A 144,179-nucleotide genomic window follows, 5' to 3' on the forward strand; every position below is an offset into this window, starting at 1 on the left:
AATATGTAATATTTGGGACTGACTGATACAGAATGTTTTTTGTAATTTATCTGAAATTCAAATTTTACTGTGTGTCCTTTAATTTTTTCTCCTAAATCTGATTTCTCTATGCACAAACACTTAACTGCCTGCCTTGAACTTTCTTGTTATATCAAAAAAAAAAAAACCCATGAGTTTAAGCTATTAGTCAAGTAACATATTGATGGTGTGTGAACTCATTCCTGATTTAACAGAAATCTATAAGTACCCAACACTTACTGCGTGTTCGTCATGTGCCAGTCACTGTGCTAGTCAGCACATGTGCAGCGGAGGTGTATTCACAGCTAAGTCACAGAGGTGGGTCCTTCCTTCATGGACTGTGTAGTCTAGCTGGAGAGACTGTCACTCAACAAGAGATTCTGTAAGTGGCAGTACAATTACCATTGTAATTAGTGCTTTGAAGAAAATAGGAGTCTTTGAGAGCATCAACTAGCAGGAATCAGGAAAGCCTCCTGGATGTGGGGTTTTAGGGGAGATCTGAGGGAAGAGGAGGAGTCAGTGAGCTGGTTGTGGGGAAGGGTTGCAGAATCTGCTCTAAGCATTGGGGGCAGCATGTGTGCCAGCTGTGAGGCAGCGAGGGTCCTGGTAGGTTTGAGGAGAGGTCCCAGTGGCTGAACAGTAGTGGGCTGAGGGATGGGAAATGAGGCTAGAAAGCCTTGTGGAGGCTAGGTCGGTTAATGCCTAAGAGGTTATTTTAAGGATTTCAAACTTTATCCTTATTCTATACTGCATCCTAATAAGTAATATTGATATCCTCATCTTCAAAAGAGGAAATCAAGACTTTCGATATCTTGATCAAAGTCATATAGCCACTAAGTAGCTAACCTGTAATTTGAGCTCAGGTGGTTGTTTTTTTTTTATTTTTATGTGTAGTATGTGACAAAAAATTCCTAATCACTACCATGTGCAAGCTAGTTAGAAATATAGAAATAATGAGAGCTAACCAAATGAATCTGTAGAGAACATGTACAGTTAATATAACAATGTATTTTATGTTTGTAAGGGCTGAAAGGATTGTGAGCAATCTGTTATTTATAACCAAAAGGTTATTGATACAATAGATAATTTAAATTCCAGCATTGAAAAAGGCCTAACAAAATCACAAAAATCAAACTGCCTGAAAGTGCTTTTCAGTGAAAGGTATTCTGTATTACATGTCATTGAAGTAACTATAACTTATTTCTGTGACTTTAGATCATTGGTTTGACAAAAACCAAACAAAACACAGGGAAAAACCCTATTTGTAACAATGTCTCCACATAAGTGACACAACCATTCAGTGGTTTTAGATATACACAAAAAACAATGACAGAACCAACAATGAGAAAGCACACACAAAAGTTACTGTGGGAAACTGTTGATTCATTTAATGGGACTGGTACTCCTGGCAATACCATTATTTGCAGGAGGTGGACATTGATATGGGATGGTAACTAATAGTTTTTAAAAATCAAAAATAGAAAAACACCAGAGTACATCACACATAAGGTAAATGTTTTATGATACTTGATTACGTGTGCGCACCCACACACATACATGCACACACAAACGTACATACAAATGTAGACATGCTTACACACAAATGACAGATTACATTTATACTGGGTTGTGAGGTAAATCTTATCCCTTACTCTGGCTCTCATTTAGAGAAGTTTGACAGTCACAGGCATAGAGGAACTGATTTCACTGTTCATTAGCTATTATTCTATATCTATGTACTCCTTGGAATGAGAACAACTCATTAACATAAATTCCTGACTATTGGCCTGGATAACTGTTTACTGTTCCATGTGTTGGGAAATCATGTATGCTAGAACAAATGAAAAAACAGCTGTCATTAGAACAAAGCACATGTTATATCTTGGTTAAGGTTCTTGAATAAGGTTCTTGGTCAAGTTTCTTAGTTCACCCAGGAAGAATTCAGTGCCTTCTATTTGTATGCTGTTACTTGCAGACCTTGGGAATAAACAGGATAGAAATTAGTGGAGAATTCCAATTCTCATTTTATGAAATCTTTACACTGATAACAGTATTCTATGGCTGTTAAGATTACAGGGATTCTAGCCCTGGGCAGCTAGCTCAGTTGGTTAGAGCACTGTTCCCATACACCAAGATTTTGGGTTTGGTCCCTGGTCAGGGTACGTATAAGAATCAACCAATGAATGCATAAATAAGTGGAACAACAAATTGATGTTTCTTTCCCCACCCTCAAAAAATCAATACATAAATATTAAAAAAAGATTACAGGGATTCTGGAACCAGAAATGCTGGTTTTCTGTAAAGAACTTAATAGAGTCCAAACCTCATTCTTTAAATCCTTGCATTAAATTTAAGCCTATGTTAAGATCAGATATCCAATGTCATTTGCCATTGGTACAGTAATCCTTGACTTCAAGGAATGAAATAGTTTGAGAACTAGAGTATATCACAAAAGGTGGCTGGCTGCAGAATTTTTGTTTTGGAGTGCTGTGCTTGATTTGGGGAAATAAGTATTGTTGCCTTTAATCATTTTTCTTTTCTAAAAACAAATTTTAATTACTTATTTTTAGAGAGAGGGGCAAGGAGGAAGAAGGAGAGGGAGAGAAACAGGGATCGACTGCCTCTCACACCACCTCAACCAAGGACTGTACCTGCACCCAGGCATGTGCCCTGACCAGGAATTTTTTTCTTTCTCTCTTTTTTATCATTTTTTTCTTTTTCTTTTTTCCTTTTTAATTTTTTATTGTTGTTCAAGTACAGCTGTTTCCATCCCCCCCCCCCACCTCCCCCACCCAAGCCATCCCCTAATAATTTTTCTTAAACCAAGGAAGCCTAGTCGAATATTTAGTGACTTTGACTTAGAAACCCAGCGATAAACTTACTGCATTCTTATTATACACCTCATGTTGGAGGAACACATTTTTTAGTATAATATTTAATCTTTGAAATATGTAAAATCTAAAAATGATTATAATCTTTGACCAAGCAATTGCTACTCTGAAAAATGTTAATGTAATTCAAGAAGAAAACCAGCAATCTGTGCAGATATTTTTATAGCATGTTATTTGCCAAATATCCAACAATTGGAAAATGACTCAATAATCTTGTCAGTTTGAACTATTATGCTACTATTACTTTGTAATTAGATATTATATTTTAAATTCAGTATAGAAAAATGCCAAAAAGAAAAATATAAACATTTGATTACATTTTTATTTTCAAATTTCTTTTAAAAATTTCTTACAGTAATTACATTTTTAAAAAATTGATTTTAGAGAAGGAGGAGAGAGAGGGAGAGAAGTAGAGAGAGGGGAGAAACACCAATGTGGTGTTCCATCCATTCATGCATTCACTGGTTGTTTCTTGCATGTGCTGTGACTGGGAATTGAACCTACAACCTTGGCATATTGGGATAACGCTCCAACTAACTGGGTGACACAGGCAGGGCCTATTTTGAAGTTTCTTATTCCTATTTGAAAGTAGACATGTGACATCTTCTGCACTAAGACGTTTACGTCAAGTCTTATAATTCACTTTCAATGAGCAACACAGAACTCAGCCTTTACCTTTAATCCTTTAACTGGGAGAGCTATTTATTAGTTTTATTCAATTTCATTATATAATGGACTCTATAAAGTTCCTTAAGTATTAAATATTAATTTAAAAAAGAAATGAGCATCACAATTAACCATGTAAACTATGTAACCATACAGAAGATATGAATGTGAACAGCCAAAACATTGGGTGTATACTCATTAAATTTTAACACTGCTGACTGGTGGAAATATAGGTGATTATCTTTTCTCTTTTGCTCTTACATTAAAATTTTATTTTGTAATTAATATACTTTTATAATGAGATGAAAATGAACCTTCTTAAAGGAAGTTTGAATGTTGCTGGAAGCTAGACTATTTTGTTATAGTAAGAACAGGTAATGATTCAATTTTGCCTCAAAGTCTGGATTTAAATAAGGATTGAATTAAGGGTTAAATAAGGATTGAATTAAATACATAGCTTCATATCCTTACTCACCCGGGTCACTTATTGTTGCATTTTTAATTAAATCCGATCTTTGTTGTTTCCCTTTTGTTATTATTATTTTATCACAATTACTATTTAATATGCACGGAGTGGAAAATTAGTTAAGCAGTTTTATGAGATGTTAGGAGAAGCTTAAAGAGTAGTCAGCGGAAAGGTCAGAGGGCCTCCCCACTAGTTCAGTCCTGAACTGAGGGTTAAAGCAGGCTTTGCTGAGGACCCCTCCGGGTTGGCTTTGCCAGGACGCTGTGGTTGGGAGAAATGGGAACGACGGTGGGTTAATATAACATAGTAACTTATTTAAGCAACTGGAAAAAACATAAAAGTCTTCGATGTAGCAAAAGCTGATCTGCTTTGGATTTTATTTCTCTATTAACATATCTGTTACATACAGGGGTTGGGCAAAAGTAGATTTACAGTTTGTTTGGAAAATACAATAATTAATTAATACTAAAAATACAAAAATTAGCTCTGTGTTCTGCATACTCACAACTGTAAACCTACTTTTGCCACTCTGCAATTTCTTCTTTTTAAACTTTATCTAATATCTAGTATACAAACAAGATGGCCTTAAAAGGTATAGTTAAATATTTCCTTACAGGCCTCTAGGACACAGGCAAAGAAAGAAGAGGGTGTAACACTCACGGACATGTACTTTCTTGTGGGCTTTCAGCACCTGTCAAAACATGCCAGCTATTCTTAGGCCCTGGACCAGATGGCAAAAGCTGGCATTTGGTATGGAACTAGGTGCCATTTGCCTGAAGTACATGATCAAGGATCCTTTAATTTTTATCAGCAAGTGGAGCATAAGGCCAAACTCCAGTATGTGACTTAGTCACCGAGGGAGAATTGGACCTGTGCACTGGCTGTTACTGAGAGGATGGAGAAGTCTAGGTGGCCAGCTGCTGAAACGCTCTTGAAGTACCTCATTAGGAACAGAAAGGAAGCCAATAACCCCTGTAAAAATGGCTTTGGCTCAGGTGCTATCATTTACAAAGGCAGAGCCCCTCCCTTCACCCTCCACCCTTTGTGTCCATTCATGCTGGTGCCCTGAGCTTCACTGTGAGAGGTCTGCCTTTCATCACACTAACAGATGGCAGGGGTGGGTAGGCATATCTGGCAAGAATTATAATTTCCACTAAGAAGTAATTTAATTATGGTCCTGAAATTTCTTCAAATGGGTTCATGCCTACAGGAAGGGCTGATCCTGAAATTAGGAGTATGTAGTATCAATAAATTGCTTGGCTGGACTCAGTCCCCAGATAGACAGGAATTTACTGAGGACATGATAAATCTAATTCTTATTGAGAGATGATGACATTGGGACTAGGGCAGTTGTGTCTCACCAAAAAAAGCATGTAATGTTCTTGCCCTGGCTGCTGCGGCTCAGTGGACTGAGTGCTGGCCTGCGAACCAAAAGGTTCCTGGTTTGATTCCCAGTCAGGGCACATGCCTGGGTTGTGGGCCAGGTCCCCAGTTGGGGACATGTGAGAGGCAACTGATGATTGTCTATTACTTGCACATTCATATTTCTCTCCCTCTCTTTCTCCTTCCCTTTCCCTCTTTCTATAAAAAAGCATGTGATGTTCTTCACTGCTGGAGTGACTTACACTGTCTTCTCTTGAGTCAGCTGATGACTGCATTTTGCATGAGATAGCCATGAAAATCCTTTCAGTTCAGATCTAACAGCAGCTACATCTATAGTTTTGTTTTCCAGCATGCCTTGCTATCCCCCTTCTTCTGTTTTCTACCTCCTGTCCTGCTTTCCTTTTGGAGAATTTTCTCCTTTTAATTCAGGAGGCTTTAGGAGGTGTATTTAACTTACAAGATCAGTACATGATCCAGTCCTAGCTAGTCAGAGTATACCATCTCCCTGGCCATAGTGACTGGTTTAGCAAAAGTCATGTGACCCAAGTAGGATCAATCAAAGTCTTCCCTGGGAATTTTCAGCTAGGCTAAAATGCAAAACTGCTTAAAAAAAAACTATTTAAGGGGAGGGGTGTTGGGAGCTAGGTGAATCAGACACAGGAATTAAGATGTATAAATTGGTAGTCCCAAATCAGCCATGGGTCATAAAGTACGGCATAGGGAATAGAAAGTCAATAATAATGTAATAACTTCATGTGGTGCCAGCTGGGTGCCTGAAATATTGGGGAGATTACTCTAAGTGACTGTCTAACCACTATGCTTACACCTGAAACTAATATAAAGCTATATGAATGTCAAGTATATTTGAAAAATAAATTAAAAAATTGTTTAAAATAAAAAATTTTAAATGCTTGCAAAAGCAGTGAGAATAACATGTACACCCCTACCCCAACACCCAGCTCCAACATTTATCAGCCCATGGACAACCTTGAAAATGGATACACTGTCCTTTTGCACTGGGGCTGCTGGGCCTAGGAGGACAGTGCTTCCAACAGACACGACGTCTGCCAGTGACTGATGTGTGTCAGTAACTCCTGCCCCTGTACATTTTTTGCTTAAGCAAAATTTAGGAGAACCTCTGTTACTTGCAAAATGTGTTGTCTAATATAAAAATTTTTAAAGAGCCCTGGCCAGTGTGGCTCAGTTGGTTGGAGTGTCATCCCATAGGCTGAAGGATCACAGGTTCCATTCCATCAGGGCACATGCCTAGGTTGTGGGTTCGATCCCTGATTGGGGCATGTAGGAGAAGGCAGCCAACCAATGTTTCTTTTTCACATTGATGGGTTTCTCTCTCTCCCTCTCTCTCTAAAAGCAATGAAAAAAATGTCCTCAGGTGAAGATAAACATTTTTTTTATTTCAATAATTTTTAAAATCTTGCTTTTACTTCTGAGGCATTTGGGAAATAGAAATTCATGGAAAATACTTTTTTAAACCCTTACTGAGGATATGTTTTTATTGGCTTTGAGAGAGAGAGAAAAAAAGAGAGAGAGAGAGAGAGAGAGAGATCAGTTGCCTCCCATATGTACCCTGATCGAGAATCAAACCCGCAGCCTTTTGGTGCACAGGACAGTGCTCAAACAAACACAGCCACCTGGCCAGGGCATGGAAAATCTTTAAGAGGAATAAAGGAGAAGGGAGCTCTAGACATTAAAATAAGACCACCAACATTTTAACTTTACTCAGTCGTAGGATAATTTCAGTGTCATTGAAATAGTAACTGTCCACTAAAATATTTAAATTACATAACATAAATATTATTAAGACATATAATGTAGGGTGAATATATTCACCCTTAAAAAAATAATCAAGTCCCCGAACCCATTCAGAGTCTCTGATTTTGAATTATCTTCAAAGCATTGAATGAATGGATACAATCACTCTTATATTAGCATTCTGGTATTCCATTTTTGGTTATGTGATGAACCATAATCCTAGCTGTTCCTTCCCTATCCACTTCAATAGGACAATACTTACATTTTTGCTTTGCAAGTTCTTGTCTTAGATCTTCATACACTTGTGAAAAGAGGTCCTCTTCAGATTTTGTTCCATCTAGGTAAACTGGAAAGAGAAAAAGGGAGCAATTCAAATGCTAACAGTCTTATTACTATAGAGTGCTTAATTTGGCACCTGATATCTCTTGAAAATAAGTATGTTTAACCCAATAACCCAGGACCATAAAGTAAAAAGAAACCAACAACCATTAAAGAGAGAAATAGATTATAGCCAGGAATAACAGGTAAAAAAAGTTGGTTAATTACAGAGAAATGTGCATTAGCTGATGTGAACATTATTTAAAAAAAAAAAAGAAAGGAAGGAAGGAAGAAAAAGAATTAAGTGGCATTGTGAATATGTCACTTTAGGGGGACTGAAGAGGTGCTTCCTTGAAAGAATTATTTAAGGGAGTAGTTCTCCAACTTACTTATGCAACAAGATTACCTGTGAAGCCTCTTAAACCATGTAGGGCTCTGGGCTTCACCAAATGTGTACCACATCAGAATTCTCCAGGCCCAGAAGATACGGATTTTTAATAAAACTGCCATAGTCAGTTTTGGAGAAAAAGTTGAAGTTATATGTATTGAAGGAAAAGGCCTTCCAGTTAGAAAACTGCCTAAATAGGGAGGTGGGAGAGAATTTTGCCTGTTAAGAAAAAGATGCACAGTTTGGAAAAGACGTGGGGAGGCAGAAACAGTGGAGAGATGAGGTTTTAGGGCAAGGCTGTGCCTTTGTCTTTGATGTCTGCCTGGGTAGGTGTTAACTGAGGCGGGAGACTCTTTGAAGGTATTAAGCAAGGCAGGGACATAGATTCATATTTTAGATGGAGAGGGAGAGAGGAATAGTAAGAAGAGGACGCCTCCAGAGCCATGGTCCACACTGGAAGTGTTGTGGCTTGAACCTCAGCAGCAGCTCTGGGGATAGGGAGAAGGGTTTGAACTTGACCGAAGAAGAGATTATAATGGCTGCTAGACCATGGGGAGTCCCCATGTGCTTTCTGCATGGTTCTGATATAGCCACTCGGAGTCCATGAAGCTTCTCACAATATGGGAAACTCACTTTATTCTTTTCAGAATTGAGTATATATCAGTTCTGATTTTTTTGGCCAGCCAACAGCCTTCTCTCTCTGCCTCCTATAGTTTCTTTGTGTTGAGCTCTGTATCCCAGCAGTCTGCTATCAGCTGGGGCTTACAGATTGAATGGGGGAACTCAAGAGCTGGAAAATTTTGGTTTTAAGTAATAGTTAATAATCTTTGTAGTTAATGCATATAAGAAGCTATTGTTTCAGGAACTGAAAGTATGGTCCATCCTAACTCCAAGAGACCATAAACAATTCAACCTTTGTGCTCCAAAGGGTATACAAGCAATCAAGATGGTATCTGAGCCACTGTGCTCCAGGGAGAGACATCTCTGCAGCCCATGACACAGATAAAGAATCACCAGTCCGCTCTGGCTGGCGTAGCTCAGTGGATTGAGCGCGGGCTGTGAACTAAAGTGTCGCAGGTTCGATTCCTAGCCAGGGTACATGCCTGGGTTGCAGGCCATAACCCCCAGCAACCGCACATTGATGTTTCTCTCTCTCTCTCTATCTCCCTCCCTTCCCTCTCTAAAAATAAATAAATAAAACCTTAAAAAAAGAAAAAAAAGAATCACCAGTCAACGAGATGAACGGGTGTTAGGAAAATTGCCAGACCACAGCTTTTATCTGATTAACCTTTTCCCTGAATTCCAAATCCTTTACCTACACTTTTTTCCTCCTTATAAAAAGGCTGGCTTGAAAGGAAATGTAAGATGGTCTGCTAGGACACCTAACAAACTGCCTTCTCAAATTGCTGGCCATCTGAATAAAGCACACAAAAAGATTCAATCCCTGTCTATGCTTATAGGTTCTGGTGGTGAGAAGCAGCACAAACACTGGCTTTTCCAGTTTCAGAGCCAGATGCTTACTCCCAAATCGCTGCTTTATGTCTTTCAAGCATCTCAACGACATTATGTGCAAAACAGACTTGCATTCTTGGCTTAAAAACCTGCAACTCCTTCACTTTCCTCTGTTTTCCAAAATAGTACCTGCCACGTTCCAAGGTGTTTGTCCTTGATACCTCAGTTTCCCACACCCTCCTATCTACACTATCATTACTTCGATTGAGCACATATGTCCAATATCACACCCTCTACATCCACCTTCCACATAGCCAGAGGGATCTCACTAAAACAAGAACCTGATATCTATCTATCACATCCTTGTTTGAACTTCTTTGTAGAGGTCTCCCCACTTTTCTTGGGATAATGGCACAGTCCTTAACTGGCCTATGGCCTTATAGGGTTTGGATCTTTCCTGTATTAACAGCAGCACCTCTTGTCCTTGGTTTTTCTCTATGACAAATACACCAACATTCTTTCAGGTGCTCATCTTTTCATGTACCATACCCACTGTCTGTGGTGATCTTCTACCCCAACCCTTGTCCCTTGGTCTAGTTACACCTGTCAGCATGGTATAAATGTGGCTGGATCACTGAGACTTAGGCAGTCCCCCAAGAGCTTGCTGTCACAGCACTCAGCACACTAGAAAGGACATGCTCATGTAGCTACTGTGTTTAACGTCTGCTTCCCTAACAGAATGTTGGCGCTTAAGAGTAGGAAATGGATCTGTCTTCTTGCCCTTGATATGTATCACCAGGGCAGCACCTACACACAGAAAACACTCATCAACATTTATTGAATAAATGACCATCTAAAACACCAACAAGTCATCGATGAGAGCCACAGAGAGTGCAGCAGAAGCTAGGAGAGCCAGTTGTAGAAGATGGGGAGCCCAGAGTGTCACGGCTTAAAGTATTCCTTTACAATGTAATACATGAGAAACATGCCTTGTAAAGTCCTTTCTTTTTGTGTACTTTGAGGCAATGACAAGTAAAAGGCCTTCTGTTGGGGGGGAATGGGCACTCACCAATTTCCCATGTGATGCCCTCCATTTCCTGTCTGTGCTTCAGATACATGGGCCACACATGGCCATCAAAGTATCCTGGCGGGTCTGGAGGCTGGTACACCCTTGTACTATTAAAACATGTAGGAAATTTTATGTTGATAGGAACATACATAGGTACAGTATAATAATGGTCAGGATAATGGGAAAATCACAAGAGACTGAATCTAAACAGGATTAAGATAAGACATTTTAGACTTTCAGACTCAATGTCAGTTACAAAGACAATGAAATGGACTTAGTTCACTCACCCAAAAATTAGTCTTCTAAAAACATTACTTTTAAATCACTATCATTCAATCATTTCCCCCCTCTAGTTTTTTATAAAACAATTAAGAGACAACTATCAGTGTAAATAGTGATAGAAATACTGATATGTTGGATTAAGCTTTATACTAATTGGTGTTCTTCGAGGCTAGCAGAATATAGGCCAACTAACTTAAAATCATAATCAACATGGAATTCTTTCATTTGAAGACTTAGGAGAAAAGAGCCAAATGACTCTTATAAGGGTGTTTTTTTAGAAACCTAATTTGTGTTACTCCATGTGGATGATTATTTATGGAAAAAGGTTTTGCTCATTGTGTAAGAGTTGAGGCTTCCCCTGTTTGAAAAATGGCATACACATTGCTTAATAATGATACTTTTCTTGTTTTTAGTAAATTTTGTCTTTTGAATCACAATCTACAAAGGCAATTTCAAAATTTACCTCCTCCTCCTCTTACATTCTTCGTACGGAATGGTCAGAAAGTAGCTTCTATTCCACATAGTGTCAAGGGGCCTAAAACAACAGCATTATTTAGCTCACGAGGTTTTTTCTCCATTCGCTCAGAGTCAGTATTTGAGTGAGGATGCTTACTTATAATTAAAGAGAAGGAAACCCTCGATGATTAATATGGGAACTTCCTCAGTGCTTCTCCAGTCTGTTGATCCCTGTGGGTGTCTCGAGCTTTCCAGCAAGCAAGAAATGGTGGACATCATTTTTTCCATGTTAAGTGCTTCAAGCACTTCAAACAACATACAAAAATATGAAATTAGTACAATAAAATTCTATGATACAGTTTTTTATCATGAATATATCATGGGCTCTATAAGTATATAAAATAACAAATGCTTTTTACCCTCCAAAAAATCTAATAACAAATCTTTTAGACACTTTTAAACTCTAATATTGAGAAATTAGTATGTTTGAAATATTTTTATTATGGAAAATTTGAAACATATACAAAAGTAGAGAATAAAGTACAATGAACACTATGTCCCCATTGGCAGCTTTGACAACATAAACTCATGGCTAATATTGCTTTATTTAAAGTTTCTATTACCCTATGACTACATAAATCTTAACATTTTTGAATGACAAAATATCGATAAATTAGTTTGAAAGATATATGACACACTGAGGAAAAGATCTGTAATGTATTTGGTAAAGAGCTCATATTTTTATTTTAAAAAATATTTTGTTTATTTATTTTTTAGAGAGAGGGGAAGGCAGGAAGAAAGAAAGGAAGGGGAACATCAATGTGTGGTTGCCTCTCACGCGCCCCCTACTGGAGACCTGGCCCGAAACCCAGGCATGTGCCCTGACTGGGAATTTAACCAGTGATCCTTGGGTTCACAGGCCTGTGAACCATGAGCCACATCAGCCAGAGCTCATATTTTTAATAAATAAAGAGCTCTTATAGGTAAATAAGAATAAATCATTTAAATTTTTTCAGAGAACAGATGTCCTTTTCAACCTCTAAAATGTGCATACTTTTTGAGTTTACAATTATAACTCTATAAAGTAACCATGAAAGTGATTCTCAAAGTGTGGTATCCAGACCAGCACCATCAGCAGCACCTGGGACTTAACTAGGGATGCACATTCTGAGTCCCACTCCAGAAGTGCTAAAATGAGTCATCTGTGCTTACAGAGGTTTTAGTTAAATAAATTATGGATTAACTTATTTAATAGATATAGGGCTAATAGGATTTTCACTTTGCTCTGGTGTTAGTCTTGGCAAGTTATATTTTTCTGGGAAATTGTCATTTTCATTTAAGTTTCCTAATTTATTTGCATAAATTGTTTATAGTACCCTCATCTTTTTAGTGCCTCTAGGATCTGTAATGCTACTATCCTTTTTTCTTGATCAGTGTTGTGTCACCTGTTTGGGGATCACTCAGATTCTTGCATATTTAGATTTATGTCCTATGCCAAATTTGAGATGTTTTACACCATTACTTCTTTAAATACTTTTTCGGTACCACATTCTCCTCTTCTTCTGAGACTCCAATGATATGCTAGATATTTTGTTATTGTCCTGTATATTGTCCTGTTCATTTCTTTTTCATCTATTTCTTTCTGTTGTTCAGACTGAGTAACTTCTATTATTTTGCCTTGTAGCTCACTGATTCTTTCCTTTATTATATCTATTCCATTGAATTCATGCAGTGAATTTTAAAATTTCAGTTATTGTTGGTTTCCAGTTCCAAAATTTCTACTTGGGCAATCAAAATGGACTGGTACTGCCATAAACACAAACACACAGATTAATGGAACAGAACAAAAGCCAGAAATAAACTCACACCTTTATAGTCAATTAACATTCTACAGAGGAAGCAAGCACATACAATGGACTAAAGATAGTTTATTCAATAAATGGTTTTGGGACAATTGGGCAGACACATGCAGAAAAAATGAAACTAGACCACCTTCTTATAGCACAAACAAGAATAAATTCAAAGTGGATCAAAGACTTAAATGTTAGACCTAAAACCATAAAAATCCTAGAATAGAAACATAGGCAGCATAATCTCAGTTACTGCTTGAGAAAACTTTTTAACCGATATATCTCCCCAGGCAAAGGAAACAAAAGAAAAAATAAACAAATGAGATTATATCAAACTAAAAAGTTTTTTCACAGCAAAGGCAATCATCAACAAAATAAAAAGACAACCCACAGAATGGGAAGATATATTCACTGATATATCTGATAAGGAGTTAATATACAAAATTCATAAAGTACTTACAAAATGCAACACCAAACAAACTACCCGATTAAAAATGGGCAAAGGGCCTAGACAGACACTTCTCCAAAGAGGACATATGGATGGGAAATAGACATGTGAAGAGATACTCAGTGTCACTAATCATCAGAGAAATGCAAAGTAAGACCACAATGAGATTCCATCTCACACCTGTCAGAATGGCCATCATCAATAAATCAATAACCAAGTGCCGGTGAGGATGTGGAGAAAAGGAAACCCTTTTGTACTGGTGGTGGGAATGCAGACTGATGCAGCCACTGTGGAAAGCAGTATGGAGATACCTCAAAGGATTAAAAATGGATCTGCCTTTTAATTCAGCAATCCCATTTCTGGGAATATATCTGAAGGAACACGAACACACTAAATCAAAAGAACATAAGCACCCCCATGTTCAATGCAGCATTATATATAATCGCCAAGATATGGTAAAAGGCGAAAGACTTATACGATCTGAAGAGAAACCAGAGTATGACAATCACTAAGCTATGGAGGGAGCCTAAGTGTCCATCAGTAGATGAGTGTATAAAACAACTATGGGACATTTACGCAATGGAATATTAACTTGGCCATAAAAAGAAGTAAATTTTACTCTTTTGCGACAGTATGGATGGACCCGGAGAATATTATGCTAAGTAAAATAAGCCAGTCAGAGAAAGACAAATATCATATGATTTCACTCAAATATGGAATCTAATGAACAAACTGAACTAACAAGCAAACCAGAGACAGACTCATAGATGGAGAGCAGATGACAGCTAGTGGGGTGGGGAGAGGTTAGGGGGAGGTTGCCATAAGGGGAGTAAATGGTAATGGAGAAAAAATACAATAAAAATTAAATTAAAAAATAAAAAAAATTTCTACTTGGCAATTTTTTTACATCTTGCATTTCTTTCCTGAAGTGGTCTAATTTTTCACTTGACTCAAGAATGTTCACAATTGCTCACTGAAGTCTTTTAATAAAACTGCGTGAAAATACTTTGTCAGATAATTTCAACTTCTGTGTCATCACAAAGTTAGTGTCTGTTGATTGTCTTTCTCATTCAAGTTGAGCCTTGCCTGGTTCCTGATAGGACAAGTGACATTCAGTCTTGTCCTGGAAATTTTGGGCACTAGGTGGGGAGGCTCTTAAGCCTATTTAATCTTCTTTTTTTGTGGGTAGTTACCTGATTAGGTATAGTTTGACTGCAGGGGTGGGGGGTATGTTTAGCAACCTGCCTCACTGACACTGGATGGGGGTTATTGCCCTGGTGGGGAGAAAGGGAAAAGAAAGCGCTGGCGTGGCTTCACTGCTGCTCAGTGAAGGGTGGAAATTCAGCTCTCCACTGAGTTCTGCTGATGGTAGCTGACCTATCTGGGTGAGGAATGTGTGGAGTACCAACCAGCACCGCCTCACACCGCCTCATCCTGCTTCTTTGCTGCCAGGTGGGGGTGGCAGTCCAGTCCCTGTTTGGCTTCACTGATATGATCCCTATGCATGGCATGAAGGGCAACTCACCTCACCTTCCTGGTGTTGGTGGGTTCAGGAGTCCTGCTCCATATGTGGCCCTGCTACCATGAGGGAAGGACGGCTTTTTCTTTTTTGTTTGCCTTCAGTAGGGTGGAAAAATAGAAAGTGACGACATGATTTTCTATTCTGCTGGGCCACCCTTTGCTGGTCCTTTCATTAGGGAACAGGTTTCCTGGTCTTTTTTCGTTTGTTTTTGTCTGTACCTATTAACGACTCCATGTTGCGCAATCCTCTGCACCCCTTCCTGAATGTATAAGAGGCAAAAAGAAAACTGTGACAACTCACAGCCATGTTATTCCTCAAGTACTCAAGACCCTAGTCAGTCTGCTCTCTTCTCTTCGTCTTTCAGTCTTCCCTTTGTTTGCTGTGTTCCATCCAGGACTTTTAGTTGTAAGAGGGAGGAATAGCAAGGAATGGGGGCAATCCATCTGGGCTAGAACCAGAAATACCATTAGTTTTAACATATTTAACTCAGTTAAAAATATTTTCTTATTTTCATCGTGATTTTTTTTTTTCTTTAACCCTTGGAACATGTGTTTTGCTTCAGATAAAATGTGACGATGTCTGGGATTTGCTTCAGAATAATATAGGAGAAAGTGAGTCAGAGTATAGATAAAATATAATTGGTCAAGAGTTTATTATTATAAAAGCTGAATGTTGAACTCATGAGAATTCATTATACCTTCCTGCCTACTTTTTCTTCTTTTTTAATTGTTGTTCAAGTACAATTATCTCCATTTTCTCCCCACAACTCCCCCTCTTCTTTTGAATATGTTTACAATTTTCCATAAGAAAAACTTTTTAAAATCAGGAAAAAAAAGGTACTGATTATTTTTCAAACTCTTAGGACTTTTTTACTTCCTCTTTAGCTATCTATTTCTAATTCAGTTCTCTGTGATGGGGGCATCCCTATTACTTGAATTGACTGAAAAGTATTAGGACTTGCTCCATGCCCTTGCATATGCCTCCACTTTGGTTAATGTTTGTGCCATGTGTTATTGAGAAAAAAAGTGTATTCTGTTGTTGGTTGCATGTTCTATATATGCCACTTTGGTCAAGTTTGTTAATTGTATTACACCGTATGATTTCTGCCTGCTTATTCCATTAGTTTTTCAGAAAGTTGTATTAAAATCTCCCACAATAATTATAGATGTATCTATTTCTCCTCTCAGTTTTCTCAGATTTTGCTTATTATTGGGTGCATACAAATTTTAGATTGTCTATCTTCCTGTTGAATCGATCTCTCTTTATCTCTAGTAATACTCTTTGCCTTAAAGTTTACTTTGATATTAATATAGTTACACCTGTTTTCTTTCAGTAGGTATTTACATGATATACTATCTTTTTCTAGATTTTTACTGACTACTTTTCTACATCCTAATATTTAAATATAATATGTCTTTTATAAGAGACTGGTTGTTGGCTTTAAAAAAAATCCAGTCTGATAATATTTGGAATATTTTAGTTCATTTAGCTTAAGGTAGCTACTAATGTATTTAGTTTAAATCTATTAGCTTACTATCATTTTCTATTTTTTAAAAGACTGTATTCATTTATTTTTAGAGAGAGGGGAAGGGAAGAAGAAAGAGAGGGAGAGAAACATCAACGTGTGGTTGTCTCTTATACACCCCCTACTGGGGACCTGGCCCACAAGCCAGGCATGTGCCCTGACTGGGAATTGAATCAGTGACTTTTTGGTTCACAGGCTGGCGCTTAGTTCACTAAGCCATACCAGCCAGGGCTCATTTTCTACTTTTATACTATTCTTTGATTTTTTAAGATCTTTGTTTTTTACTTCTTTTAACTTCTTACTTGGTATTTATCAATTATATTTTAGTGATTTCAGCTATTTATAAACTTGATAGCTAACATTTAAAAATTACTCCTTGGGGGTTATCATAAAGATTTGAACATTACCTTGACTTACTTTAAATTTGTACATTTACCTAAAAAGTTCAAATTTTTCCTTAAGATAGATTCTTGGAAATGGACACTTGCACACACGGCATGAATATTTTAAGGTCTTTGGGACATATGCTCAATGTCTTTCCAAAGAGGCTGTACCAATTCATTATGCTCCCACCTGTGACAGTTTTTGTTTTATTGTGTCAGTGCTATCATTAGATAATTATCATTCCTTTAGAAATCAGTTTACTAGGTAAGTGGAGAAAAAAGTAAACTATAATTCTTTGACAACTATTGAGGTTGATCTTTTATTGCACATTATCAAATAAACTTTGGCTTCTGTGAATAGCTTATTCACATTCTTGGGCATTTTTTTTCAATTGGGATATTACTAGTTTTCTTATCAGTTTGCAAGAACATTTAAACTAGGAATAATTCTTTATCAATTTTGAAAACAGTTTTTCCTTGTTTGACTCTTATTTTGTGATAATTTTCCTTATTAACCTTTAGAGGAGGGGAAGAGAAGAAAAAAATATCCAGGCTGCTTCTCAAGACACAAGAACGGACAGAACAGCAAGTCAAGGACTTTGCCTCTCTTAAAACTAGCGTGTGTATGTAAGTACAGACTATACAACATTTTTCTCCAAGGTTATCAAAGTTAAAAATAAAGAATACATTTTATGTCTCCTCAAGAGAACTCTATTGGTTGCTAATTTGAATACACTCTCAATAATCATTTTGTTAGTTATGAAAGTTGATAATACCATTAAATATAGTTTATTAGCATGATATGCTTTATAGCAAAATAAACTTTTTCTGATGAACTTTAATCCTTTGGTTTAAAAGCCATGTTACATTGGATAGAGGAGTGAGGTGCATCCATCTAAAAAAATATTCACTACCCTTTTTGATCTTTGAAAAAAAACAAAAACCAAACCCACTTCCCAGTACCACCTGGGTCTGTCTGGGAAGGAAAACTCGGAAGATGAGTGCTTCAGGTTTGCTCCAGGTAACACTCAGGGCTGGAAAGGTAAGTATGGTCAGTTATGTACTCCCCAGGCTGGGATGACGAGAGCACCAGGGAACACACCTTGCCCCAGCTTCAGAAGAAAAATCTGTATCATATCAATGTTTTCAGTTTCAAATATAAAATCGGGGAAAAGATTTCATTTTAAAAAATAGCTGAACATAAATCAGAAACATTTACAAATGTAGGTTTAAAGTACTGTAATACATTTAAACACACTTTTGAGAATGTCTTTGCAGATTGTGAAGTATTTGGGTTTGCAAAAAAAATGAATTTTAGGGCATGTTTTCACAAGCTCATCTACTTACCATCATACTGCAGAAATCCATTCTCATCTGTCTCTATCTCTGACTCTGGCTAAAAAAAATGATAAAGTACACATAAAAACTGTGCATTGCGGAAAAAATACAATTGTAGAACGAAGAGGCAATAAACTAATAAATACTTTAGACGATGAGAATAAATAAAATCAAAGCACCAATAGGGGTGCCACCTAGTGGATAAGTAACTCTATTGCATTGACTCTACCTTCACTACAAAACCTGTAACATTCAGCAAAGGCTTTTGGATGTAGTTCAGTTAACTTTGCCACTAGAATTTTTTTTTGTAGTTAAATAAATTATCTAAGAAATCTTATATATACCTTAAAGAAATCATCCTGAGATATGACACTGCAGTTTGGAAAGTGTTTCTGCAAATTTTTAGCCAGTGTGGTCTTCCCACCATTTGTCACACTGAACGGAAAAAAAAAAAAAAAAAAAAGAATTAAAAAAAATGGAACATACCAAGAAGGATACATTAAAAAAATAAAACATTTAACACAATATCTAATATCTAAGAAAAAATTATTTCTTTCAGAGATAATGTTTTTCTATTGGCAAAACCACAGGCATGAGTAGATCTGATGTAATAAATGATTAAGAAATAAGCTGGGAAGGATTGAGGAGAAAGGTAACTAACTATGGGGCAAGTGAATTGGGTAATACCAAGAAATACAGTTATTGTGTTGGAAACAAAAGAATTTTTTGTCTGTGGTATAACTTTCACAGGGTTCAAATGCAACATGGAATATGAGTAGCACATTTTAATGCAAATACGTATATGAAGCTGCATATGGTCATTGTGACTTTGTTTCAATGCACAGTGGAGCAATATGGAGGAGTGGCTCATTACAAGCCCCTCTACCATGAAGACATCACAGAGGAGATGATGTCTCCTTTCCCTCTAACCTCTCTCCACTTTGGGACTAGATGGGAGGTCCATTTTAGCTTATCACACCTGTCAGGTGAGGTGGTTCCATATTTCACATGTCCAAAGCTGGGCATAACAGAAAAGAAATGATAGATTTTCTCCAATGTCATGCTGGGGGAGCAGCCAGGTGGAGAATGAAACCATCCTAAACCAAAGCAGCATCTGACTGATCAGATGATAAAGGAGGAAAACTTTGCTTATTGATTTTCCTGTTTTTCTGTTTATAAGGACACTCTCCCACCTTCTGGTAGCATTTGGTAGCCAGCGCTCCACTGTTTCACATTCAATTGTGGCCTGCTTTTCCCAGGACTCAGGAATCCTCACTGCTTCTCCTTCCCCCACCACGTCCACCCCACAGGAAAACACCTTTTGGACATCCTGAGTGTGTTGACCAGCTGATTGTAGCAAAACTACTCACCCACTGATTCCAATGACAAACGTTTTCATAATTAACTTTGACAATGTCTTCCTAGAATTTCCTAAAGTAAAAAAAAAAGTCAAATACTTATCATTTAGAAGTCTAAAGAGGTAAAAGAAAGAGTCCTAAATTAGGAGGGCCAGCTGAGGAGGAAAGATGGCTGTATCCACCTTCTGCGGGAGAGCTTCACATGGTATAGGCACACCTAAAGATAATGTGGGCTCAGTTTCAGACCACCTTGGAATAAAGGGAGTTATGCTCTTTTTGCTGGAGGAGGGTCTTGCCTTCAATTTGTAAAAAAAAGCAACATCTGTGAAGTGCAATAAGATGAGGCATGCCTGTAGTAGTTTAGCTCTGTCACTCTCCTGTTAAGTGCCAACTGATGGTGCATGCTCAGGGCCTGTATGCCCAAGTCAAGTGAACTGAAAAGGGCCCTGGGGCAAAACATTTATGCTTGAAGGTCTGTTTTCAAGGCTGAGGAAGAGTTGCTAGGCTGCACAGCTCACTAGAGTTTCACACTCCCCTTAGCCAGGTTGCCTTTTTACCCGCATGATTCAATCACTGGGAGATGGCCCTTAACCCCTATTAAGTGAGCCGCATAGCTTCTCTCTCTCTCTTCCCCCTTCTGAAATGGGGAGGCAATGCCCTTTCAGGGTACTATTTCCTCACCCAAAAGCCTACATCTAGGGCCAGGAGAGACATTTTTTTTTAGATATGGGACAGGTAGTAAATATTAGAGACTACATTGTAGGCCAAGAGGCAAAATCTAGGTTATTATGGAAGTATTATTTATATGACAAGAGAGAAAACAAATTTGTATAGTTTTTTTTGATGAAAGTCAAAACATAATAATAACTGAGTAAAATTGTTTTAGATAATACATGTCAACAAATGAGAAGAATAATATTCCTTTTTATTTGATAACATTTCCCTTACTGGATTTGAAAGTGAGTGCTGCCTATCAGGAAATTGACGGCAAATGTGCAGGCAGAGGGACAGGTTTTAGCCACAGGTTGGCGTCTGTTGATCCCTGGTCTAGGGGTTGTTAGGGCAGTTTCGTACATTGTCATCTAGAGTTCTCCACAGCAGTCCCTTCCAATGGGTCATTTTCACATTTGTAAGTGAGAAGGTGACGCTCACTGAGACCAATCTTAGAAAAGTTGCTCTTTATTCCTGACTCCGTTGGTTGGGTGATCAGGGCTTAGGATGTGCTGTCTGGGGTGAGGGGTCCCTGAGCTGGGGGCTCCCAGCAGCCCTCCCAATTCCCTTCTCTGACCTGTGTGCAGACTTCTCCTGGGAAGAGGTGGCAGGGAGAAGAGCCTGGAAGAGAGAGGGCTGTTGTTCCTTGTTGTCTTCTCAGTTTATCCAGAATATTCCAAATTGAGAGCAACTGCTTAAGGTTCAGCTCCACTTTCATTAAAAAGCCTATGTGAGACAAGAATTCAACAATGGCTATGCTTTAAAAAAAAATAACTGAACAAGCTGGATGTCTGAGTTGCACCAGGGGTTGCACTGTTAAGTATCTATTCCATCCAAACTGAGTGGCATATCAAGGGAACAATTGTATAACATGAGTATTGTAAATTTTTATACTGTTGTTGTCGACATAAGAAACGTCCAAATCTGTAGAGACTTTTCATGAGTTTATTTGAGCAAAACTGACAACAGTTGCTGAGAAGCAGTCTCACAATTCAGAAAGTGTTCTGGAGAGTGGCAATTTTGTGGCTTATTTTAAGTGCTAGAATAAAAGGAGGAGACAAGAAAGGGGTTTCATGAGATTCACTGGTGATAGATTAGGGAGGCGGGAGAAAGCAATGCAGGTAAATCTCTGAAATTGGATAAAAAGTAAAACAGACAGCCAGGGTAGATTCCTGGGTTGCAGGCCAGAACCCCCAGCAACCGCACATTGATGTCTCTCTCCCTCTCTCTCTCTCTCTCTCTCTCTCTCTCTCTCTCCCTTCCCTCTCTAAAAATAAATAAATAAAATCTTAAAAAAAAAAAAGAGTAAAACAGAGACATACTTCTTTTCCATTGGTGGATACAGAATAGTTAATAATTACTATTTACAGCACACGGAGAGGTTATTTGGGGAACAAGATCACAATGAGGGGTTCTGTGGTCCGTAGACTCTGGTGTGAGGTTATACTGAGTGGTCTGGAAAAAGGGGGTTACTCTGACACTCCAAGGGTTTGTTATCTTAGATGCAAAAGGACAATAGGCAGGTTCACTTAAGGTAAAGATTGACCTTTGCCAAGGAAGTTACAGGCCCAGGACATGACTTCCCGCCAAGACTTGCTTTAGTTAGGAATTTTTATGTTCAGACCATCCTTATGTGGTCACTTTCAGCCTCTGAGTTTATAAGGCCATCATGCAGGCCTCCCTGGGCTTGTCAGGCTTAGTGTGTGGTCTTTTTTGTCCTCATAACTTTTCTGCTTTTGAATTTAATTTTGCCCTATTCTTATTTATTAATATGCCATTGCAAGGCTGGCAACTATTCTTTTTTGGGACAAGAGACAGTGCCCTTTATCCTGAGATGGTACCTTTCTTATGTTTTTGATAATAAATGTTCTTTTTCTTATGAAATTATGTTGGCAGTAAATAGTAGTAGATTGATGTCCTCACTTGGCAAAAAAAAACCCAAAATGAAACATAAAGCTTTGTCATTCTTTGCCCCCACCTCACACATTTTTGGATAGTCAGAGCATTAAACTCTCAAAACTAGAGAAGTATGATCTTAGAATTCACCTAGTTTACACCTTCATTTTGCAGAAGTTGAAACTGGCCCAGAAAATGGATGACTTGCCTAAGGTCACACAGCTAGTAAGTTTTGTAAAAGTGGGAAGCAAAACTAGACCAAGACGTTAACTTCTTTCCCCTTTCTAAGCTGCTGCAAAGAATTTTATTACCAAGAGCAAAGAAAGGATGGTGCTCAATAGATGAGTTGATTAAAAACCTGTGGTATAAAGACTTCCGGTCAAGATGGCAGTGTACGTAAACAAGGCTCACCTCCCTGCACACTCAAATCAAAATCCCAACTAAATTATAGAACAACTATCACTTAGAACCAGCAGAAATTGAGCTGAACGGAAGTGTGACAACTACAGAGTTAAAGAAACCACATCCACCCACACTGGTAGGAGGGGTGGAGACATGGAACAGGCTGGCCCCACATACACGTGTGGTGGATAAAAATCCCAAGGGATATCTTGGGATCAAGGAGTCCCAGCTCCATACCTAGACCCTGACCCAGGGTTCCAGTGCCAGGAAGATAAGTCCCCACAGCTTCTGGCTGCAAAAACCAGTGAGGATTGAGTCAGTGGAAGAAACTTCTGGAGTGCCAGGTAGTTCTTAAAGAACCCAAACATGGACTCACCTACTCAGACTCACTCCCTCTTAGCTCTAGCACCAGGGTAGCAGCTTGAAAGGCACCAGTGGCATACAGGGAGGAGCTGAGTGACTGGCATCTAGGCAAGTGCTGGGGTACAGGTTTCTCCCAGACAGATAGGCAGCTAGAGCCACCGAACCAGCAGGCATGTGTCATATCTGAGACTCCATCAACCTGACTAACACTACCCAACCCAACAGATCTCCAGTCCCCATCCCACCCAATTTATAGCCGTTAACAGTAGTTTTTCTATATGAATGGTTGGTCTTGGCTCAAGCTTCACATTTCTTAAATCCTTTCAAACAAGCAACAGCTGACCTCAGCGAGCCTCCAGCCCTGGTACCTCTTGCTAAGTGGCCCTAGACACAGCACTAGCAGCAGCCAGCCTAGATTCACAGCTTGGCTTCACTTGGGAATCTCCAAGCCCAGCATAACAGCAGCCATCTCATATTGCTCTATAGCTCAGGCAGGGTGGCCCTGGGCAAAACACAGGTTGGGGTTGACCTTGGCCTGTACAACCCTGGAAACCTCAGGGCCTGGGCACTCAGTGGACAGCTACAGATCATGTTGGAGTACCACCACCCTGCCACTGCACAGCTGATCCTCCACGGAGAGTAGAGGCTGGTGGTGAGTGGCCACAGCTAATTTTTGCAGCTGATGGGCATAGGTAAATTCCTCCCATTGACCTGCCAATAGTAGCCAAGACTCAAGTACAAGAGGAGGGTGTACTCCACCTACACAAAGGCCCACCTCAAGTACCCGGCTTGTGTATAGGGAAGGCTGTGCCACTGGGCTCTATAGGACATCTATATTAGGCTATGATACCAAGACAGGGAGTCATAGCAGTTCTACCTAATTCTACATAGAAACAAGCACAGGCAGGCTGCCAAAATCAGGAGACAAAGAAACATGGCCCAAATGAAAGAACAGATCAGAATTCCAGAAAAAGCTAAATGAGATGGAGATAAACAATCTATCAGATGCAGAGTTCAAAACACTGGTTGTAAGAATACTCAAGGAAAATGTTAAAAGTATAAAAAAAAAGAGTTCTCAAGGAACTTAGTGAGGACCTTAACAGCATGAAACAGATCCAGTCAGAAACTAAGGATTCACTAACTGAAATAAAGAATAATGTACAGGGAAATAACAGTAGAATGTATAAAGCCAAGGATCAAATCAATGATTCGGAACATAAGGAAGCAAAAAAACAACCATTCAGAACAAGAAAAAAAAAGAATCCCCCAAAAATGAGGACAGTATAAGTAGCCTCTGGGACAAACATCAAGAAGTCCAACATTCACATCATAGGGGTTCCAGAAAGAGAAGAGAAAAAGCAAGGGATTGGAAATATATTTACAAAAACAATGAAAGAAAACTTCCTTAATTTGGTGAAGGAAATAGACATGCAAGACCAGGAAGCACACAAAGTCCCAAACAAGATGGACACAAAGAAGCCCACTCCAAGACACATCATAATTAAAATGCCAAAGGTGAAAGATAAAGGAGGAATCTTAAAAGCAGCAAGAAAAAAGCAGCAAGAAAAAAGCAGATGATTATCTGTAAAGGAGTTCCCATAAGACTGTCAGCTGATTTCTCAAAAGAAACTTTGTAGGCTAGAAGGGACTGGCAAGAAATATTCAAAGTCATGAAAAGCAGAGACCTATAGTCAAGACTGCTCTTCCCAGCAAAGATATCGATGTGGTGGGGCTCTGCCCACAGAGCCCCCATCCGCCACAGATGAGAATTAGTCAACCAAGACATGACCTGCTTGGGGAGGAAAGGTGGCTGATCTCTTGAAGGAGAAGGACCAAGAGCCTTTTCCTCAACGGCTTTTATTGGGTTCATTTACACAGGAATTCAGGTAAAGCTCATTACTCATTGTCGGGAAGTAAGGATCAAATAACAGGGAATTCTGAGGGTCTATTTTGAGTCAGGGTCAGATAGCTAAAGAGCTGTAAAAAACTTTAAGGAACAAACTTAGTTCTTCATTGGACCCTTATCATTCAATTGAGAGCATTCTAAACAAAGCAGGTTTCACAGGATTTTACGTATTCTTTCTTAGGCTTGATCACCGGGGAACCCGCCCTTTCCAGCACAGGGCTACACCACCCTCTGTCATTGTTTTAGGCTTAGGTGGAGCAAGGAAACTAAGGCAGCCAAGAGATTAGGAGATTTTCTCACAGACAATGAGAACTCAGGCTATGTCAAAGCCAAGGGGCGAGGGTCCATCACCCCCTTTTGCTGTAGCCCCCAAAGTCCTTCCTTGGAAGCCTCCCATGTGATCGTGCCTGTCTTAAGTCGTTCCCCCCTTGGGGAATCTTACCCATCATTGGCTAACTGACCAAGTATTGGGGGCCGGGCAGGGTGAAATAAAAGGAGCAGAAGCGGTGCTCCTGCCCAGGGAGATAAGCTTTTGTCTCCTTGGTGGCTTATGGTCCAAGGTCATTCCCTCAGCCTTAGCCTTGACAGAGGTTACAGCTTCTGATACCAGGCAGGGAAGTTCCCAACATATCATTTAGAATCAAAGGGCAGAAAAAGCTTTCCAGATAAGAAAAAAATGAAAGGAGTTCATCATCACCTAACCATTATTATATGAAATGGTAAAGAGATTTATTTAAGATAAAAAATATGAACAATAAAATGGCAACAAATACATATCCGTCAACAATTGAAGCTAAAAAACAAACTAAGCAAATAAGGAGAACAGAGACAGAATCATGGATACAGAGGGCATTTTGATGGCTGCCAGATGGGAGTGGGGTTTGGGGAATGGATGAAGAGGTGAGAAATTAAGAAGTACAAATAGATAGTTACAGAATAGCCATGGGGATGTAAAGTACAGTGTAGGAAATGGAGTAGCCAAAGAACCTATATGCATGACCCATGGACATGAGTGATGGTGGGGGGACTGCCTGAGGGATAGTGGGTGCTGGGTGGAGGGGGGCAAAGGGAGAAAAATTGGGACAACTGTAATAGCATAATCAATACAATATAATTTTTAAAAAGCTGTGGTACATTTACACAGTGGAATTCTATTCAGCTGCAAAAAAGGAAGAAAATTTTACCCTTTGCAACAGCATGGATGGACCTGGACAACAATATGCGAAGTAAAATAAGCCAGTCAGAAAAAGACCAGTACCATATGATTTTACTCATGTGTAATCTAATGAACAAAACAAACAAACAAAATAGAAACTGATTCATAGATAAAGAAAACAGGCTGACAGCTGTTAGAAGGGAGAGGAGTTAGGGGACTGGGTGAAAAGGTGAAGGAATTAAGCAACAAAACCACACAAACAAAACAAAACTTGTAGACACAGACAACAGTGTGATTACCAGAGGGGAAGGCAGTTAGGGGGCAGGAGAAGAGGGTAAGGGGGAATAAATGGTGATAGAGATAGACAACTTTGGATGATAAACATACAGTACAATATACATATGATTATTATAGAATTGTACACCAGGAACCTATATAATTTTAGTAAACATCACCCCGATAAATGCAATAAAATTTTCTTTTTAATGGTGCACATGTACTGGCTTGTGAGGCTCTCATGTATAATTAATGTCCTTTATATTGATGCATTATTGATGGGTATACAGTTGCTGTGCATATGAAATGGTAAGGAATATTGGTCCCCTGTGCTTCTTGCCACATCTGTGCATACACACAAGGATATTCTATCAATTATATAAAATGTAAATAACAGGTAAGCATGATTGTGGCCCTGGAAAATAGGCTGAAGGGGATTGTTTTGGTGGAAAGTCTAGCAATGCAGAAACAAAGCATGAGGGAGAATCAAGAATCTACTATTATAAAATCTCTTGGCCTTGGAGGGAATCCCCCCAGTCAAGTACAAGTTCTTACCAAAACATGAACCCCAGTTCTATATTAGTTAGCAGTCTTAGCCTGTAGAAGACAGTGTTTGGGTCCACATTAGGTACAGTCCTTTAGCAATGAATGGATGACAATGCGGTGGGAAGGGTGGGGAAATGGAAGAAACAGAAGCAAGATCTGTGGCTGCGATGAGTAGCTGGGGAGGGAGTGGGTATAGCAATCCTAGAAGCAATTTATTTCAAAAACAGTATTGGATGCAGGGGGCAGCTTCAGGTGAATTCTAAGTTAAGGCCCAGCATCTGTCCACTTCAACACCGTGCTCCGTTATTTCACTGCCTGTTGCCCTCTTTAAGAAGTATTTTAAAATCACACTGAAAAAGCTTTCAATCAAGAGTTGCCAGTCTCTAAATATGTATATGCAGCAGCAGGCTCAATGAAACAAACACACATTTAATCAACTGCATACTGTTAATCACTGAATGTCTCCAGAAAGAAACCATCTGGACTTTCCAGCCTCATCAATGCAGGACATCTGATTACTAGGAATATAAAACACCCCCAAATTCCTGGGATATTTATGTACTTATTCTCCCAATAAACATAAAGCTTTCCTCAACAGCACAGAGTATTTGCATAGGGGTAGGAGAACTAAGATATCCTAGAGTAAATCCTTATGAAGTAATTTTAATTATTTTTAATACTTTTTTAAAAGATTTATTTTTGTTTATTTTTAGAGAGGGAAGGGAGGGAGGGGAGAGAGAGAGAGAGAGAGAGAGAGAGAGAGAGAGAGAAACATCAATGTGGGGTTGCTGGGGGTTATGGCCTGCAACCCAGGAATGTACCCTGGCTGGGAATCGAACCTGGGACACTTTGGTTTAATACTTTTTTTACCCTAAGTAAAATATGTTGAGTCTTTTCATAGTTAGTGTTTATTATATTTCATTTATTTCACTACTAAATCTGGTACGTTTTGGATTCCAAACTGCAAAACGGTCAGAGGTGGCATGTGCAGAATCAGCAGATTGTCAGGATACAGCAACTCCCTAATACAAAGGGCCTGAAAAGCGGGTGACAACATGCTAACGAAGGGTTCTCCTTTTCTACCTGCTGAAAGAGCAGTTTGATATTTTTAAAAGAGTGAAATGTTTTCAGGACTTCTCACTCATTTATTTTATTTAATAGATATTTTGATTAATTTTTTCCACGCAGCTGGGAAGTCATTTCCTAGTATTGTTTAAACTTTTCTTCCTTTTGGTAAACAGAACTCTCCCAAGGCTGAAGTTTCTGAATATGCAAACCATTCCCCTTTCCCCTAACACTCGATCTTTCAATAACCCCTAGCAGTAACTTCAAAGCTTTATTTTACATAGGCTCCCATGTAGAAAGTTTTTTTTTTTTTTCAATTTTTCTTCCGGCAAACAACATAGTATTTATAATATTGGCTGTGCTATACAACTTGCGAACGCTGCATTTCTTGTGTGCCCCAGTCCTTGCCTCCCATTGGCGATTGAACCTGCAGGGTTACCGGTGGGCAAACTTCTGTAAACTGCCAGATAGAAAATGTTTCCGACTTTGCGGGCAGCTGTTGTGAAGTGAAAGCAACCACACGCAATAAATAAGCAAATGAGCGTGGCTGTGTTCCAATAAAACTTTATAAACACTGAAATGTGAATACCTTTCAAGTGTCACAAAACATTCTTTTGATTTCTTTTCAGCCATATAAAAATGCAAAAACCATTTATGATTAGCAGGCGGGTCGTCTGGTTAGTCAACCCCAATGCTAGAGGAATAAAAGACCACCTTCCGTCGGGATAAAGATCTGACCCTGTCCCCGGCGACTTCCCCAGAACCTTTAAGGTCTCTGGGAGGCAGACTCCCATTTTAAGGATAACTGCGGGGTGTTAAAGCACTAAGCCACCACGAGTACACTTGGCAGGCCGTGTGTCAGCCTATTTAGGGTGGTAAGAGCCCCAATGCGGCTCGCAAGACGCAACCAGGCTTCGTGCTGCAGGGCAGGAACAGTCTGAAAACACTTCTAGGCCCAACACAGAGAGGCTGCGTGGCGCTGTTGAGTCAGGCAGGTACTCACCCGACGCCACTTCTAGTTCTCCCAAGCAAAGCGGCAGAGGCGACGGCCCAGCGCGCGTTTGTCACTAACCTTCCGCAACCCCACAGCTCGCTAACCGAGAGGCCCACAGTCCCAGTCCCCGCGCCCCTTCCTGGTCAGAGGCGGCCTAGGTAGTGCTCTGCAACCTAGGGATCACGGCCACCCGGATTCGCAGTTGGGAGGGGCCGGACTCTAGCGAGCGGTGATCTGAGAACGCCCCGGCACTGTCCAGTCCTTTTTCGTCGGGGGCGCGCGCGGCCGAGCGGGCCCCGCACGAGCCTGCAGCTCCCAGGCTTGACTACCGCTAGTTCGGCCGCCGCGCGCGCCTCCACGCGCGCTGCAGGCGCTCTCGCCGCCTGCGCCGCAGCTGCCAGCCCAAGAGCCAATTAGCACTCGGCGAGGCTGCGGCCACTTCCTCGTCCTCCCTAGCTAGCTCTCGGGCGGGCTCGGGCGGCCGCGGGGCGGGGCGGGGCGGGGACTGCGCTTGCCTCTCTGCCTGCGTCCGCTGGTCGGAGCGAAGGGTGGGCGCAGGTCCTTGAAGGCGCGACACTTGCAAACCTGACAAAAAGGAACTTTGGGGCACCGGGAGTGTCGGCTGGCGGGGCGTTCGGTTGGCTTTTCGTTCGTGGTGTTTAGTATCAGCTGCACCAGGAAGCGAGATGTCGAAGCCGCCACCCAAACCGGTCAAACCAGGTAAGGAAGGTGCTTGTTGAGTCCCCTGACCGCCTCGGTGTCCTGCGCTTCCTCTGCCACTTGGCAGGGCAGACCTGGCACGTACCGGCCCGAGCCTCGCTTTTGAGATCCAACCCACCGGGATGGGAGTTGTTAGCTTTGTTGCGTTCTCTGAAGGGGAGGGATCGGTTTGGATAGCAAGAGGATTTCGAGGATTTTTAAAAGCTTATTTTTAAAGAAGAGTCGCTCTCGGTTTTCAACGTTGACATTCACCAACTTTCAGGCTGGTGTAATGGCTACGTCCCGTTGAAGCTTTCCTGGTAGACCGGGCCATTGATCTCTCTTAAAAAAAAAAAAAAATATCTTGAAATGGTCTTGTGGCCACTTCCCTTTTATTTTTTCTTCAGTGTGTGTCACTGTCAAGTTAGAGTTCTTGACCGGCCAGAGCGAACGGGAAGTGCGCTGCTTGCAGGGTGGGGTGGGTGAGCGAGTCTCCTTTGGGACTTTTGAGAGGAACAGCGTTTGGAATTGACTTCGGGATCTTGGGAAAAACTTTAGAAGACTCTGTACTCGGGTTCATGGCGGGAACAACCTAAGCTGCGGCAATCTCAGCTATTACTATTCGGAAGTGTCACTTTATCAAGCAGTACAAGTCCTGTGCCTCCGCTCTCCCAGTGAATTTGGCCTTCTAAACGGGGGAGGGCGAGATAACTAAGTTCCTCAAAGTCGTTCTCTTGGCCGATAGTCCTGGTTTATTTTTGTCTCTATTCTTAGAATATTTTCTGCCATAGTGAAAAAAGACATTTTAAAAGGAACTGATGTATTTTAGCTCAATACTGTATAACAAGCTCCTACATTCATTTGGTAGGTAATTACAGGAAACGTAAGAAATGGAAAATAAATAGCTCTTGACATACTGTCAGGTTTTTTTCTCTAAATCTCATGTAATTTTATTGTAGCACAGGCTGAAATTTATCCATTTACATTACATTTCAAAGTAACCTGGGTCGCAAGGCATAGAGTTTCAGTGATTAATTTCTTTTCATTATTTTTCTAAACCTTAGTCAAGCAATACGACTTGCATGATTATTCATTTTTTTCTTTGCCCTCATACATTGCTAGTTTCAAGTCATTTTATTTGAAAATTATGTACATACTCACATATATGAAATAGTGATCCACTGAAGGCTTAAATTTTGGTGGGCTGGTGCAGAGGGACTTTGGCTCTGCTCTGAGCAAAGATGGGGCTTGACTAGAATTCTGGCCCTGTAGTGCTTTAGATGTGGAATCTGAAGAGGAATTTGCATTTTAAGTAAATACGTAGGAGGTGGCAGATTTCTAAACTCAGATGTAAATCAGGACCTCAAGCACCCAACAAAGCAGAGTTGTCCTTTTATAGCTAAACAAAGTACTGTACTTTATGTTAAAGAATGTCCTGAGAAGCCATTCATAAGGTTTTCCCTCTCTCTAGACGTTGTATGTCTTTGTTGTAGCTGGAGGGACATCCACAGCTATGTGTATGTGTGTGTGCACAAGTGTGTACATAAGTACTAATGCACAAACAGGTGTGGTTTAGGAATCGTAGCGTTAACAGTTGGAATAAACTCCCCAGAACCATTTTTATTGTCTAACACTACTGCTTTCTCCTCTGGTTAGCAAACCAGAATGCAAATAGTTGCAAATGACTGCTGTTTAGAGAAAGCTTGAACTCCACACTCATTTATAAATGACATCCAAATTCAAATAAGGGCATCATAGAAATTGGTCTGTTAGTTTCTAATGTACAGTAAGAAATATTACTTTCAATCAGACTTGAAACTTTGTGTGGCCTGGCTTAATTGAAAACAGAACTGTCCTATTATAGTACTGGCCCACATTTACTGTGTGCCAGGCACTGATCTAATCACCTTGAATATTTTAACTCCTTTACTCCTTACAGCAACCCTATGAGCTAAGTGCCATTATTGTTTCCATTGCACAGTTGAGGAATGAAGGCAAATCACAGAAAGATTAAGTAACTTGCTCAAGGTCAGTAGCTGGATGAGGAGCAGCAAGCAGGATTAGAACCCAGGTAGTCTGGCTCCAGTGTCTGGGCTCTTAACTGTAATGCTATTCTGCCTTACAAGTGCACCATTCATAGAATGGTCATGTGTATTTTAGCATTTGTGGCCAGGAAATGGAAAGGAAAGTGCCTCTGGTACTCCATCAGACTTTCTTGTTGCCAATGCACATGAAAGTCATTCCCCTGGTTGGTAGCAGCAAGGAGAGGTGCTCAGCTTTAACTCTCTTGTCCTACAGGTAAGCTAAATGGGTGAAAATATCTGAAGCTAACTTGGACTTGGGGATGGGGAGGTGATTTAATTTTTGGTTTCTTGATTTGTTTATACTCTACCTCACCCCATATGAGAGTGAAAAAGAGAGAGAGCAGGGAGGGGAGAGCAGTAAGAGGAAACCAGTGGAAAAGTTAACTTTCAGATCCTGCAGCTTTTCAGATCCTGTAGATTTGGCTGTCAGCTCCAAGCAGAGAGGTAAGAGATCAATTACAAGATTCCTAGTATTCATAAAATTAAAATGTATCACTTGCTCTGAGAGGAGTTGCTTTAATGGCACTGAGATCTGAGATGAACTCCGCCCCATGGTTCTCTTAGAGTGTTGGGGTGGACTGGACATCTCTACGAGACACACAAGGTGGTCCCTATTGCTTCCTGCAAAGCAAGACCCTGGCAGAACAGCATGGCCCAGTTCATGGGCAGTGCTGAAGGAAGGGCAGCTAGGCAAGGGAGGGCATTGGAAGGTTTTAGTAGCAAGGAGCATTAAGCTATAATGTGGGCTAAGGTATTGGGTTGGCCAAAAGTTCATTCTGTTTTTAAATTATAATAAAAGACACATGTTTTCACTTTCACCAATAACTTTATTGAACAACATGTTCACTGTTTTGTTCCACTACCTTCTGCCATCTTTCAGGCAACTTCACAATTCCATCTTCCCAAAACTTTTTATCTTTTGGAGCAAGGAACTATTCCAGGTGCCTTTTGCAGTCTTCCAGGGACTTGAAATTTTTTCCATTAAGAGATTTCCGTAATGATGGAAATTAATGGAAATCTGAAGGTGCAATGTCTGGTGAATATGGCATGTGAATCAGAACTTCCCAGTCAAGCTGTAACAGTTTTTGCCTGGTCATGAAAGAAATATGTGGTCTTACGTTATCCTAATGGAAGAGTATGCATTTTCTGTTGACTAATTCCGGATGCTTTTTGTCGAGTGCTGCTTTCAGTTGGTCTAATTGGGAGCAGTACTTGTTGGAATTAATTGTTTTGTCTTCCAGAAGGAGCTCATAATAGAGGACTCCCTTCCAATCCCACTGTATACATAACATCACCTTCTTTGAATGAAGACTGGCCTTTGGTGTGGTTGGTGGTGGTTCATGTTGCTTGCCCCATCTCTTCTGTTTCATATTATTGTAAAGTATCCATTTTGCACTGTCCATCACAATTTGTTTTAAAAATGGAACGTTTTCATAACATTTAAGTAGAGACTCACATGCAGAAATACAGTCAAGAAGGTTTTTTTCCCACTTATGTGGAACCCAAACATCAAAGTGATTAACATAACCAAGCTGGTGCAAATAATTTTCAACACTTGATTTGGGTGTTTTTGAGTATGTCACCTGTCTCCCAGGTAGCATTATGTTGATTGTCCTTAATTAATGTCTCTATTTGGTCACTATCTACTTCAACTGGTCTGACTGACTGTGGAGATCGTTCAAGTGAGAAATCTCCAGCACGAAACTTCACGAACCTCTTTTGACACGTTTGATCAGTCACAGCACCTTCTCCATATACCGCACAAGTCTTTTTTTGTATTTCAATTGTGTTTTTACATTTCTTGAAATAACAAAGCATAATATGTGGAAAATGTTGGTCATTTTCTTCCATCTTCAGTTTTAAAATGCCTACACAAAAATTCACCAATTTTGAGGTGTGTGTGTTTTTTTAAATGCATGCTAATGTGACAGCTGTCCCAATACAATCTAACAAAATTGCTTAGGATGACATTAAAGACAACAAAGAGCTACTAGAGACATCTTACAGAAAAAAAAAATGAACAAACCTTTTGGCCAACCCAATATGTATTGGGGTGATTGGCAATACCTCTGAAGTGGACCGTTTTGGAAAGGAGGCTGGCCAGACAAGTGCTGGTCAGCTGCTTGTGGGAAAATGCTGCAACTTAATTTCTTTTTGCAATTCCTTAATTTCCTTTCTGAGGTTATGCTAGGGGTCACCTTGTTTGGGATTTTGGGCACAATCTAAATTTTTTTTGCTAAAAACACTTCGTAAAACATGCAGCTTATATTTTATGCCCTGTGCTAGACACTGGGGTTCCAAAGAACAATGAAATAGGTTTTCATTCCTGAGGGTCTTGAGTCTAATGGGGGAGATTTATATATCTACAGATTAATTTTAGATTGTTTTACCTCTACCATTGAATGACTGATCGTGTCCATTTTGTTTAAAAGTGGTAGTTAAAAATGAAAGTTTTATTTTTACGATAGAAAATGTAGAAAATACAGTACATGAAAATAATAAGCATGTAACTAAAACTATAAAAACCATCTGTACTTATCATCTGGTGATAACCAATGTTTTTTTCTCAGATTTTTTTCTTCTTCAAATCCATTTCATTCAAAAAAGAAAATATAAACAGTTACAGCCCCCCCATACCCCCCCAAAAGTGTCAGTTTCCGTTTTAAGTGCCTTGCTGTTAGTTGACATATACCTATGTTTCCTGCGGTCTTTATAATATCTCCTATGCTCTGCCTGAAAAATCAATTTTGCCACATTGTAACCTTTCCTTGTTTACTGCTTCTCCTCCTCCCCTACTATAAGGTCACCTTTGGCTCTTCAAGGTCTGCTCTCAAAACTCTCCTTTCTGATTGTTAGATGTGTCACCATGGTACTCCATCTGCTGGAATGCATCACAGATTTGTGGGTCAGCTCATATTTTAGGGGACCCTCCTTTCTACTGATCCAGCCCAGCCTCTCCATTTTATACCGTATAGCAAGCACTTCCGTAGCTTTTAGCCACCCTCTGAAGCCTTGCAGTTAAATTAGGGTGAGTCTATCTGGCTTTTCAGAGTGTAGAAAACACCTTATGTTTGCACAAAGACTTTTTTTTTTTTTAAAGGAGACTGAATTCTGAGTCGTATGTAAAATGGGCCAAAGGATATGGACTAGAATCACTGCATTTGAAGCAGGTGTGATGACCCTCCACTGTAGTTGGAAGCCTGGTGGCTGACCCTGACCAATTCTTCTAAATGGCTTATTGATTTTGATGGTGGAAGTAAAGCAGCATAAATATTTCACATGTTGTGAAAATAAATTCACGGGACTTTGAAGAAGCAAATGTCAATGTTTGGGGTTCTTTTTTTGTACTCAGTAAAAACAACTTCAAAAATGTCACACATATGCTGCTTATATAACACCTTTGATGGGTAGAAGGTCTTCATCTAAAGTGATCTGAACCTTTTTTGTGTAGTTTTTTCCCTCTTAGTAAATGAATTAGTCAGAGGTGCTCCATTTATAAAGTTTGAGAAACATCTTGACAATTACTGGATGATGATAGTTAACATTTATTTAGCCCTAAGTGTCAGAAACTCTGCCAAGAATTCTAAATGCTCCATCTCATCGGATTATTTTAACTTCCTTAAAAGGTAGATTCTAATATCCCCATTTCATGGGCAAAGTAGGACTTCGAGGTTAAGAAATTTATCTGAGGTCTCAAAGCTAGGAAGTGGTTGATTTGACCTAGAAATGGAACACATTTTGCCCAGAGAAGCCTGTGATGGAGTTAGTTGGACAGCCTTTTGTTGGGCAGCCACCTTTATCAACTGTGCAGTGGTAGTTTTTGCATTTACTTTGTATAACTCTTTCAGTAGGTCTGTATGAGACTATTAGGTACTTTTTGAGAGGAGAATAATCTTTTACTTCTTTGTGACTGCATAGCAACTAAACTTTTTATGCATGACAGATACATAAAAAGTCTTGATACATAATCGAGTCTTTGGAAGAAGGTGAGGGAGACTGGGTCGGGTTGGGTACATCTTGTAGCTTCACTATAAAGTAGCAAAGGCCGGGGGCACTGTCTGTCAGCAATAGTCTGGAACATAGTGGTGTCCCAGTCTCAGCTTGAGGAAGCTGAGAACATGTCACAGAAGAGGGGAAATGTAGGCAGTGTCTTGAATGCTGACGTTCCCTTTTGTTTTTACATTCCCGCTGCTTGACTTCAGTGTCACTAGTCACTAGCTTTTCTGACACATTTCTGTTAAGGGAAGAAAAACCTTTTCCTTTAGCCACTTAGGTTCTGTGTCTGGGTTCTGTGAATTAAACTGACAGAAGAACAGATGAACAGGAGAAGAAGGCATACAAATGTAATTGATGTGTTTAATTTTGTCTGTACAGGGGATATATGGAAAAGAAGTGAAAAGCCAAAGGAGTGGTTAGAATCGGAAGTTTACACATCGTTTTAACAAAGGGTGATAAAGTGTGCAGAAGTGACTAGACAAAGAGCCAGGAGGATTGGGCTTCAAGGGGAATGAATTGTGGGAAGGTAAATATACGGGGAAACTAATGGAAGATAAGGGTTATTTTAGTGCGGTTTGTTTATACAGACTCATCTGGGTGCCATTTCCCTCCCCAGTGATAAGGGCAGTTTTCCTCTTTCTGGTGTGGGGGACATGGTGGGAAGGCACCTTCACGAGGGGAGTTTGTGCCCTGCTTTTAGGAAGATGGGGGCGGACGAACACTTCTTCCTGTGTCTGCTTTTTCTCAGTTGCCTTCAGCTCAAGGTAATCCTTATGCCAAAGTGGCATAATTTGGGGGGGGCAGATTTCTACCCCCTTTACCTCATACTTCATGTCCAGTGAAAACCATTGCCAGATTTGCCCTCCCTTGCTTAATGCCCAGGGGAGAACAATACATCAGAGAGACAGAGAGGTGGAGACACACACACACACACACACACACACGTACACACACACACACTCTCTCTCTCTCTCTCTCTTCCAGTGGGCTGAAGTGAGCTGTGAAGTCAAGATTCTGTATAAAAATGTCAATCATATCTCAATAAAGCTGGAGGGTAAAGATTCTCTATGAAACAAATTAAAGGAGTTTAAGGGGAAATTTTCAGATATCAGTATAAGGAGAGTTTCCTGGTTCTTTTGAACAACCACATGGTACTCTGCTGTATTTATTTAACCACACCCATATTAGTGAGCACTTAGAGTGTTTCCACTCTTTTGTTATAACTGTTATAACAGCTTTGTTCCTTATCTGGTGAATGAATCCACAGGAGAAAGTCAAGACAGTAGGGGGTTGTTGTATTGTTTGAAGGCACGGGCCTTGTTATTTTCACAGACATTTCCAAAATGCTCTCCAAAGAGGTAGTGCCAACTGACCTTCCTACCAAAAATGTGCAAGCTTGCCTTAAACAGAAAAATTACAAGCATGTCCTAGGAAATATTATCAAAATGTGACCAGAGAGCTGGGAAGTACAAGGAAAGGAGCTTGAGGAAGCTGAGAACATGTCACAGAAGAGGGGAAATGTAAGCAGTGTCTTGAATGCTGAGTAAGAGTTTGGTAGGCAAAAGAGGGGGGAAGTCGTTTTACTTGGGCAGAAGTGAATAACTGAATATATCCTCCCATCCATGTTCGCCTGACTGCACAGGGGCTGAGCGTCTCTCAGGAAGCCGGGGAGACGTACTGTGCACATGTGGAGCTGTGGGCTGGAGAAATTTTTTCCGAATTAAAGAGAAAGCCATTTGTCTGGTGTAGTAGCCAATGGAAAACAAGAACTTGTTCCACACAGGAATTGAGCATTTAAATGTCAGCATATCAGTCCTCTACATATCTGTATGTCTGTCAGGGTTAGCAATGGCTGTGGGTGTTAAGTTTGCAGACCTGGGTTAAAGAGGGTCACGGATTTAAATTACTTAAGCAAGTCACCCTTGGGACTACTGTACCCACCTCCTTTTGGCTCGTTCTTGCCAATCATTTCCCACTTGATGTTTGAGCAACTGTAGAATTTTTAGAATATCACACGGCAAATTCCTCAACTTACTCTTGGGGTAAGAGTTGGGGGAGAGTTTTGTAATTGTGCATTTTGATTAGCATGGGAATTTAAAGCTCATTCCTGTAGAATTTGATAAGTTACTTTGGTTTTATATTCCTGGGACCAAAGATATACTCAGTGTGGTGTTTTCCTAGTTTCAGTGCTCCTGATTTCCAAGGAGCCTGAATGCAATTTGAATTCAAATTAAGAATGACTCTAGGGACCAACTCAGTTTATACTGCTACAAGGGCTGCCTCAGGCCCTTTAGCAGGATCTGAAGGCAGCTCTAGGGAGTTTGTTTTTCTGGCAGCCCAACACTGCAGGGATTTTGCTTGGTTCTGAGAAACTTACAGGTTCTATTTCAGGATTCCCTCCCTCATCTGGGGGAAAAGGCTTCGATCAACTTCCTTGCATGGGACAAAGAAATGACTTCCACTGGAGAGTGTTCTGGGGGTGGCTGTGTCTTCTGTGAACTTCCTGACCCAGTCCATACTTGGGGGAAGGACACCTCCAATTTTGGTCTCTCTGAGCATGGGTGGGGGCAGCTATGCCAAGAGAATCCCCTCTAGCCTGTTGGCACAGTTAACAGATACTCAGACTCCAGATTGAGAAGTGTCCACAAAGTCTCATATTTCCTTGCTTGAGAACCAGATTCCAAATGACTAATAACTCTCTAAAATGTTGCCTACCTGGGTTTACAGGGTTTTCTGCTTCCGGGGCCTGTTGTTTTGATGAGTCAGAGCGAGTTTGGAAGACTTAAACTGAAGGTATTCTCACTAGTTTTTCAGGCAAGGAAACTGCCTGTGAAATGTTACAACAGAAACCATTCCCTCCAAAGTTTCTTTAAGAATGGTGTGCCACGTTTGAGATTGTTTTCTGCCTTATTTTTCTTTTGAGGAATAAATTGTCCTCTTTCATTCCTTTGCACCCAGGTTCTAAATCTAAATTGCCCAAGCAGCTGCCAACAAGAACCGGGGCCTGTGTTTAGTTGAAATGTGAAGTAGGAGTCACCACTTACGGTGACTGGCCACATCCTCTTTCAGGGCACCTGTCCCAGCCACAGGGCTGCTTCTAATCTTTGCCTAACGCCTTCCCACTCTCAAGGACTAATTATATACCCAAATACTGGGGCTCTCAAGGGTCCCTGGGATTTGACACTGACTTGGTAGGAGCTCTGTTCTATACAGTGGGCTCCTGCCCACCTCCAGATTCTTGGTTGGCACTGGATCTCTCTGGTGTCTGGGTATGTGTTGTGGCACTGCCTTGTTGACTGGCACTGGGATGGCAGCTGCTTGGTCTGTCCTGAACCCTTGTCATTGGCCTGCTCTTCTCCTGCTCAGATGCATTCCCCGTATCATTTTATCATTTACACCTTTGGCTCACACACCTGTGCGTTTTGGATGTACTGTGACCCTAAGATTGGCCTGGGCCTGTGACTGCCGTTGGGTGGATTTCCCCTTAGGCACCCTTGCTTCTTCAGATGAAACCGGAGACCTGCACATCACAGCCTATTGGTGTTTGAACTCTGACTGTGGCACCACAGGGACCAGGGCCACACACCTAGAGAGCCTTACAACAGTATCTTGTCAGGACTGGCCTGGCTGTCTTTGCTGACATCATTTGGAACTTGGTTTCCCCTTAATCTCAATTCCACAGGACTCTGAGAAGGAACTAACTCACTGCTTCACATCTGTGGAACAAATCCACCTTCCCTGTTAAACCAGTCATTGACTTATCATAATCCCCTTTCCAAAGGTGCTCACATTAAAAAATAAGCAAAAAACAAGCTTCCTGGAAGAAATTCCATTTTTTATTCAGTCCCCCTTATCCACGGTTTTGCTTTCCATGGTTTTAGTTACCTGCAGTCTGAATACATTAAATGGAAAATTCCAGAAATAATTCATAAGTTATTGTGAATTGTTCTGACTAACGTGATGAAATCTCATGCTGCCTCCCACCCAATGTGAATCGTCCCTTTTTCCGGTGTATCCACGGTGTGATTCTATCCACCTGTTAGTCACACGGTAGCCTTCTCAGTTACCAGCTCGACTGTCTCGGTATCACAGTGCTCTGTTCAAGTAACCCCTGTTTTACTTACTGATGGCCCCAAAGCACAAGAGTAATCATGCTGGCAGTTTGGGTGTGCCAAAGACCAGTGCTTCCTTTAAGTGAAAAGGTATGTATTTGTAGGAAAAAAATAGTATATGTAGGGTTTGGTACTCTATGGTTTTAAGTATCCCCAGTGGATACTGGAGATACTTGGAGATGATACTTGGAACATCTCCCCCACAAATAAGAAGGACTGCTGTACTCTTTAGTTGGACTTTAGACATAAAGATGGGCTAATCAAGTGGGCATTCTAGGGACTAAGGTTTGATTTGGAGGAGGAGGCAGAATCTAGTAATGAGAAATGAACATTTGCTTTAGTGTGAAATTCTGGCCTCAATTTTTTATTTAACTTGCTAGGTCACCTTGGTAAGTCCTAGACCACTCTGGGCCTGTTTCTGTACTTGATTCTAAATCTGATTCTAAATTTTCTTTGCCTTAGACTGATTTTTCAAATAACTCCCCAAATTTCTACATAATTTCATCACATGCTTCTTGTAGAACCCTGCGACATTTTTGATACCCATCTTTCTGCCACTCCCAATGCTCAGTGTCATGTGAGTGCAAACATGTGGAGGAATTAAATACCTTACGGGCTTTTCATAAGTACAGATTTCCATGATAAGCAGGGTGAGAGGGGAAAGGTTGTAGAGAGGACATGATGTATTCGTAATCACGTCTGATCTGATTTCACTTGGGCTCCGGCTGGATAGGGCAGTGGAGGGTTTTTGGTTTGTGTTTTTGTAGCTGCCTAGAGGAAGAGGACATTGGGGTGGCGCGGCCATGCAGAAATGTGTCTGGACCGTACATGCTTAGTCAAGGAGACCCTTGCAAAAGGCGGTCATTCAGGCATGGCCTGAAACATTGAGGACTTTTATGTTTGGAAAATGTATAAAGTTAAAGATAACTTGATAACATTAACTCCATAGATCTAAGAATGTGTCTTTAGCTAGTGTTTAGAAATTAACTTTGCGCAAAATATTGTCCAGAATCCTCCTTTCTCCGACATTTTTTTCCTATCTTTTTTGGAGGTAACAGTATTAAGCTTTAGAAATTTCTGTATTTTATTCCAGGGAGGAAGGTTTTCAATGCTTCTCTCTGGAAGAGGAACAGCAATTCTTCCTCTAAGAAAATTGCTCTCAGCCCACCCATCGCTGTCAGTTAACATAGTTCTTACACAAGAAACCAAAGCCTCTTTTTTTTTAAGAAAATAACATTTATATACTTATAGGGATCAGTACATAAAATTGTACGCATGTGTACAAGTTTTGTTGCCAGAACTTTCAAACGTAAACCAAAAAAATCATGTTTGTAGTTAAAAACTATTATAGTGTCCTTGAGTGTTAATTTTCCACTGAGTATGTTTAAGGCCCTAAAGAACTGCAGTTTGCTAGGATAGGTGACGAGAACAGACAGGTTGCTTATGCTGCCGGACAGTGGGTGCCACAGGAGGGCAAATTCCTAGTATTATTATTATTTTTAAAGATTTTATTTATTTATTTTTAGAGAGGGAAGGGAGGGAGAAAGAGAGAGATAAACATCAATGTACGGTTGCTGGGGGTCATGGCCTGCAACCCAGGCATGTACCCTGCCTGGGAATCGAACCTGCGATGCTTTGGTTCGCAGCTCAATCCACTGAGCTATGCCAGCCAGGGCAAATTCCTAGTAATTATTATGAAAGCCTACAGTTGAGACACCACGGTGTGTTGGTGGAAGGCCACTGCTGGAGAGAGCAATGAGTTTCCCCTCTTCTGTCCCCGTGGACAAAGAGGTTATTTTCTCTGTCAACCCATCCACATGGTAAACAGCAGATAGTTCTGCAGGTTCAAAGGTTTGGGGGGCGGGTTGGGAGGGGACGGGGCTATTCTTAGAAGTTTAAGGGCAAATTCTAATATCTCTATCCTCTGTCTTTCCCCACCTCATGACCCCATTTCATAAAGATAAATGATCTTCTGGGTGTCCGTTAATGAAAAAGAGTTATAATTGCTGAGCAACTTGAAGCCTCAGGGATGGGTGTGAAAGGTGCCTTGGGCTTGGAGTAACTAAAGATAGTCACTGAATCCAGGTATGTGACCTTCAGCTGTGCCCAGGCCTTGAGTGGAGGGGGCTTTTTCAAAAGAATGGTCCTGTTACCCTGCAGCCCCAGCCCCATTTTGTTTGACCTTTGTCATTCTCTAGGGAAATTCTAGGGACTTCTCTATTATTCTTCAGGGACTTTATTCTCTTGGGTCACTCTTCCCTCTCCCAAAAGCTGATCTGGTTTGGGAAAATCCCTGAACATTTCTTTGACCTTTTCTGGGAGTCACTTGGACTCTTTGGGAGAGAAACCAACTTTCCTCTGTCGTCAAGGTTCTTCTGGCTGGTCTAACAGTCAAATAGACAGGAGACAAATTGGCAAAGAGAAAATAACCAAATTTAGTACATACTCTGTATGTGTGGAAACTCCGCATACATGAGAGAGTCAGAGCCCTCACATGCAGGGGAGTTTATATAGAAAGAGGGATTCTGAGGTAGAGATGAGGTAATGCACCTTGGGGGCTTCAAAGGGTCATTGCAGGATGGTAAGGACAGATGTGTAGAACATAAAAGTTTGCCCTATCATGTAGGCAGGTTGAAAAGATTATCACTGATAAACTCTTATGGGCAAGGCCTCTAATTCAAACTCTTCTAGGCAGTTAAGGGTGGAGGGGTCAGAACTTTCTCCTGAGCCCTCGGCATAAAGTTACCTTTAGCTAAGAACAATCTGTGTATCACAGAGGCACATCTTGATGGTGACTTGTTCTGGACCCCCACAACTGCTTGGGTCTTTCCTGACCATCCAGACTTCTGTCTAGAGTCCCTTTCTGTAGACAGCCTCGACTCTCAGAACCAGGAAAGCTGGGAGAAGGAACTCATCATCTGGGTATCCCTCTGCCTGTACCTCCTGGGCTGAGCCTTCAGCAAGGTGCGAGGTCTGGCTCTGTAATGGCCTCAGGTGTCATGTCCAACATTTCCAGGGCCACCAGGCAATCCTCCCCACTTGCACAGTAGGACCGTGACCCTTGGGAACACGTTATAAACCTCTTGAAGGAGCACTGCTATGGGGCTTGAGAGAGGGTGCCATTAGGGGAACAATTTCTTCATTAAAGACTGTTGAATAGATGATCTCGGAAGAAGTGAATGTTGTAGACATGTTGTTGATTTCCTTACACATGGCCTTCCAGAGTCCCCTTTCCTGATTTTTGTTCTGTTCTAATTTTCTGTATGTACTTCTGTGGAGTCTCTTGAATGTGCCACAGAAGCAAATTGGACTCCTTTTCTGAACCGAGAGGAGCTCAGTTCAGTTATTGCTTATTCTTTGCTCTCTAATTACTGTTTCTTGTTGTGTTTGATAATATTTTTCACACATCCAGAGTTTGTATTTTCATATGAGAATTCTCATATTAGCTAGAAATAGTAAAACACCCTGTGTTACAGATTTAGTCCCTCTGTGTCCATCGGGTGAACTTTGAGTTGAGCACCTCGATTTAGCTTAAGCTCAGTTCAGTGTCTCTAGAGATTCTCTCCTTTTTTTCTTAGATACAGTGTATATCTTTGTCCTTATGTCAGTCTGTAAAGGGGGTTCTGCTTTAAATAAAGGAGATGTTTTTTATTATTATGTTGTCTTGCTAGCATATGTGCTTTTTTTAAAGATGTAAACTTTTTTTTTAAGATTTATTTATTTTTAGAGAGGGAAGGGGGGAGAGAGAGAGAGAGACAGAGAGACAGAGAGACAGAGACAGACATGAATGTGCGGTTGCTGGGGGTGGTGGCCTGCAGCCCAGGCATGTGCCCTGGCTGGGAATCAAACCTGTGATACTTTGGTTTGCAGCCTGTGCTGAATCCACTGAGCTATGCCAGCCAGGGCTAGCATATGTGTTTTTTTAAACCTTCACCTGAGGATATGGTTATTCATTTTTAGAGAGAAAAAGAGGGCGGGTGGGGAGGGAGTGGAGAGAGAGAGAGAGAGAGTGAGAGAGAGAGAAAGAGAGAGAGGAAGAGAGAAACATGGACGTAATAGGGAAACATGGATTGGTTGCCTCCTGTAGGCGCCCTGACTGGGGATCAAACCTGCAACCCAGGTGAATGCCCTGATCGGGGATTGAACCCACAACTTTTGGTGTATGGGATGATGTGGCAACCAACTGATCCACCCGGTCAGGGTGCTAGCATGTATTTTTATACAGGGCTAAGACCAAGGCCATTTTTTTCTTGTTGCAAATTTTCATTTCCAAAGTACATTTGTGATATTCCCAGAAATTGAGCATTCGTGAAGCCTGAAGTTTAAGCTTGTCCATTTATTATTTGCTCAAATTTAAAAATTCTCTTGAAGTAAAAATAATTTCCAAGGCATTTTTAAAATATATTCTGAGAGCATTTTATTATTTCCAAAAGTACCAGATATCTAAGTCTGAAAAATTTTCATTTGGTTTCTAAACACCAGTTATGCACACTCATGTATTAAATGCCCTGGCCTTGTGTTTTTTCAGATTGTAAGTGGTGATACTATCAGAGAGAATCACTCAAAGTAAGGATACATATTTTTGGCGGAGTTTTGTTCAGTTTTGTGAGTCTGTAAGTGTGTGTTTCCTGGTCCCTGATGTGCAATGTGTTTCTCAATGCGAGCCTCAGAAATATTGAGAAACCTCCAGCCTATCCATGCTATGTCCCCAGTCTAATCTCTCACCATTTCTCCTACCAGGTTCCAGGCACATTGATCTACTTGACACTCACAGACAACCCTTCCTGGCCACCAGCTCCTCTGTCTATATACTGCTCTGTATTATGGGTCTGTCCTGCCTGCTTCTCTGGAAAAGATAACTCCTGTTATCTTTCCAGAATCAAGTAGATGCCGCCTCCTATCCAGCGGCACTGGCCTAATAGTCTCCCTACTGTCTGTGTACTTACATGTCCCCTGTAGGCTTACTTTTGTGAGCATACTTGACATTGCAGTTGCTTCTCTCTCCACCGATTTTTTTTGGGGGGAGAGGCATGGTAAGATCAGGGAGACAAAGAGGACAAAAAAGACTCATTGAAATACTCTGCTGATAAAATACAAATAACAAGTTCTTCTTCAACATGGTATTGAAAGAGAATATGTTTTCCTGGTTGTATATGGAGTTCCTATTATCTGTAGACAATTTAGGAAATAAAAAAGAAAATAAATATGACTGGTAGTTCTGCCCAGAGGTAACTATTAACATTTTGACATTTGTTTCTTTCCATTTTTTTCTTCTTTGCATATTTTTGTTTTACATAGCTGATTGTATGCGTAATATTACCACCGACCTTTTTTACATAATAGTAAAGCATAAGCATATCTCCGAAAAGCTATTTTTTTCTATTATTGTGGTAGCCTATACTCCAGTGTGTGTGTATATATATATATGTTCATGCATTTCTGTTTTTTAATAAGTCTGTATTCATAGCTGTTACAGACTGAATGTCGTATTCATATATTGAAGTCCTGACCCACAGTGTGTCTGTGTTTGGAGATGGGGCCTTGGGGAAGTAATCGGGGTTCGGGTAGGTCAGGAGGATGGTGCCTGTGTGATGGGATTAGTGGTTTCTGTGTAAGAAGAGGAAGCGAGGTCTCCGTGTGTGTGTGTGTGTGCAGGAAAGGCTCTATGAGCACATAGTGAGAGGGGAGCCATCTGCAAGCCAGGAAGAGACTTACCACCAGAAACTACACTGGCTAGCACCTGATCTTGGACTTCCTAGCCTCTAGAACTGTGAGAAATAAATGCTGCTTAAGCCACCGCATCTGTGGTTTTTTGTTAAGGCAGATTGAGCTGACTAAAGACATTAAAGAGCTATAGGGTTCAAAAATGACTACTTAAAACTACATTTAATTCTTTAATAGCCACTGAGGGATATAATACTAGATGCTATGCTTTGTGTGACAAAAGTATTAAGATTGTTCTGCTGGTGTATCATAAATGATAAATTTTCTAATATCCAGGAATAGGATTTTGATAAGGCTGTCTTGCCAGTATGGATAGACACAAGGAATAAACTACCAAATAAGGTAAAAAATGTAGTATTTAATAATAGCTAACACTTATGGGCACATACACAACCTCAGTAACTGCACTCAATATTTTAGTTTCTTCAGTGTCAGTTAATCCCAGCATGCCAGCTTTAAAAGCTCAGACCTTTCTGAGCCACAGCCAGGGTGTTCAGAGCATGTGTCCGATAGCTTGGGTCTGGGTTTCCACCCCATCACTGCTTAGACCTGAACTGGGTATTTACCCCCTTTAACCTCGTAAAGTGTACGAGCTGTAAAATAGGGCTAATAGAGTAGTTACATCCCAGGATTGTTTTGAGGCAAAAAAAAAAAAGAGTGACTATAAGTAAGCATTTTGCATGGTGCCTGGCACAAGTGTCCCATAAATGTTAGTATAGATTGGGTAATTTTGTTTTCGGTTAGAGATTTTAGTGTTACAAAATTTTCTGTCTCAACCTCGGATGTATAGGCTTATTTTCCCAACCAGTCATTTTACATAGATGAGGGCAGGACCCAAACTGCTTGCGGGGTCTTTGAGAGGCCATTTGGGCCGCAGCTCTTCACACTATGCCATGGTGATACTATGGTCTGACTTGTTATTTACAGAAGAAGGGACCACAGGATAGGAATTGCAGACTTGTTCCATAAAAAGGCCAGAGAGTAAGTATCTTAGGCTCGGTGGGTCATAGATGGGCTCTGTTGCCACTACTCACCTCTGCCATTGTACAAGAACAGCCACAGATAGTACCGAAACTTTGGCTGTGTTCCAATAAAACCTTATGGATGCTGCAATTTGAATTTCAGATCACGTGTCTTGTGATTTTCATGCGTCTTGAAATACTATTCTTATTTCCTTCCACCCCAACCATTTGCAAATGCAAAGCCTTAGCTCCTCATTGCTTGTACAAAAACAGGTATTGCTGTCATGAGCTGGTCCTTGAACTCATCTGAGCCTTTCGCAGAAGGTGACGTGACCAGTGTAGCATTTTTTTTTTTTTTTTAGTTAAACTCCAAGGATGGAAATAAAGACTTTTCTTCTATTTATCCCCACAATTTCCTCAAACTTCATCTTGGGATGAAGGCTCTTTGGGGCCCTTGTCCCATCACTAAATTTTAGCCAATCAAATCACAGTTGGCAGTGAACATGTCATTCGAAATTTTGAACCCTGCTTTTTGGGACTTTTATACTGTGGAGAAGAAATAAAAATAACAGCAGTTATGGCCCCTCAAGATGTAAAAGTAACTAACCGTTTGCCAAAAGGCACTGAAAAGTGTAAGCAAAGGAAAAAATGGATAAGAAAGGCACACTGTTAATAAACAGAACCCTCTTGTCAGAAAACACACTGGCTACTGTTTTTAATGAGTCTGCCATTCCTGCAGCTGAAAGCAAGACACGTTTCAAATTCTTTAGCTTTTTTTTTTTTTGGATTGGATAAAGGGACATTGCAGAGAAGAGGTGGTATTGGAGTAAGGAGAGATGAAAGTATTATGTTTATTGCCTTTTTTATTAGTTATATCCTTCAAAGGTATGTATACAAATAGAATTCATTGGATTTGATTTAATTAATCTGAGAGTGTAAGTATGAAGGAAGAAACTTATTCTTTACATTGGAAACTCTTGGACATTGCTGCACTCACATGATGATTTTTCTTTGCAAGGATTATTGCCTTTGTCTTTTATTTTCAAGAGCAGTGGGCTTTTGTGGAATGACATGCAGAGAGATTATGACCAAGAAGTGTGTTCTGAGCCAGCCACCTCATTTATGGGCGTTTGCAATCCGCAAAGCCCAGGGGAGCCTTGTATTGGCCCAGCAGAGCACAGCTGTTTCCTTTCACCCCAGCAATCGGTCGATGGGCTTGACTCTTGGATACTGCCATAGATTCCTTCTGTTTTGGTTTTGAGCAGAAAACATCCTGTTTCATCATGCATGTTTAATAAAATAATTTAAATATGCCTAATAGAAATAACGTTAACCTTTACTTACCCTGGGAATATTCAGAAGTTACACATTTTTTAATAAACACAGAATGTGAATTAAGAAGGTAATACTTGCTGCATTCTCTTAGACAAATATGAGAAATACGTGTATATGGTAAATTCTTACTTGTCTACAACTGTCCCTTGTTTATATAATTTTCTTCCTTTTTCTTTCTTTTCCAAAGCTCTAATGTTGGTTATAAACTATCTGTTTTGGGGCACTAGCATATAAATGAATATTATTTATATGCTAGCTGAATTTTAAAATTTACAAAGTAGAGGAAACATTTTTATTCTTTGGATTGTTTGCAGTGAATTCCTAATTTGATCAGATAGCCTAGAGCAGTGGCTTTCAAACTTCTTTTGACCTTGATTTTCAGTAAGACAGTTTTCTTAATGACCTGGTACACACACACACACACACACACACACACACACAATTATAGGGGTCCACAGGGCTATGCCTTAGCCTCAAATTTCTCCCTAAGTCTGCTCTTTGGCCCAAATGGTGGAGTACCCACCTTACTATCATTTCAGTCACACCTAGACTTGTACTAGAGCAAGAACTGTAGAATGCATTGGTAGCCTTCGTGTCTAACCAGTGTAGTAACATGCCATTTGTATTGTTATCTTAATATTTACTGTGAGAAACAGGTAAGTACTTTAAATATGACTTATTCTGAATGCCCCCTTTTGTGCTTTATATGTGAAAGTTCCCTCAGTCAACTGGAAATTTAAATGTATATTATTGGTGAGTAAAGCATTGCTATAAGTAATGGTGGCTGCGGAGGCTGTGAATTATATGTCTGAAAATTATTATATAAATAGTAGAGGTTATAGGTATAGATTGAGAATTAATGTTGCGAGAATGTGATTGCTAATAATTTGGGGGAAACCAGTGTGTCCTTTGTGGGATTGCCTTCAGTGAAATTGCATCACCAGCATTAGGCAAATCCTCCAGCCCGGGAGATAAAGAGGAGGTAAGTCTTGACCTCAGTCATTTTCTGTGAGGGAGGAAGGAAAGCTTACCAACTTAGTGGCAACATCACCGCAGGCAACAGCTAAGCTGGCAGAGCTACAACCAAACTGTTTTGCTTTTCCACAGACCTCATTTTAGAACATTTATTTAGTTTTAACACAGGTCTCCTCAGGCCAGCAGTTGACAGTGCCAAGGAATTATGGTTTCTGTCCTTTTATATCAAACTTTTAAAATGGGTCTACCAGAAATTTTACAATACTAAGATTGTAATCATAATTATTTTTCTGAATAAAATTTCAGATTTATTCTTGTTTCTCAGTAGTTCATCCGTAAAGGCAACGTTTGGCTTTGGCAAGTACTGATTTTAACATTTGGCCATTTGGCATGATGCCAAACAAAATGTGAATTTGGCAGATGTCTAACATAAACATCCATCTATCCAGTCCCAATGAAACAATTTCACAAAACCATTATTCTGTCGTGTACAGTGTGCTCTGATCTTTTCAGTTCTACTTAATATGTTTAAAACTACTAAATTAGCTTCACAATATATACTGTATATGTAATACACAGGTTCTGATCTGTAGTTTAAAAACGTTGAGACTCATTCTGTGTTGGGCATAGTGACAGTGTCCTGGAGGTTAGTCCTACAAAAGATGCTGCAGAGGTTTTCGAGTTATGTTTCTTTTCCGAAAATGAAATTTTCGGAAAAGAAAATGAGATTTAAGATCTCAAAGGCATTTTAAGACTTATAAAAAGGGAATAAAAGCTACTGGTAAATAATTTTCTACCATAGTTGTGCTAGTTTACACACCCACCAGTAGTGTCTGAGAATTCTAGTTGTTCTTTGTTCTTAACACTTAACATTGTCGATATTTTTAGTTTTACCTTCAGAGTGGATCTGTGGGAACTATCATAGCCATTGTAAATGAAGTCCCAGATGGCCCATGCTTCCCAAATTCTTAGCAGAGTATAAATGAAATAGCTGATCTGTTCTAGGTAACTAAGGTCTGATATTTGAAAAGCCATTTTGCTTGCAGCTTATTACATATCTGTCTGTTTCAGTGAACAGTCCCTTTCTAATTCTGTCTTAGTGGCTCACTCTAGAAGCTTCTTCACTCCTTCACCAACAGGGAATAAAGTAGATTAGAAATTTTATGTTTGAGTTTATAAGCCCCATGTCCTAAGTGCTATTTCAGGGCCTCAGAGGTGCAGCAATATACACTCTGCAAACCTCAGAAACAGAAAATTCTCTTACCCTTTCCCTTTACAAGGCCCTGTCCAGATCCCATTCCTTCTGCTTGCCTCAGCGGTGATGGACAAGGATTAGTTTACTGAAGTCTGGGGTCAGCCTCACTTCAGAGGAAGATATTGTTTGGCTGATAACTAACTGGTGGACTCAGCCCTTCTCTGTAGGGGGAGGGTGGAGTTGCAGAGAAATGGAAAGGGTGTGACTGGCAAGGTGAGAAGCCAGCAAATTGAAAAACCCACAGGGGCCAGCAGCTGCGGGTGTTTACTTGTTAACACCCGGAAACCAACCCTACTGAAATCCTTACCACTGTTCACACGCTAGGTCATGTGAGAGCCATGTAAAGCATCGGGCAAATGATTGGGCCTCTTTCCGATCTTAATTCAGGGTGAATTGCAAGGTGATTTCAGGTAATTCACGCAGTCTTCCCAGCTCTCTTTCTCTCTCTGTTGTGTGTAACCAGACTTCCGTGAGAAATGGTCAAGGTGGAGGGAGCCTGAAGAAGGCACCTCAGGTAGACTCCCTGCACGCACAAGAACACAACTATTATACCTTCATGAATCTGCATTCTTTAAGTAAATTTGGAATTGATCGGTACCTGCTGTTAATGATTAAAATGTTTATTATTATTTATTCCGTGTCTGCAAGGACACTACTGTAGAAACCCTTAGAACCCTGATTGCTTTCTTTCAATACTTGTTTCAACCTGTATATAACATCGCTCACAGTTGAATTAAAATATGATGTAAAATGATCACTGTATTAAGTATTATTAATTATTCTCTTGAGAGACTATCCAAAATTGGTAAATTGTAATCATGAAAGTCATGTTTTTCTTTTTCTTTTTTAATGCAATTCTTTCATATCCTCTGGATATTTCTTTTGCATTCTTTCATTTCTGCTTGATTCAGCTCTAAGAATGGAATAAATTAAGGCCCAGAACTTTTATAATATATAGATTAAAATGGGTCCACAAGAGGCTAACATTCCAACATTAATCAATAAATAGGATCGTGTATGTGGTAGTGTTTTGTACAGCATAACAGCCTAAAGCAGTGATTTTCAGCCCATGTGCCACGAGAATTTTTGAAACATGCAGTACCTGATTAGTTAGGGGCATTGACCCCTTTTCCCTCAGATTGTCAAATACAAATATGACAGCAGCAAATACAGCAATAGCTGTCCAGTGTCAAAGAGTCAAAGTTAGACCTATTTTTTTTGTTGGGTTGATAAAAAGCATATTTCCTGGTGTGCCACAGAATTGAAGTACTTAGTTTGTGTGTGCTGTGAGATGGAACCGGTTGAAGATTGCTTCCTTAAAGAGTTGCCTGATGTTCAGTGTGAATCAAAATGCAAATAAACTTCCCACTTCCTTTCAGTTGTGAACATTTTTTTAAAGATTTTGTTTATTTCCTCTTAGAGAGAGGGGGAGGGAGGGAGAAGGAGAGGGAGAGAAACATCGATGTGTGAGAGATACATTGATTGGTTACCTCTCACATGCTCCCAGCTGGGGACCCAGCCCACAAACCCAGACGTGTGCCCTGACTGAGAACCGAACTGGTGACCTTTCGGTTCTCATGCCAGTGCTCAATCCACTGAGCCACACCAGCTGGGGCGTAGTTGTGAACATTTTAAGTAAGACAATCACAAAAGATAAAATTAATAAAACTCACTGGGTTATTCACAGTCCAAGCATTTTTTTCAGGTGTTTTTATATTGAATTTTATCTACGCTCATTAAATTGACATTGGATCTTGTTTTCAAAATTATCTGTAGCACATCCCATCCCCTCCATTCCCTCAAAGGAACAAGAAAGTTCTGTCATTATTGATTTTGGTCACGAGTAGACTGCTTCCTTGTGTAACTTCTCTTTGGAAAGTTTGAAGTAATCAAGATAACCAGTCTCCCCTCTCAGACACTCAAGTCAGCAGAAAATATTTCTCCTAGCAACAACTCCTCCTTCCCTTTGGTGTCTCCTTGCTCAGGCCTGTGGGTGTGGGTAAAAAGCAAACTCAAAACAAACAAAGAAGTTTTCACCTTTTCGTTGGCCTCTTACCATCCACCACCCCAGTAGAGCAGGAAAAAGTGGCACTAGAATTCAACTGCAAAAATATTTTCTTGCAGACATACTAAGTAACAGGGATCTGAGCTGCCCTTCTGCATTAGGGCATTTAGAAGAAAGAATGATTCCTACCCCCTTTCCCCACATGAAAGCAACTTTACTGCTTTCATCAATTATAAAAGTAATGTAAGGTAAGTGTATTGAATATAAACAATATGTGTAAAGCAGAATGTGAGGGTTCCCTGTCATCAGTGCTACCCGTTGAGGGGTATGTGTGTATGTTGTCAGCATCAATAGGATGGCACTTGGCATGTTTTTTTCACTGGATGTTTTGTATGCTCTTTGCTATATCAGTGTCTGCAGATCTGTGTGCAGCCTCTTTTTTTAATGACTCCATTGTGTGGGTGGGTGGGGGTTGATCTGCATAGTCCCTTCTTAACAGACATCTCGTCATTTCTCATTTTCTGATGTTCTGGACCCGCGTTCAGTATGCTAGCTACCAGCCATGTGTGGCAATTTAATCTAATTAGAATTAAATGCTTAAAAATCAGTTCCTCAGTCACTCTAATCACATTTCAAGTGCTCAGTAGCTACATGTGACTAGTACAGACAGAGAGCTTTTCCATCATTGCATAGTTAGAGGCTGTTCTAAACTAGGGGTCTTGGACTTTATTTGAGCACAAGTTTCCATTCCTTTATTCTTCCATTCCTTATTCCATCAACAGATAATTATTGAGTGTTCCTATGTCCCAGGTACTGTGCTAGGTACTTGGACATCTCATTCATAGAACACAAATGCCTGTCCTAATAATGCTTACCTTCTATCAGCAAAAGGTTTTGAGTTCTCCCAGTAAAGGTACTACATGTACTTATAACTTGCACATGTGTTCTATTATGCTGTTATGTTATAAAACATGTTAGAGTAGGAATGAAGAAGAGGGAGGTAAAAATGTATACATAATTTCTGAAGCTGTCTTCCTGTGTCCCACTTTGGATGCTGCCGTTGTGCATGATGCTCTTGTAATAGACATCACCTCTAAAGATGCTTCCAGTGCTGAAACTGAACTCTTGACACTTTTTAAATAGGTAGTTCTTCTATTTTGATAGCCCTTCTAAATTGATTTATTTCATAGAAAGACCTTTTTTCTTTTGCTATCTTTAGGCTTTTTCATACCTTGTGTGGATTTGTTCTTTTACTTACATATTCACTTAGCAAGCATTTATTAAGTTCATCTATGTCTATGCCAGGAAATTGAAAAGGTCAGTGTGTCTGCCTTCAAATGAGGCCAGCAAATCAGTTACTGTAAGACACGGTGTATGGAAATGTGGCACAGGGGCACATGAAGAGAGAGGTTGTTTGGCACAATGGGGAGCAGCTCTCCTGAGCATGGCCCCCTCCTCTTTGCCTAGTTACTGTACTCTGCTTTGGGAGTTAATGGAATCACAGAGTTCTCCAACAGGTACTGTTTTTTTCAATGGTATTTTCTTTTTGGGGGGTAAGGGAAATAATATTCTAAACCATTGACTTAAGAATATTAAACAACTGCCAGTTGTCATGTTAAGTATCTCTGTAGGTTAAATTCACACCTTTCCGGTTTTATATTTATATCTTAGGGTTGGAAGGGCTCTGTATAGGAGAGAGGGTAAGTACAAATATTATGTAGATCCTACTGTTTGAGAGGAGAAAGCAAAATCAACCCAGAGTGGTGTATTTATTCATGCTTTTATTTAACAAATGTTTTAAAAATACCTCCTATGTGGAAGAAGCACTTAATTAAAAAATAAATTCCTCACTTGGGTTTTTAATTAGGGAATTCTGAAAAATATAATGGATAATACTATTTAGAGCAAATTTAGAAACCAAGGAATTGACCATATGTTGTTTTTTCTCTCTCTTTTAGGACAAGTTAAAGTGTTCAGAGCTCTTTATACATTTGAACCCAGAACTGTAAGTATTCAGTTTTTAACTTTAAAATTGGCATAAAAACTAAGGTGATTTCTTTTAGATACTTCCTCTGACCTAAATGGGCTGCCTGTTCTTGGATAGCCATGAGTCATTCACAGGAATGGCTATTCAGTCCCTTCCTCCTGCAGTCCAGATGGCGTGAAAGCTAAGGCCCTCCATGGATCTGCATGTCCTTGCTGCTCAAGGTCATGCTATCCATCTTGAGCAGCTTCTCCCCATGCTGTGAAATCACTCGCTCTGATCACCAAGTGACCTGCATAGCAAGCACGTGACCCTGTCCTGGTCATCCTTCCCCTGACTCTCATGCTGATTTTCTCATTGACTTGGTGCCTCATACTGCATTATATTGGTACCTTCTGCCAAATTGCCCAGAGCAGTTTTTTTTTAATGTCTCTGCTGTATGCACTTTCCATTGTTAAAGTTTCTGGTGTCCACCCATAAATCCATCTATTTCCCCATGGTTTAGAGAGCACCTATTATGAGCCAGACAGTGGTGCATGCCTTAGGGATAATGTAGTGACAGCAGCAAGGACTGTCACATGGAGCTCACATCCCACAGGGGAGTGACAGAAAATAAGCAGACAAATGAGTGTGACTATCAGGGCTTGGTAAGTGCTATGAAGAAAAATAAGGATGGTAAGGAGCAACAAGGTTAAGGGAAGAGGAGTGTTATTTCTCAATAGGGTGTTTAGGGATGGTCTTTGTGTAGAGGTGACAATTGAGTAGGGACCTGAAGGAAGTAAGGGAGCAGAAGGAACAGGAGGTACAAGGAGTATGCTTGGTGGGTTCAAGAAACAGCAGGAAGGACAGTGGGGTTAGGAAAATTGTGAACAAGGGAGAGGGAGGTAAGGGATGAGTTCAGGGTTGCTGGGTCATGTTTGGATTTTGCCCTGAGTGGGATGGGAAACAAATGAAGGATTTGAGTACGAGAGTGATTAGATAGCTAAGTTTTAGAAGAATCACTCTGAGATGTGGACAACCAACCATCAAGGAGAGTAAGAATGGAAGCAGGCAGTCCAGACAGGACCCGGAGGAGAAAGAACCAGAGAGGGGAGCCTCATGTGTGCAGCCAGCTTTCTGCTGGCTTCGTCTGGGTTGGCCCTGGGCCCTGGGATCTCTGGGACGAGTAGCTCTGCTCATTGAGTCACTGCTGTCAGGCTAGAGAGCCTGCCTTCAAACCCCAAATCTGTCATTTACTCACTGTGTGAATTTACTTATCCTTGTGGCCATTGTTTCCCTATTTTGAAAATGGGAATAACATTAACCGTCTTACAGCAGAACCTCAGTGTGAGCACCGACTGAGATGGTGAGTGCCATGGAACGGCAGCAGGTGAAGTGATGCAGTTAGCATGGGAGTGTGTGTGTTCAGATGAGCTGTCCCCAGGCTTTGTAAATAGTGTTTCTGGGACAAGGAGGGGATTTGGTGAGTAGGGGTAAGTTTCAGTGTTCTTATTCTTCTCACCCAGTGGTTGCAGTGATGTCTCCTCTGTCTTGGTGAGGATGGGAAGTGGACAGTATGTTAGTTTGCTAGGGCTGCCGCAACAAAGTACTGTAGACTAGGTAGCTCAACCAACAAAATTTATTTTCTCAGGGTTCTGGAGGCTATGAGCGTGAGAGCACGGTGTCATCAGGATTGATCTGAGACTCTCTTCTTGGCTTGCAGATGACTGTCTTTCTCCCAGTATCTTTAATGTGGTCTTTCCTCTGTACCTGCCAGTGTTTTAATCTCTTCTCAAAAGAACACCGGCCGGATTGGATTGGGGCCTACTCTAATGACTTCATTTTAACTTAATTACCCCTTTAAAGACCCTGGCTCCAAATACTGTCACATTCTGAGTTTGGGGGCAGGGCATGAAAGGTAAGGAGCTATGGCGAGCAGATGTTGTTGTCTTTATCTCCTGATCACAGGGAGGACAATCATTTCATGGCTCTGATTGTCCAAATCATTTGTTCCTTAGGTTGCATGACCCCTGAGATGGAGAGGAGGAGTAGGAAGAGGGAGGGGGTCATCAGCTGCCCTCCTGGGCCCATCAGTGAATAGACATTCTCTGCTGCCTCCCTGATTTGCTCAGTTGAGCCTGGGGGTGACTTCTGGCTGTTTCTCCTTTCGCCACCACTTTGTCCTTTCTCACTGGTCACCTCTTCCTCCTTCAGTTCCCCATGACCTTTAACAAATATTTTTAGTTGGTTGATGTATTAACTACTTTAATTCACCTTTGGTCCTTGCCCAGAGGGAGTCTTTCCACTACTTTTTATCTTTGTAATTATTGAGTGCACAGGGGAAAATAGGCATGTATTTATTAGGTTTTTTGAATATTCTGTATTTAAAATGTTATTCTGTTTTTTAATATCCCTGGTCACAAGGATTTGAGGCTGCAGAGCAATGCTGCTAATTCACCCTGTGTGTACTGGGTATTCAGTAGTGGCTACCCTATACCCCGCTGTCCCCATGGTCTGCCCCCTTCCACCTTTGCTCAATCCAGATGTTAAAGTAGCCTCCAGCTCCCATGGGTCTCCCTGACTGGTTAAGTGCCTGTGCTTGTACCAGCAGTTTCATACTTTGAATGTCATCCAAGAACTAGTTTTACATTCTTTTTCTGAATGAGAATTTTTGTTGAAAGACCAATCTGGAAGCTCAGTTTGGTCTTTCTCTCCCCTCACCAATAGCCATCTTTTCTGGTGCAATAAACATACAGGGGGTAAATCCTAATCTGCCCTGGGCTCCTTAGAGCCATTGGGATAGGGCAAGATGGAAGAGCTGACTCTGTGGGACCACTGCTGACTTGTGCAGCCCCCCGGGGAGGCCTGCGTCTGTTTTTAGTTACTACTCAACTCTCAGGAGGCAGGGACAGCAAAGCCCAACTCTGCTCTTGGTGATTCACTGGACAGGTGAACACTGGGGAGCTGTGGCTCCTGGTTCTTCCTGCCAATCCATTTCTTCTCTGTCTTGCTTGAAGGCAAGGTGGTCCTGTTTGGTCCTCATTTGTCACCCAACCTCCAGTGCAATAAGTAATGTGTCATACTGCACAGACATGGCTGAACTGGATAGGCCACTGTAAAGATGCACAAAGAGAAAGAACAGTATTTCCACTGGAGGTGTCACATTGATTTCTAAAGAGAAACCAGCAGGACCCTGCTCTATCATGTAGTGTTTGCTGGGCCTTGCTTGGTTTATAGCATTAAATGTAGAGGAAGGAGTCCTAGAATGGGATTCCAAAAGCTGAAGTAGGAGCCCAGCCCTGACACTCACTACATAATTTGTGGCAAGTTCTTCTACCTCTCTAAGCTTTGTTGTGACATGGAAGATTATACCCATGACCAGCCCTCTCTATGGGTTATTGTAAGGATCAAATGAGGTTAAGTATGGTTCACAAGTATAAGGTGCTGCTGTTGGTTTTGTCATAATGCATTGGGTTGGGGGGGGTAAGCAGATATTTCCCATGGACACTGCCTTTTAACCAGGCCATGACACCATGACGACCAGTAATGGCTGTGAATGACCCTTCCATATGAGAGAAAGCATAAGTGGTGGTGAAGAGCAGAGGCTCCAGAATCTGACTGTCATGGTTCAAGTCTGGGGTCTGCCTTGTACCTCGTCTGTGCCCATGGATAAGTTTCTCATCTGTACTGTGGTGATGAGAGTAGCGCCCACCTCATTGTGTTGCTAGTGAGGATTCAATTAGTTAATATTTGTAAGTGTGCAGACCAGTGCCTGGGACATAATAGTACTATAAAGTGATAAATAAAAATATCTGTGCCAATTTGATTTGTTTTTTTCTTTTTATTATTTTTTGAGGCTCCAAGTTGATAAATCTGAAAAATTTCCAAGGTATCTCACAGTCTTTTAATATTTTTTCATAAAGTATATATTTGCATTAACCAACAAAATTAATGCCTTGGGAATTATGTGTTTCTAAGACTATATGAACAGGAATGAGAATATGTATTACCAAGTTTGTACTCATTGCTGTAATATCCCAGTGGCCAACAATTTACTTGTTCTGATACCTTGTGGTTCAAGGAGAGAGGAAAGGAGGAATGTGGTTAAAAACCAAAGACTAAGCTGAAAATAGAGAAATGCTTACTTCTCTTGATTGTGTCACTATCTGCCCATTTCTGTTCTATGAATATGATGCCAAGAATTTAAAAGTAGATCCTCATCGAACAATTTACATCATGTGTTCTGCAAGTGGTTTCTTAATGGAAAGTGTGACTATTGTTGGTAAAATCAATTCAAGTTTTAAAGTCATGAAATTACCTTGTAGTCTGTACTGCCACCAACAGCCTGAAGAACTTGGTAGGTCACCTCCTTCGCTCTGTTAGGGCAAACTGCTCCAGTTTCTTTGGAAGAAGATATTTTATGGGTAGCAAGTAGTATTGTGTGTCTAGGAGCTATTGATTAGAAAGAAAATAAACAGTCCACTTTCCTTTGTCAAGATGAAAACAATAGTTAGGACCTTTTTTTATACCTTACTGAAATTGACCAGCTGCTGTTGCCTCAGTTGAAAAACAAGTCTGACCTAACAGGGGCTTGGGGCAGACACCATTACTGAACAGCAGCCATCGGTTTAAACACCAAACAGAAAGAACACCAGCAAGGATCAAAATGACCGTGCTTAGTGACATTTTCCAAATGTCACTTAGCCAAACCACACAGGCCAAGAACTACTTAAAAGACATTGAGTTTTAACTGTTCTTGGCTTTTATTGCCTTTTTAAAAATTGAGGTGAATTTTTTTTATTACATAAAATTAACCACTTTAAAGTGAACAGTTCAGTGGCATTTAGTACATTCATAGTGTTGTCAGCCATTGCCTCTTGTCTAGTTCCAAAACATTTTCATCACTCCAAAAGGAAACCCTGTACCCATTAAGCACTTAACTTTCCATTCTTCTGGGCTTTTTCTTTTTTCTTTTTTTATGAGAAAGACTAATCACAGGGATTGTGTGTGTGCGCATGCTTTGTTTTTTTTGAGTTACTTGTTTGATACTTTTTCAAAATGTGCCTTTTGCTTCAACGGGTGAATGATCTTATTAAATGAGAAAATGTTGGCAGACTAGACTTTTACAGTTTTAGAAGGAGACGAAAACTGTAGGCAGAGATGACTCCTTAATGTCAACAAAAGTGCTGGTTGAGGAAGATTCATTGTTAGACAGTAAATGGGCAGAGTTAGCTCTTAGCTGGGGTGCAGAATGAGAACGGCTGGGGATGTCTCTAAGGCGAGAAGGACCTCTTCAAGGAAACTTAGAGTCACTCCATAAAAATGCTACCTTTTCACATATATTTGTTTTCCTTACTTCCTTCTGTCCTATTTCATTTTCTCCTCCCATCCCTTACTGTCATCTAGAGGGCAGATAGTTAAATGGCATGGCCAGTGAAGGCTGCCATTACCTGTTATGGGGATGGCCACTGCGTCCAGCTGGGATGCTATGTGTGGTGGTAAGCAAGTCCCCTCTCTGGCCTCTCTGAGAAGGATATGCAATGGGAAATAGTTTGTTTCCCTCATCACTTTGTATATCCATCACATATTGGTGTGTATTACTGACTACATTACTACATTACTGACATCTTAGAGGATAAATACAGAAATTCTTAGAGGGCTTGCTTTTATTTTCCTAAATGCCTATTTCGTATAATATTAAAATGTGTATCATCAAGTCTATGTAGGTTCAACTAATTTTGCATAGCTTGTGCTGTGTGTAAGTCTAGTCTCGTAAATCAAAGTGTAAATGCAACAAATGCTTCAGGAACTTAGCTGTTTTTTACTATCATTAATCATCATTTGCTAATTTTTATATTTGAATTTCTAATGCATCTAAATATTCATGTTTTGTGGTTGTTTAAAACATGATATAGCTGTTATTGTCTTCATTTATATTTGGGGAGATAGTTTAATAATAATATAGGTCAGCTTTGAAACTAAATAAATTACTAGTGCAGAGTCGTATTTACTACCCTAGTCTGTGACCAAGAGAGGAGATAAACAATTGGAAAAAGAAATGGATGAAATAATTTGTTTTACTAGCATAGTTTTTACTTGTGTGGAAGAATAACTATACTTGGAGATACCAAAGCCCCTTATTTAAAAAAATATTTTCCAACTAAAATTATGAAAATAATAAAATTAATAAAATTTGGGGAATCTTCTGTATATAAGTTCATGCATCACTGTGATATTATCTATCCTATGTGAAATTTTGTGCCTTACATTTGTCACTCAATGTGACAACAGAAACATTTCTCAATACTGAAACTTGCTCTGAATAGGCATCATGCTATTTTCTCATAAGGTCATGCTGATAATTGTTATCTACTGATAGAAAAAAGATATTTTAATTAAAGGGCCTGGCTTTATTCAGAGTGTGTCAGACATTTGGCTGGTATGGGCCAGAGCACAGACTGACTGTAATCAACTAATCCCTTTGAGCTGCTTATGGTGTGGACGGTCCGAGTTACTGCTTCATGTTAATAATGTTATATTAAATGATTTACATAATTTAAAAAAACACATTGTGTATAAGGATACTGTACCATTTGAAATCTATATAATTGTCATAATCATTGTATTCTAATTCATTAAATAGCACATGAAGTCAAACTTAAACTTTTTTTTCTTTTAGCCAGATGAATTGTACTTTGAGGAAGGTGATATCATCTACATTACTGACATGGTAAGCCCACCTAAAATTCTGTAATACCATGTATGAGTTGAAGATGTATGAGACTATCTTGTGTAGCCATAACATTGTACATTATTTAATCTGTGTCTATATAAAAATACAGATGCCCAAATCTATTCATTTTAGCATAGTTTGTAATAGCATAAGATTAGAAATAGCCCATTTGTCTGTCAACAAGAAAGTAGATGAATAAACTTTGCTATATTGGAGTATTTTGCAGCCACAAGGAATAAGGACTATCTCTCTATTGTGGAGTAATTTAAGAGAAAAAAAGGCAAGATAAAAAACGTGGGTAACGTGCCTTCACTTATCTAAGAAAGAGTGAGAGGATATACATATACCTGTTTTCTTCAATTTAAAATAAACAGTTAAAGGAGGAATCATAAAATAAAATTTAAAAAGTAGTTTCTTCTGCATGGTGGGGGAAGGGAAATAAGAGTAGAGGGAATATAGATCAAAGATAGACTTTTCAAAAATTATACTTGGAGATCTGACTTTAGAATCATGTGAACTTTTGCATAGTTATACAATTAAATTGGTAAAAAGCAATCCTTGAAAATTAAAAGCAGCATGAATCAAATCAACTTAATTGTACTCCAGCTAATTGGTATAACCACACAGAGAGGAACTATTCCAAGTTATTTTACAACTCAGCAGTTCAACTGAACACCTTTAGTAGAATATAGATGAAAGGCAAAAACAACTGCCAAAAATATTGTAAACTGGTTTTAAGCATGATCTTCTTGGAAATGTGTTGGTATTGCTATTCTGAGATAGCTGCATGTGTATGGTGGAGCGAATGAGTCACTAGGTCAGAGATGTTGAAACCTGGGATTTTCAGCCTGCAAGGAAGGATATACAGATATAAGATAAATTAGGGTAACAGTCTTGTAGCTCTGCATTTGAATTGGATTTATATTTTTTTTCTCTCGCTCTCTTTCCCTTTTTAGATTTTATTTACTTTTTAGAGAGAGGGGAAGGGAGGGAGACAGAGAGGGAGAGAAACATCGATGTGTGAGAGATACATCGATTGTGTTGCCTCTCGCGCATCCCCATCCGGAGACCTGGCCCACAACCCAGGCATGTGCCCTGATTGAGGATTGAACCAGCAACATTTTGGCTCACAGGCTGGTGCTCAATCCACTAAGCCACACCAGCCAGGGCTATATTTTCTCTGAAATGAAATGAAATGAAATGAAAAAATAAATTAAAAAATTAAAATAAAATAAAATAAAATCTCTTGCTGTGTACTTTGAAACACCTAGGAAAAAAATGACCTACCAATAATGTTATGTTATTTCCCATTAAAAGGAACAAAGCTTCTTTGAGAAATGTCTGTACCAAGTCAGGGACAGTTAAGGTACAAGATAATCCTCAAACACCTTAGTTTTAGAAAGCAAGGAAGCTACCAAAGACTACTTAGGGTCACACTGGAAAGACATAGAACTGAATTGAAGAGGCTGCTACTAGCCAAACATAGGACTATATGAGCAATCAATAAGAGCAGCAATTCCCAAGAATTGAAACACATTTACTATGATTAAAGTATTATAAGTTCCTAATGATGTTTCAAAACAAACATTATCAAACACCTTGAGATAGTGTGAGGGAACCAACTTTTTATTCTGACATCTGTTATGGAAAGTAGCATCTATTTTGCCTTTTTGTTTTTGATTTAATCTTTATTGTACTTTGTTCCATTACCATTTAGTCCCCTTATATCCTCTCCCCTAAGCAGTCACCACACTGTTGTCCATGTCCATGAGTCCTTTTTTTTTTGGCTCAGTCTCTTCACCCCCTAACCTCCCCACCACCACTAGCTATCATCTGCTTTCCATCAGTGAGTCTCTGTTTTGCCGGTTTAGTTCAGTTTGTTCATTAGATTCCACATATGACTGAAATCATATGGTATTTGTCTTTCTCTGACTGGCTTATTTTACTCTTGCATAATGTTCTCCAAGTCCATCCATACTATCACAAAGGGTAAAATTTTTTTCTCTTTTATGGCTGAGCAGTATTCAATTGTGTAAATGCCCCATAGTTGTTTTATCCACTTATTGATGGACACTGGGGCTGCTTTCATATCTTGGTGATTGTTAATAGCACTGCAATAAACATGGGGGTGCTTATGTTCTTTTGAATTATTGTTTTGGGTTCCTTCACATAAATCGCCAGAAGTGAGGTTGCTGGGTCAAAAGGCAGATCCATTTTTAATTTTTTGAGGTATCTCCACACTGCTTCCCACAGTGGTTGTACCAATCTGCATTCCCAGCAACAGTATCAAAGGTTCCTTCCACTTTCTTTACATCCTCACCAGCACTTGTTGTTATTTTGCATTTTTTGATGAACTTCATCTCTGGATAATCTGAGAGTTGATGAAGGAGAGTTTTCTCTTTAAAGAAATATTCTAGCTATTTAAATGAAGAAACAATGATAGAATGTCATCTATTTTGCAGCCCTTGTAAAATAATGGATCCAGATAACGCTCATCAGTGGTTACTAATAGTATAAAAAGAGAGAGCACTAGCCATTATGTGTCTTTTGATGGGAGAGATCAGGACCACCTGTGAAATAGTCTTGCCAGAACAATTGAATCTGAGTCTAATTAAGCATCTAGAACTGATCATCTATTTAGAGGCAATACAGAGAACAGAGGAACACATTTTTGCTAATACAGGGATTCAATGGGCAAAATCCAGGCTGTTTGAAACTCTACAAAACAGACAGTTTTTTTCAACAAGTAGTTTGGGAAGGAGTGAAAACAAATGGAGGGGGAACCTGTAGACTAAAAGAGACTTAAGAGGCAAATCAGTCAGTCCTACTGTATGTCCCTTATTTGGGTTCTAGATTGTGGGACAACGGGAAATTCGAGTATTGATCTAGATATTTGGTGATATTAAGGAAAATTTTAATCTGTGATAATGATATTATAATTATGTCTGAAGTAGTCCTTATCTTTCAGAGGTACATGTTGAAATATTTATAGATGAAGTAATATTGTGTCTAGAATTTATTTCAAAATAATCTGAAGGGGAGGGAAGTTGTAGGTGGCAGTATACCTGAAATAATACTGGCCATAAGTAAATAGTTCATGCAGTTGAAAATGGGTACGTATAGGTTCATTACACTGTTCTTTCTACTTTTATACAGGTTTGGATTTTTCTGTAATAAAAAGTTACCCCCAAAATAAAGGTGAAATAAAGATATCTTCAGAAAACAAACAAATCTTGATGCTAACAAAAATTAGACTGGAGAAAAAATGCTATAGTCTACATAAACTAAGTGTAATTTTTTAATTTGTATTATCTCTGTGTGGTTTGTTTGATTGTTAAGGCTCTGTGATGAAGTATATTTGACTTGTTGCAGAGAGATCTGTATTTGTGATTTAGTGATAATGGGAATGAACATCCTAGGTGGGGAGTGAAGGGGCTTGCTCACTGTGACCAGGGCCAATGGACATTTTGGTAGACCAGGTACACTCCTTGAGTACAGTGCTTTTAAAAGCGATTGAATGTAAACTGGAGTTGGTGCCACTTAAGTTAATTCTTCTTTCTGCAGAGTGATACCAATTGGTGGAAAGGCACCTGCAAAGGCAGGACTGGACTAATCCCGAGCAACTATGGTAAGCATGGCTGCTGTGGCTGTACTTGGGCCACACAATGTGCGCTAAAAACCTGTAGGCAAATCAGTCAATCCTATTGTATGAACCTTATTTTATGGTTCTTGAGGGCTTTCTGCTTGCTGCTCTGACTGAGCAATCAGTAGAATCCTTGCCAGTCTAGGACATTTTCTCCTCCATGAGGTACCTGTTAATAAAGTGGTCCTGGACGCGGGGAGTGCTTGAGCCTTGACTCATTGTAGCATTCTTGAAAGAATTCATTCAACTCTTAGAACTTTCATTTATTTATTTATTTTGCTGTTAAACTAAATCTCACTGATTGTTTCTTAGGCCAACCCTTTTTTTTCTGATGAAGTGACCCTGCCTTCTCAATTCATGTTTGGGGCAGTGATGTTCATTAAACGCATGTCAGGGGCAGTTTGGGGAGCTTGAGCACAGAGATGTGGCCCCTGCCATGAACTCACTTGTAGTTGGGGGAGGACAAAACAGGCTTGTCTAGAAATTGGCAGAGTAAAGTAAAAAGAGCGTAGGATCGATAAACAAGGGTCCTGGGTTCTAATCCTTTTTCCTTTACTTCCTAATAACCAGGACCTGCTATCTCCGGGACTGTTCCCTTATCTTTGCAATGAAAATTTGATTTAAATCACTTCCAAATTTTTTTTAGAGATTTTATTTACTTATTTTTAGAGAGAGAAAAGGGTAGGGAGAAAGGGAGAGAAACATCTTTTAAGGTTCCTTTTGACTTGAGCGTTAAATGAATCCTTAGACCAATAGGGCTGGCTGGCGTCAGGCACCCGTTCCAAGGACTGGAAGGGAACTTAGAAAATATCAAGGAGGCACTTTAAAGCTCCTAGTGGAAGAAATGAAGAGCTCAGAGGAGGGATGAAGAGCTGAGGCTTGGGATCCAACACAGGGGCCCCACCTGCCCTGGTTTTAGAGTGCTACCATTCTGGATTAAAAAAAGACTTTGAACATTTTTACATTGCTCTGACCTCTGAAATAGCAAATATACCTCGTTTCTGAGGGTGTAAATGTTCATAGACACTGAGGAAATAAAATGTTCCTCTGTAGCTTTGGATCTCAGATAGCCAAAGGGGTGCCTGGTTACAGTCTCTTATGGAGGGAGGGGCTATGTCCGAAGTCTCAGGTGAACAATAGTCTTGTCACTCGTGCTGACTCTAGGGCACAGTGAACACACCGTCCTTGGAGGCAGGTGGGTATCTCGTTGTTCTTTCTGAATAAAGGAAGCAAAATATTTTCCTTTCACCAGCCCCTCTGCTCCCCCTACTCCACACAAGGGAAACATTTATTTTCAGCCATCTTCATATAGGGCGTTTTTACAGAATGTAAAAATGAGCATCAGATGCTTTCTTTTGTATTTTTGTGACCACATTTGTTTATTAAATAATTGAATAAACTGGTGTGCAGGCCATGGATGTTTGTTTTGTGTATACCTCCAGTTAGTTGCTGTGTTATTGTCACATTGCTTGCTTGGCTTGGGTTCATTGGACATATAATTCAGCTTCTTTCAAAGCAGGAAACATCAGTTTGATTTTCCGCTAATTTTTTTCTACGTTAAGTAAGGGAAGCTGAATTGCAGAAGGCTCTGGAACTGTGGAAGCTGGGGGACTGAGCTGGCTTTAGTGAACCACTCTCAGCGTTGGGTTTGTACTTTTTCTTTTTAATCCAGTGGCCGAGCAGGCAGAATCCATTGACAATCCATTGCATGAAGCTGCAAAAAGAGGTAGGTGTGATTCTTTTCGATTGACATACACAGAACAGTGATACACACCGATTTTAATTACATAGTTTAGGGACTTTTGACGAATGTATGCACTCAGGTAACCAACACCCAGATCAAGATCTAGCTGGAACATTTGTATCATTCCAGAAAACTCCCTTTCCAGTTAACTCCCTGCCTCCCTGCCTCCCCTAGAGGCAATCTCTGTTTTGCCTTCTGTTATCCTAGATGGGTAAGTGTAATTTTAATTTTAAAGTGTCAGTCACAGACACTTTTGAGGACCTTACATACCCGTGCTCCATGGCAAGGTGTGGTCTGTAACTCCAGAGCTCAAGGCCTGGAAAGGGAGAGATGAGAGTAACAGAACAAGATGGTGTGATAGGCACAGCAGTTGAAGTATGATTAAGTTAAACGGGCTATCAAGGCCAGAATGAGGAATAGGAGGCAGCAGGGTGGGGGCTTCTTGGGGGTACAGCATTTAGGAGAGTGTTGATATAATGTGTGTGTGTGGTAGGGGTGGAGTCAGGGTAGGAGGGAGCAACTCCTCTTGTTAGGATACACCTCGTACCTGGGGCTTTACCATATAGATCAGTAGTTCTCCACTGGGGGTAATTCCTCCCTCTATACTGTGGACCATTTGGCTGTGTCTGGAGACATTTTGACTGTCATGATGGGGGCTGCCACTGGCACCTTTTGGGTAGAGCCTAGGGATGTTGCCGAATATACTACAGTGTACAGGACAGCGCGGATACCAAAAGAGTTCTCCAACTGCAAATGTCAGTAGGGCAGCCGTTGAGAAGCCTTGTGTGGGGAGTTTTTATAAGGCCTTAGTGGGCTCTCTCTTACGCTATTATAGATCATTTTGAAATCTGAATATGCAAATGGAAATTATGGGTCTTAGGATTGTGCATAAGAAGAACTATGAAACTGACATTTAAAACATTGTTTTTGTAAATTAGATATTTAGGGCGTTAGAGGATTTTAAATCTGGTTATACTTGAACATATAAGAGTAGCATAGTTGAGTAAGTTTTTAGTGTTTCTCTTCTTGTAAGAACTGAAAGTGCATTTTAAATATGAATATAAGTAGTTTCTGCTTGTCCTTAGGATTGACCCCACCCCCCCCAAGTTTCAGGAATTCACAAAGGAAAACATATATATTTACATCTATTTTTTACAAAGTACAAATACTTTAAGCAGACCCATTTAAGTAACTCTTCCCATTAGCCTACTATTAAAAATTGATGTTAATGCTTTCCATTAGTGGACTGGAAGTCAAAATGTACCATAATAAATGCATTACTGGGCAGGCCTTAATTTCAGACTTGCTGATTAATCTGTTGCAAATTGAAATTTATGCAGGATGAAATTGATTTAAAAGCAAAACCAAAACCAAAATCCTCTTTCTTGTGTTTTTATAAATGTAAAATTTTTTCAGGCAACTTGAGCTGGTTGAGAGAGTGTCTGGAGAACCGAGTCGGTGTTAATGGCTTAGACAAAGCTGGCAGCACTGCCTTATACTGGGCTTGTCACGGGGGCCACAAAGGTATCATGTTTTGTTTGTCACCATAAATGTCTGTGCTACTGAAAACTGTGCTTCACCTAGGGGAATCGGATTTACAGAGATGAAAGAAAGTTGGTTATTCTTTTCAAATCCTTTGGAACATCAGCCAATAGCCTTGCTCCTGGAAGCTTTGTTTATAACACAGTAGGTCAGCCTCCCTATGTGGACTGCTTTGACTTAAAAGGGTAGAAGCTTCCTTTCCTCTCTCAAACATGGCAGAGTTATAGGAAAACAACAGTAATGTAAAAACAAACCCCAATATCTAATCTTACAGAAGAAATGGGGCAGAATGGGGCAGAATCTCCAGCACAGCTTTTCCCGTGATATGCTTTTATGATACACATTTCAAGTTTAGTGCTGTTAGACTAAGGAGAAAGAGCATTTGCTTGAGTTAGGTATTCAGTTGGTGACTGTCTCTGTTATAACCAATAGTAGTAATAGCAAATGGAATTTCTAGATGTATTTCAGACAGGCCAAATTCTACGCCACACTCACTCTCTTTATACCTCTCTCTTCAACACAAAAACGTAATCCAAACAACAATGAGAAACAAAGAACCCAACAAATTAAATGGCATAGTGAAAGGGAAATTTATGATTGTCTCCCAAAAGATACCCATTTTATTTTAGCTAATAAATACCAACTAGTGATATAAATATTAAGTATCATAGCAAATGTAGAAATATTTCTATAATGGATGTCATATGAAAATGCAAAGCCAAACAATTTGGAAAAAAATTTCCTTAAATAATTAGGAAGTCCTTAAGACTTCCTTTAAAGTCTTAAGTCTTCAATTTAGATACATTTTTAAAGTTTTACTGCAAGGATTTTCTTGAAGATTCATCTAAAAAATTCTCTTCTTTAAACTTATTATGCTTAGTTTTGTGAGACTTTTACTTCTCATTGTTAAAAAGTTATTTTTTTCTATTTGAATTTCAGATATAGTAGAAATGCTATTTACTCAACCAAACATTGAACTGAACCAGCAGGTAAGATTGTTTACAGGAAAGTCATTTAACACTCCTGCCTTGTTCTCCTTGTACAGCACATGAGCATGAGAAACCATGTTGTAGTGTCTTGAACCGGCCTTTTCCAGTTTATTATCTCATAAACTTTTAATCAAAATACTATAAGTACATAGTTAAAAAAATTATTATTGTACTAAAGTTCAAATTGTATAAAGCCCAAAATGTGTACCACATTCCTCCTTGTATATCACTTTTGGCTTTTAGCTTTTTCTTACCTTCATCTTACTAAGGAAAAGACTTATGGAGCTGTCTCAGAATTTGTCATTTCCATATGCATTTTGGCGTCATATTGGGAAGGTGAGGGTTTAAGTTAGTCAACTGCCAAACTCGCCTCTCCTAGCGTCCCAGCACCGCGGCACCTAACCTTTCTTCTGGTGGTCCTTCCAACATATTGTATCACCGTTCTTAGTTACGTTACTGTATATTGCTTACATTATTATGGCTATTTAAATATTATTCCCTGTTTATGTAACTGTTTTTATACTTACTCTCCTTTTTTTGGTATCTCACAAACACTTCTATGCTGTTTTATACTCTTTTGGTACGCTTTTTGATAATGTGTAAGCTGCTTTCTTCTCTCTCCCGGAATCACACTGTTAGAAGCCATCCATCCTCATTCTCGAATCTGAGCGACTTGGGCTCTGATGCCCTTTGCTGTCTTCACAGGAAGTCCTTCACCTGTTTCCTGTGTTGTGCCTTCACTTTCCTGGATCCCGTGTGTTCCATTTGTTGAAGGCCATCTTTAAGAAGATTCCTGAGAAAGGGGAGCTTGGCATTGATTATTTGGTTGACAGAATTATAGGTTGAAAATGCTTTTCCTCAGTCGCAGGAATGCCTCTATGGTGTCCTCCTGTCTGGGGTTGCCTGTGAGAGGTTCGATTCCATTTGGATTCCCATTCCTTCGTGTGTGATTTGCTTTTTTTCCTTGGTTGGAGTCTAACTTTGGTGTTCTAAAATTTCACAGTGTGGGTCTTTCCCCAGTAATGGTGCTGCATTATTTTTAGCCTGGAGAAATATCTTGTATTATTTCTCTTATGGTCAGTTTTCTGACTCTTTTCTTTGTTCTTTGGTTCTGAATATCCATCAATAGTTATATTGGACTTTTATGCTGAACCTCCAGTTTTTTCAGTTTCTGAGACTTTCCTTGTTTTGTCTTCATGTTTTATTTTGGTCATGTTTTTAATGGTCCAGAGCTCTTTATAAGTTTTCTATTGCTATGTATCAAATTATCACAAACATAGCAGCCTAAAACAGTACCTTTACCATATACTTTCTGTAGAACCCACAGATGGGTTCTCTTCTCAGATCTCACAGGCTGGAATCAAAGTATTGGCTGCAGTGGGGTTCTTGTATGGAGCTCACATCCAGTTCCAGGCTCATTCAGGTTGCCAGGGGAATCAAGTTTCTTGTGTTGGTAGTAATGTGGCCCTCAGCCTCCAGAGACCACTGTTCTTCATGGATAGTTCACAGCATGACTATTTGTTTCTTTCTCAAGGCCAGCAGGTTGTGCCTGGCACTATACCATACCTTTTTTTGGGAAAGGGCACACCTGATTAGGTCAGGCCCACCCAGTATACTCTCTCTTTTGATGAACTCAGGATCGACTGATTAGATATTTAATTATGGGAATGATATTTTGTTATATTCACAGGACTTGCCCACACTCAAGGGGAGGGGATTATACTGGGTGTGTGCCAGGGAGCAGGAGTCTTGGGGGCCATCTTAGAATTCTCACCCCAAGCTCTTTCTTTAATCCAATTGCTGTTTTAAATAGCATCTTTTTCTTGTTTCATTGTTCAGTACCATCTTCTATCTCTGATGTTAATCACAGCTTTTTAAAACATTTTCTGCTGTTCACAGTACTGTATCTTTTTCCTCAGAGATTCATTTATTTTATTTGTTTTGGCTTTTCCTCGAATACAGGAGACTTTCCTCAAATACCTAGTGTCTTTGTTTATCCTTCATGTTTAGGTGAAATTGGAAGCTCTGTGTGCTGGTGGGGCTTGCTGGCTGGTGGGTTTCTCTATAGGGTGAAGTCCCGGTGTTTTGCTGGGTTGTCCCCAGACACCAGTATGAATGCTCACTTCCTCCGTGGCATGTGGGGCTGTTCGGCTTCCTGCCCCTGCCTGGGGTGCATGCTCGACTGTGCACGTTGGGGCGGGAGGCCATACTGCTGGGAGAGCAGGCTTGCCGCTCAGTCGTTAGGTTTTTCACCTACCCTCCGGTTTTATTTCCTGGCCTCATTGCCACCTTTTCTTGTCCCTAGTGTTTATGAGCTTGGAAACTATCTGGTTAATTTCTTGACAGGGTAATTCTAGCACCTGTACTGGCTCACCTGGCAGCAAGGAGAGCGGCAGGTGATCTGGGGCTCTGAGGTTACTCCTTATAAACACTTTCACACGGTAGCCTTGTTTTCACCCCCACGCCTCATTCCTGCCCCAGTGCCTCCAGGCATCTCCAGTTCCTAATTCACGCCAGGCATCTGAGGGGAATCTGCTTGCTTCCTCCTGGTGTCTTCCTCTGCGAGTGCCTGCACTTCACTTGGGGTTTGGTGGTTTCCATTCCTCCATCCCAGTCTCTCTCCCAGCGTCACTCACCTCCCATCTCTCTAGTCTCCTTTCAGTCTTGGGAATTGTATGTGAAGATAACTTTCTTATTATTTGAGGTTTACTACTGTAAGCCTCAACTCCTGTGTGTTTTCAGTCCACACTCTAATTTTAAAATGATACTCTCTCCTTTCATCACCATAGAACAAGTTGGGAGACACAGCTTTGCATGCTGCCGCGTGGAAGGGTTATGCAGATATTGTCGAGTTGCTTCTGGCAAAAGGTAAAGTGTGCTGCGTTTATCTGGTCTTTGCTTATCCTGAAAAATAGACTACACCGGATTATATCATTTGAAAGAATAGGAAGAATGAGAGGCTCCTTAGGCTTCTTATTTTAAAACTGGGACTTTTAACCTCTACTCTGCATCACAGAGTTTTATGATAAGATGGAATTATTGAGGTGATTTGTGTAAGTTTTTAGTTTTAAATTAAAACTGTGGTAAGCTTTAAAATTACATATATTAATTTTAGTAAGAACTACTGAACATTTCTGTGGGGTTAAAGGACCTTAGAATGCATGTTTTGTGGTGTGTGTGTACGTGCATGGGTGTGTGCGTGCATGAACAGACCAAGTGGGTCTTCTGTCTGTCTGCTCTGAGAAAGCTGTGTGGGTCAAGTTTCTGTAGTCCCTGTTCTCACAGGAAAGTCACGGTAGGTAAGGAAAATTTCTGTGGCTGTGGTGTCCTGCTCTGAGCTGAGCAGCTGTTAGACGTACAGAGAATGGGAGAAGATCCCTTGATTCTCTGTTTTCACACAAGTCAGAGGGAACTCGGAAATTATGGACTGACTGTTCATTCATCCATTCATCCCACAAATATTAATTAACCCTTGCAGAGACCAGGCATGTCATCCTGCACCACACCCCGGTCCAGAAGGCTATAAATGCTTGAGCTCCCAGGGCACATGTATATGGATGCACTATCATTAGGACTCCTTGGAGCAATGTTGGGATATAGGAGAGGAAATGTTTTAGTTTTAAAGTATGTTGATGATGTAAACTCTAGGCCTAAAAGATGGGACACCACTTCTGTGCCCTGCCCTGTCCCCAAAAGGTTGTGCTGAGAGCTGTGCCATCTGCTCTGGTCACCACTGGCTCATGTGCTCTTGAGCCCTTGAGATAAGGCTAGTGTCCATTGGGGTGTGCTGTAAGTGTAAAATGCACTGCAGATTTAGAAGAATTAATAAGAAAATGTAAAATATCTCAAATCATTTTTATAATGGTGACATGATGAAGTGAGAACATTTCAGATATACTAGGTAAAATAAAACAAATTATTTAAATGAATTTTACTTTTGGAAAATGTGGCCACTGGAAAATGGAAAATTACATATGTGGCTCATGCTGTATTTCTATTGGGCAGCGCTGGGTGAGAAGGACACAGGAAACGGCTGTTTCTTTTCAGCACTGCTGTCTCTGAAGGTTTCCTGTCCTGACAGAAAGCATGTATGAGTTCCAAACTATAATTTAATGTAAGAAATGATTAGTTGCAGAACTATCAACCCTCAGGATTTTTTTTTAAATCCTTACCTGAGGATATGTTTATTGATTTGAGAGAGAGAGAGATTGAGAGAGGAGAGAGAGAGACATCAATGTGAGAAACATCGACTGGTCGAGAGAGAGAGAGAGAGAGACAGACAGACAGACAGACAGACAGACATTAGTGTGAGAGAGAAACATCCATTGGTTACCTCCCATATGTTCCTCTACTGGAAGTCGAACCTGCAGCCTTCTGATGTATGAGATGATGATCCATGCAACTGAGCCACCCAGCCGGGGAAACCCTCAGGATTTTTGCCTGTAGGGAAGAAGGTTTTTTATCACTGCAGAAGGTTTATTTACCCTGCAGATAGATCTAATTCTGCTCAGAAACAGATTTTCACATATCATCTCCATATTCCTAATTAAACATACTGTTTGATTTCTGGACTTAATATTTTTGTGCCTTTAAGTTTTAAGACATTTGTTTTTTGTTTGTTGAAGAAGACGTGGTTGCAAAGAAAATGGCACTTTCATACATCGTGGCAGAAAGTATAAATTGGTGAAGCCTTCTTGGAAAGTGGTCTAACAGTAGCTGGCAGAATTAAAAATGTACATATTCTTACATTTCAACATCCCTCCTAGGAAACTCCCCTTCAGAAATATATAAACAAAGATGTTTGCCAGGGGGTTCATGGCAGCATTGTTTGTGATAATAAAAAGTAGGAACAACAGCCTAAGTGCCCTTCAATAGGGCAGTGATTAAATAAAATTTGGAGCATCCACAACATGGGATACTTATAAACATTTAAATAGATTGAGTTATAAGTATGCATACTACTAAGAAATCAGTAGCATTATAAATTGTTATGTTAAAAAAATCTTGGGGGTCAAAAGGTAGAAACTTTCAGTTATAAAATAAGTCACGGGCATGTCATGGACAGCATGATGACTATATGTAGCACTGTATTGCATATCCAAAAGTTGCCAAGAGAGTAGATCTTAAAAATTCTCATCACATACAAATATTTTTTTTGGTAACTGTATGATGAAGGATGTTAACTAGACTTACTGTGGTGATCATTTCACAATATAAATAAATAGAATCATATTATATACTTGAAACTAATTGTACATGTCAACTATACATATATTAAAAAGTGAAATTACAGACCAATACCTGTGGTATGATTTTGTGTGTATGTACATACATGTCTGAGAATGCATTCATGCACCCAGAGGACATAACTGATGCCCACGTCTGGGGAATGGCTACTTCTGGAGAAGGCAGAAAATGGGGAAGGACGGAGTTGTTGGGAGATGAAATGGGACATGGTTTTATCCAGCATACTTCCATATTTTTGAATCTTTAATGATGATTCATGAATTATGATATAATCTTTAATACAATAAAGGCAAGGAAAAAAGTGTGTGGAAGATGGGCTACAGGAATTATGCATTGATTGCCTCTGGGTTTTATGATGTTGCTATTCTGCCAGTTTACATGGCAGTATACTTATAGATAGAAAATATTAATCCCCTCAAGCTCAACCTACATGGTCTTTTCCAAAGACCTTCTTGAACATAAGAAGCAAAGGGTGTATTGAATTTAATCTCCAAACACTCATGCCAAGGCACATTGACTATTGGGGTCCACCTGATTTAGGGTTTACCATAGAGATGGTGAATTCCTCACTGAAACACTCATGTGAAATTCTGCAGGGACTAGGAGGGAAAGGCTGTATTTTGATTGTGCGTAATTCTCACAGTTGCAGCAACAAGCTCCCTGATTAAAGATGACAAATACAGTATTACTGTTTTTAAAACATTTTTAGTTATTTTTTTATTAAATGTATCTAGTTGACTTTGGCTAATAAGAACATATAGTTCATTATTACTGGTTTGAGAGAGTTTTTCTGCTTTCAAAAAGCTACTTCTGGGGCAGAAAAGATCTCCAGTTAGTTTTGCCAAAAGTGATCAGTTCTGATGGAAAAGAATACTGGCTGCTACTGTAGTCTTCAGAAACATCTAATTTACTTTTCTTGTGTTGGGGAAGGTGCTAGAACAGACTTACGGAACAATGAGAACAAGCTGGCCCTGGACATGGCTACCAATGCTGCCTGTGCAACTCTCCTGAAGAAGAAGCAGGGAACAGGTACTTGGTTTTAGCCCCTCGTTCTCTTGTTGCACCGTCCTAACTAAGATTTATCTACTTAGTATTGGGAATATAATTTTCTTGGTAAACTCTTCAGGTGATTCTGAAGTTAGATTTTATATCCTTGACCTAAGGCAGAACCTCTGACCCAGCAGGATACCCTCATGCAAACAAATTTGAAAAAACAAATTAAATATACTGATTGTTGTATATTTCTTTGTTTCTTACTGCCAAATTCTAATCACCTTGCTTTCCATTACCTCTTTTCAGATATGTTTTTATGAGTGGAGAGACTTAAATGTTTTTACCTAAAGCACTCAACAACCCCATGATTATATTTTGTTTCTATTTTAAATGGGGGTATCAGTAAACTATAACCAGGATCATCCTAGACTTTGTAAACATTTTGGCATTTATTGTGTATATCATGGCCCTGTGTACAGTTTTGAAAGATGAAGTTTGGGTGTACATTCTTAAAGAAAAAATAGCTAGTGATGTAGGAGAATAGGTTTGAAAAAAAAAAAAGGTTCGTGCGGTTGTTTTGTGGGGGTGTTAAAAAAAAGTGTTAAACACGATTGCAATCATCCCTGATTCTATTCTGAGACCAGATGTTGATGTGACCTCTCGGCATATAGCTTACTGAATGTGTCTCCCCAGAACAATTCTAATGTGGCAATTCCTGAAACATGCTGGGAGGGTGTGCCTTGTCATGAGAAAAAGCAATGTTATACTGTCCCATGCATATGCCATTCCTCAAAGGAGCAACAAAATAAAGTCAGTCCCCTGGTTTCCTGTTCCAGTCAAAAATTTCAGTCTCCTCTTCATAGGTCACCAAGGGGGCTTCTCAGAATTCTCTTCCTTACTTATCATCACCACATTCCTGTCATAACCCTCCTCATGAATCTATTGTACCTTTTTGTCCTTTATTCCAGGTGTGTGTTTATTCTACATTCTTATGTCTTTTAACTTTAGATATATAATGCAAACTACTAAGCAGTTTGCGATTCTTTAATTATTTAAGCCATTAGTGGTCACTGGCAGAGCAAGTCTTTAAAGTAATTACTCCTGCGTAGATGAAATAGGTTCTACTGAGTGAGTGAGAAAGTGTTTACCAACTGAGTGGTGCTACCCAGGTACATTTTTATTGAGCTATGTCTGCAGCCCTGTGCGAGAGACATGCTTGAGGTGGATCTCCGAATCCTTGCTGCCTTGGTTGGGTCAGGAAGTAGGACCCTGGCTTAATGTCCTTTCTCCACCACGGACTTCCTGTTGCTCTGTGGGTTATCAGAATCTCATTCACAGTACGAGCTTGATCTTGACAGGCAAAGAAGATACTAAACCTACTTACCCCCTAGAGAGCTGCACCAGAAACCTCAGCATGAGCAGCAGGATTGGGGAGAGGCAAGTGGCAAAGTCTTCTCTTTATCCCTTGCCTCTTTGCAGTCCTTGTAGAACAGGGCTAGAAGGGGTGTGCTCTTCTTTTCTGTGCTCTCCAAGAACCTTTAGTCTGCCTTCCTAAATATGTACTGATTGGATAAGGGATTCATTAAGGAGGTAATTTTGAGGAATGGCAGGCACACAGAACCAAGAAATAAATTTTCACATTTCAATGTTCACTTTACCTTTTTTCTTTTCTTTCTTCTTTTTAAGTATATTTTATTGATTATGCTATTACAGTTGTCCCATTGTTTTCTCCCCTTTATTCCCCTCCACCCTGCACCCCACCCTCCCACCAGCGTCTTCTTTTTCCTAGTTAAGTCCCCTTAACATTTCATACGGTAAGGGCTTGGTGATGATGAACTCCTTTAACTTGACCTTATCTGGGAAGCACTTTAACTGCCCTTCCATTCTAAATGATAGCTTTGCTGGATAGAGTAAACTTGGATGTAGGTCCTTGCCTTTCATGACTTTGCTTCTTTCTAGTCACTTCTTGCCAGCCCCTTCATGCCTGCAAGGTTTCTTTTGAGAAATCAGCTGATAGCCTTATGGGAACTCATTTGTAGGTAATGGTCTCCTTTTCTCCAGCTGCTTTTAAGATTTTCTCCTTATCTTTAATCTTGGCTAATGTAATTGTGATGTGCTTTGGTATGTGCTTTCTTTTGTCCAAGTTCTTTGGGACTCTCTGACCTTCCTGGACTTCTTGGAAGTCTATTTCCTTTACCAGACTGGGGAAGTTCTTCTTCATTATTTTTTCAAATAAGTTTTCAATGTCTTGCTCTTCCTCTTCTCTCCCTGGTACCCCCATGATTTGGATGTTGGAACGTTTAAAGTTGTCTGAGAGGTTCCTAAGCCTCTCCTCATTTTTTTGAATTCTTGTTTCTTTCATTTTGTTTTGGTCAAATATTTATTTCTTCTTTCTGCTCCGGACCATTGATTTGAGCCCTGGTTTCCTTCCCTTCACGGTTGGTTCCCTGTACATTTTCCCTTATTTCACTTAGCATAGCCTTCTTTTTTTCATCTAATTTGCAACCAAATTCAACCAATTCTGTGAGCATCCTGATTACCAGTGTTTTGAACTGTGCATCTGATAGGTTGGCTGTTTCTTCATCACTTAGTAGTATTTTTGCTGGAGCTTTGATCTGTTCTTTCATTTGGGCCATATTTCTTTGTCTCGACTCACCTGTTACATAGTATGGGGTGTATTCTTAGGTATTCACCAGGGTGGGGCCACCCACCTCAATGCGTTGTGGTGCTGTATGTGGGGGAGGGGTCAGAAAGAGAAGAATGCTACTTGCTTAGCTTTCAGTCACTTCCCCTCCTTCCCCCAAGCAAATTGGGCCCTTCTGGTACTTATTCCTGGGTGGGTTGGCTTGTTTACATCCTAGGACCCTGTGGGTTTCTCCAGTGAACTCTCCTGTGAGGCTGGGAGTTTTTCCCTCCACTGCAACCCTCCATAGGTTTTTACATCCAGAGGTTTTGAGGCTTTATTTCCCCATGCTGGAACCCTGGGCTGTGTGGTCTGTCTCACTCTCCAGTTGTTCCTTCCAGTTTATCCACTTGCAAATGTGGGATCACCAGCCACTGCCTTGCCTGCCTGGTCCTCCAGCTACTGCCTTGCCAAACAACCTCTCCACCCCAGATGCTATCTCTGGCCTTCCTACTGGTCTGAATGAATGTTTCTTCTTTAACTCCTTGGTTATTGGACTTCCATATGTTTCGATTTTCCGGCAGTTCTGGTTGGTTTCTGTTTTTAAGTTTGTCGTCATTCTTCTTTTGGTTGTGCAAGGAGGTAAAGTATATCTACCTAAGCCTCCATCTTGGCTGGCATGTTACCTTTTTTTTTCTTGCTTCATTTCTCCAATCATCCGGTTAAAAAGTTTTGATGTATATTTTGATCCTAGTTGGAATGACAGTTTGAATATTGAACTAATTGCCAGCATGAGCTCTAAGCTAGAAAAGGTATATTCTGATATTGTTGTCTACTTTTAAAAGTACATCTTGGATTTTTAAAAAAGATTTATTATTTATTTTATTTTTAGACAATGGGGAGGGAGGGAGAAAGCAAGGAAAAGAAACATCAATGTGTGGTTTCCTCTCACACACCCCCTCTGGGGGGCGTGGGGGGCCACAATCCAGGCAGGCATGTGCCCTGACTGGGAATCGAACCAGAGACCCTTTGGTTTGCAGGCCAGTACTTAATCCACTGAGCCACACCAGCCAGGGCCACATCTTGGATTTTTTATAGGGACAAAATAATTGACTTGTTTTAGTTACCATGAAGGGTAACTTTAGGATATAGAGGTGGGGTGAGGGTCATATTTGTACATTAAGTACATAAATCCTAAGTGTACAGCTAAGTGATGACTTTTTTTACTCTGCGTACACTTACTTGCTACAACTCTGATCAAAATAAAAATAATTTCCCATACTCCAGAAGCTGCTCTTAGCATCCTTACTTCTTTCACCATAGATCAGCTTTGCCTCTTCTTGGACTTGATGTGAAAGGAATCAAGCAGTATTTACTTTTTTGTGTCTAACTTCTTCCCTTTAACATTATTTCTATGACATTTAGCCATATTACTGTGTTTGTTCCTCCACCATTTATTTATTTATTGTTTGTCTCTATGTCTGGCTCTCTGAAGTGCTGATCCTTGCTTTGGAACACATTAAGTCCAGTGCAGTGAGACTGAGGACAAACGGAAGTGAGGTAGGGGAGGCTGGGGAGTGCTGCTAGGTGATACGTTATCTTGTTGGTCATGCTCCAAGATAGGCGATGAAGAGAGATGCAGCTCATGACTCAGCATTTGTCCATACAAGAAGTTTCTAGACAAACTGTGCCTCGGAGCAGTCTGTTACAGGAAGGAAGGAAAAGAATCATTTGCCCGGCTCATTTCTGTCTTGTGAGTTCCATTCAGTCAGAGTTCGCACCATGGCCAGTCATCTTTCTGTTGGCAGCAGGAGAAATGAGGTTGTGACGAAGTGCAGAAGGAACCACTGAAGGACAGAGAATATCTCAAAGGCTGCAAAATACAGGATTATTGTAGCAAAGCAGAAGGGGGAAGAACTTTGCTGTTTCTCTTTTTGCCTTTAGCTTAAAAAGCTGCTTTTCCCAAGTTGGCAGCCAGTACTGAAGTTTGTGGGTATGCACGGGATAGAACAAAGTATATTTCTCCCAGGTCTCCAGAACTCTCGTAAGGAGAATGGAGAGGAACATAATGAATCTTGAGTCTTCTAATAGCTGGGAGGTGAAATCATTGAGGCTGACCTCTGTTCTGCTAACAGCACTTGTTCTTCTCTGCCTTTCCCTCTCTCACAGAAAATAAATTAGTTTCTATCCCCCGTCTGACTCTCCCTTGTCCCTCCCTTTTTCTCAATAATCATTTTCTTAAACATGTAAAAATTCTTTAAAAAGTTCCAATATCAAGCCCTGGCTGGCGTAGCTTAGTGGATTGAGCTCGGGCTGGGAACCAAAGTGTCTCAGGTTCGATTCCCAGTCAGGGTACATTCCTGGGTTGCAGGCCATAACCCCCAGCAACCACACATTGATGTTTCTCTCTCTCTCTCTCTCTCTCTCTCTCTCTCTCTCTCTCTCTCTCTCTCCCCCTCCCTTCCCTCCCTAAAAATAAATAAATAAAATCTTTTAAAAAAAAGTTCCAATATTATTAACATACCAAAAATTAATGTCCTTAATATTATCGTGTCATTTTCCAAATTTGCCATTTTTCTTATACCTGTTTGTTTATTCTTTGCTTACTTATTTATCTGTTTATTTACTTATACTTTGTGTAATTCAGGGTGCAAATTAGGTAATTGATAGGTATATCTCTTAGGTTTTTTTTTTAAAAATAAATTATTGTTTCCTTTCCCTTTCCTCTTCCCCCATTTTTAGCTTTGTAATTTATTCATTAAAGAGACTGGGTCAGTTTACCTGCGTGTCTCCACCGGGGACCAACAGATTCCCTGTGGTGTGTGCTGAAATACTTGGTGTGTTTTAATCCCTTATAATGAGTACCTTTATTGATACCTTTGGCCAGTGGAGGTCTTTCAGGTTGGATCCTGAACCATTTCAGTGTGATGCTGTCTTCGGCAGAAGCCTTGCTTTGTGGCACGGCAAGTGGTTCCTGGTGCACTTTCACATTTTCTGTCCCAGACTTCAAATTAGTCAAATCTCCAACGAGCTGTGGGGATGTAGTACTTAGAGACCATGATCAGGGTGCTACACCATGTATTTATTAAGCTCTGACATGTTTACATGTGCATTTCAGTTCCCCCCCCTGAAATTATACCTAGTGTAACCTGTTGCTGTAGAAATTTGACCAGACAATTGAGTAGGTGAATAGTTGAAGGTCTGATGTCTCCCTTTGGAACCCTGTTCAAGGTTGATTTTACATTTGATGAGATGCAGTGTTTTCTATTTCAAAACTTGCCTTTATTTATTTTTTATTTCAATCTTTTGCTTCTGAGTATACTTTATCAATGTTTTTTCAATAATGAAACTTAAACTTCTGTATTTTCATTTTCTTTCTTTTCCTTCTTACCCCTCAGTAGTTGTTTTTCTCCCCAGTGACCTTGCCTTCCTTCAGGTAAGGCTACAGGCTGTGGACTGACTGAAGCCACTTGGGCGCTGGCGTTGGGAGAGGGGGTTGGCAACACAGTTGTCAGAGGGGCGGGGCTCCCGGTGTGCTCCATGTTGGACAGGGTGCATTTTGTATGAGACAGAGCGATGGCTCCTCAGTCCCTCATGCTCTACCTTTCTGCATGTCCAAGGAACATGCAGTCAGATGTGTTTGTCAGCCTCTGAGGTGGCAGAATCTAAACAGTTAGGCTGAAAAGCAAAAGTTCAGAAAGACCCTGGGCAAAGTACAACCTCTAGGTCTGAAGGAAGATGACAATTTGTTGAATTGTTAGGAGCTTTGAAAGTGAAAAGAAAATCCAAGCAATTTTTAATTTCTCTCCTTTGCTTTCTCCCTCTGTTGTGTTGTTTAGATGGTGTTCGAACATTAAGCAATGCTGAAGATTATCTTGATGAAGAAGACTCAGATTAATTCCCTTCCGAAGCTTGAAGAGCTAAAACGTCTGTTGCTTTTGCCATTCCAAAACCTTGTCTTTGCCAGAAGAGTGTTGGTAACAGTTTTTTTAAAAGTCTGTATGAACATGGCAGTATTGCACTGTTTGAGTAGAACATGTAAATGAATAGTTCTCACCTTTGGTTTGCCAATAAGTGACTGGATACTTTGCTGTGTAAAGTACATTTTTGTTCACCAGAGTAGAACAAGAAGATTATTGCTATTTATCAAGTTAAAGGAATTTTAAGAATTTATTCTTTAAAAAAATTAGGATTTTTTTTTAGGTAAAATTCTTTACCTCAAGGATTGAGATGTTTTGGGTGGATTTTTCAAGGGGGGAGATGATTATTATAATAATAAACCAAAAGATAATAGGAAATTGTCAGTTATTCTGACAGAAATAAACATTTTAAGAGACTTTATTCCTTCTGTCTGTTTTTCTGGTATTACTCTTGGCTGGTAAATAAATAAAGCTTTTTATATTTGGGTAAAGACTGATTTTATATTTTAAAAAATTATCTTTATTAGCATGGAAGAGTTATAATAGCCAAATCTCTGTTCACCTTTCTATATCTGCTTTGATTAAAGTCAAGACAATAATCACCAAAAAGATACATTTCTAATAAAATATGTAACTTTAATAATTATGAGACTTTCAGTTTTGTCTCCAAGGTTATACTTAGTATGAAGAAACCTAGCTGCTCATTACAGTTTGCTTAAGGTTTGGAAGGTTAAAAATGATTGCCCTGGCCAGGTGCTCAGTTGGTTAAAGTGTTGCCCTTACATGCCAGGGTTGTGGGTTTGATCTCTAGTCAAGGCACAAATAAGAAGCAACCAATGACCGCAGAAGTAAATGGAACAACAAGTTGATGTTTCTTTCTCTCTCTCTTTCTCTCCCCCTCCCTCCCTCCTACCCTCCCTTTCTTTCTCTCTCTCTCTAAAATCAATACATAAAATTTAAAAATCAAGGAGTGATTTCCTCATTATGGAAGATGCCATAGTTTTTCATAGTGGAGTAGCCAGGAGACATGAAATTTTTAGGCTTTCAGTTTTCGCTTTGGTAGTAATATTTGTTTTCTCAAAGCAGGGCTCTATGATAATGATTCGGATTCTTTTGCTAAAACCTCAATCAACAGTTCAGGGAGCCTTCTCTGTTACTGAACTGACACTTCATTTGAGATTCTAATTTTGTATCACTACTCTGAATTAAAAATGACATGTCCATTGGCATTTGTCCAGGCTCCAGGCGCTAGGCCCAGGACTCTTTCGAGAAGACTTCAATGCTAATTTCGAAAACACATTGGTGAAGAGAAGGAAACGTTTGAAGGAGGAAGTGGGTTCGCTCAGGAAACAAATAACTGCCTCTGTCAGGGTGTCCTGTCTGTGACTGTTCAGTTTTTCTCCCTCTGGGTGCCTTGTGAAAGGATGCCCTGAGAAGCCCGTTTGAGGCCTTTTAAAAATACTGCTACTGTTACATTTTAGTGGAAAGAAATCTGTAAAGTAGTGACAGCCAAAATGAGCACAAAACCTGAAATTAATTAAAAAGGACATTTGATTTCTCAAAACAGATATGTTCTTCAGTGTGAGTTAAACATTTGTATTTCTTCATAAGCATAAATTTGAAGATACGAAATCATTGTTGAAATTTTATCTGTCCTCATATAAGAACCTTTAAGGATTTGTTCTTTAAAAATGGGTTTGTGCCATAACAGAAAGCGTTTGGAAATCTGATGTTTTGTCCCAGGATGCTGTGGGCCTTGAGTAATTAGGATAGATACCAACTAAACACTCTTTAGCTTTTTAATATGGGTAGAGATATACAGTTTGCAGGAATATAGATAAACTTTATGAAAATATTCAGTCTTTGGTGTAGATATTTATATATTTGAGGAAAAGAATAGTGGGGACTTCCCTGGCATTGTTTTATCAGACCTATGAGAATTCTAGAAAGTTGGCTGACTGTAGTTTGTTGGGGCGTGGAGGGTGGGCTTAGATATTTGCATGCATTTTTGGTGAAACGAAACAATGAATTTAGCTGTGGTTGAAACTCCATGGTAAAATTTTACTTTTGCTTCTTGTTTATTCAGCCTAGCTGATCTGAGCTTTCTCAGAGATCGTTTTATGCTGAACTTGGCGACAAAAATCGGTTCTAGGAACTTGCCACTACTCTGACTCAAAGCAGAGAAGAGCTTTGATTATATTCTGGAAATGACTTTGGAGATTTTGCTGTAACCAGAGCTGTCTGACAGTGGCAGTAGCCTGAACTCTTTCCCAGCCATTGCGTTCTTTAGGTAGATAATGCCTGTCAGCACCTTGGGCCAAGTGAGATGCTGGTACAGCTCCCAGCCTAGAGACCTCATGTGAAGAATATTTTTAAAAAATCGGAGTTTCCCATTTTAGTTTCCTTTCTGGGACTGGTCTGTTGCAAATGGTTTATCATTGTGCTGCCATGCCTTACAGCTGTTAGTTTCTGTGTTTCCTCAGTGAGCCCCCCCAAATGGCCTCTTTTCAGTAGACTGGCTATTTTACCCAAAGGGAAATAAATGTTGAGCAAAGCAGTGGTGACCCTATTTTTTAATCTTGCACAACAAATTGGAAATAATGCTGAAAGTAAAATCCCAGATAATTTTAGGTAGAGGAAAATACAATTTTTTCCATATATGCTTTCTTTTTTTTTTTTTCTTCCTTTTTGTTATTTTCCTTTTTTAAGGAGGGAGAGAAACATCAGTGTGTGGTTGCCTCCCGCACACCCTCCCCTCCACACCCCGCTCTAGGGGACCTGGCCTGCAACCCAGGCATGCGCCCTGACCGAAAATCCAGCCACAACCCTTTGGTTCACAGGCCTGTGCTCAATCCACCGAGCTACACCAGCCAGGGCCATATATGCTTTCTTTATAAATGTTATTGATTGTATAGACTTTCTGACTTACTTGTATTTCTTATTGTGAGCCCTGTATTTCTCATCTTCATAGATGATGATTTCTTTTCTAATAAGCTATGGGGGGCTAACATTTCCATCTGATCATCACTATGTCCCCGTTGACTTTGATTTTGCGTTCATTCCCTTACATTTGGTGCTGTAAATATGTATGTAGCAGTAGCACACAGAGCAGCCCTACATCGAGCAGCCTAACTTTGAAGTGTCTGATTACTAAAAGTTGAGGTTTTGGTGGGAGAAGTATTGCAAAAGATTCTGCTCTCCCTATTTTAACTGAAAATACAGCGTTGGTGAACAGTTTTCTTAAGTGAAGGAAAAATTGCAGACCACAAATTTATGGTTACTGTCTCCTTATTTCTTAATAACAAGCCTTTACATCTGCCCCTCCCTTAAAATGACATAAAGTTAAATAAGACTACCATTTGTTTAATGTCTACTCTGCCAGTTTCTGTGCTGAGCACTTTCAATGACATGATGTCATTTGATCTTTCCAGCAAATGTTTGCCAGGGTAGTGAACATTAATACCCCTATGTCTTTCCAGAGAAGTTGAGGTTTGAAGAAGCTAAGTAAGTGGCTCAAGGTCACCATGCTTGAAGGTGGAAGTGCAGGTCTGGCTGACTCCTGAGCTAATGCACCTGCAGCCTGCTGCTACTGCCAGATGCTGCCATTCACATTCTGCCAGAAAAATAAGCAGAGACAGACCAGTTCCTTTTCCATCTCAGTTCCTGGATGTAGTATCTAATAAATTCAACATATCTACTAATTTAGTTAAATGTGTTATTTAAACCAACCCTAAGAGCCTGTTGTTATAAAGAATCTCTTCCCCCACTGCTCCCCCCAGAAAAATTCTGGCAAAACTTTTTGGTTCCTGGTAATACTGCAGAAATGGGATTTAATGAAGCAGGTTGTACTCCTCAAGTTTCCAACATTTCTAACTCTATGCAATGAAATAATACATATTAAAGAAGGGAAATCTAGATTAGCAGTTGTTCACCTTGCTCTGAGTTTGCATTGCTAAATTCAGCATTTCCCTAAGAATTCCTCACGTATTTCCACATAACCATGAAAATAAATGCGTCCCTGAGGAGGGTCAGAGAATGTTGGGAGCTTATGGACATGTTGGTAACCTCATTTTTCCATGCAGTTCTGTTGTTTTCTGCCAACAACCATCTGCGTGGGGTTCCCGCAGGCTCAGCCTGCACATCACTTACACCGTTGCCAGCTGGGAGCTGGAATGAGGCCAGGTTTTGGCTGTGGCTGGAAAAGACAACCGAGGAAATCCAAAGTAGGAATTAGCCTAAGGAGCAGGAAGGAAAGTAGAGGAAGAAATGAGGAGGACAAAGGCTGAACATCAAATGAGAAATGGGGACCTTTTAAAAATTACCCATAGTTCTGATATGAAGTCATAAGAATGCTTCAAGAAGTGGCTAAGAGTGTATGGACTTTGGAGGGAAACTCTGGATTCAAGTCTGGCTCTGCTGCTTATTACTGAATGACCTTGGACGGATTACCTAAAACTCTCAGTGTTCTTAGCTTTAAAATGCTACATACTGCCTAAAGTTAAGAGGACTAAATAAAATGAGTTATGCGAATGACGTAGGACAGTGCCTGGCAGAGTCCTTGCTCAGTAAATATTGCCTATACTCGTATGCCCCAATGAGCAAGTTTTCATTAAAAGCAAATGAATGTGTGTGTATGAAGGATGCGTCAAAAAGGTTTGGAAAGTCACCACCATTGTGAAGAATGGGATATTCCAAAATACCAAAAAAATGAGTGGAGGACAATGATATTTCCTTTCAATCATTTAGGTGTCTTTACATGTGGTAGTAGCGATTTTCAATGTAAATAGATTTATTGAGGGTTACAGACGAGAGGTATATGCCTTGAAAAAACTGGTTATCATTATGTATTATTAAAATAATTCAAATTTCAGGTGAGGAGAATGTCTCTGCCACTTCTTCCATTTTCCATTGCTGCTTTGGGTGGTTTGATGGGCCTGAAAGTCCACGGGCCTAATATTTGGTATGTGATGATTTCAAATTGGAAGGCTCTTTGATATTGCCATCTTGCTCTTACATGTTTTCAAAACAGAAACAGTCCATCTATTCAAACCGATGAGCTTTGCAACTGCATATGTTTCTCCTATGAGAATGAAGTGTCAAGAATTTAATTAGTGTCAATGAGTTAAAGGCTCTTAAGGCACTTAAAAGTTGGGTACCATACAGTCCTCACTAACCTTGAACAAGAAGGTGATAGAGTAAGAACTAAATAGGGTATTTCATTCCCCATTCCAAAAGGGGGACTTCTGGGGCTACAAGAAAATGCCTTTTTATACTGGGAGTAAGTCTAAGATGTGAAAGTGAGGCCTATTTGGGCACAGGTTTGTATGAAGGATCAGCCAAAGAACGGTCATCGGCTGAAACTAGAAAGAGCTTCAGAGAAATCCACGGCCCTGAGAAGTTCTCAGGTAAAGAAGGCATCGCCATGACAGCCAGTGCTCAGGGAGAACCTGGCCTGCAGCCTTGTGGCATTTCTGAGGCTTGTGGCATTGGCCAGAACTCTTATTCCACTTGACGGACCTGTAATAAGGATCAGGTGACGCCTCCTGGGAGTTCAAAATGTCATTGCTGCATCAATTTTTAAAGGACCTGGATCAAGGACCTGACTTTTGAGAAGCTCATGTTACAGCAGAACCCACCGTGGCTGCTCTGTCACTTTCCAGTGTGTGGTGGCCCTCATCTGCAGCAGGCTCCATGGGGAGCCTTTGCTTTTAATCTCAGGGCTAGGGTTCAGATGGTGGGTCCCAGGATGAAAGGGCATGAGGAGCTCTTTACTTCGACTCAGGTCGAGTTTGTGAATGTGTTCTGGTGTAGTGGGAGGTTTTTACTTTAGATCTGTTTCGTCAGTGCTGGGGGTATTGCTCTTCTATAAGTCATATGCTTTTCACATATTTTGAATGTCTTGATCACTACTTATAGACACTATGTGAAATTTATAAATACCTTCCTCTCTTAAAGTTGGAAACTGTGCCTTATCTCTCTCCATTTTTATTTAGCAGTGGTTTCTCCTGTACTGTCCTGTGAATTCATTGATTAATACTCCTACTACTACCTCTAACCACTAAGCATCTATTCTTCTCTAGGAAATTTCTGTAAGAAAACTATAACTGTTACTATGAGAGCTATTCTTAAATGTTTTTGAACAGTCAGATGCTTTTTATCTGGTTCGGTATCTGGTCCCTCTCCCCTTTTTTAATAGATGGAGCATGAGCCCAAGAAGTGACTTCCTATTAGAAACAGAAAGCTAATGACACAGCTGATCACCAGTGAGGAATCAGATGCAAGGGATCTGAGATAGTTGCCGTGGGTGTTCCTTTCTAGATTGTGTTGACGTGGAAGAGATCGTTTTCCCACTGGAGGCATGTTTTTCCTGGAGGGATTTTCCAGTTCCTTTAGAGTCAGCTCTCGCCACCCTCCCATTTCTTTTTCTTCACTACATTTTAGCCACACACAGAGGGAATGGGAAGGGTCTGTTCCTAATAAAGGTTAATATGGGAAGAAATTGAAATGCTAGCCAAAATGAAACTTGAAATGATTGAGTTTATTATCCATGTTTTGTATCTGGCCCCCCTTGCCTAGCCTCGATGCAAAGGAGTTGTGTCCTAAACTTGTGTCCTTATAGTGTCTGAGTTACTACAATAAGATGACCGTTCTGTGGAGTATGTTCAATCACAGGATATAAGTGTTTGCAGTATTTTCTCTCCATTTCATTGATCAGCAATGAATATTGCTGTACATTCAGCAAATATTTATGAACCTTTTTATGTTTAAGGTGATTTCTGTTTAAGTTGAAGAGTAATAACTATTTTGAATGGTTTTATTTTGTACTTGTTTAGCAACATTGTCATTTAGATCCCCTGAGGAATCCTAAAAATAAAACCGTGGTAAATAGGTAGTTTCAGTAGATACTTGTAGCTATTATGTTTTCCTTTGAGCCAAGAGCCCTGTAAACTTTGTAATGACTTCAGATGAATAACAATAAAAGTTTGGTTTCATTTCCTCAATCTTTATTGATGTGCCTTGCTTATTTTACTTGTTTGCATATATTTTTATTGCAGCGTTCATAACAATTTCACATGCATTCATACAAATAGGAAAAATATTGTGTTCAAATTACATTGAGAGTCTCTTCTGTTGCATACAATTGTGGTTTAATACAAAAACTGTAACAATATAGATTCAGTACTACCAAATTTTATTTATACTGCAAACTGAATAACAAACTTTTTTCTCTATATGAGTCATTTTTATTTCTCATTCAGCATAAATTTTTTTATCGTGAGAAATGCTATAAATACAAGCATACCTCATTAGGTATTGCGGGTTCCATTCCAGACCACTGTAATAAAGAGAGTGTTGCAACAAAGCAAGTTGAAACCTTTCTTGCTGGTTGAGGGTTTTGCCTTCTTCCATTTGTAAAAAAAAAAATGCAACATCTGTGAAGCACAATAAAAGGAAGCACAATAAAATGGTATGCTTTTACTCATTTTTTAGAGAATTCTTCAATCACATATTATTTTCTTGTTCTCTGTTTATAAAATTCATGAAATTTCTTTCCTCAGCTCCACACTAATAAGTTTTTAATAGTCATGTGAAGGATTGTCCATTTTTTATCTTTTAAAAAATTGGGTTATGTCATGCTGCTGCGTAAAATATTTTTCAGTTTTTTATTTAAAGTTGGAAAGGCCTGTTCTCAAATATTGTTTTATTGCCTTGCATGCATTTTTTTAAATGAAAAAAAAAATTGGTTTCACTTATAAATACTGATTTAAGCAAACTAATATTCAAATGCAGTTGTTGCACAAGAATAAAATAGTCACTAGCTACACTTCATGCTTTTAGAACTTTGCCTCTAAACCCATGTTTGTTCCCCCCCCCCCATTCCTTCGTCCCTTACATCCAACTTACAAACCAGTCTTGTCAGTCCTAACTCCAAAATGGTGTCTCTCAAATATACGAGTTTCATTCAATGTCCACTACTACTGCTTGGATTCACAAGGCTGTTCATGTCTCTCTTTTTTTTTTTGTGGGGGTGGTACCATCTAAGTAGAGGTTGCTGGAAAATAAAATAAGCTTGGAAGGGAGGTTCTTGGAGATCTGAAGATAAACTGCAGGTAAGAGACAGCATAATTGTGATTAAGAAGAGCCAACATTGTAGCAAGGAAGATGAAGATGGGACCCACTGGTAAATGATGGGAAAAACTCAATTGGTGGGCATAAAATAAAATAGACTGCTCCAACCTTCTCCTGGTCTCTAGGGTGTCCTACAGGTGCACCTCCAGCCCCCTAGAAAGGCTTACTGTACTAGATGATCAGCGCCCCGGCTCAAGCTCTCCCCAGATTCTTTTGTCTTCTAACCAGGAGTACTTTCAGCCCTCTGCACTTTCTGTTTCATTCCTTCCTGCGTGCTACTGACATGATCATCTAAATGACCATTTTCCTCATGGAATTATTATCATTTGCCTTCTCTTACTCTTGAAACTGAGATCCAGTACCGTTAGGTCAGAGTCCCTTGAGAAACTGGATGTATGCAGCGAACTAACAACAGGGTGTATTAGTGGGGATTAAGAGGGAAAGTGGAGCCAACCAAGGGAGGCTGGAACTTGCTCGGTTGTTCTTAGCTCAGGGTTTTTAAACGAAAAAAGCTGCGAAGGGTATCAGAGTTTGACTGGCTAGAGCTGGTTGCTGGGTGCAGGCTCAAGCTAAAGCTGCCCCCTGTTATGCCGGATAGGCCGACCCCAGACCCTAATCTTCATCTGGTTTTCCTGGGGAGGGTCTGCAGGCATCTTCCCACGGTGCCATTTTCTAGCCTGGTGATTTTCCATTCCTCCTAGGCCTGCCTAGGTCTGTCAAGTACAACCTTCGCTCTGAAACATTTCTGTTTAGTTAAACCAGAAATTATCTCTTCTTTAATTTCTTATAACATTTGCTGTTTTTACTTTTCAGTTATTCTATATTGAATTTTTTGTGCCCTAGTTACTTTGTGTTTATATTTATGCTGTATCAAGCTCATTGCTTTTACCTCAGATAGCATAGTACTTGCCATAGAGTGTTTAATTTTTTTAGAAAAAGTTATATAGCAATTTGACTTTACCCTGGTTTCTATGTAAATTCTATGAATTTTACCACACGTGGATTTGTATGACCACCAATAATCAGGACACAGAACAGTTCCAGTCAACCCAAATAACTCTGCTGTCCTTTCATAGTGGCACCTCCCCTGACTCCATCCCATCAATTACTCTACCAATTACTGGTCTGTTCTCCAATCCAGTAGTTTTGTCTGGTCCAGAACATCACATAAATGGAATCATACAGTATGTAATCTTTGAGACTTATTTATTTAACATAATGTGTCTTTGAGATTATTCAAGTTTGTTGCATGTATCAATAGTTCCTTTTTAATTGCTAAGTAATATTCCATTTCATGAACATAAGTTTGTTGTTGAACATTTGGGTTGTTTACGGGTTTTGGAAATTATGAAAAGTTTTGAGCATTTATTTACAGGTTCAGTAGGGACTATGGATCTGTTTTTGTTACTGGGAGCCACATCAGGAAATCAGATTGCTCTTTATTTCCATTTCTCCAGGGGGTGAGGGTGACTGAATTCTACCCTCTCACATCTGCTTGGACTATTCCTGTGCTCATAATTTCCCTGCTTCTTTCAAATGCTTTTTCCTGCCCTGAACATTTACCCTGGAAACCTTCATTTTTTCTGCAACACGTACCCAAGGCCCAGATGCACTGATCCCTGCTATAGCCTGGATGATAACTGAGCTGTAAATCCCTGTTTTCCTGCAAGGATTCTGCAGTGCTGCCATCTAAGAGTCTTCATGCAGGCATTAGTTTGGGCTCCGCCGCACCCACCCATCCGGCACGTGGAAAGAGGACGTGAGTGTTAGCAGGTGCCACAGTTTAGCACTCACTGTGAATGCACCCATTCGGGCCGGAGTCGATAGCCTCGCGAGATCTGGTTGATGAGGTCCCGCTCCTCCTCGTGCACCACGATCCTGGAATGGTGGGGTAGGTGTTAACTTCAGCGCCTTTGGCACCTGGAACGCCAGGCTGTCGCAGGACTCCCAGGACCTGCTTCGTGTCCTCCCTACCTCCTGCCACAGGGGCTCTGAGCACCCTAGATGCTGTAATGTTTTCCAAAAGGTGTTTCTGGGCCGCAGGTCTCCTTCTACTTCTTGCCCTTCCCAGGCCTCCAGACACTGTGCTGCTTGCTGTTGAGGTAAGGGCTTTTTCAAGGAACAGATAAGTATGGGGTCAGTGTAGTTTCAGCCCCTTGGTGTTAGGGACTTTCATGTGTAAGAATAATTTATGGTAGGCCTCATTGATGGCTAAATAGGGAAACTGTTTCCTTCTACCGTACACATTTCTACACTGTTGTGTGGGGTTTCCACACCAAGCAATTCTCCAATGTTCTGGACACCACCTGGGTGTCCTGTAACTCAGTTCATTTCTGGCACTGTCACCTGGGGTTAGCACCAGGACCCCACAGGTTAAGGGCTAAGTCCTACAGGACTGCCCCCTGGACCCACTTCACATGCCAATCATAAATCCAGGTTGGCACCTGTTCTTCTGACCAGCTGTTTGTAAACCGGGTGCATCCATAGACTTCTCCTAGAGATCAATAATTTGCTAGAATGGCTCACAGAACTCAGGAAAAGTGTACTTGTGTTCAGCAGCCAGACAGAGGAGCTGCACAGGGCAAGACTGGGCAAGAGGTGAGGAGCTTCCATGTGCTGAGTGCACCCTTCTCCAGGCACTTCGGTGTATTCACCACCCAGCTCTCCAAACAGCTTCAGTTAGCGGTTTGGGTTTCTTGTTTTTTGTTTTTGTTTTAATGGAGGCTTCATTACATAAGTATGATTAATTAAATCAGCAATTGTCAACTGTGTGCCATAATAATTTTTAAAACATGAAATACCTATTTAGTGAGGGACAAAGACCTCTTTTCCCGTAGATTGTCAAATAAAAAAATGACAACAGCCAACACAACAATAGTTGCCTGGTGTAAATGACTCAGAATTATACCTATATTTTTGTTAGATTGGCAAAAAATGTTTTTTGTTGTGCTGCAGAATTTTAGGAATTAGTTTATGTGTGCCATGAGATGAAAAAGGCTGAAAATTGCTGGATTAAATCATTGCCCACTGGTGATTAACTCAGTTTCCAGTCCTTCTCCCCTGGGTGGAGGAGAAGGGTGGAAGTTCCAACCCGCTAATCTCAGGGTTGGTTCTCCTATCAACCAGCCCCATCCTGAGGCTCTCCAGGAGCTCCCAGCAATTAGTTAGGCATTAACAGACAAAAGACACAGCCCTTAACAGATCCCAACAGTTTTGTTCTGTGTTTTGGAACTGTGTGTCAGGAAAGGAGGAGGCAAACCAAAGGTATATTTTCTATTATGTAATGATATTAATGTTAACTATATAAATAAAGGTTATACAAGTTATATATGTGTATACAAGTTCTGTCCAGAAAGTATCCAGCCATGTACTATTAAAAAATAGAGACATTTATTGAAGAAGATATGGCAAAAAACATTGTACACAGGACAATGACACTTTCGTCCCCTTCAAAGTAGGCACTTTGGGACCTCATACAGTTCTCCCAATCACTATCAGCTTCCGTCACATTTTCCTGAATCTCTTTGTCTTAAATCTCTTCCCTTTCAAAAGTGATTTTAGTTTTGGGAAAAGCCAGAAGTCCCAGGCTGCCAAATTTGGGTTATAGCAGGGCTGAATCACTTGGGTGATTTGAGGTTTTGCCAAAAAACTCCACACAATATATGATGCATGAGCAGGTATATTGTGATGAAGCTGCCAATCACCAGTTGCCCATAGCTGTGGCCTTCTGAATCATCTGAATACTTTCTGCAGAGGAATATTCAAGCTTAACACAAAATTTGATGCAGGTGCGTTGCTCTACTTGCTCAATCATTTTGAATGCAATGGCCATGCAGTAGACATGCTCACCCAATGGGGTCTACCACCCTCACTGACAGTGAAGTTGTCGTTGTTCACGCATGCATGTTAAGACCACTCTCCTTGGTTGCCAGGTTACATACACACAAACCATTCTTGTTATGTTAACGGTGGTTGGACTTTTTCTGGACAGATGTAGTACATATGGATTGAGTACTTTTAAAATACACATACACCGTTCTTTGGATTTCAGGAAAAGAAAGGATTACTTCTGGCTAGTTTTGGGTATTACTGAGGTATAATCAATATTATTTGGATTCTGAAATCAAATAGTTGCTCCCCAGCAGGCTTGACATTAAAAATCAAGAAAACATAAAAACTTGTATAAAAGTTTATTTTGTAATTTATATAGAATTGAACATTTTCAAATGCTTGCAAGAGGTCCAAAATGTCAGTTTTTTTTTTCATTGATGGAATCATTTCCCATGATTTAGAAATACAAAACACTTTAAAGTAGATTTTTAACGAAGTTGTCACTATAGACATTCTCAGAAATTTGAAACAGAGCAAGCCATTCTCAGAAAAAGTCAAAATAGTGCAAAATATTCTGACTGCCCCTTTTACTAACAGAAGATAGCGTGTTTTACAAAGTACAGCATAGAGAAAAATGTTTTCATTTTTAGGGAAAGCTGAGTTTTAACCCTGGATTAGCTACAGACTAGTTGAATGGCTTCAGGCAAGCCACTTAACCTCTCTGGATCCATTTCCTCCTCTCTAAAATGAGGGCGCTATTGGCTTCCAAGCACATTTCAAAAGATAATGCATGGAAAATGCTTGTTGTATTATTCATTCAATAAACGTTAAGTACCTCCCTTCTTTCCTTATCTTTAACTTCCTTATCTTTAAATTTTAATTTTTAATTATCTACCATGGCTCAAACTGAAGCATATAAAATGATGTAGGATGTATTTTTACTTGCTTATTTAGAAGTTTGTGTGCTTTGAGGATATATACCAGTGCACAATTAAATTGGATTCCAGGACCCAATTTGTGTGTGTGTGTGTGTGTGTGTGTGTGGTGGGGTTCCCACCAGGCAATTCTCAGATATCACCAGGGTGTCTGACAATTCAACTCAATTCTGATACTATGTGTAATACCTGGAGACAGCACCAGATTCCCCAGGTGAAGGGTTTAGTCCTACAAGACTGCTCCCCACCTTCCCACTTCAGACTCCAGTTGCAGGCCCTGGACTTTTTCCTGTACTTCTGACCCTCTGGCTATAAATCAGAGGTCCCAGCAACTCCCTCCTTAGGTTCAATTGATTTGCTAGAAGGGTTCACAGAATTTGGAGAAACATTTTACTTACTAGATCAGTGGTTTATTACAGAAAGATAAAACTCAGGACAGCCAGATGATCCTGTAGAATATAAAATGTAGAGTTATTAACCAAAACTACAATAAAATTTGTTTTTATAATTGTCCATGTATTTACCTTTACCAGAGATCTTTATTTTTTAATATGACTTTGAGTTACCATTCAGTGTTCTTTTGTTTTAATATGAAAGGTTCCCTTTCATATTTTTTTCAGGATAGGTGTACTGGTAATGAACTCCCTCAATGTTTGTTAATTTAAGAATGTGTTACCTATGTACATGAAAAATGGTTTGGGGATTGACTGTGGGAGTGGAGCAGGGGGGTGGGTGGAGGGGGGCAAAGGGGGAAAAATTGGGACAACTGTAGTAGAATAACAATAAAAAATTCTTTATAATCCATTCACCCCAAAATAAATATTTTAACATAAAAAAAGAATGTCTTATTTCTCCACTATTTCTGAAGGGCATTTTTAAAAATATAGAATTCATGGTTGACAGCTTTTTTCTTTCACCACTTAAATTATGTCATCTCACTGTTCTCTGGCCTGCATGGTTTCTGAAATCCATAATTGATTGAGGATCCTTTGTACATGGTAAGTCACTTCTCTCTTATTGCTTTTAAGATTGTGTTTTTGTCTTTGGCTTTTGAGAGTTTGATTATGATGTGTCTAAGTGAGGGTCTCTTTGAGTGTGCTGCTTGGAGTTGGTTGAGTTTTGGGGCTTGTATACCGATATATTTCATCAAATTGGTGCAGTTTTAGCTATTATGTCTTCAAATATTTTTTCCCCTTTTTTCTCTCTCAGGTTCTCATAATACAGATGCTGGTTCTCTTGGTGGTATCCGACAGGCCTTTAGGCTCGGTTCACTTGTCTTCATTCTTTTTTCCTGCTCCTCAGATTTAGCAATTCCAATTTTCTTATTTTCCAGCTTGCGGATTCTTTTGCCTGCTCACACCTGCTTTTGGACCTCTCTCATGAGTTTTTTCATGCAAATTATTTTGCTTTTCTGCTTCAGATTTTCTGTTTTCTTTCTTTTATAATTTCTATCTCTTTATTGATATTCTCAATTTTTTCATATAGCATCTTCCTGATTCCCTTAGTTCTTTGCCTGTGTTTCCTTCAGCTCTTTGAGCATACTGAAAACGGTTGTTTAAAGTCTTTGTCTAGTAGTGTTGATGTTTGGGGTCCCTCAGGACATTTTCTGTATGTGTGTTTTCTTCCTTTGAGTGGTATATACTTTCCTGTTTCTTTGTATGCCTTATGATTTTTTTGTTGTTGTTGAAAAACCAGGCAGTTGAATATTATACAATAGTCAGACTGGAAATCAGATTCTCCTCCTTCCCTGGGAGTTGATTTTTTCTTTATTACCTGTTGAAGGCCATAGTAGTCTGTTTAGTGACTTTTTGAAACTAGTATTGTGAATCTTTCTTATTGTGTATAGTGACTGAAGTCTTCGTTTCCTTAGTTTGCATTCAATTTGTTAAAATTCCCTTGAATTCTAGGATATAAATAAAACCATAATGAGAGAGAAAGACGGACAGACAGACATACACACACCACTTCTTCCAGTTACTGCACTTTGGCTCTATGCTAGGGTCCTCCGTCAGCACTTGGCCAGTCTGGCTCATAACCCAGGGATCAGATTGAGGTGAAAACTCAGGGTATTCTCAGGTCTTTTCTCTGCAAGTATCCTGCCTGGACATGCATGTGGCTTTCTGAATTCTGGTATACGTGGATGATTTTGAATGTCCTAATTTCCAAAAAAAAAAAAAAAACCCTTCCCCTGACTTTTGCCTTAAGCATTCTATTGTATGTTAGATTGTAATCTTTTGCCCCAAGTGTCTGAGAATTATTTGGCTTCTTGTGTTTTTGAGCAATATTTACACTTTTCTGCCAAGATTTCTGAGTTAGGCAAAACTGAGATGATGCCATACATTCGTTCTTCAGGTAGTTCTGAGACTGGTTAGGACAGACATGCACAGTCTGGGAAGAAGGGTTGCTAGCTTGGGTTTTTTTCTTTTGTTTTGTTTTTGCACAAAAGCACTACTAGATCAGTTAATGGCAGGCAGTTGTGTCATTACATAATATTTTGGATTTAGTACTGTCCTTCAGGATATTTCAGATTTAAATAAACTGTTGAACAAGGCCATAGAATGATGGTATACTATTGTAGTTTGTTTTGACTGGATTGGCTTGGCCCAAATACTGAATGTTTGAGGATAGATGGCATGGTTATTAGTGTGTTCTAACAGGAAAGTTCACTCATTTATTCATTCATTCAGTCAGTCATTCAACAAATACCTTTGGTATGCCTGCCGTTGGTGGTGAATGAAGGTGATACAGTTCTTGCCTTTATTGAACTGAGGTTGACTTTTGGAGATAAACAGTAAACAAGTAGACAAACAAATAGTGTGAATTATGATAAGTGGTATGCAGAAATGCATTTGGTGCTCTGTTAGAGAATAACAAGGCTACTTACTTCAGTTGAGATTATCATTTGAGGAGATAGAATTGGATGATGAAATGACATTGGATGAGAAGGAACTGTCCAAGCAGAGGAGTGGGGGATGGTGAAATTTTTAGCTTCAGGGAAAGGACTGCATCTTGAAGCTGGAAAGAGCTTCTTCTGTTTCAGGTATAGAAAGTAAGGCTGGCACAGAGTGGAAGAAAAAGAGAGTCCTTAAGATGAAGTTGGAGAGTTAGGCCTGAGAGTCAAATCACTGAGGTTAGTAGCATTCCTTGAACTGGCCTATCGGGATAAATACAGAAATTGAAAATACATACTTAAAATTTTTTAAATGATTTGACAGAGCGGTTTTATATCTGTTCAGTCTAGTACAAAATTGGACTTGTATTTTGATTTTTTTTCTAGTAATTCATTTCTGTTATATCTTATAAGTGTATTCAAAGAGAGGGGTTGGAAATTTAAAAACAAACACACTGGTCCTTTACCAAAGATAGTTTGAGAAGTACTGCTGTAGAGGCCTCATCAGCCCCAGGAAAAAGTTAAATTTTCTTTTCTGTGCAAAGGGGAATTCATTGAAAACTTTTAAGCAAAAGAGTCACATAAATTGATTTATCTTTTAAAAGATCACAATGGAACTAGTTTAGCTAGCACACATGTCAAAACTTCGACTCCACTGGTAGATATATTCCTTAGGCATTTTATTGGCATATGAAAAGGAAAAGACCAATAGAAAAGAAGATTAATGAGAACAGAAACATTGCCTTTTAGAAATTGTATGGATTGATACCTAGGCTGTTGTTATAGTTGAGTAAGAATTCTGTAAGCCCTTTTCTTCTTAAGCCCTTCGGGGGAGGAAAAATGGAAATACATATGTAAGAAAAACAATTTTTTGTTGTTGTTGTTCAGTTAGAGGTGTCACACCTTTTCCCCTATTGCTCTCCCCTCTCCTGGCCTTCCCACCTCCCACAGTTATTCACCACCCCATTGTCTGTGCCTATGAGTCCTCTGTTCCTGTTCCTGACTTGTCCTTTCCCCCTCTGTTTCCCCCTCCCCCCTCTCCTCTGGTCACTGTCAGTTTATTCTTTATTTCCATGTTTCTGGTTTTATTTTGCTCATTTGTTTTTGTTGTTGTTGTTGTTGATTAGGTCCCACTTATAAGTGAGATCATAGGGTATTTGTCTTTCACTGACTGGCTTATTTCACTTAGCATAATGCTCTGCAGTTCCATCCATGCTGCTGTGAAGGGTAGGAGCTCCTTTTTCGTTTCTGCTGCATAGTATTCCGTTGTGTAAATATATCACAGTTTTTTGATCCACTTATTTACTGATGTGTACTTAGGCTGTTTCCAGCACTTGGCTATTGTAAATAATGCTGCTATGAACATGGGAGTGCATAGGTTCTTGTTCTTTTGAATTGGTTAAAAATATATATTTTTTTAAATTACACTTTTTAAAAAAGATTTTATTTATTTATTTTTAGAGAGGGAAAGGGAGGGAGAAAGAGAGAGAATCAATGTGTGGTTGCCTCTCACATGGCCCCCACTGGGTACCTGGCCTGCAACCAAGGCATGTACCCTGACTGGGAATCGAACCTGCGATGCTTTGGTTCGCAGCCCACGCTCAATCCACTGAGCTACACCAGCCAGGGCCAAAAAAATATTTTTCAAAAGAATTATGGTGGTTGCCGTGTGGAGAGTGGGTTGAGAATTGTCAAGGCATGGAGGGAGAAAACTGTTACGAAGACCATTTGGTGTCCAAGGTAGCTTGCACTAGGGTTCTGGCAGTAAAAAGGTAGGTAGTGGGTATATTCTAGATACATTTTGTGTGTGGATTCAACAGAAGTTGGTAATGGAGGTTGGATATAGTAGATTGAGGGGTCAAGAATGATACTTGAGTGTCTGACCGAAAAACTGGTTATATGGTGATTCATCATTTACTAAGATAGAGAGGACTTACCAGTGGATTTGTGGAGGCACTGGTAGTACAAGGAACAGTATGGGTAGGGGCCTAATTAAATAATGTGTTTTCTACATGTTGAATTTAAAATGTGTAAAATGCACAAGTAGAAATGCAAAGCAGGCAGTTGATATATGATGAAGGAGCTCTAAGAAGAGATTCTGGTCTCAAGATAAATATTTGGGAGTAGTCAGTGTTCAGGTGGTATAGGTGGTATTTAATGGTATAGGAGAATGCTTGTCATTATGGGATCCTGAGGACTGCAGCCCTTAGAGGTGATGTCACAGAGAAGGGCCAGCAAAGGAAACTAACTTGGAAGGAATAGACAGAGTGAGGAAGAAACAGGGAAAGTGTGGAGTCATTGGAACCAACAGAGAAAAGAGTTTAAGAAAAGCAAGAGGAATGGCTAACTGTGTGAAAAGCTGCTGAAAGAAATAAGATTAGGGCAGAGGGTGGTGACTGGTTTTGGCAACACAGAGGCCATTGGTGACCTCACAGTTAACATTCTAATTACTCTTCTGTAAGCATAGGGCACATTTCCTGTGTGAATGATCTAGGGTGGTCTTCAGTCTTGTGGTAACTGCTCCCTTCATCACCAAAGCCCTTTCCCAGCCTAATGGTTCAAGCACTCTGTTAACATGCCAAGACTGACTCTTACCTAGTTCTAGCACAGCCAAGGCAGAGTTTTCTTGTGCATCAACTTCTCTGTACCCCCAAACAATAGGTGTCCCTTCTTTTCATGTCCAATTCCTATATATATCTGTTTTCATTTATTTGGATGGCACCTTTAGACTTTTAACCTTGACACAAACCCAGAGGCACAGTAGGATGGTTCTTCCAATAAGTACTCCTTAGGGGTACACTGGTGGGGGGCACATACTACAGTTACTGGCAAGAGTTGCTTCTCTCCCAAATTCTGTTGGATAGAACTGCTGACTTGCCAACCAGTTGCCCACCTGGGAAGCAATGGTTAATAGATTACATAGTAACTTGACTTTTTCATGTAGATTATAGAATTGTAGATTTTTAAAAAGCCAGTAAAACAGGAACTGAATTTCATTTAAACTTTAAATTACATACTCCCAGAGTTGGAGGACAGTGGACATGATATGACCAACCTGTTCCTGACCGAAGGCTTCAGGAATCCTGTCTGTAACATCCCCACCAAATAGTTACCCAAATGTTGCTACCAGTCCTCCAAGGGGTAGAAGGATGCTACTTTCTGAGGCATCTTGTTCCATTTTTGTAGGGCTGTAAGAGAAATACCATGTTTGTTTTTATTGAACTAAGGTCTCCTTTCCTATGACTTCTGCATACTAATTCAAGTTTTAATTTTTTGCTTTGGGATTAAGTTTGCTCTTTCTATATGGCATCTTTTCCAGATATTTGAAGACAGTTTTTATTGTCACCCTAAATTTCCTCTCCTCCCTTTTCAAAAAATGGGATTGGAAAATGACCCGGTAGGTCATCTCTACTTTGTCAAGGTGGGGCACTCATCCTCTTCTCTCAGGCACTTAGGTCACCAGTTATTTAGTTTTAGCCCGTGGAAGCAGAGAGTGCTGGGAGGGGCTGGGAAGAGAGAAAAGGGTTTAACAATGTTTAAGAAAGCTCTTCCCCATCTCCTCATCTTCTGCCTGACAGCCAGTACAAGTGACAGCTGGTATAGAGAATGCTTTGTAATATGTTTCTTGAGAAATCTAGAGACAAATGATTATTTTAAAAATGTGTCAACAAATTCTGGCTTTGCTAGGATTCACACATCTCTGGAAAACTGTCATTAACATCTATGGTGGCTATGATTATTGCAGAGGCCTGGGAAAACATTCCTTGAGCAATATGGAGTTAAAGAATGAAAAAGCTCTATCAGGAAGTCAAAAAACATTGTTTGTGTTCCCATGCTGATATTAGAAAACTAAAGCTATCTCATGTCCTGTGTTCAATTTCGTAGTAACTACAGATTAGAATAGCTCACAGAGTATAGTGCTTATTATGTCAACTTTGTGTAGCAGTCTCAGGATGACCACAGATTTTTACCATGCTACGTGGTGATCAGTGTCATTTAATTCTTCTCCCCTTGAATCTATGCTGGCTTTTGTGACATGCTTCATCAGTAGAATGTGGTGGAAGTAATACTCTGATATTTAAGGCTAACTGAAAAAAAAAAAAAAAAAGCCTTCCAACTTCTCTTCAAGCCTCATGGACTCTTGGAACTATTTGTCAGCCTGTGAGGGAGCGCAGGTTGCTCAGTGGACAGCACATTGGAGAGTTACTGAGGCTTCTGGCCAATAGCCATGGGTGCTGTTCTACCTGAGACCCGTCTTGGAGGTGGATCCTCTGGGCCTCATGGAATCACCCTCGCAGATGCTTTGTGCAGCAGAGATGAGTGCCCAGCCAAACTGTACTAAATTCCTGACCCACCAAAGCATGAGCAAAATAAAATTGCTGTTTGAAGCCGCTAAGTTTGAGTTGTTTGTTATGTAGCAATAGATAAGTAGACTACATGCATTAAGGTATTTAATTTTTGTCATAGCTCTATGAGGGAAATACTATTATTTATGCCATGTTAATGGAGATGAAATTGACCCATAGCTATTAAATAATTTGCCAACTTGTTGTAAATAACTCTACAACTGACGAGCCAGGGAGTTGGGAATTGAGTCAAGATCTGCCTGACTTTAAAGCCCTAATTTTAATTTTTGATCCAAATTGTTAATGTAATTCTACTGTTTGGATCTCTGTGAACATGAAAAAGTAAATTTGTGTTACTTTAGTGTATCAAAACTTTAGTTTTTCAGATTCCAAGTTGCCTTTTTTTAAATGTAGGACATTGATGGTTTTTAAACAGATAAGGAATCTTGGAATCACCTAGAAAATAAGCATAGTCACTCATCGTGACGCAGTGCTTACTTGTCCATATCAGCTCTCTCTATCATAGCTGAGATCACTTGCATTTAAGCGCAAAGAGGTCTACGCAGTGAGAAATGAAACAGAAACCACAGCTTGAAAACTGTATCATAACTTGCAAAACAGATAAACTGGACCAAACTATGACCTGCAAGACACACTTAGCTCATTCAGACCCCAGTGTTCAAGATAAGTCACAAAATTGATCTAATAATAACTATACATAAGGACTTGTATCTTTTAGAGATAAAAACCACAGATTGTTCCAGTAACTCACCTAGTTCAGAAATTTTGACCCATCTCTGCTCAGGTCTTGCTTAGTATCTTCTGCCCTAATACCACCCGATGACAAACCGCAGTCCCCAGGACCCCATAAACCAGGGGTCCCAACCTCTGGGCTGTGAACTGGTACTGGTCCAAGACTGTTAGGAACCGGGCCACATAGCCAGAGGTGAGCTCGAATGTAATATGCTTGAATCATCCCAAAACCATCCCCCCACTCTGGTCCATGGAAAAATAATCTTTCTTGAAACCGGTCCATGGTGCCAAAAAGGTTGGGAACTGCTGCTATAAACACTCTTCATGAACTGTCTTAGTTTGAGATGTGTCAAGTTCTCACAGTGTGGGTAGCCCCTTGCTGCTGGCAGCTAGTAAAATCTAAACTTTTCTGATCATAGGTGTGTTTTGGGGATCTCTGGTGGATGAACTTTAATAGCAAAATAAGAGATACAAATAAGCCTAGGCCAATTGACAGAAAATTAAAAATCAGATATCATACCTTGAGGAATACAGTAGTTTGCTAGGGCTGCCCTAACAAAGTAGCATAGACTGGAGGGCTTAACTAACAGACATTTATTTCCTGATGGTTCTAGGGGCTGGGCATCCAAGATCAAGGTGTTGGCAGGGTTGCTTTCTCCCGAGGCTTCTCTCCTTGGCTTATAGATGACCGTCTTCTTACCATGTCTTCACATGCTGTGTGTGTGCATCCCAGTGTCTGTTCAAATTTCCTCTTCTTGTAAGAACACGGGTCAGACTGGAGTAGAGCCCAGCCCAATGGCCTCTTTAAAGGCCCCGTCTCCAAATACAGTCACATTCTGAGGTACTGGGCCTACAACAGGTGGATTTGGGGGCAGGCAGTCCCAGTTTCACCCATAACAAGGAACGTAAATGTTTGGGGCTATTTGGGATAGGTAGGCAGGCTTGGTTTTGAGGGTCCTGAAAGAGTGGTCTTTTTCCTTTGATGTTCTACCCTCATCATTTAGGCAAGTGTGGACCAAACCTTGGTTGAGGCCCCCTCAGCTGGAGGACTGTGAACAGCACATCAGGGGAATCATCAGGACAGGCTTCCAGAGCAAATCCCATGAAATGCATTAGCCCAGATTTATTTTTCCCACAATGATATGTGTGATGGCTGATGTTCCTGAGTATAACACATTCAGTAGTCAGTTCCTACATGCTCTAGACCTTTTCTTTTTCAATCAACAAAGTATATTAAATAGAAATTATTATAGGGAAAGCAAGATCATTCTCATTCACTTTTTACAAAACCAAATAATTTGCAAAATTTACTACTTGAAATGCAGCGATTTGTTGTCTCAAGGTCCTTACATCCTTCAGCCCTAGGAGGTTGCCTGATGCTTTAATAACTAAGAGAATCACTCCAACATTAGTCCCATATGCTGTTGGAAATCCAGTGTTCTCCCAAGTATCTCGAGAGATCTCCAAAAACATATATCTTTTGGTCACAGCTTGCTCTAATTTCTTGTTTCTTCTGAACCCCCCAGTTCTTTTCCTGCTATATCCTCTTCTTCCCTAAGAATCTCTTCATCTTGTGAATATCCACATAGCCCTTGGAAGGCACGATACCAACCAAGTCTGTGCATGTCTGGCATGAGTCCCCTATACACTTACCCACATGCACGTTTTAGCACAATGGCATTTGCCTTTTGGTCCAGGGGTGCCACCTTTTCCACTGTTCAACTCTCTGCATGAGAATTTATTATCATGTTTATGTTTCTTTTACTATTTTAGTGAGATTTGAGGAACAAGGAGAGGGAAATGTGTGTTCTCATTTACCTGTATTAAACTAACTGCTTGTTTTCAAAGGAAAAAAAGATGTATAATAAATACATTATAGATAAGGGAATTTCAAAGAGTTAAAATTTCCATATCAACACACATGATTCATTCACACCCAGGAGCTCTGATTTGAGTTATAGTTGTAAATTTCATTTATTTTCATACATTATGAAATTCTGTAAGTACCATATTTTGTCATGTATAATGAACACTTTTTGCCCAAATTTTTGAGGGAAAAACATGGGTAGTACATATAAATTAAAACAAAAGATTATTTTCCTGAAAGTTTGGGCCAAAAATGTGGGTGTGCATTATGTATTGGAGTAAATGTACATCACAGAATATTGTACCTTTTGGGGAAGAAAAATCTTGCTCTTTTGAAAATCTGCATTGTTAGCCAAATGAACTTGAAATAGTTTTCATAGACTTTCTAGTGAAATAAATATTTCAATCAAAGATTATCCTGGATTTTTGGAAACAATATAGGAAAAAGTTGAATAACTGAAGGCAGGATGTGTAGTTTATTTGTCTAGATTTTTCACATAAACATCTGCAGTGTCTGACACACTTTAGATGCTCAACATACGTTTAATCAAGAATGGTTATTTTTTTACTCTCAGTTCCTACATTGGCCATGAGAGGGCACTAGTTACCATGATAAAAATGTAGAATTCTTAATTGTATATAGAATTTGTTGCCTGCAGTATTAATTATAAAATCAGTTTGATCACCCTTTGTGTGCAGTTTGCTTTCTGATATTTCATCTGAGAGAGGCAGCTTCATTTTGGAGAATACCTTTGCTACTCTTATTTTAGCAGAATTTCCTGCTAAAATAAGAGTAGCAAAGTTTCCAGTGTGTGAACAAAACTCCAGGGAGAATAGTCAAGGAATGATGGAGAGATTCTTCCTGAGGGAATGTACAAAAGGAGAAAATGGGTAAACACTGGAAAACTATAACAACTAATTAGATAAAAGAAGAGAAGGGAATGAATTATGAAGACTATGAGGAGGAAAAAATGAAAAGAGTATCTTTTGATGTGGAATCCCTTATTCATTCTTCTCCTACTAGTGCTTCTAAAACTGGGGCATTGCAGTGGGTTGAATGGTGGCCCCTCCAAAAGATATGTCCCAGAACCTGTGACTGTGAGGGGAAGGGGTGCCTCTGCAGGTATAATTAAGGATCCCTAGATGGGCCAGAAATGCAATGATGAGTGTCGTAATAAGAGACAGAGAGGATAAGACAGACACACAGAGGAGAAGGACTCGTGAAGCTGGGGGCTGGGATCATAGTGATGCAGGCACAAGGAATGCCAGAGGTCACGGGAAGCTGGAAGAGGCGAGGAACAGAAGGAGCCTTCAGGCAGAATGCGGTCCTGCCAGCACTTCCAGAACTGTGAGAAAATAAATTTATTTTGCTCGAAGCCACCTAGTTTCTGGTAATTTGTTATGAGAGCACTAGGAAACTAATAACAAGTGTGCATCAGACTTACCCGGAGGGGTTGTTAAAGCACAGATTGCTGGCCCCCACTCCCAGAGTACTTGGTTCGGTAGGCCTGAGTCAGGGCTGAGCGTCTGCACTTCTGGCAAGTTCCCTGGGCATGCTGGTGCTGCTGATCTGGGAACCATGCTTTGAAGATCACTGTTCTAACCTTGTGGTTTTCAACACAAGCTTTACATTACAAACTCACCTGGGGTACTTTTAAAACACTTAGAAATTCTGATTTTCTAATTGGTCTGCTATTTAGGGATCAGTAGTTTTAAAAACTTCCCAGGTGATTGCAATTTACAGATGGCAAAGAACTACTACAGACTTTAAAATTCCTCTAAAGTAGCCTGTGATAAGAAAAAAATGGCATTTCTGTGAGGCTATAAAAGCAATGGTATCAAATCATTAATAAAAAGTTAATTATTATTATTTATTTTTTAGAAGTAAAAAATGAGAATAATCTATTTTAAAGTGATTTTCAAAAATCCTAGGATGATCTTGGTATTATAGTTTATTCTCAGAAGATGTGGGTCAAAAGATGTACTGTTTGTATTAGCTGTGGACAAATGGTTTGGTAAAATTCTTCTCTGCAATATCTCTGAGTAATATCCCTAACTGGACATTATGTGGGACTCCGTGGTGTTAGAAATGCACATCTTAAGGAGCAGGCTTTAGGTCCCAAGCACCCAGGATATGAAAGGTGCCACGATCAGAGGCAGAATCAGTGTGCAGAGGGGTTAAAAGCACCACAGACTTGGACTGGAATCCCACCACTGTCAGCAGTATGTATATAACCTGTTACAATTTAAAAGTGTTCATTTTATTGTCTGTAAAATGGATCCTTGTGCATAAATTATATTCTTAGTTTTTCAGTTTTAAGTATTCAGTTTCTACTAGAAAAGCCGACATCCTTCAACGCCAAAGCTCTTAGCAACCCCTTCTAGCTTCTGTTCCCATCCCCTTAATATAATCATATTATACATTTTGATGAAATTAGTATTCACTGTTTACATTATTTTGATTATATAAATATTGTTCATAGCATTAGCATGAATTATAATATGATTACAGTTCTTTCTTTTATAACTTTTTATGTTGTATTTTTCTTGGAGTTTGTAATTGCTGTGTTTCTTTTCATATATTGCATTTTGTATGTGCCTGTCATTACTTCTTTCCCAAACATTCCGATGGCCTGGTAAATGCCCTTTCTGTGTGGCCACACCCATCAGATAATGTTAGTTTTTCCCCAAGGAAGCAACTCTCTTGGAGTTCTTTTTATCCCCCTTTTGCCAGTCGGGGTGGGTTGATTTCTAAGTTGTTGGACAGCTGCCATCCAGGAACTACTCTATTCCAAATTCCCCTCACCTTGTTTAAAATTTTTATTTGATTTTATTAAAATCTTATGACTTCTTGGTTTGCTTTCTGCCTTTGCTGTATTTACAACAGCTTTCTGGGGAACGATGCAGAGGAGATACATTGTCTGAGGAGTGCCTTGTATTCTTTAGTTTATCTTTTGTTTGATAATGTGGGTGGGAAAGAATCCTAAGTTGGAAATACATTTTTTTTTCAGAATTTTGATGATATTTTTCTGTGCTCCCCCTCATTTTTGCCCTCTAGCTGTCTGATGACATTCTTTTTTCTGAGTCCGTACTGTGCCCTACTTTTTTTCTATTTAAACTCATAGGATTTTATTTTTATTTCTGGTATGCTAACATTTTATGATGACATTCCTTGGTGTTTTGGGTGCTTTGTGGACCTTTTCAAACTATAAGTTTATTTTCTTCAATTCTGAGAAATTTCCTTCTAACTCTTATAGTTTCCCTTCCACTTTTTGGGGTTCTCTATTTCTGGAATTTCTGTTATTCAAATGATGAAAGTTTTCAAAAGATACTGTAATTTTTTTGTCTTTTCTCTGTTTTGATCAGTTTTTCAAAAGTACTTCATGGGAGATTTTTTGACCTAATCTTCCCAACCTTCTTTTGAGATTTTTAATTTTGGTTATGACAATTTTCATTTTTAAGAACTCTTTATTTTGTTAAAGTTTCCTTATTTTAAAAATACCATGTTCTGTTTTATGCGCTTTATTCCTTCTCTTATTGTTTGAAGTTGTTCATCATCACTTAAAAAGCTGCTTTGGCTAATGTCCTTGTATTGTCAGCATTTCCTCTGACTTCCTTAATTTTATTTTATTTTTCTGCTTCTGTTTTTCATTTTAGAAAAGTACCAGCTATTTATCTGTCACCTCCAAGCTGAACACTTGCTCTTCCATGTTTTGTTCTGTGCTGCTGCGTCTGGGCATCTACAAACTACATTTCCCAGGCTCCTTTGCCAACTGGCTTTCTCTGTTCTGTCATTGAGAGGCACCTGCAGAGAGTGCGCAAGTGGGAAGGAAAGAGGTACTTTCTGCTTCTGGCTGCCACACTAGCAGATAGTTGCTGGAAGTTGCTGGAGGTTGTGGGTTGTGGAAACTACACACTCCAGTGGTCCATTAAGCAACAGGAACACCTCTTTGGCATTTCCATGTCTGTGTCTGGGGAAACTTTTGCTTCCTGTGCCTGCGTTCTTATAGAGAACAATATGCTGTTTATGAAGATTACATCCAAACACATCTCTTTTTCAAGAAAATCAACTCCAAAGACCGTAAATGGGAAATTGGTTTACCTCACTAATTCTGTACTATGTTGACAAATATATATAAACTTTGCACTATCCTTTCTGAACAAGATGGATAAATTACATAAATATGCTGTGCATTTTACATGAAGTACTGGAGAGAGCAGCTAAGGGACCTTGTTGGATTTGAGATGGGTTGGTATCATCTACAGAAAACGTGTTTATGACATAGCGTCCTACCTGGTCAGGCCCTATGCCTCATCAGGAAAATGTCATCTCTGAATTGGAAATACAGAGTTGAGGTCATTTATTTCTTTGTATATAAAAACACATTCAGTATTACTTTCCTATCCAGATTAAATTATATCTTTAAAAGACCATGGAGTCTTGCTTCAGTTCCATTTGTCTCCAGGTTCATTTTTGCTTTTATGTGCCAGTAGTTAACCCAGGGTGTGTGTGTGTGTGTGTGTGTGTGAGTGCGAGTGTAAGAGAGAGAGAGGGAGAGACAGAGAGAGAGAGAGAGACCACTATGGCTGTATAGTTTACCAGAACTTTTTCATATTAATTAACTATATGACTCAATAAAGAGAAAGGGAAAAAGAAAAAGGCAGAAAAGTCAAAGCCAGGCATTTTTTGAGCACAATCCTTTTTCCCCCCCTTACTTAGTTAAGAAAAGAAAGTTGGAAAATTCCTAGTCTCTGGCCCATAGGCATTGAATTGTTGAACCAGTGTGAAGGGATTCCCAATCCAAGCCATTAGGACAGTGTAAATTGAACAAGAGCTACATTTTTTTTCTTGACTCTATGTCTCAAAAGGCCTGTTATTTTATAAACTGTCAAGCAGTTACTGTAGAGTGAGAATTGCATTCAGTTGAATTGAGCAACCGCGTAAACTGTGTGTTCATGGGAGTCTTTCAGCGCTTGTTTCTGTGTTTGCTTAGAATCTATATGTAGTAAATCGAATGTGATTCAGGTCTCCTTGATTTGGCGTAGAGAAAAACATACTCGCTTGAGAAACAGAAGAATTGGGATTTTGCTCCAGGTCAAAGGTAATACTTGCACATAAAGTACCTCTTAGAAGACTTATCCACAAGAATGTTCATCTACAATGTTGTTTATAACAATAAAACCTGAAAAATAAAAATCCAACTAAATTTCCAACAATTGGAAATTATTTAAATAAATTATGGCACATTTAAATAATAGAATTTATGCAGCCATTTAAAATATTGATGCAGAATCATATTACTGGCATAAAGTGTTTTCATATATAGATTTACTTTGTATAATGACTGTTCATTTAATGTTTTTTCCCATAATGTCTTTATTAACAATTATACCCCTTTTCAGACAACTCTTAAAAATGTAATTATTTTTCCTATGGTTTTAGGCTAGTAAACAGTCACCAATTTTCTCAGTAGGTAGTTTCTAATAAAATAATACAATATGAAGCAGTGAATTAGACACTGCATTTGGTGATTCCAAAATGATTGCTTTGTGTATGTTCACCAAGCAAGTGAGATGAAGATTCGGCATCTTTGTGTGCTCTTTCCACATCAAGAACGTGGCACAGAGAGAATTTGTCTTCCAAAAGAATGACTCCCTCACAACTGTCCCCAAACAACACCTGCTGTCAGGTCTCTTCTTCCTCATTCTGTGATTTCTTAATCTTTATTTTATATTTCAGTGTATAAACCATATTTGTATTCTTTAAAATACTGTTGTCTGTTGCTTATGTAGACAACTCATTTTCATTTTTCAGTTAGCAATGTGGAAATTGTTTAGGTATCATAGGTTGGGATGGAATGTATCATAATTTTTCCCATTAAAATTAATGGAAATTTAAAAATTACTGTTTATTCACATAGCAAGGTTTTTCAGAAATGAATAATGTTCTTATGCAAGGGACATGTGAATGACTGAATTAAATGAAGCCAGTTTTCACCTACAGGTGGTAAAAGATAAGCGTAGTAGGAATACATGCATGTAAATAGGTAATGAATTGAAATGATATATACCAAGATTGTCCCCAGTGATTACAATGTTGGGTGGTGGGAGCTTTCATTTTTTCTTATTATATCCAAGTGCTATTTTTCCTTGCTTGTCTTTCTTTTTTTCTTTTATTAAGTGGCAAGATAAAGTTTGGAGGTGTAAACAACCCCCAAACTCCTGCCCCTCCATGTATTTTGTAACCCCGTGTCAGCCTGCTGTCTTACGAGACTCCCCTTCATGCCGTGGGGGCAGGCTGCCGTGGGGGCAGGCTGACGTGGAGCCAACTGCGGGTGAAAGAGGAGCTGGCTTTTCTGTTTTGCAGTTTTGGGCTTTTATTGGGTTCCTTTTGCACAGGAATACAGGTAAAGCTCATTAATCATTGTCAGGCAGTAAGGATCAAACAATAGATAGCATACAAAGAACTATGAGGGCCTGTTCTGAGTCAGGGTCTGTTAGCTAAAGGGCTACAAAACTGGGAAACAAACTAATTTCCTGCTCAGACCCTTATCATTTCATCAAGACCATTCTTAGCAAAGCAGGTTTCACAGGATTTTACATATTCTTTCTCAGGCCTGATCTCCTGGGGAACCTGCCCTTTCCAGCACAGGGCTGCACCACCCTCTGTCATTGTTTCAGGCTTAGGTGGAGCAAGGGAAGTAAGGCAGCCAAGAGATTAGGAGACTTCTTGCAGACAGAATGAGGACTCAGTCTTTGTCAAAGCTAAGGGGCGAGGGTCCATTACCCCCTTTTGCTATAGCCCCCCAAAGTCCTTCCCTGGGGCCTCCCTGTGATTGTGCCTGTCTTAGGTCATTACCCCCTTGGGAAATCTTACCCATCATTGGCTAACCAATCAAGCATTAGGGGCCAGGGAGGGTGAAGTAATAGGAGCAGAAGCAGTGCCCCTGCTAGGGAGATAAGCCTTGTCTCCTTAGTGGCTTCTGGTCCGAAAGTCGCTCACTCAGCCTTAGCCATGGGGGGTTACAGCTCCTGAAACCAGGCAGGGTGGTTCCCCAGTTAGAGTTGGTTTCTCCTGCATGGCTATTGGATAATGTCTGGCTGGAGATGAGGGAAGTATAAGAAGATCAGAGGGAATGTGAACTAGTATTTGGGTCCTAGATGGGTAAGTTCTAGAATCTGGAGGATGGAAGGTGGTGACAGAACCCTTTAATACATTTGACAATTTGAGAGTAGGGAGGGACTTCTTGCAGAGGAATTAAAACTCACAGGTAAGCAGAAGCATCTCAGATAACACTAGCTATGATGTTGCCAGCTGCTGGTCCAGGGCTCTTCACATTTGGATGCTTGTTGAAGGACAAAGAGGGAGGACAGGGACAGGGTCAGTTTCTTCCTGGACTCTTACTGTAATGCAGAGGTTTCTGTCTCAACAGTAATTGAGAAATGTTCTGGGCTCATACAGATCATTTGTTTCTAATAATGTGCAGACTGTTATTACCTTTGAATAACAATAATGAAAACCAATATTACAATACACAGAGATAAGTTTACTGGGACTGGCCTGGTTTCAAAGTGTGTTTATAGTTGTTCTCAAGTCACTTTACAAATAGATAAAAGTTACAGTTTTGTAACTTCAGAGATTCACAAGGCTTTGTTTCTATTAAAAACAAAATATACCAATCTAATTCCACATGAGGTTGAAATGTGATTTCATTTCTAACCTGGCAAATAACCTAATTTAAAAAATAGCATTGCGCAAATAAAGTATGTCTTTATGACTTCTACTAATGAATTCTGTCTTATAATTTACATCTGTTTTTTAAAATTACAACTCAATAGTAAAAAAAAAATTCATAAATATACACTGACCTTACTTTCTCATGCTGTTTCACTTCCATTTCTCTGAGTTTAGTCTGCTAATTCAGCCCTTAACTCTCTGCACCCCAACTGCACTGCCCACCGCCCCCCAGATGTCCTTTTTCCAGGTCATCAGTATCTGCCTGTGCTGTACCCAGGAACCCCTTCTCTGCCCTTGTCTGACTGAGTCTCCCATTGACATCTGACGCTATGCCTGCCTTCTTGATTTTTTTCCTTTGCTTTGTTCACTGTCCTTTTTGTTTTTCCTTTTGTCCTTAATCTTTCTTAAGAGTTCTTTTTCCTTTCTCCATTCTTTAAATATTGGTCATGTTTTGACTTAGGTCCTCAGTTTTTTTTTCTTTTTCACTCATGCTCATACAGTTCCTGAGAAATACCATTAATTTTGAAGGTTCTAATGGTCATCTATGTGCATATTATTCCTAAATCTGTATCTCTGGTGTACTCTCCCCCGGCCCTTGCCACGCCAGGCTCTAGACTTATATATCCGACTGCTTACTGGGCATCTGCACAAGGATATTCCATAAACTCTCAAAAGCTCTCTGCCCAGAACTGAACGCATCCTCCCACATGAGTCTGTTTCTCCTGTGTTTCTCTGTCAGTGGCTAGAGCTCCCAGCCAGCCAATGATCTAGTTGGAGCCCTGGATGTTCCATTTGACCCCTTCCATTTCTGAATTTCCATCTGTATTAGCCTGCTTGGGCTGCTGTAACAAGATATCATAGTCTGGCTGGCTTAAACAACAGAAATTTATTTTCTCACATTTCTTTAATCTGGGAAGTCCAAGATCAAGGTGCTGGCAAATTCAGTTTTAGGGTCCCATTCTTAATCTCATTTAAACCTGAATTACTTCCGCAGAGGTCCCACCTTCAAATCCAGCCACAGTGGGGTTTGGGGTTTTAACGCAGAGATTTTGAACAGACATTCAGTTCATCAATCACCATCCATCAATCACCAAAGTCTTTCAATTCTTCCTAATAAGTAGTGTTTGTAGCACTCACTTCTCTCAACTGCAGTCATTCATTTCATTCTGGATGTCTGTTTACCACAGCAAGCATCCTTCCTTGTCTCTGTTTCCAGTCCACCTGTGTCCCATCCAGTCCCTGTGCTGCAGCTGAGGTGCTTTTCTCAAATGCAGGGATGATCACGCCACTCTCCTCGACTGTTTTCTGTGCCTCTCACTGCTTCCATGATAAAGCCCAGATCCGAGAATTGGCTCACAAAGCTCTTTGTGAACTGGGCCTTGCTTGCCATCCCAGTCCTGTCTCTCACTATTCCCCACCTTGTGCTCAGTGTTCCAGCCTTAAAAACAACCGCAGTTCCCCCAAAGGACTGCACTTTCTGTTTCCTCTCTCCCAGGCCTTTTCACATACTGTTCTTCCTCCCTCCCTCCTCTCCTTCTCACTTCCTCTTCCCCTACACCACAGTCTGGCTAGTGTTTACGCCTGCTCACATTTCAGGTCTCAGTGTTGAGACTGCTTTCTTGGGAAAGCTTTTCCTATGCTTTAAGACTGGGTTGTTGTGTCTTCCTCTTTAGATTCCTTTACTTATCCATCACTCATTACTGTGTCTCCAGAGTCTAGCACAGTGCCTGGAACATAGCAGGCCTTCAATAATTGCACTTTTTAAAATGAATGAGTACATCTTACCTAAACTTGAGGCAAGTTAATTAATTAATAAAGCTGTTGTGTTCTGGTTATAGTTGTTCCATCTCTGAAGAAAAAAGTGAACTAGATTCATATTATATTAATGTGCAGAGTTAGGGGAATTGGCTGACAATATTGTAGCAGAGAGCCCAGTGGAATGGGAGGTAATGGCCAGGGATGTACCCAGGTCAGGTCACCCACCGCTGTGGAAGCTGCCCAGGCCCTCCCTGCCTGCCACCTGTCTCCATGCAAATGAATGCCTATAAACCAGTGATATTTGAAATAGTCAACAACTACTATGCTTATATAAATAAATAAATGAGAAATTTATTTCTTATTCTCTAACTAAACTAAAATTTGTCATAAAACAAGTGCTATAAATTCTACTATACATCATTTATTAGTGATTCTAATCATTTCCAAGTCATTTGTTGATTTTGGGAAAAAATTATTTTTGTGACTGTCCCTGATTAAATCATGTTCTTTTCTGAGCCATCATTCTACACAGGGAACCACATCAAGGTCTTCCAAGGATTCCTGATTAGCTCTGTTGCAAATCTAACTACCTGGGTTGGGTGTGTGTACAGATGTTAGTACCTTTCGTGTGGTGGGACCTGGAGAGCTCATGTCTCGGCTCCACCCAAATTGCTACCACCAAGGTGCCTGTGCACTGCTTGCTCTGGTGTTCCGACACAGGCCCATTGGGAGCAGTGTTGTGGGGAGGCACTGCTGCCTCTACCATTGCCTTGGCTGGCTGAGCTGCTACCAGGGGCTGCCCTTCTTTACCCAAACAAAGCTTCCAAACCCTTTTGTTTGCCTTTAGGTTCCAGCAGATAACAAAGCCTAGAAGCAGTAATGGCGCAGATGGATGAGGTATCCCTGTTGGCCCAAGGAACTACCAGAAGCCTGAATTGATGGCTTTTGGTGGGGGAGGAGAGTTCGAGCACCATGGCACTCCTCTGTTCCATAACTTTCTTTCGTTCTAGTAGAATATATGTAAGTGCAGATTCCTCAGCCTGGCATGGGGAGCCCTCGTCAGTATATTCCATTCTGCCTCACTGCCCTGTGGCTCTTTGTTTTCCACATGCGCAGTGTTGGAGGCAAACTGGAGGACTCCTGTGCACACACCCACAGCCCCGCCCCCACAAACCAACACCTCCTGCAGCTCTTGTGGAACCAGGACTTCTGCCTCTTTCTGAACTGTTCTCCCTCTCTTCTCACCTTTAGCGCCGCCTGTTAATATTTTCTCTCTCCTTTGAGATGTATTTGATATGTTGCTACCCCCTATGAAGGGATTGATCCCCCCAACCAGATTATAACTGCTCTCTCATTTAACTTTTTCTTTTTACCTTGACTCCACTGAGCCTTACGTTTTTAAATTATCATTTGTATACTTTTAAAAAAATCTCCATATTTTGGACTGAAGATCCTAGGGAGAAATGTATTCTACTCCTCCATTCTGTCTTTTTGAGGTATTACTATAATGCCTTTCACATAACATATATAACCCCTTTTTGGTGGGAGTTGGAATTATTTTTATGTGATATTTGAAAGTGCTATTGAGGAAAAATCCTAGAACCAGTGTGAAAGCTATGGGAAGCAATTTTTCTGATTTCTGTATTTTTCTAAGGCTTAGATTTTTCTCCTGTTGAACTGGGGGTGATAAAGGTACATGTATCACAAGGTGGTTGTACAGATTAAATAAGATCATACATTACTTAACACAAAGTCTGATGTGCAGCAAGTGACCAGTAAATGTCAGTTGTCATAGTCCTTATTATTACCTCTCTCCATAGTAAGATCTTCCTAATAGAGTTGTCCAAAGATGGAAAAGTCTGCTACATAGTTGTTCCTTCTTGTGGTGGGCCTTTGCTTGGGGCTGGAAATCCCATGCTTAGAACAAATACCAGATACAGTTCCTGCCTTCACAGAGCCCACAGTCCAGAGTGGAAGATGGATGTTTACCTAGAGATTATGCAAGAAAAGGTCCACAGCCCTGTGGGAATCTGGTTTAGGGAACCCTGATCTAGTGAGCAAAGCTGTCCCTGAAGTGTTCAAACACAGCTGACCAACCACGTGGAGAAAGTATTTTAGGGAGTGATGTGATCAGGACTAGGACTGGATCGAGGAGTGAGTCACTCATCTCAGGTGCACAATTTAAGGGGATACAAAAGACTCATTAATCAAGGTAAACACTATTTTAATGCAATATTAAAAAATTGAAATTAATGCATAATAATTCACAGTGAGCAAAATATCACAATTTTGAGTAAAGGCAGGGTTAGTAGTGATGCTGTGCTAAGATGTTGTGGAGCTTTAGGCAAAAGGAGAAATAAAAACTAATCCTTAGTCTTACCCCTGGGTTTCAATATGTAAGAATATTTCTGTTTTTTTAAAAATTTAATCTTTATTGTATTTTTTTCCGTTACCATTTGGTCCTCTTCAACTCCTCCCCTGCACAGTCACCACACTGTTATCCACATCCTTGAGTCCTTTTTCCTTTTTGCTCAGTCCCTTCACCCTCTAACCTCCCCTGCCTTGGCTGTCACTCTGCTCTCCATCTGTGAATCTGTCTCCGTTTTGCTTGTTAGTTCAGTTTGTTCATTAGATTCCACATATGAGTGAAATCATATGGCATTTGTCTTTCTCTGACTGGCTTATTTAATTTAGCATAATGTTCTCCAGGTCCATCCATGCTGTTGCAAATGGGTAAAATTTTCTTCTTTTTTATGGCTGAGTAGAATTCCAACCTGGGACTATATCCGAAGGAACCCAAAACACTAATTCGAAAGAACAGAAGCACCTCTGGGTTCATTGCAACATTATTTACAATTGCCAAGATATGGAAGCAGCCCATGTGTCCATTAATACATGAATGGATAAAACAACTATGGGACATTTACACAAAAGAATATTTTTGAAAGTCCCTTCCTACCAGGAGTCTGGAAAATTATGTACATTTATGTGAAAACTTCTAATTCTATCCAGCAGAGGGCAGTAATACCAAGTAAATAACCATAGGGAGGCTGGCTATTATCAAATTCTTGGAATTACTTTAAAGGTTAAAAGTCTTTTCAGTGGAAAGAGGATGTGCTGTGGAAACTATAATTCTGGTGTTGGAGGACAAGCAAACTCTTATAATCTGTATTACATCAAGCTTTCTTTTTGATAGATATATTTTTGCAGATTTGATAGGAAATGTAGCCAAATCCAGGATTTACAAGCTATGTGGTAAAAGAGTAATCTGTAATTTTGGGGGGGCAGAGTTTTGGAAGCAGCAATTATTAATATTTGGTTGTTTTTATTCTTTCAAGGATTATTGATTTGGAAGGGAAGTTGGACATCATGTAGAAAGATCATTTGCCAGATGAGAAATGCAAGACAGGCTACTTTATTGTGAATTCATTTGTTTGTTCATTCATTCTCTCATTTATTTCGAAGATTTCACAAGCATTTTGTGTCTGCCCTATGACAAGTACAGTAGTAGCACCGTAGGTAAAAGACTAATACAAATCACAGTTCTCATCTTTGATGAACAGCTACTTGAGAGTGGGAAACACTGGCAGAACTAGGTACTTAGGGAGACTGTGTGTCTAGCACTCTAGGAATTCAGTTGAGGAGCAATTAACAAGTATTCATCTGCTCAGTTTACTGTTACGAATACTTCTAGGACCTAAGATAGGAAGTTGAATACTGTGCTTTACTGAACTGTGACTTTGGCACAAAGCATACCTCTAATTACACTTCATAAATTTCTCTGGTTCCAGTTTATTGGGGGTATCCCTCAAATACGTTTATTAATGACCATCTGAGAATCACCAGCATCAAGTAGTTTGGAGTACTTGTTAAAAATTCTGATTTTCTTTCTCAAGACCTAGCATCCGAAGCTAGAGGAAAGGGGTGGGGGCAGGTAGTACCTGCAGTTACACAAGTGTTCCAGATGACTCTTAAGCACAATGAAGAGCCCCAGGCACCATTCCCTTTGCCTCTCCCAGCTCATATGCACCCTTCAATTACACAACAGTTTTACAGTGTGTTCCAGGAGGTCTGGGACTTCGTCTGTTGTGTTCACTAGTAGCTGCATCCCTAGTACTTTGAACAATGCTGGGTGAACAATAAATATTTGTTGATTGGTTAAATGAATACATGTAAGTTGAATTTCTTCTACCTAAGGGTTCATTTTGAATAAAACTTTCTACTATTAAAAAAAACAAACCACAACAAACTTCCCAGATTGGGTTTGGATTACTCTCTTTCTCTAAGGAAAACAAATAATAGCTGAAGGTCCTCAGGTAATTACCAGTACATTGAGTATAGAACCTAATTAACTGCATTTTCAAGGCCACTTCATTTTATTCTAATACTCTGTAAGGCACAAATATCATCCTGAAATTTACTCCATACAGATTGTGATTTGCTAAATGTTGTGTCAGATACTAGTGAGCTGGATTTCCAGTCCAGCTGTCCTGACTGGTGGGCCAAAGCTCTTAATGCTGGCATGTCTGAGCCTTTTGATTCAATTTGGAGCACAGGGGTAATGTAACATTGTGTATGTTACATTGTAAGTGAGCGAGCTGGAGCTGGGCTCTTCTACTTGGATCCTTACATTCAATTTAATGTCCTTTCCAATTTTTATCGTGCTTTCATGAATCATGTGCTCAACTTTGCAGCTGGAAGGTAGTCATTCATTCATTCATTCTTTTATCTGTTCATCCATGAATGAGTATTGACTATGTATCTCTCTGTGGGAATGCCTTTATCATTAATTCAGCTTTACAGATACAATTGGTGTTCTTCCTATATTTATGAGAAGAATCTACCTACTATTTTATGTGACTTCCAGATTGGTGTGTGTTTGTGTGGGTGCATTGCTAAAAGTGAAATCTTTGTGGGTAGCAAAAAGGATGGTTCATTATTCTTGGTTTTCTCTTCTCAGTGTAATAGAGATCAACTATTTTTTAAAGAATTGTGTGGATAAACTTTTTTATACATTTTGGGAGGTGAAAGTAGGAAGGAGGTGATAAGAAGGGAAGGGAGATATGTTGGCTAAAAACAACCTGCTGGGAGATGGGCTGTGTTTAGGTTCCCACAAAGCACATGCTGAGATAAGGAGTTGAGTGCAAGTAGTTTCTTTGGGAGCGACTCCAGGAGGCACTTGTGAGGGAGTGAGGATGTGAGACAGAGAAGGGAGGAAAGATCAGTCTTACCCTTTGAGATGGGATGGAATGAGCCCCTGAATGTCACCCTCAGTGATGAGGAGTTTGAGGTTACCCACCAATTCGTACCCTCATTAGTTAAGGGCTGCTCCTGGAGCACTCACTTCCTGGTACTTCCCGTCTGTGCCTTTCCTCCCCTGCGTGGTCAAAGGGTTCCCTCACAGGAGGAGACGCAGCAGGAGGCCATGGTGGTAAATGGGAACTCTTTGCAAGTGACCTCTGCGTAGGTGGAGGGGATAGGGACTGGGCTTTGCGGTGATGTATGCATACATATGCTTGATTTTTCTGGCTAGGGATCAAAGCAGTATCTACTTTTTGACAAAGTAGACAAAGTCTCACTGGCTGTTCATATTTTATTTTAATTATGAAAGAGATGAAGATTCTAATAAGTTTTCTGAATGATATAAAACATTTTACTTAAATATTTTTAAAGGTAATCAAAAGTACAAACCTAGACAGCTTTAAATTCTGTAAAACGAACCACTGTTGGTGGCAGGGCTCTCATTTCAGGAGCATTGTATGCATGATAGGTATGCAGTGACATTATCTGTGTTTTTATTGCTTTTGGTGTCTTGTATGTAGGCTACAGGTTTTTTTTTTTTTATAGTGGTTTATTTCTCAGTACATTCTCTTCATGAAACACATTACCGTTAAGGTTTGGCTGTTACCTAAGTGCTACCCAGACCATATAAAGTCAGAATGGGTTTAGTGTTTGCTTGTAATTATCAAGGTATCTCATTCTTATCTCTGATTCTTTTGATTTTTAAGTCCCTGAAAACAACTCTTAATGATAACTCTGGATGCAGGATGGCAAAACAGATGTACTATTGTGTGCATAGTAGGAAACTTCTCTATTACATATGCTGCAGAGTTTTGCTATTGTGCGTGTCAGTATTCCGTTGGAGACCCTTGAAAGCTAAGAAGGCTAAGCCAGATAAGGAGTATTAAATATGATCTTATTTTCTACATTGGAAAAAACTAATTTTTAGAGCAGCAATTTGTGTGAAGCAAGTAATCAAATCATTTCCTTTATCTCTATGTGTTTCCTAGGTGAAACAGCCTATATAATAGTTTATTATGCAGCCTGGGTTGGACATACATCAAAACCATTAGCTTACTATAAAAGCTGCACTAGGGAGATGAGAACTAGAGGCAAGGTGAAATTCACTCTTTGAGGAACTCCAACAAGGTAAAGCCAAATATGTAGAAAAAAGCATCTTTTGGGATTTTTTATCTTTTAAAGATTTTATTTATTTATTTTTTAGAGAGGGGAAGGGAGGGAGAAAGAGAGGGAGAGAAACATGAATGTGTGGTAGCCTCCCACGTGCCCCCTACTGGGGACCTGGCCCACAACCCAGGCATGTGTCCTGACTGGGAATCGAACCAGAGACCCTTTGATTTGCAGGCCAGCACTCAATCCACTGAGCCACAGCAGCCAGGGTCTTTTGGAAAAGTTTATCAACTATATTTAATAGTCTTGGATTTCTGTTATACAATCTAAAGCAGAGAATTAGTGATGGAATAAATTATTAAGTAGGGTATGAAATGGGGAAGAGAATGTTTATTCTCAGTTCTCCCTGTTTTACTTAATGACATCTTGCCTATTATTAGAAGAATAACAATTACTGCCCGTGTTACTTAAACTCTGGGGAATATAGGTGAACGAAACCCAACCCTCAGCACAGCCAAGTATATGAAGGCTGAAACTGGACAGAGGGATACGTGGAACCAAGGGCTTGAACAATGTCAGGATTGTTCGTCCCTCCCTAGACCTCTCTCTGGGTGTCAGTTTCATTGTCATTTTTTAGCACAGACTTTTTCCATTTGACAGAAAATTTGACCATTAATAGTTCCCAAGATTTACATCTTTAATTTCACTCACTGGAGAGAATTTGACTTAGCACACATAGATGCAACTAGTTATGAAACACACACAGCCCTCCCCAAACTGGGCAAAGGCATTGATTCATTTAATGTGGGACCCCTCAGCCTTGGCCAGGGAGTGAGGTTCCATCACCGAGTACCTATCACATTCCAAGCAGGCTTTACCTGGGGCTTCACATACATGACCTCTAACTGTGCAAATCTAGCCAGGTAAGTCTCTTTTCCATGGCAGACTTAGAGAGGTTAAATTACACTGCTAATAAATTATGAACCTTGGATTGGAACCTCAAGTTCATCTGCATTCTTTCCTCTTTACCATGCTGCTTCACTAAAAAGTTTTGTTTTTTTTGATTATATGACATAACACAGTTTGGTCACCAACATGCCCCTTTGCCTGTCAGAGATACATGATAATTAAGGAATAATTAACTAGTTGTCTTGATTTTGTCCTCAGGCACTTGGGGATGGAGGGAAAGAATACTTGAAGTCAACTGAAAGGTTTTTGGTTATTGAAAGAGGTTATTAAAACCTTCTATAAAAGGTTTTAAGAAGTGTGCATGTGGGTTATAAAAAGATTCTTTTTGATGTTTCTTTTTTTTTCAGGGAAAGCTTAAGATTTGATTGTAAAAGATTACACTGGTCGTTAGACTGCTATTTCTTTCAACTTATACTTAATAGAGACTGGTGCTTAATAGAGACATGGTGCTCCTGCTACATATAGTTTCTGACTCTACGGGTGGTGGGAGGAAGACGCAGAGCACAGTGATCACGTAAGAACTCAAAAACCAAAATCTGGATGGCACTGGACACAACACTGTCTTGGTCCTCAGCACGGATCTGAATGTCAGTGACGTCTGGTAGCCTTTGCATCCAAGGAGACCGTGTGCCCGGAATACGATGGTAACACCAACATGTAATGCTCAGTCAGGACCTTTCTGTTACAGAATCTGAGGTGTGCTACTTGTATTTGGTTAACTCCCCATGTCCCTTTTAGGCCACGGACTCTCTTTCTGATACAGACACACGTGCCCATGCCCACACCCACTCACTCATGTGAACGTTTCCTCCCGTGTGAACAGGAAATGTTTATCTCCGTGCCTAACTAGTTTTAAGGGATACAGAATTGAACTAATCACTCATGAAAGAAAACGTGGAAAGCTGGCAATGGCGGCTGGTTTAGGCCAAGTCACCAGTAAATGAAGGAGTCGTCTGTGAGCCTTACAGAAAGAGCAAAGAATGGACAGCAAGTCTTACCTAAGTCAGATGGAGAAGGGTGGTTCTTTGTGGCAAGCTGTTTCCCAGAATACGAAAGGCTGAGAGGATTCAGGTGAAGTTCAACATTTTCAGGCTCAGTAAACTTCAGAGGGGAAAAATATTGAGTACCTGAGACTAACATGAAAAACATAACTTCATTTGTCACTGGTTACTGAGGGTGGTGTGAGTAGTTAATCTCTAACTCACATGAATAACACTTAAGCATTTTACCACTTGTAGAAGTTGAAAAAAAAAAGCCACTTAGATGAATTTCTTTCTACTGCTCAGGGATAGAATGAATGTGATGAAATCTGAGTATGAGTATAGCGTTCCCTCCTCTCCCATCCTTAGGTAAGTTCTATCTTCACCCTGCTCAGCTTCTTGGCTTTTGTGATGCAGAATCAAGGTGGGTAAGACTAGGAGAACCAGGAAAGGCCTGAGGTGTACTCACAGGAGGAAAAAAGGGTAATGATTAAAGGAAAGTGGATGCCTATGGGAGTGTGTGGGGGTGGGGGGAGGAGAAGAATAATGAAAAATCACCTTTAAGTCATTCAGTTTTCTTAACTAGGTCTTACTGTATAATAAATTCTGAAAAACTGCCTGAAATTTTTTAAAGAAATCAGTGGAATCTTTAAAAAATCCTCAGTGAAACTTTATTAAACAAAATAAAACTGAAGTTTGTACAAGGAGCCTGTGCACTGCGTACCCTGCCTCTCTCCTGGCAATGACAGTTTGAAAACCAGTTACAAATTTCAGCTCAGTGGCACTGTATGCTACTCTTTTTAAAAATTAAGTAACTAATTATCACTGGCTTTTCTTAATGACAGCAATATATGTTTATTTGGAAAATAAACATATAGATAAGTACAGAAAATATAATCTCGGCATCCCAAAATAACTTTGCTTAATAATACTGGTAACATTTTTCTGTGTACTCATTGTTTTTTTAAAAGTATTTTTAGCCCTGGCTGGTGTAGCTCAGTGGATTGAGCGCGGGCTGGGAACTAAAGTGTCCCAGGTTTGATTCCCAGCCAGGATACATTCCTGGGTTGCAGGCCATAACCCCCAGCAACCACACATTGATGTTTCTCTCTCTCTCTCTCTCTCTCTCTCCCTCCCTTCCCTCTCTAAAAATAAATAAATAAAATCTTTAAAAAATAATAAAATAAAATAAAATAAAAATAAAAAATACTTTTTTTTAAAGATTTTATTTATTTATTTTTAGAGAGGGAAGGGAGAGAGAGAGAGAGAGAGAGAGAGAGAAACATTAATGTGCGGTTGCTGGGGGCTGTGGCCTGCAACCCAGGCATGTGCCCTGACTGGGAATCGAACCTGGGATGCTTTGGTTCACAGCCTGAGCTCAATCCACTGAACTACACCAGCCAGGGCTTAAAGTATTTTTAAAAATATTTTATTTATTTATTTTTAGAGAGAGGAAGGGAGGGAGGAAGAAAGGGAAAGAAACATCAATGTGTGGTTGCCTCTTGTGCACCTCCTCCTGGGGACTTGGCCTGCAACCTAGTCATGTGTCCTGACTGGGAATCTAACTGGCAACCCTGTGGTTTGCAGGTTGGCACTCAATCCACTGAGCCATGCCAGCCAGGGCTACTCACTGGTTTTTAAATATGCCAGTGTTTTAATATGGTAATGCCATAGATTTTTGTTTCTGGTTCATAGAAAATATCACATTGTGTAATTAAAGGCTCAAAAACGTTCTGATGTATTGTCATAAGCACATTAAACTGTGATGACCAGGTTATCAAAAAATTGACTTCCACTTGAGCTTCCCGCCTTCCTGTCCTCTTAGAGTCTCCTGTTATCATCACTTCAGAGCTAATGATCTTTCTCCTCATTTCTTACACCTGGGTAAATTCTCTGGCTCCATTGAATTTCGTTCATAAATTCCCGAGGATATGAAAACCAAAATGGTCTAATTAAATTGTAGTTCATTCAGCTTCCCCATCGGAAAGCATGGGTCTCCAAGTCAGGGGATTCATCAGCAGCAGGCACAGAGCAGTACCTGGGACCATGAGAGGACCTTTAAAGCTTTATAAGGTGCCATCACTCTGGATGTATTAAAAGATTATTTGTTTACCTTAACTTATGGATTCTGTTTAGTGAAGTTGTTAAATAAGCCTAGGACACTAATAAGTTGGAGTTGGAACTAGAGTCTGAGATTAATTGTGAAATTAATTTATCCTTGTTATAGATGACTCTCATTTTCTCAGATAACTGAGAATTACACTCTTCTCCTAAGGAAAGAACAGTCTGGTTTGGGGAGATAAGAGTGTTAATGAAAGAAGAAAAGACATGGAACTTCTTTTTTTAAAAAAAATATTTATTTATTTATTTATTTTTAGAGCGAGGGGAAGGGAAAGAGAAAGAGAGGGAGAGAAACATCAGTATGTGGTTGCCTTTTGCAAGACCCCTACTTGGCACCTTGTCTGCACCAGGCGTGTGCCCTGACTTGGTATTGAACTGGCAACCCTTTGGTTCACAGGCCGGCATTTAATCCACTTAGCTACACCAGGGCAGGGCATGGAACTTCTTAGTAACAATCCCTCCCATTCCTACTGCCATTGGGACAGAGAGAGTCCAGGGTTTTCAATAGCAAAGCCAACTTTTAAATTGCTTACTTGACTTTAAAAAGTGCAAAGTATGTTCTGCTTTATGTTTTAAACTCTTGACTTCTGATCATTATCAGGTAAAAATGATACCATTTACCATAACTGTAATTACACTGCTTTTAATATCTAGAAAACCATACACATTAATAGTACAGCTTTTTATCTTTATTGAAGAACAATTACTCCTAAAAATTTATTAGAATGTGAAAGTGGATGATTTTTGTTTCATTTCTATACAAAAGAAATCCCAGGACTGGGGTATTTAAAAATTATTTTGGTGAGAAATACATGAAGTTTTTTCAACAGCATAATCTTTTAGTGCAGGGGTAATTTTGCACTATAGAAATGCAAATGCTCCTTCCTTCAGGATTAATGTGCTTATATCTTGACTGATGATCAGTCTCTTTGTCTGGCAGGGGTGTGTTAAGCCCAGTTTGACTACATATGTTCTGTATTATAGTTATTTTGCTATTTTATCTTGCCTGTGGGCTCTAACAGCCTAAAATAATTATTTTAATATCTAGAATTGATAAAAGCAGTCTGAAAAGAAATACAGCCTCGTTTGCATTATATCCCCACTTAGAAGGTAATGGCTGTAATAAGATTAAACTATATGAATTAATCACATTGTTGCTTCATCTTTCCAGCAAAATTTCCTTGAACAACCTACAAAAGAACACAGAAAATCTGTAGGTTGTGCTTGATTTTATGTCTTTGTTTGTAATATATTTATTGGATGATAGCAATTATCTTTATTGAGGATTACCATGCTAAGGTAATACATTTACGGTTCTGGTTCCAAAGTGGATTTCTGATTGTTCTATAGTCCAAGGCCAACTCCTGGACTGTGTTTCTTTTCCTTGGTATATAAAAATTTTTTTGATAAAAAGATTACTTTCTTAAGAAACAAATATAATTCCTTTCTTTTCAGTATTTTTTCCTAAAGATTTTTTCCCAGCAATTTTTCCCTTCAACGCTATTTCCTTTCTCTGAATATTATCACAACTGGATATATTTTGGGGTATATTCTCATTGATATTTTGTTCTATAAGAAATTATAATAATAAACATGACCATAAATTATCATAGTTGACTTGATTTTATGTTTGCATATAACTACTTAATATCAATTTTGTTGTGAATAAATGTTTTCAAGGTCCAAATATTTTTAAATTGAGGTAAAAGTCACTTAACATAAAATTTGTTTTTTTGTGCGTCTTCATTTGGCATGATATTTTTGAGGTTCCTTCATATTGTAGCATAAATCAGTACTTCATTCCTTCTTGTGACTGAATAATATTCCATTGTATGTACATACCATAATTTGTTCACCCATTGATGCACTGATGTGGACCCCAGCTCATGGGGTCTGCGACATTGTGGATGAGATATGAGAAATTCACACATACTACAGAGTCCTGTGGAGGAAAAGGGATGGGGTGGCCACTGACCCTTGCCTTGACAGGCTTTTATTGGGTTCAGTTTACACAGGAATAAAGCTCATCAATCATTGTCTGGCAGAAATGATTAAACAATAGATAACATTCAGAGAACTCTGAAGGCCTATTTTGAGTCAGGGTCAGATAGCTAAAGGGCCATAAAAATTGGGGGAAACAAAAATGAGTATTTCAGGCTTGGACCCTTATCATTTAAATTGAGGGTATTAGCAAAGCAGGCTTCACAGGATTTTATGCATTCTTTCTTAGACCTGGTCACCCTAGGGAACCTGCCCTTTCCAGCACAGGGCTGTACCACCTCTGGTATTGTTTCAGGCTTAAGGCACTCTTTCAGGCTTAAGTCAGGCAGGGGAAGTAAGGCAGCCAAGAGATTAGGAGACTTCTTGCAGACAGAATGAGGGCTCAGGCCATGTCAAAGCTGAGGGATGAGGGTCTATCACCCCTTTTCTGTAGTCCTTCCCTAGGGCCCCAAGATCATGGCTGTCTTAAGTTGCCTCTCCCTTGAGGAATCTTACCTGTCATTGTCCAACCAATCAAGCACTGGGGGCTAGGCAGTATGAAATAAAAGGAGCAGAGGTGGCGTCCCTGCCAGGGAGATAAGCTTTGTCTCCTTAGTGGCTTCTGGTCTGAAGGTTGCTCACTCAGCCTTAGCTATGGGGAGGTTACAGCTTCTGAAACCAGCCAGGGTGGTTCCCAAAAATGCGCATCTGGACTATTTTCACCTTTCGGCTATTGTGAATATAAATAATGCTGTTAGGAACATCTGTGCACGTATACTTGTTTGAATAGCTGTTTTCAATTATTTTGGACATATACCTTGGAATGGAGTTGCTGGTAACTCTGTTTAATTTTTGAGGAACATAATTTTTTATTTCAAATTTTGGATAAATATTTATATCAGTAATGCTACTTAAGATAACTAGCTGTACTTGATTCATCTGATGACTCACTACACAGGCTTTGAAAAAAGTGCTCAAATAAAGACTGTGAAGTGAATGAGATATGTAATGGAATGTGAACACCAGTACTCACCTTACACCAGGGCAAGTAGGCCATTGCCTGGGTCCCAGGCTTCAGAGGGCCTTGTGCTTTGAAGTGCCTTCATGAAACATTTGTAAGACTTTTTTGGGCCTGGGATTGGCCAAGGTTGCAGGATAAATGGGGTTAACCAGACGCCTCAGTGAAATCATGCCTGCGAGGTAGTCTAGGGGCCTGTGGACACACTGGCTCCAGGAATGTAGCAGATTGCTCTGCTGCAGTGTGCTTTTTTTCTGATACCACATGAGATTGGGCCACCTGAAGGGTACTGTCATGTTGACTTTGGGTGACTCTCATTGCGTCTTTACTCTGGATGATTTCTGGCTTCTGAGCTTCTGATGGTCCACTTTGGGCTTGAGCCAGGTATGTGGCCTTGTGTGTCACCTATTGCTTACCAGCGTATCTTGACCATAGTGCCTCCTCCAGTCTACGGTAGGTGATTACATCAGGGGTGGGCTTAGTGTTTACTCTGGGTGCTCTCCTCCATTCGTACTTCACCTTTCTGCAGGCTCCATATCACTCATCAGATGTCTTCCAGGCATGGTATCTTTAAGTGCTGCATGGGCTTGCAAGACCTTTGTTCTGTGATACCAGTGGGCCCTTCCAATCCATGTCTTCTTTTGCCTCCAATCAATATGGTGATACTGTTCTCTGAGGTTGGTCATAAGGGATGAATATTCGTTGTGTAAATGGATCTGTATTTCTTACAGGACCCACAAGCCCCCATCTGTCCTTCTTACTGGTGACCACATGTGAAAGGCAGGTTTGTGGTTAACACAAAAAGAGTTCAAATTCTAAGAATGCAGTGATTCCAGAAAAGATGTGGTTGGATCATGTATTGTTTTATATTTATGCTATCAAATTTTGAATGACAAATTTAACAAGGCCAGAAAACATTGTCCAGATTTTTCTTTATTATTCTGGGTAAATCCTGTGTTTATAGTCTTCACTGATGAAGCACAGTAACAACCTTTGAAAGAATCATTAGTAGCCAGGTTCATAGGAGTCCTCTCCAAACAGAGATTAATCTTCATATCAGGTTGTAAAAAGAATACTGCATTCCAAATGTCAGCAGAGTCTAGGTCATGAAGAATTCTATATCTTGTTTGTGACTTAGACATTATTTCATAGTGAAACTGGTTTAAAGAGGCTATTATTTAGAGAATCATTTTGAAAGAGCTAAGTCCAGATAAAATGATACCATTTAAGAAGCCCTTGCAACTGTTTTGGAAGAGATAATGAAGGTAGTAGTACAAGGACATAATAGATGTTCTCTACAATGCTATTTTAAAATTAAAGGTGTTAGCCCTGGCTGGAGTGGCTGAGTGGATTGAATGCTGGGCCTGCGAACCAAAGGGTTGCCGGTTTGATTCCCAATCTAGGACACGTGTCTGGGTGGTGGGCCAGGTCCCCAGTGGGGGGCATGTGAGAAGTAACTGTGCATTGATGTTTCTCTCTTTCTCTTTCTCCCTCCCTTCCCCTCTCTCTAAAAAATAAATAAATAAAATCTTAAAAAAAATAAAAGATGTTAAAATTGTTCACTAATGTGAACTGGTTAGAAAGTTATAAATTTATTCAATGGGAAATATTTCAACGATTATAAATGATGGGTTATTTAATTGAATAAAATGTTCAGGCTGCTGAAGAGTCCAGTTTCTTTGCTGATATTTCTGCTTCTGTAGGGACAGAGTGTAACCCCCAAGTTCAGGTAATCCAGGGTAGTGAGCAAGATTCTGTCCTTGGCGGGAATCATCATGATGGTGGAGGCCCTATCAGCCATAGCTCTGGTCCTGCAGTCATGACTTCGGATGCTAGATCAAGAAATGTTCTAGCTTAAACTTTTTGTGTCCAGGATCATCCCTTTTCTTTCATTGTGCTCCAAAGGCAAACACAGCTATCTTCTTTAACTACCTCAAATTATGATCTAGTGTGGACTTTCTGGTCCAGCCTGAGTACCTCAGTAGTCCACAGCACAGTTTTCGAAGTTGGATCATCCAGCTTTAAATAACCCTGTGTGATTGTATGCATGTCCCATGTGTGTGTGTTGGGGGCGGGGTTGGGGGGATATGGAAAACCTGTATGTAATAACAACAATTTTTTCCTCTGGGACATCTTTTTCTTTCCCCTCCTCAAGGGCATATTCCAGTTAAACCCTTAGTTTACTAGATTAAGCTCAACAGTTAACATCTCAATTAACACTTTTTATATTCAGATATAAGATAGCCTCCCAGTAATTACCTCACATTGATGTAACTAAAGAATATATCTTGGTAATTTTTATAAATATAGGATAGCTTCAAAGGTCTTCTAAAATGTTGATACTGCCTAAAAGATGTTCTATTTTTAAAATAATAAAAAATCGCTAACATAGTACTTTGTTGATCCCCAGGCTGGTTCATGTTTACTGCAGCAGTTAGGAAGCTGCAAGTTCATTACTTTCCTCATTCAGAGGAATCACTGGTTTTCTTTCAAGTGAAAGAGTATCAGTAGTCTTTGTAGTTAAAGGAAAATGTATTTAAGTTTTCCAAGTTTTATGGGTTTGAATTTTATTCATATTCTTATATTTCTTATGAAAGACCTAAAATGAAGTCTTGGAATTAGCTGTCTTTAAACATTCAATTTGTATTTTCATGAAAGGAATGTATGCATATATGAGGAGTAGTTAAAATATCAAATAATGCTAAAAAGCTTATGAAGTCCAAAAAGACTTCCATTTTATTTTTATTTTTATATTTTTATTTCTACTCCCACTTGTCTTCTCTGACCATTGCTGATCTACTTTCCAGAGACATCCATCTTTAATTCTTTAAATTATATCTTGTGTATTTATTTTTGTTTCCAAATGATATAGTTTACATCTATCTATTTAGTCTTCAATCCTAGACATTTAGACTTCCTATTATGAAAGTTATTTGTTATCTTTTTCTTTTTATCCATCCACTGATTTTTATAGTTTGGTTAAGTCAATACTCCAGGGACCCAAGTGATTATATATTTTTTTTTACATTTTCTTTCTGCTACAACCTATTGTTTTCCATGGAAATAATGATTCATTTTCTCTGGTTCTCTCTCTCCATTTATTTATATATTTCTGAACCAATTAATTAGTTTCTCTTATTCTCCAATAGTATCTTGAAATGCCTCTTAATTCAATTTTTATACAAAGTTATTCAGTGTCAGATTATCTTGTAGACATCTTTCCCCAAGTTCTTGCCCTTCTGCTCTACCTGTCCTTTTAGACTGGTTTGCTGCTTGGTCTAATTTACAAGTATTATCTTTGCATTTAATTTCACCATCTTCCCATAAGCTCTCTTTGCTTTATTGTGTGGGGTGCACCATTACTTTGAGTCACTTGTTTTCCCTCTTTCCAGTAATTCCCTTGTTTTTCTGGAACATATTCTTTTGTAGTTTCCTTAAGAAAGGTTAAAAGGAAGGGATAGTCTTAAAATTTTGTGTATCTGATAATTTTTTAATTCTACCCTCACACTTAATTGATAGCTTGGCTGGGTATAACATTTTTGATAGAGGGTAATTTTTTCCTTAGAATTGCTTCATAGTTTCCTAGCTTTCAAAGCTGTTGCTAGTATATGCAATGCATATTCCTGATTCTTTGTTAACTTCCCCCCATTTGTCTGGAAATTTTTAGTTTTTTACCTTATTCCTGGCATTCTGAAATTTTAGAATATATACCTTGATATTGATCTTTTCATTTATTGTTCTGGGCATTTAGTGGACACTTTTCATCAAATTTTACTGGGAAGTTTTCTTGAAAATTTTGTAATTTCTATTATGAATATGATGGATCTTCTGCAGTGATGTTCTAATTTTCATATTTTTGTTCTTTTTTCCATGTCTCCTTTTTTGACTTTCTAGAAGACTTCCTTGACTTTACCTTCCCACTATTTTATTGAAATTTCTATTTTGGTTATCATATTTTATTTACTAAAATATATTCCCCCAGAACAAATAAAATATTCTTTTCTCTGATTGATCATTTAAAAAATAACATCTTTTTTTTGTAAATGCAATACTTTTATTTCCCCCGAGGATAATATAGCTATTCTAAAAATGTAGCTATTTTTATTTTTAAGTTTTTTCCCCTGTTCTATGAATTGAAATTTTGGAGAAAATTGCTCTCCAAATTCCCTTATCTATTTGCTTCCTTTCGTGTTGGAGGCATTGTTCATTTGCCTCAAGTGATCCATGGCTGTTCATTTACATTGATGACTAAAAGCTGAGTAAAAGCCACTGTGCAGCTGTGGCTGGTGTGGCTCAGTGGAGTGCTGGCTTAAGAACTAAAGGGTTGCTGGTTTGATTCCTAGTCAGGACACCTGTCTGGGTAGCAGGCTAGGTCACAGGTAGGGCATGCACGAGAGGCAACCACCCACTGACATTTCTCTTCCTCTCTTTCTTCTTCCTTCCCCCTCTCTCTAAAAATAAATAGAAATCTGTGTGTGTGTGTGTGTGTGTGTGTGTGTGTTTAAGCCACTGTGCGTTGATATTGTCGACTGATGGGCTTCCTAGGACAACCAGATGATTATCCAGCTTTTTGTTTGGCAACCCTCACATCTCAGGCTCTGTAGGTTTTTATTCTCAAGTGGTTCAGCTTTACCAGGAAAATATTCTCCAATTTACTATTTTGTGAGTAAAGACTGGACTGCTAGAATTCTGAAACTCCTCAAAAGGGGTTTGGGAGAGGTCTTTCTCTTCAGCATATAAACTTTAATATTAGTTTCTGGTTTCAGTTCAGCATCTCTTTTGCATCTGGTGTCCTCAATCCTGTGGTCCCTATTGCTCATTCTACCCAGCATGTACTGCCTGTCTCACTCAGGGACTGGAATGGTGTTCATTTGTTAGTGTCGGGTAGGGACCTTGGGTCGATTGCTTCTCAAACAGACTTCCAAATAATGTTTCTTTCTAACTCTTGGTCTCACCAGGTTTCTCTAATTCTTGAGACTTTTTTGGTATTATGTTAGCTTATTTCTTGGCTAAATAGTTGTTACCATTGTTCCATGATTTTTCCACCTTAATATATTGTGGCTCTGGGTTATATATGTCTTCTGGTTTTGTAAAATGGAGACTCTGCTTCTGTTTTTTATTCACATTGATATTTTAGTGGTTAGTTTTAGAGCATAGAATGGAAATGTTTGCCATTCTTAATGTATATAATGTATTCACGTCTCAAATCATTATTCTTTACAATAAAAGCACAAGGAGAAACTGAATTAATGCATTTGCTAGTTATTTATCTTTCCTGGGGATTTTGGCTATAGTGCTTCTTTTTAATTATGAGATGTGTTTTTTCATTTGACAATGAGAAATAAAAGATGCCAGAAACAGTCTGACCAAAGTAGCCTTGGTTATATGAATATAGAAAATTTATTCTTGAGTTGTTAATATAAAAATATAACTTAAATGAACAATGATACCAGTAACTAAAAATTAGAATGCATTAATCATTAAAAGCACTTTATTAAGTGTCAGGATCTGAGACTACAGAAAAGAATGACTAAATTATATGCTCTGTTAGAAGAAAAAGCCAGAAGTGGTTACCATTCAAAGCCTTTTGTACCCTGCCCACAAAATCAGGGGACCTTCTTTTTTGCTCTTCTCATCAGTTCCTAGGATGCAGGTTGCTTTGTCTGTGACATTTTCTCCTTTGCAAGGCTTCCATTGCAACACAGGTTATCATGAGGGTAGTAAGAATCACAGTTAACTAACTCAAAAATCCAGGAAATTCTGCATTAAATTTGTTTTTCTGGAAATATCTCAATTCAAGCTTGGGGCCCCACCCTCTGGGCATGTGATTCAACTGCACTCAAACGTGAGCCTCCCCCACCCCCACCCCAGGTCTGCAGTCTTCCCTGACATTATCAAACCAAGGTTACCAAACAGTGCTTGTGCATGTGGAATCTGGAGCCAGTAGCCTGGGCTTAAATCTTGGCTGTGCTAGTTCTCAGTTGTGTAATCTCAGGCAGCTCATCACCAACTCTGGGCCTCTTTTTCATCATCTCTAAAACGGGAAAATAATGGCATCTATTTAGGTTTGTTGAGCATTAAATGGGTCAATATATGATCATTATTTTAAGGAGAGCCTGGGATGTGGAATATATATAGCATGTGATTAACTATTGCTATTATTACTTCTATATTGGGACTGTATTGAGGTTGATAGTTGTCTGACTTTCAGATAAATGGTTCAAATATTTTTATTTGTTTGCAAATACCTCTTGGATAGCATTTTTATGGTGTGGAGAGGAGAGCTGAATCTGGGGTGCGAAGTCCTGGCTTTGTGGAGGATTAACCTCTAAATCTCAGTTTCTTCATCTGTAATTCCAGAGAAATCTTCCTCCCTGTCCATGTCTTCATCATTTTTATGCTGTGCATCATTTCTCACTAACCTGTGTAGAAATAGGCCTCTTTTGTAATATGGAAATTTTGTCCCCTGAAATCTGGTGGTTTAACGATCAGCAACAAAATTTATTCAACAGCTGAATGCATTTGCTTTTCTTGATCTTGAAAGAACTGGAACAAAGGAGTTATCTTTGATAACATGGAGGAGCCTCTCCATGTTATCTCGATAAAGGCATTTTCATTTGTTATTGGCCAACATTGTTCTATCATTTTTCTGTTGCCTTTGGCTTCACAGAATAGTCTCACTTTTTTCAACAACCCAGGTCCTTTCTGTTTTCTGTCTTGTGTTTTGATTCTGCCTTAGGTGCATGATTTCACTTTCCCTTGTGAAAAATCTAACACTCACACAGAATTGGAAATGAGAATGGCGATTGTTTCCTTATTAATTTCATTATTGCCTTCCCCTAAGTCCTATGTTAATTGATAACATCTCCATGTGACCTGCTTCCTTTTTACGTGTTAGATTACAGCAGCTCGGTGTCCTGGATATCAAATGGGATCTGTCTGTGGGGGAACTGTGTCACAGCAGGGAGTAATTCAAATATTTTGAAATGAATTTTTATGTGTTGTGAGAGAGGAGAGTCCAAGAGCAAAAAAGGTAGAGAAATAATGCTTTACAAAACACTCTCCCTGATGTTGCTTCATCCAAACCTTGCCTTTCTGAGAAGTAGCCAGCCTGCTATCTATTTCAGAGAAGAGACTGAGGACCTCATTAGCAGAGATTCATTTACCCAGAGTCATGGTGCTAGTGCGTGGGAGAGTTGGGGCTCGAACACTACTCTTTTGGCAACTTCATGATACCTATGTTAGGACACTGCAGTTGTGACTTATCAAGAGGGGGCTTGATTCTTTGGTTGCTAATGATCTCTCTGGCTTTCATTTTAGTGATGTTGCCTGTGTACTGGTATTAGAAACAAATAAGCAATATGGGCAGAGTGTTTTTAGTCCAGAGGACCCTGATCCGATGCATGTTATTCCCAGTGACTCACAGCTAATGATGTATGTCTTGATTAACAGGGAGTGTACGCCTGATGCGCTGGGCTCCAGGGAAAGAACTAACACTATGTATCAATCAAGTTCAGCTTTCTGTACGTGTGTGACAGCCAAACCATCCCAGAGCACATTTTGACCATGACTCTCGGTCAAACTTATTAGTGACAGTTATTCTACCGAGGACATGGTTGAATTGCATCTTCAGTCTGATTGGAGAGGTAGGGAAGAATAGGAAAGACTCATACCCCTCAGATTTGGAGAAAGTATTCAGGATTGTTAATCTCTGAGGCAGGTGACCACCTATTTTAACAGCAGAGAGAGCTGTAGATATATTCGGAGCTATGGTTAGATAACACATGTGATAGAGGGAATTTGCTTAGTAAAGCATTTTGACATGCACAGAGGATTGTGCATTAAGGCTGGAGTAAATCTTGGATGTCATTTTACAGATGGGAAGACTGAAGCCCCAAAAAGCAAAGTGATGTGTCTAAGGTCACTTGCAAATTAGTGGCAAAGCAGAATCTAGATATTTTTCCTTCTTTGGTGTTCCTTCCTCTTCAGGGGACTTTAAAGTATTGGTTTCAACTTGGACTTGCACGTTAGAAGCACCCTGGAAGCTTAAAAATGCTGATGCCTAGGTCCCACCCCTAGGGGTTCTGATTTGGGTTGTGTGGAGTGTGCCCTGGATATCTGGCATTTTAAAAGCTTCCTAGGTGATTCTAATATGCAGCAAAGTTTGAGACCCTTGGGCTAGTGATTCTAAAACCTGGCAAACATTGAAATCATCGTGGGAGTTTTGCAAAAGTATATATTTCTGAAACCCCATCCCAATACAATTAAATCAGAATCTCTGGAAAGAAAATTAAAGGGGAATAGAAGAGGGAATATCTTTGGATGGATCCATCCTCTTTCATTCTCTCTTTTGATCACAAATCTTGACTTCCAAAGTAATACCTGGTCTGCTACACAACCGCTGTCTTGGTGGTTAGGTGTCAGGGACTCTCAAAAGGAGAGGCAGGACCTCTTGATTTCAGCTGCAAACAGTCTCTCTTCCTGGTTTTCATTTCAGTGATGCTGTTACTTGTGTGGCATTGTTGGAAGGTATGACAAGGGGGGCAGAGCACTACGAGCCTGAGGACACTCTTGCTGCTGCTGTGTCTAATCCCACTGGATCACTGCCTGTGGCGGTTCAGTTAGGGTCACCTGGGAAGCTTTTAAAGGACACTTTGGCACCATCCCTCAAATATTCTTATTTAACTGGTCAGATGTGGGGCTTGCTTTGGTATTTTAAAAAAGTTCCCAGGTGCACTCAGGAGCGGGAAGAGCATTGAAGGCTACTGGGTTATAGGCATCTCACTTGCACACTCAGGGCTTGAGCAGTTATGTCCTGGTTCACTTGCCCAACATGGAAAAATGTCTTTGCTTTGCAAGCCTGCAGTTAGAGAGAAGTTATTCGGTGTCCCATCAGCAGGTGGCCTTATTGTCATTCTGCTCATTGCTGTTAGGTATCTTTAGTTCACTTTGGAAATACTGAGTCTCTGTGCTCCCTGCCCTGGACCCCAGGAATTCAAGGCCAGGAACCACAGCAAGTCTTGCTCTCAGGAACCTGTTGGGGTTTGTGTAGGAATTGTGAGGATGAGGGTAGGAGTTCACCACTTATCCATCCTGGCCTTCTGGGCCTTTGACCATCACATACTTTAAGTTTCAATAAAAATGCATATTGCAGTCAAGTAAAAAACCAAACCTTCTTAGTAGAGGAAGGCTGGACTGAACAAGAAGCAGTCGATCAGGAAGGATCTTAGGTGATAAGAAGCTCTATGTTTTGATTTTGACTCTTTGAGGGAATCGGACGTCATCCTTCTGGCCTCCAGAGCTCAGCATTCTCAGAGCAGCTTTTCTACCTTTCATAAAGGTGACTGAAAATGCCCAAGTGTTCAGGTTAGTTCTGATGTCTCTGGATCGAGAGAAAATGGAAACGTGATCATGTGGTGCTTAAGGTTCCCATTTGGAAGGCACTGCAGAAAAATACGAAGACAGGGGGAATTTATCCCATGGAAGCTTCCTTAGCTTTCTGTCTGCTTAGTGCACAAAATGCAGGTGGGACTGGGGCGGGCAGGCCTCGGCCCAGGTGTCCTCAGTGCCTCCTGGCTCCTCAGTGCAGACTGCACCTCCCTTCAGCCCAGTTAAGCATTGCTTTCTCTTTCTCTCTTTCCCAGGCACTTTTTTGCTTCTTTTAGGCTGTGATATATATATATATATATATATATATATATATATATATATACACTTTGCACTTTTTTCTTGCACTTTTTTCTCTTCCTTTAGACTGAGGTCTTTCAGGCAAGAGCCCTGCTCACTCATTTCTTTGATTTTGTGCCTAACATTGTTGATGCTCACAGAATATTTTTAAATAAGTAAATGATTGAAAAGGCCTTCTGCTCTCTCTTCTATCTTCTTGATTTGGATACTGAAAGCATTTCTTCTCAGGTTCTTAAAGTTAACATTTAAATGACACCTTTGTGGACTGTAGTTGTAGCAGTGGAAGAGGCTCAAACTGATCATTTCTTCAAAAGTTTTTTGTTTTTGTTTTTGTTTTTAATCCAAGTGGTCAGCAGTGCTGGGAAGTTCAGAAGAGAATTTTGGAGCCAAGCTCTATCCCTTGCCTGACCTCAGTGACCCTTGAAAGGTCTCACATACAGGCTCTGAGGCAAGGGAACTGATTGAAACAAGGCAAAGAAATAAAACCCTTTACATTCATAGGAACAGAGCCAGAGAGAGGCACTCACCTCCCTCGGTGCCTGGCACTTGGCAGATATGCAGTAAATATTTGTTGGATGAACTTGTCTAATATAACCCGAGAAGGCATCGATTCCCGAAGGCTTTAAGTAGCTTCTAATGTGTGGCTTGGCTCCATTTCTGTTGCTTTTCTAGCATGACGGAGGCCTTATTAAGTTGAGGTGATTCATTAGTCATTGCCAGAACAGTTTTATTGGGATGACTATTACCATGTATTTAACTTCTCAGATCCCCATAGCATTTTATTGCTGATTATTGTTCCACTAATCCATTCAGTGGTGATGGAGTTGTATTCAGTTTTAGCAAGGGCCAATCTATTCAGCTAGCTGCATGCCCAATGAGCCCCTAGATAAAATCCCCACAGAGACCCTCCCAGAACATATCAGGACCTTTAATTATGTGGTGCTGATAGACATCACATGGTTTCTTTTGGCATTTTCACTAGAGAAGCTTTATAGACATCTGTAATTATCACTGTGTGGAAAACATACTAGTGAGGGTACAATTAAGATAGGTTTCAAGTGACCAGCATCCAGGAAATTATTGAGATTTTTTAGAAGAGAAATAAAAGATAACTGACAGGTGTCTAGGACTTTCATGTTTAAGGACTTTTCATGTTTACATATATACCTCACAGAAACCAATTATTTAAATAGAGTGTTCTAGCCCTGGCTGGCATAGCTCAGTGGATTGAGCGCGGGCTGTGAACCAGTGTTGCAGGTTCGATTCCCAGCCAGGGTACATGCCTGGGTTGCAGGCCATAACCCCCAGCAGCCATACATTGATCTGTCTCTCTCTCTCTCTCTCTCTCTCCCCCCCTTCCTTCCCTCTCTAAAAATAAATAAGTAAAATCTTTAAAAAAACTGTTAAAAATGTTGGAGATAAACTGTTTGCTTTATTATTCTTTAAATTTTGCATAGTAAATACAAACTTTTTATATTAAAAAAATAAATAGCGTTCTTTTTGTTTTGATTGTCTTGAGAGACTTCTATAAATTCTTGTGATCGATGATATATTCATATATAGATAAGGAAGGCAAATATCTATGAATAAGTATAGTTGTAAACTAAGGCTTTTGGTTGTTGCAAAGTGTTATATTTCCCATTCTAAGAAATTAGAATTTTTGATATCATATGGTGACACAGGATGTTTTCAGATGTTTTTTAGCAGCAGTAGAAACATTTTTTTGGAGGGGAGGAAGGAAAGTTTGTATGGGATACCAATATATGTGATACGTAGAAAAACTGGTCAGTTGATCCAGAGATTGCTCTTCCCACACTCCCACTTTGTAGGTCTCTGTCCCCACACACCATCCAGTCTGAAGCATCTTTCTGAAACCCTCAGGGTCTGCACAGCTTAAAAACTATTTCCCTGTTGAGTAGAGTTTATAGATGAATTCCCTGGAGTGAAAGTAGACTGTTTCTTCCCTGAAAAGACACCTAGGTAAACTTTCAGTCACCTCTTCTTTCCCTGAACTCTCTTTATTCTATTCAATAGCAGTAGGAATAGCTGACAGATCAGCCTAATTTTAAAACATTTCACTTGTTTAATCTTTAGTGTTGTTGCTAAGGGAGATCCTCAGGAAATGTGTTTCCAGTTCTTGTGACAATCTCAGTAGATAACAAGTGCAAAGTGTAAATGTAGTAGTGTCAGAATCTGTTATCATCCTAGTGCATGATAGCACATATAACACAGAAGGTACAGCATAATAACCATGCTCTCATGAAACATATTTGCTAGATGGTTTTTTAAAGGAAAGCATTAATTCCAACATCTAGTGAGTATTTCACACATAAGAGTTATTCAACAAATAATTGAGGCTTAAATTAAGGAAAACATATATTCGAATTTTCAGATTTTTGAGGCAGACATTATATGAAATTTTATTGTTTATCATGACTTAGCAGAGCAGTCACATTTTGGGTGATTGTATAAAGGAAAGGGCACTAAATAAGGAGACTTGTTGCCTGGGGTGCAGTCTTGCACAAATGAGTTGGACCATCAAAACTCAGAGAGGCTAAATTACTTGCTTAGGTTTCTTATGCATAAAATGAGGAGGTTCAACTTGATCTAAGGTTCCTTTCAACTGCGGCATTCCACAAACATCCGTGATCTATGGTGTTTTCGATTGTGCCACTGCCTGTAATACATGTGGGTGAGCTCAACTGGAGAGGCCAACCTGTGATCCGTGCTCCCACACTACAAGTTCTCATTAGCAGACTCTCCAGTCGTGCCCATCCACACTGTGCTGTGTAAATTCCTCCCTCATGGGAAATCTTGCCTGATTCAGAAAAGAATTTCTGCATTCTTGTTCATGGCTCTCAGCAGAACAGAACGTTTATCCTGCAGCTTGAGATTAGCAGTTGGCGCTTCTGTTAAGCAGCCCGTGGTTAGATTCTGTACATCCGATGCCCTGTTGACTCCTTTTGTTCATCAAGAATCTATATTTTTGTGGCATAATTTTTATCTTCTAAAATATACATCATGATAAGTAAAATGAACCACATTTGGCAGTTTTTAATACTGTAATTATCTTTTTATAATAGCTAGTTAGAATGTAGTGCTTTTATCCACAGTGCCTTGTCTTAGGTAATCACTTGTTATCTTTAAATCTTCTTGACTCTGAACCTCCCCTAGTATATCTGCATTTCTCTCTATTATCATATCTATTTACTCTTGCTCTACTTCCTTCTGCTTAAGTGTCACTTCTCTGTACCAAGACTCTTTAAAAAAGGCAATTGCATAGGCACAATTGCAGGTACTTGGTTGAGAGATTTTTGTGAGTTGCATTAATCTAATTGTGAAAGTCCTCTTCAGGGGTCTTTTTCAAACTGTAGTGTCAATAAAAACCACCAAATTTGTTTTGTTTATTAAAACACTAATTTGGCACCTATTACCTGAGGATTTTGATTCATCTGTTCTGGGGTGTGTCCCAGGGACCTGTCAACAATCTCAGGTGATTCTGATGCAAGAGAACATTCCTGTCATAGGGTGTTATGTGTCAGCAACTTGGGTGGGATGTGGGGCTACATGGCTAGGGAGCGGTACTGCAGGATCCCCAGAGGCTTAAGTTGGCTCCCTCTGTTCTGGGACCCAGAATGCACTCCCTATTCTCTTAGGCCAGTTATTTTTGTAGCTCTCACAGATGAGGCATCACTTCTGGAAGCATCCGTCTTTTTCCTAGATGACTTCTTGTAGGCTAACTTGAGAATCAATTCTTAAGAGAAACAACACAAATAGATTTTAAGTCTTTTGAAAATCTCCTAACCAAATGCCTGTAAGGAAGGAATATATGGATTTGAATGTTTGGATTTAGAGAAGCAGCATCCTAAGCAGAGCAATGATACAAGAATATATAGATAATATACTGAAAGGAAAGCAAATACATATGATATTTAATAAGTAATATATCCTAGATACAATAAATGTTTCTCAGGGCTTCCTGCATTGAATGGTCACTTCATTTCTGAAAATTAATACCTAGTCTCCTTTCAAGGCCAGGTGCACAAGAGCATTCTCATTAGACTGCTCTACTAGAATGACCCTCTTACCCACAGTGAAGCCCAAGTGAACATTCTAGATGGTATTTATTCAACCATAGCTCCAGGCCATTTGCATTTAAGTCCCCTGAAAGTCTGGATAAAAAATGCAGGTTACTGGGTTCCATCTTTAATACAGTGAAATACAGGGAGTAAAGTCTGGCAATGAACCTGCATTTTTATAAAGCTGTTGAACCAATTCTTATGCATACTAAAGACTGAGGATCATAGCTTAAAGATGCTGTTATAATAAAGTAGAACTCAGCAGAAAACAAATGAAACAACCCCTGCAGAGTGATGAGAAGGGAGTGCCCAAGATCTTAGAAATTTCAGGAAGCCGAGGTTTTCAGCAAGTGTCTGAACCCACAATGGTGGGGTTGGCACAGTCAGTTCTGTCCTGAAAAACACTGCTCAAGTTCCTCTGTTCACAGGCTGAACTGCTCTGTATTATGAACTGATCTTAGCTAATCTGACTGTTCAGCAATGTTCAGATCCATTTGTTAAAATTCCACATATTTCCTTATATGTCCATTCCCTCCACAATGTTTCTCCTAGGTGGTATTTTATATTGAAAACAGACGTAGGCCAAATTCTGCCAAACCTTCCTATTTTATGAGCAAGGAGATACCAAAATAGTCATGCTACTACCTATTGTTGTAAACCAGGAAGGTCTTTATTTCTCTGACTTTGGGAAGTTGTGTAAGACCCTAAATAGGAGGTTCTCTGGGAGGCTGATGTAACACCACTGTGGTGACTAGATGCCAACTTTCTGTTTGGGTCAGATGGCAGTCCTCTGTGAAGTAGGAAGGACACGGGACTGGAAGGACATAAGGAAGCTCTAGATTGTCCCAAGGAATAGGGTACTGGGGTTTTCCCCTGGTTCAGAAACAATTGGTGAGGCCCTAACAATCTTTCTAGTCCATGATATATTCTAAATTTCACTTATTTCTATTTATTTTACTAAAGAAAAATAATTTCTAACAACCCTTATGCTAAAAAACAAACCATCTGGTGTTGATTCCAATAACCATTTTGAAGTTCTTACTAAAATCCTCTGGAGGGTGGTATTCCTGATAAGTGTGTTTCAAATATGAAACAGATGCCTATTTAGTCATTACACAATTTATTTTAAAATAGATGCCACACAGTGTGTTTTAAAGTAAAATACCAAACAGCCAGTTTTTGCACACGACTGATTATTTCCTTCTTATGTAGTGGGTTGGCCTCAAACTTTAGAAGCACCTTAACAATTCATGTAAAGTTCTGGATTAAAGATGGAAGAGTACTAAAGTTTCCAACCAAGTTTTGGGTCTTACATGTTTTAGATACAGTATTTAAAATCGGAAGGAGTAGGTAGTATTAGGGAAACTAGTTTCATTACACATCTCCAGTCTTCCGCTTCCTCCCGCAAGGGGGCAGCATTACCCTCGGTTGAGGGCTGTTAAAAATGATAATCTCTCAGTCAGTGTGTGTTGTTAAAAGGATTCAGATATCCATCAAGTAAAGTAAAACACCTAAATGGGTAAGTGCAAAGTTGGGTTTGCAGCTATATAGCAGTCTCCAGGAGAACAGATCTGTCCTGAGTGGAAAGCCCTGGGAATTGGGAGTAGGTAGGGGCTGAGGAGCTAAACTGAGGGTGGGGAGCCAACAGCCAACAAGATAATAAGACAGAGAACTGAGGTGGCAAAACAAGCAATAAATTTTTGGTGTCAGGATGATAAAGACAACTCGAAGAACAGGAAAGTCTAATATGGGATTTTATGTTTGTCGTGTGGTGTAGAATGGGATTCTTTCACATTGAGGGTCTTACATGCTCAGCAGGGGCATGAAGTTAACACCAAAGGTGACTATGGGAATGTGAATCTCCTGGACATTTATACAGATATTACTAAAGGTAGTGGACCTTCCACAGTGTAGGGACTGGTGATGTGAGAAACTCTTGGCTGCATTTTAAGTCACAGAGAAACCCCATTCTCAGGCAAAGGCTAGTGATTTATGTCAGTAAACATTTCTGGAGGACCTATTTATTATTTACTTAGCCTGGTGCTGGTAAATTATCAAAAGGAAATATTAAACAGTCCTTACTCTCCACAAATTTATTTTCTCTGTAAGGAAACATAATATTTCTATTTAAATGTTTGATATGCTCAGTGAGCATTGTCTTTGAAACAGCCGACATGTCCAGTTCAGGACACTTGGGAAGGGACAGACTGAACTGGAGTCACGGTTGACGACTTTGGCCGAGTGTTGGAGTCACTTAGGGAACCATTTAAAGCTTTTAACACACACAAACACACATATACTCCTAACCCAGCATTATTGGTATCCTCTGTGTTTTTATTTTCTCATGTTTCAGATGTAAGTCAAAGAAAACTAAGTTTCCCATAATATTCATATTTTTCAGGGATGCATAGTTTCTAAAATGTCACATTCTTTCTTTTAGCTTCCACTTGTGTGTAACAAGGCAATGAGCATTCATTCTAGAAATCCCCAAACCACAAGAAGTTGTCTATAAGTGCTTCAGGGCTGAAGTGGTCCACATAGTTCCTATAGCCAGCATATCTGATGCAACGGCATTCCAGCCCAATAGAATAATGTCGGTCTCCTGGAACGCAGTGTGTGGTATTTGACATATATGGTCCTGCTCTAACAATGAAGTCAGTCTCTTTAGAAAATACTCCGAGAAAACAATAAAGGAATATATATATAACAGAAGGACGTTGCCCAAGCCAAGTCAAGTCACTCTTGTTATCAGCTCTGGAACAAGACATTAATAATGTTTGAGTTTATTTTGTTTTGTGTAATAAGTACACAATCATTCCTCCATCCTTTCTTTTTTCCATGCCCAAAGTTCATCAGTAACCGTATTGAAAAATGATCCTTGTTCTTTTCTTCTTTTGCTCGTAATGCTGTTTTGGCTCCTGCAGTCAAATGAGTCATTCCTGGAATGTTCGGTTTGTTTTATGGTCATGGCACTCTGGGAAAGCAGGACATTTCACCTGTCTCACTGCATGGCTCATTCTAGCTGGGAAACCCCTCAACATCTGTGTCTGTAATAAAAGACGCTACAAAAGCAAAATAAATCATTTTCCTACCACCTCTTCTCCAGTACAAATAAAGGCTGGTCACCTACAGTCCCAATCCTGGCCCTGAATTGGGCTGCAGTATCTAATCTGATGACATAAACCAGGATCGATACCTGCCACTGTAAAACATCAGTGGAACATAAATTAGGAATCCAGTAC

General features: G+C 39.7%; 2 protein-coding genes across 3 annotated transcripts; one reads left to right on the forward strand and one right to left on the reverse strand.

Moving 5' to 3' along the window:
• Nucleotides 1-1,380: 1,380 nt before the first annotated feature.
• Nucleotides 1,381-29,262, reverse strand: NMRK1 (nicotinamide riboside kinase 1). Of its 2 annotated transcripts, none has more exons than XM_028515901.2 (10): nucleotides 28,911-29,238; nucleotides 20,875-21,023; nucleotides 19,599-19,659; nucleotides 18,573-18,663; nucleotides 18,238-18,286; nucleotides 11,320-11,467; nucleotides 11,170-11,241; nucleotides 10,425-10,531; nucleotides 7,460-7,543; nucleotides 1,381-1,995 (listed from the first exon to the last, which is right to left on the reverse strand). In XM_028515901.2, the coding sequence occupies exons 3-10, from the start codon at nucleotides 19,625-19,627 to the stop codon at nucleotides 1,970-1,972; spliced, it is 606 nt and encodes a 201-aa protein (XP_028371702.1). In that variant the 5' UTR covers nucleotides 19,628-19,659; nucleotides 20,875-21,023; nucleotides 28,911-29,238; the 3' UTR covers nucleotides 1,381-1,969. The 2 variants fall into 2 exon arrangements, with proteins under 2 accessions (XP_028371702.1, XP_028371693.2); XM_028515892.2 differs by lacking the exon at nucleotides 1,381-1,995 and adding an exon at nucleotides 3,348-4,302 and having other exon boundaries at nucleotides 28,911-29,262.
• Nucleotides 29,263-29,381: 119 nt separating this feature from the next.
• OSTF1 (osteoclast stimulating factor 1) lies at nucleotides 29,382-81,866 on the forward strand. Its single transcript, XM_028528119.2, has 10 exons — nucleotides 29,382-29,621; nucleotides 54,007-54,053; nucleotides 60,691-60,741; nucleotides 64,309-64,372; nucleotides 66,060-66,113; nucleotides 67,548-67,655; nucleotides 68,613-68,662; nucleotides 71,452-71,530; nucleotides 74,840-74,938; nucleotides 81,365-81,866. Exons 1-10 carry the CDS (start codon nucleotides 29,588-29,590, stop codon nucleotides 81,421-81,423), a joined length of 645 nt encoding a protein of 214 aa, XP_028383920.1. The 5' UTR covers nucleotides 29,382-29,587; the 3' UTR covers nucleotides 81,424-81,866.
• Nucleotides 81,867-144,179: the final 62,313 nt, after the last annotated feature.

Source organism: Phyllostomus discolor, chromosome 3 (assembly GCF_004126475.2).
Source record: "Phyllostomus discolor isolate MPI-MPIP mPhyDis1 chromosome 3, mPhyDis1.pri.v3, whole genome shotgun sequence".
Taxonomy (NCBI): domain Eukaryota; kingdom Metazoa; phylum Chordata; class Mammalia; order Chiroptera; family Phyllostomidae; genus Phyllostomus; species Phyllostomus discolor.

Bases quoted from the DNA above. Each gene is read 5' to 3' on its own strand.
- NMRK1 (XM_028515892.2), bottom strand. From the start codon at position 19,627: ATGAAAACGTTTGTCATTGGAATCAGTGG. The intron at 11,468-18,237 runs GTAAGTAGATGA...TGTTGTTTGAAG, and splicing joins TGGATTTCTGCAGTATGATG to TGCTTGAAGCACTTAACATG. The intron at 10,532-11,169 runs GTAAATTTTGAA...ATGTTTTAATAG, and splicing joins GAATGTAAGAGGAGGAGGAG to TACAAGGGTGTACCAGCCTC.
- OSTF1 (XM_028528119.2), top strand. From the start codon at position 29,588: ATGTCGAAGCCGCCACCCAAACCGGTCAAACCAG. The intron at 64,373-66,059 runs GTAAGCATGGCT...TTTTTAATCCAG, and splicing joins ACTAATCCCGAGCAACTATG to TGGCCGAGCAGGCAGAATCC. The intron at 71,531-74,839 runs GTAAAGTGTGCT...GTGTTGGGGAAG, and splicing joins CGAGTTGCTTCTGGCAAAAG to GTGCTAGAACAGACTTACGG.